Here is a 101,146-nt window from a genome sequence, read left to right as displayed (position 1 = left end):
AACATTATAAAAGCTACTGTTTTTTCATTGTGTAAGAGCATTCACATCCAATCCATCAAATTATACATACATTCCACTAAAAAACAACTCCTATATCAATATATTTTCACTAAAAACAAATACTTTTTCTCTCTCCTTTCAATTAAATAATATTATCATTACATTTTTCTCTCACTTCCACTCACAACCACTTTTAAAATATATTAAAAAATTATAACGGGTGAACAGCGTCCCCCCAAATATACAGATGAACAGTAACATTTTCTCTCTCCTCTACTCACAACCACTTTTTATACCCTTTATAATATAAAAACCCCTCCTCACATAATTTGATGGTTAGGATGTGAATGCTCTAACATTTTGCCAAGACTTTGTACAATGCTATGCATTTGGAACCAATATATTTTTTCTCGAATACAAGATGATGATTCAACCTTATTAAATGTGATTTTGACCTAGATTTTGCAATATTTTTTTATTTTATTGAATATATTACTCATAAGGGGATGTTTGACTTTGTCCTGGTCAATTGGTCATACATATCAAGTCAAGGATTATTTGAAATAGTCATAGTAGACCAAGTCCTTGGTCTTGCTAAGAGAGTAAGAGGGCATGCATCTCTACCACATATATGATTTTTATCCCCTTTTTAAGTATTCTTTTTTCTCTAAGCAAGTGGCTTAAAACAATCATTTTCTTTGTGGAAATTAGGAAACACTATATTATTGACATATGAGTACCAACTAGAATGGGAAGTCTTTGTAGACCTATTTATCTTGGACCGACATTCCATATAGATATTAACTCGATATCCAAAGACTAAACTTCCTATGTTATAGTATTTCAATTTTCAACTACCCAAATCTTAACATATATAATTATGTAGACTACAATTTTCATTTTAAAATATCCTATAAATTTTAAGGGAATTTCCTTGTTTTTCTAATATGCTTATAACACTAGGGGGTTGTTTGTTTACCACTAATAAGGCTCTTAATGGTTCAGACCTCTTAGTGGTTCAACACTTAATGGTTCAGACTGTTTGTTTCACAAGCAGATGTTTGAATGGTTCAGACATTTGCCTCTGAATGGTTAAGATTTATACAGAGTCTGAGTGGTTAAGACCTCTAATCTGAATTGGTCAGACATTTGTCTCTAAACGGTTAAGCATTATATAGGCTCTTAATGGTTCAGTCCTCTCACTGGTTCAGCACTTAATGGTTCAGCAATTAACCATTCAAATGTTGCCAAACAGCCCCTAGGTTTTTTTAAAGCCAAGCTCTATTTGAAGCTTATAAAGTACGGTTTTAGTTAATTTCTAAAGCTTATGAAGCCCGGTTTTGTGCTAGCAACTGCCCAACATATCAGTTCGTTTAATTTGATTGATTAAAGTAATCATAATTCACTTCTTTTTTTTAAAGTATACTAGAACGAACGCCAATCTCAAATCGAGGCGGCCACAACCATGACAATTACATATTTACAAATTTGCATCAATCATCACACGAGATGGTTTTGTTTTAGATCTACATTTGAACCATAAATATCCAACCGACTTAACCTCACTAATAATCTCCTCGATCTTTATATTCTTGTTGTTAAACTTGACTCCGTTTCTCGCCCTTCAAATGCTCCAACAACCCATCCTTATTAAGCCTTTTAAAGTTTCTTTTTGAATACCTTTTTAAACCGAGATGTTCGTGAATCTCCAAGAGGTCCTAAACGAAAAAATGAAAAGGTTTGGGATTTTGCACCAAGCACTAATAAGAGACCAAAGAATAGAGGCGATCACACACGAGCAAAATATATGTTCCACGCATTCGTCACCATTGTTGCATAACACACATGTCGAGTCTTGAATCCCAATATTCCTCCTTGATAAAGCGTCAACTATCACAATCTTGTTCATCTCGGCCCGCCATATGAACACATTACATTTTATAGGCAACCATTTACACCATTCCGGTACACACATGTCTAAAACAATCCTGTTTTTATCAAATAACCATTTTACCGCTTCAACCGAAAATTCATTATCCACGGCTCATAATTCACTTAGTTTGTTCTTTACCCAAAAAAATTCACTTAGTTTGTTCAAATCGTTCATAAATAATTCATTTACTATGTTTGATTAATTACATCATAAATAATTCATTTACTATATGTTTGATTACTAATGATTAGTTCTTAAACAATATAACACATTCCTCTTTAGTTTTAGGATTTATATATAAAAAATGTTAAAAGTAAGAACACTCATTTACCGTCGGTAGGACTTGAAAACACGACACAAACCGAACACGAAACTCACAGGTTTGGGTTTAGTCTAAACGAGTTTGGGTTACTAAAAACGAGTTTGACCAGTTTCAGGTTGAACCCACGAACCCGTTTAGCTAAACGGGTCAGGTTCGGGTCAACCCAGACGGGTTGGCGGGTTAACCCGTTTAACACATTTATATTAAATTATATTTTTTACAATATGTTTTATAACGTAAGTTAAATTGAGTGCGTAATTTATGCCATAATCATAACTTACAAAGAGAAGTTGACATAAGATTTTATAATTTAAATGTAATTGTATTACATGCATTTGTGTTCCTTTTGTGATAAATTTTAATTTTAATATATTAATTTGCGATAAAAAGTTAAAAAAATAAAAAAATTCGCGTTAAACGGGTCGTGTTCGGGTTAACATGTGAATTTTCAAGTCGTGTTTGGGTTCATATATGTATGACACGACTTTCGGGTTCGGGTCTCAAAAATTTCGGGTTCGGGTTGGGTTGAACCTGTCAACCTGCGAACACAACCCAACGGTTTAGCACCCCAAAGAGTAACCCGATAAGTGTAAATAGTAATTGGACTTTTGGTAAGTTTTCTTATAAGATCAGATATATACACATACATTATGTTTTCATTTTACAAACATATTTTTAATGGGTTCCTATGTTTTGTCAAGCAGATTCCATGGTTGAAATTAAATGATGCTTGGATCTCATTTTGGCTTCAAACATAAACTTGTGTTTCTTTGTGGGTTCAAATCATTTGATTGATTCTTAAAAGCAAGCTAAAGATTATTGTTGCTTTATACCTAAACCACCATTGTTGGAGAAACATGACAATCAAGTGAAGAAACACAAGAGATTAACATTCATTAAACATGACCAAACAAATACGTAAATATTATATAACTAGATTATTAGACCCGTGTACTACACGGGTTTAAGGATATAAATTTGTAAATTTTTTAAATTTTATATTCTCTTCATAAATTTACTTAAGTGAATTTTTTAACATAGATGATGCAACAGTTGGTTATGTGTAAAAACCAATTCTTTAAGAAACAAACTAACTTTACATAGAAATTTTCATATACTTTTATTTATCGTCATGTCAAAACATAGGGCGAGAGGAAACTGTCTCTTTTCAATATAAACGGAATCCTTCTATTTGGCTGTATTAAACAAAATCTAGGGGTAAACATTCAAGTGCTAGTATTACTTCCGGATAATATGAGTGCCTCAATAACCTGATCACCCAGTGATAGGACCTGTCGCCGAGTTCCATTACTTAAACCATTCTTTCAATCAATATTTTTTGATAACGTCACTGGAACACTGAACTTTGTTAATTATCAATGGTTTTGCAAGCCTAAAAATATAACTTCATTTAGGACATCCGGTGAGTATAGACTTGCATCAGAATTATTATGAAGATATTTTATCCTTAAACTCGTTTATTACACGGGTCTAGTAACATTAAAAGTGTTTTCAAAGCATGGAAGTAAACCAGTTTTCAAATATCTGATTAACCTATTCTTTACCTTTTTTATTATTATAATATAAAATAATAATTTATTTAATAGATTTTTAAACATATAGTAGAAAAATCCTTTTAAAGAATAAGAATGTTTTGTCACATTGTCATTATTTGAAATTGTTTATTATAAATAGAATTATTACTCATAACTAAATATATAGTTTAGATAAGTCAAAAGTAAATAATCAATATCTAAGTAAACAATAAAATATTTATTAGTATTAAGTTGTTAAGGAACTTTTTATTGTTTTGTATTAACTAATTAATTAACAATAATAGTGAATTGAAAGAGATAATGCCATGTGGTATTAAGTAAGCTCTTGTTTTAGTATAAGAATGCCATGTGACATTCTGTATACTTTTTTATTAGTATTAGATTAGATATTTTTTAAAGAATAAACTATCATTATCTTCATATAAAGAAAATAAAAGGAAAATTGAAACCTTATCTTAATGGCCCCAACCTATTCGTGCATTTATTGGCAAAGTTAATGTGTAGGGTTGGTTGTGTATATATGAATGAGTTTGACTACTCATGAAATTATCCAACGACTATCAAGCTAGGATTTTAAATAGCATCTTGTCATATTTTAATTTGATTTTAACTTATTACAAAATACTTACGATATATGAATGGATAATAAGCATATCAAACAAACTACACTATATATAAAGAGGGTATGTTGTTTTCCTGTTAGGTAGACACCTTGAGTTTTTTTTAGCTAGTGAGTTTTTTTAACAGAATAGATTAATTCGTATTTTCTTATAAATAAATGCATAATTCAACACAAACATTAAATACATTTGAAATTACATTAAGATATAAGGTAAACGGGCAACAAGTTGCGTCCGTAAAAATGGAATACATCCTTAGACAACCCGTAGTGGTTAGGTAAGTGTATAAAAAAAGTGTTGTCATCCCGATACCACGTAATCAGGGGACACTCACACTCACTTACTTGAAGCGGCGTTTCTAATTGCTATTTTGAAAATGAACAAAAATTGGATCTTATACGTTAAATTCCATTGATATTTATACGATCATATTTCAAACACCTAGAGCAAGCCACGTAAGGTCGATGGAAAAAAATTATAACATAACGTTAATTTGGTTTTTAAATTTAAAAACTGTAAAATACATTTTCTTAGAATATAATATATTATAAAAAACAATTGAGTATCTTGGAAAAAAAGATTTCCATATTAAGACGAAAGCAAACGGAAGACGCTTGAGTTGACGCTTCTGAATCTAGAAGGTTTGATGACGTCATTATAGCCAAAGCAAGATGTCATGCATCATGCCACACCATACCAAAGCAAACGGAAGAATAGCGTTTTTTTTTAACAAGAGAATTATATTATATTAATTAATATCAAAATATTTTCAAAAAAATTAATTAATATCAAAAACGAAAAGCTAAAGTAAGTGCCCCAAAGCCGAAATTGAGAGTACAAAATTAGGTAGAGTTCGTAATTTACTCGAGATCGCTTGATAAAGTTTGAATTGGACGGGGTTCACATAAGCTCAGGCCTGAGCCTAAATTGAAACTCATTTGATAAATAAGTTTAAGACCGAGCTTCACATATTAAGTATGACAAGGCTCGAGAGGCTAAACGAGCATCTTATTTATATAATAATAATAATTTTATATTGTGAAACATATATAATTACTTAAGTATAAAACTTTGATAAAAACAATAAAGGATCCTAAATGTCATATTCAAAAATATGAACGGAACACAAGAGATTTCTTGGTATCTTTACCCAACCAAACATGTCTATTATAATGACGCCATGAAAAATGGCAAAACACACAAAAGATAAATAGAGAACCAATTCTACCAAGACATGTTGGGGGGTTATCTAAAGCTATACAAGTTGACTTATCACTTATTTGAACTATAACACCCATCACTAGCAAGTAACAAAGAAATGCTCGTTAAATGTCATTTTTCGTGAAGAAGCCGTAAGTAACAAGGGTCTGGTGTGTTGCATTATTGCTTCTAGATTCTGGAAAGAAGCGTGTGTAAACTCCTGGTGTAAAATCCTAAATCTTGGGTCTATAAACTTTGTTTACATGTGCCAAAAAGAAGTCATGTATAAGGAAAAAAAAGATATGGAGGCCCTTGTGTTTTGGTGGAAGCCCAACGGGCCTACCATGTTAACAAGTATAATTTCTTTATGTTTTTAAAATAGTATTCATTCTATAACAAGTATAATTTTGAGTAAATTGCCAAAATCGTCCTTGAGGTTTGGGCATGTTTGCAATTTTCATTCAAACAAACTTTTTTGTACTATATAATCCTTCACTTTTAAGATTTTTTGTCATTTTCAAAAGCTGCAATTTATCGTTTTTGATTACACGTGTTGGTTTTTTCCTTTATACCCCTGGTTGATGTTTTCTATGTATGAGTCGGGTCACACATAATACGTTATGATTGTACAATATAAACTCGATTTACTTTACGTTTTGATATAATCGCAATGCTTATATAGGTCACATTGTTTTCATATGGTTAACGCATCACATAACATTTGAACTAATCAATTCAAAATTTGCGATGTACCCACGCCATTTGCTAGTTATTGTCAAAAGATATGAGAGTAGTATTAATTAAATATAAGCGAGAATGAAATTACGCTGCACAACAAAGGTTGTGTTTTATGTTGGATATTAGCATGTTACAACAACAACAACCATACCCAGTAAATCCCACAAATAGCTGAACTATTGGTAGGGTATGGGGGAGGTGGGATGTAGGCAAACCTTGCCTCTATCCTCAGAATAGAGAGGTTGCTTCCTGAGAGACCCCCGGCTCCAAAACAACCAACAGCTAAATAGACAAAAGAGAGATAAGTATATAGCGTAGCAGTAGTCAGATATATTATCAGCAAATAACATGTAGGCATAGATACAAGAAAGTCATCATACATGAGGTCTACGTAAAGTGAGAAAGAAATCTATCCCCCCCCCAAGACAAAGCTAGGGCACGTCCATACCCTCCCCTACAAGTCCTTAACCTTAATCCTACGTCTCCACGAGCTCCTATCCTGAACCATGTCCTCGGAGAGGTGCAACTCTATCAAATCTTGCCTAAGTCGTTCATCCCAAGTCAACTTGGGCCTGCCTCTACTCCTCCTTCCTTCCACTGTCATGGTTTCCACTACTCTAACTAGTTCTGTCAACTGTCTCCTCTTCACATGCTCAAACCATCTCAATCTCCCCTCTTTTAATTTGTCTGATATACTAGCCACTCCCAGTGGCGGAACCAAAACGATTTAGTTAGGAGGTCATCATAAGCTTATATTCTATACTGGTTCAAATTAGGGGGTCCATCTCTAAGTTTGTTCTTCAAAAACTCAAAATTTATAAATAAAAATTCAAAAAGTTCCAGTGATTGGAAGGTCAACGGACCCCCTTGACCGCCCTCTGGTTCCGCCCCTGGCCACTCCTAACCATTCCCTAAAAACCTCATTCTTATTCGGTCTAACCTCGTGTGGCAACACATCCACCTCAACATCCCCATCTCCGCTACCTCCATCTTACATGCTTGTGTTTTCTTGATGGCCCATCTCCGCTACCTTAGCATGTTACGTGGCATATTATTATTGCTTATGTTCTGGAGTGATCTTTACACCTAGAAGTCAACGGGATTGACCTTGACTTTTATCTACCACACATAAGTACATAACTAAAATAAGTTTATCAAGTTAAAAGAGGGCAACAACTCCAAAAGTCCTGGCCTATCTCTGGGTTAAGTATCGATCTAATGAGGGCAACAACCCCTATATATAAATATTTTAAAAGGCTACGGAATGAATCTAAAATTACAAATTAGTGACCCACATCACCACACATTTGATGACATGTGGCATTTTTAAATAATTTGATATTAATTTTTATTTAAATATTAGTTTTATATATCCGGTTAACATGTTAACACATATGATTACAATTTCCTTTACACATAAACATTCAAAATGTACGGACAAGTTAGTCTACTGGTTAGTTGTAACAACTGTCACTAAAATCCCTAATTAGGATAGTAATTAGCTATTAAGGAAACCCTAATTGAGACACCCAAGTGATTCTACGCAAACCCTAAAATTTTCAGAATTTTCAGAATCAGGATCAGGGCCCCTAAAACTCAGGGGGGGATAAACCCTAGCCAACGATTATCTTCATAACTAATTATAAAATTCGAAAAATTAAAAACTGACAACACAGCAAGCCTACACGCACGAAGGGCTACTCTATGAAATTAGGTTGGTCACTCGCGTAGCGCGACGCCTAAGGGGGTACCCCCTCGCGCTACGCGACGGTGTCAAAATCTCAGTATAAATAGCAGGGGTTGGGACTTGAATTTTGGCACTTGAACGACGAAAATCGGAGTTACGTAGGTCGAGTTATAAGCAAAACAGTCCAATACACCCACACAATTATCGAATCGCTGCCGCAAAACAGGGTAATTACTCGATCGCTATTACGATTTAGTTTCCGGAATCAATATATCCAAGGAATGTCTAAGTGCCGCCCACATTGGGCTATGCTTTATCGTTTGTCGGTAATCCGATAAATGAGCCGAAGCATTGTACTTTGTCGTTGTCGACGATTCGATATACGAGTTGAAGTACTATACTTTGTCGTTTGTCATTTTGATAAATGAGTTGAAGTATTGCACTTAGTCATTCATTGCGAGTATTTGATCTCGGGAAATTATCATAACTGCTGTATTGATCACTAATCCTGTTTTGTGTGCATTATTGTTAAATTAGAAATAATCAAGGCTAATCAGTAGGCTTATACACTGCTCGTTAAATCTGCAATGTGAGTCATTCTTCTTTTTATCAACTGTTTTACAATACTCCAAATTATTTTCAAAGTGTTATAATTACAGGGACTAAGTCGTGGATATCTTGATTTATTGGTTAGTGGGGTATTGTGCACATTACTATTTCTCTCAGTTAGGTTCATTGACCTACTAGGGAGAAACGTCACTATTAGAGTTCATTGACCTAATAGTGGTATGACCATCGTCACCATTGTGACAGAAAGCCAGATAAAAATAAGATATGAACCATTGTAATTGCTCTTATGCTGTAAATTATAACTATGGGTCATTTCCTAAAAACTGAATGAACTCACTCAGTATTTCCCCGCTGATAAAACCTTTTTCAAACATGTTTCAGGTAATCTGTTGTGAGCAAAGAAAAGTGACAGGAAGCACTACCAGCTTAGAAAAGTGGCTCAGTGTAAATAAATAAAGGAACATGTTTTAAAAATAAAGATTTCCATGGAAATCACATTATTATAAATTACTGGGTTTTATCCCTAAATTATGTAATGAGCAGTTTTAATACTAAAGATCCTGTTTTAAAAAGACTTCCGCTGTCGCCTAAATTAAAATACCGCGGGATTTCTGTTCCGCGGCTCCTGAAACGGGCCAAACCGGGTCGGGGGCCGTGACAGAAATAAGGTGGTATCAGAGCCACTTCTCAAGCCACTGATTTAAGCCAATTAAGTATTTAGAAAATACTTAATTTCCATTAATTGCTATTTTGTGATTATTTGTTTATTTATCTGACTAATTGTGTACAGTATGAGCAGATCTTTATATGCTAGTCAATGTAGTAAGTCATACAAATTCTTAAATAATTTGACTCAAGTATTAGTACCTTTATTATCTACGAGAAAGTATAATGTACATCAGGGCTTAACCTACATTAACATACATGACAAAAAATATAACGTGCGTTATTATCATAGAACGTGCGTGATTATAGTCCCATGCGTGATTATGTGGTCCCATGCGTGATTATGTGGTCCCATGTGTGATTATGTGGTCCCATGCGTGATTATACCCCTGATCCAACGGTTACCATTGTCTCCTACGTGATGTATGATAAGGCTTTTTGTATGTTAACCTTACTCTATTATCTACAATCTAGAAGTCTTATCAAGAAAATCATAAAATTTTCAAAATAAAACCTCGTATGATGTAAATTTCAATAGTACCCAGTAGGAACTAATATTTAAAAAGTTTTCTATAAATTTTATGAATTCTGACTATGTCTATTTGTGCTAAACAGCATGAGTAACTTGTCTGAGGTCCTTCAGAATTTAAATCTCTATCCAGTAAGAGTAGAAGTTTCCAGAGATTTCGATAGGTATATACCAGATATAGAAGAACCTATAGAATTCGATGCTTTACCTCTCGAAAAACCCAAACCCAAGGAAATAGAAATTGGGAAAAGTTCTAGGCAAATTGAAAAGTTACCATCTCAGGAAGAGTTAGATTTTATAATGGCAAGTCATAATACTATTAATGAAAATATTTTTAATCGCTCTCTCGAAACACAACTACCAATGAACTTAGAACCATCTATTCCAAACCCTTCAATCCACTCGCAAATAGACGAATGGTTAATTAATGAAATACAGTTACAAAACTATCCCTATAAGCTTTTTCCTCAAGTTCCATCTAGAACCTTTACCAAATCCACCAATGAGTAACAAGAATAAGGCTGAACTTCGCTTTGGTAAAGAACTAATGGATACTGGGAATAGGATCCAAGAGATTGGGGGACAAATCTCCTGGAACTACGATAAGAGGGAACACAGTTACTAAAATATCGTTGACAAAAAGAATAGGGGATTTATGAAACTGTTATTATGAAATAATAATAGTAAAATCAGTATGTGTAAGAAAAATAATAAAACGGTTGTATATAGAAGCATGAAATTTTAGAAAATTTACAAATTTTGTTCGTATACGTGATTATGTGCAATTAAGTATGGTATTGGATTATTTCTTGTATACTAATTATTTATCTATAACTTAGTTGTCAAATGGAAAACGCTAATAATGAACCAGTTAATGAGGCTAATGATTCTGAGCAACAACCGGGGGATCAATATATGACTAGGCAGGATATAGAAAATATCGTTGCTCAAGGGATAGCCAACACTATTCCAACAATGATAGCTCAAGGGATAGCCAACGCTATTCCAGCCATCGTTGCTGCTGTTAAAAATCCAATAGAACCACAACAACCCGTTCCTAGCAAACGTATTTCTGAAGATAACTTCAGTAATAGCGTAAACGGAGGCAATGATCATGTTAATCATAACAATGAACCACAACCAGCGCCGCTCCCTAAGAAAATGAAAGTTGCAACGCCTGGTTGCACTTACAAGGAATTTCTTGCTTGTAAACCATCTGAGTTTGCAGGCAACGAAGGAGCGACTGCGGCACTACGTTGGTTAGAGAAAACTGAGGCAGTAATTGCCATAAGTAAATGTGCTCAGGATGATCAGGTCATGTACGTATCAAACCTTTTCAAAGAAGGAGCGCTAGAATGGTGGAATACGGTGTTACAATCAAAAGGAAGAAGGATGGCGTATGCTATGAACTGGGAAGAATTTAAGAGCTTGGTAGAAAGAAAATTCTGTCCCGAATATGAAAAAGAACAAATGACAAACAAGTTTTTAACCCACCGAATGGTTGATGTAGATTGTCGAAAGTATACTACGACATTCTTCGAATATGCTCGAGTAGTACCAACCCTGGCTTCGCCAGAGCCAGTACTTATTTCTCGATATATTTGGGGATTGATTTCTGAAATCCGTAACATCGTCAAGGCTGCGAAACCTCGCACGATTGATGATGCGGTGGATTTAGCCAATACTCTGACTGACGAACTAGTACGGACAAGAGAAGAAAATAGAAGGAAGGAAGTAGCCCAAAAGATTACCCAGGTAATCCGTTCGGATAACCATAACGATTTTAAGAAAGGAGGGAATGGGCAATCTTCTACTAGTTCATTTTGCAATTTTTGCAAAAGGAAGCATTTTGGAAGATGCAAAGGATACTGCAATTTTTGCAAAATTCCGGGGCATCAGGAAGAAGACTGCAGGAGGAAGAAATTTTCAGTTTGTTACAACTGTGGAGAAACTGGACATCTTAGGCCAAATTGTCCAAAACTGAACAAACCATCTGACACTAAAGCCAAACCTGCAGAAGAAGCAAAAAGGAATGCAAGAGCCTTTCAATTGACTGCTCAAGAAACAGAGCTCATTCCAGATGTAATAGCCGGTACGTCCTAGGTTACAACGTTTACACAAAAAGTATTAACTGACTCTGATGCACACCAAAGTTTTATAAATACTTCATTCTGTCAAACTCTTAACTTAGACAAATCTTTACAGTCAAAACATGCAAAAAGGAAAATATAACTCTCAGGTCATATAATCCTTCGCTAACCTAATTCCTATGAAATTAGCCAAGTTTAATGTTGTGTTAGAAATAGATTGGTTAGTAGCCAACCCTACTCGAATTCTCTGTGATAAGAACTTTATAGAAAATCCAGGTAACCACCGGAGAAGTATTTATGATTATAGGAAATAAACCACGTAAGATCACATGATAAATCATGAAGATATTCACTTAGATCCTGCTAAGATAGCAGTGGAAGAGTTCGCAATCTTTAAATGGAAAGTAGGTATTTTGTAAATTTAGCCAGATACTATAGGCAGTTTATTAAGAATTCTTTTAGATAGATATATCCTTAACTAAGTTAACACAGTTAATTCTAAATAAGAACCCAAACAAAAAGAAGCCTCTAAACTAGCCTTGCCAGAAGGAACAGAAGATTTTAAAGTATACGATAATGCTTCAAAGTTAAAATTTGGATGTATGGTAATGCGACACAAAAAGGTAATTGTGTATGCATCAAGGCAATTACAAAAGCACGAAGAAAGCCTTACCACTTGTAAGCCTAAAAATTAGAAACCACAAGTTATCCTTAAGATTATGAAACATTATCTAAGCAAGCTTACTATCCATATGGGTCATAAGAATTTAAGATACATATTTGAGCAACAAGAATTAAACATGAGAAAAAAAGGGAAATCCTCGATGATTACGACTGTAATATTCAGTATCACGAAGGAAAGGCTGAAGACGGTTAGAAGAACTATACAAATAATAAACAAAAGCCGTCAAAGTCCGAGTTGGAGACAAAATGCTATTGAAAGTATTTCCTTGGAAAGGAATTTATAAATTCGGTAAGAGAAGAAGCTAAGTCTCTTATACGTAGGACCATTACCAGTAATCCAACGCATAGGACCAGTAGCTTATCATTTACAACTACCAGAAGAGTTAGCAGGAGAACATGATGTGTTTCATATATCCAATCTCAAGAAACATCTATCAGGCGAATCCTTGGTAGTACCTCTTCAAGATATAGAGATAAATGATAGAGAAACCCCTACAAATAGAAGATCGGAAAATTAAGTTTCTCAAACACAAACGACTAGTGTTAGTGAAAGTCAAATGGGAATCCAGAAGAGGACCAGAATACACTTGGGAACTGGAATCAGAGATGAAGTGAAAATACTCTCATCTATTTCAGTGAATCTCGAGGACGAGATTTTTCTTAAGGTGGGGAGGATGTAACAACTGTCACTAAAATCCCTAATTAGGATAGTAATTAGCTATTAAGGAAACCCTAATTGAGACACCCAAGTGATTCTACGCAAACCCTAAAATTTTCAGAATTTTCAGAATCAGGATCAGGGCCCCTAAAACTCAGGGGGGGATAAACCCTAGCCAACGATTATCTTCATAACTAATTATAAAATTCGAAAAATTAAAAACTGACAACACAGCAAGCCTACACGCACGAAGGGCTACTCTATGAAATTAGGTTGGTCACTCGCGTAGCGCGACGCCTAAGGGGGTACCCCCTCGCGCTACGCGACGGTGTCAAAATCTCAGTATAAATAGCAGGGGTTGGGACTTGAATTTTGGCACTTGAACGACGAAAATCGGAGTTACGTAGGTCGAGTTATAAGCAAAACAGTCCAATACACCCACACAATTATCGAATCGCTGCCGCAAAACAGGGTAATTACTCGATCGCTATTACGATTTAGTTTCCGGAATCAATATATCCAAGGAATGTCTAAGTGCCGCCCACATTGGGCTATGCTTTATCGTTTGTCGGTAATCCGATAAATGAGCCGAAGCATTGTACTTTGTCGTTGTCGACGATTCGATATACGAGTTGAAGTACTATACTTTGTCGTTTGTCATTTTGATAAATGAGTTGAAGTATTGCACTTAGTCATTCATTGCGAGTATTTGATCTCGGGAAATTATCATAACTGCTGTATTGATCACTAATCCTGTTTTGTGTGCATTATTGTTAAATTAGAAATAATCAAGGCTAATCAGTAGGCTTATACACTGCTCGTTAAATCTGCAATGTGAGTCATTCTTCTTTTTATCAACTGTTTTACAATACTCCAAATTATTTTCAAAGTGTTATAATTACAGGGACTAAGTCGTGGATATCTTGATTTATTGGTTAGTGGGGTATTGTGCACATTACTATTTCTCTCAGTTAGGTTCATTGACCTACTAGGGAGAAACGTCACTATTAGAGTTCATTGACCTAATAGTGGTATGACCATCGTCACCATTGTGACAGAAAGCCAGATAAAAATAAGATATGAACCATTGTAATTGCTCTTATGCTGTAAATTATAACTATGGGTCATTTCCTAAAAACTGAATGAACTCACTCAGTATTTCCCCGCTGATAAAACCTTTTTCAAACATGTTTCAGGTAATCTGTTGTGAGCAAAGAAAAGTGCCAGGAAGCACTACCAGCTTAGAAAAGTGGCTCAGTGTAAATAAATAAAGGAACATGTTTTAAAAATAAAGATTTCCATGGAAATCACATTATTATAAATTACTGGGTTTTATCCCTAAATTATGTAATGAGCAGTTTTAATACTAAAGATCCTGTTTTAAAAAGACTTCCGCTGTCGCCTAAATTAAAATACCGCGGGATTTCTGTTCCGCGGCTCCTGAAACGGGCCAAACCGGGTCGGGGGCCGTGACATTAGTCACTTGTTTTCCCTTCTTAAGGTTTTAAGTTCAACATCACTTCAAAGGACGTTGTTGGTGACAATGAAGTTTAAAACTAGACCTCTCCGAAGGTTGCTAGTTCGAAACCGAACCAAACCAGGTTTTATCGCAATAGTGAGCCTTCGAATAGACCGATGGTTATCCAGTCATTTAGTTCGCGGTTAAAAAAATAAAAACATTCAAAATTTTAAGTAATTTAAATTTGTATTAATTACGTGGCTTTAAATGATATCACAACAAGCTTCCTCTCCCTCCCCCCGCTGTCTCTCTCTCGCTCTCTCACACACACATCATTTTTAGAGAGAGAGAGTCACATAAAATTCACCAGGTCCATCTCAGAAGCTTTCATTACAAGAGAACTCCCTTTTTCCTTTTTCCTCTTCATAACCCACCAAATACTTCTTTTCTTTTTTTCTATTCTAGAGAGAGAAAGTAGAGATTTCCACAAGAAGCTTTCATCATGGAGTTCATGTAATCAGCAACACATACTTATCCAGGTTCTTCATTTATTACACCCTTCAACATCTCTCTCAATTCATATATTTTCTTTCTTTCTTTCTTAGGCTTTTTACAACCATAGTTCATTTCTGCTTCTTTGACCAATCTGAATTTATCTTATAAAAAAATAACCCACTTCTTGATTTAATTCTACGTTAATTTCTTCCCCAAACCCTTCTTTTTATAGTTATTGATTTAACGGTTTTTTGATCTTTTGACAAAATGGGTAAGAATATCTACTGATCAGATTTTCCAGAAATGTGTTGTTGTTTTAATGATTGAATTCATAGTTTCAAGATTTTTACCCTTTTTGGTTGTGTGTGTGTGTGTTGGGGTTGGTTTGTTAATTCTATTTTTATTTTATTTTTATTTAATTTTGTTGCTTTCTTTTTCATGTTTTCAGGATTTTAGTTGGCTTTGATCAATTCTATAAACAGACAGTTTTTTTAGTGGGTTGCTAGAAAATTCAGTTGTTTGACTTTTTATACTTCTTTTATTATTTGACTTGCTCCAACCAATTTATAATTCATATTTCTTTTTTATCAAGATCTGATAATCTCCATTATTGTTACTATTTAACCTAGAAAAGGTCAAACTTTCTTGTCATCCATTTAAATTTTACTTTACATATCTTCCAAATTTTTATTACTTATACAGAATATTGTTCATCAATCACTCCACAAAAAAAAAAAAAAAAAAAAAGAGACACCTTTTTTTTAGTATTTGTTGTTAATCTGAATTTACTTAATTTGATTCAGATATTTCATATTTGTTGTTCAAATAATTTCAGGGTTTTGAAAAGTGACTGACTGAACACTTCCTAATTATGGCTGGAAAGATGAATTCAAAAGTCCGGTTAGTGAGGTGCCCAAAATGCCTGAATGTTCTGCCAGAGCCGCCAGATGTTCCGGTGTACACATGTGGAGGCTGCGGTGCAAGACTTCAAGGTTATATATATAGATATAATTACTGAAGTTTTTTTTTTTTTTTTGCTTCCAACATTTTGTGTTTTTTGTTTGAATCTTTTAATGTATTAATGCAGCAAAGAAGCGGAATAAAAGTACCGTCAACACCACATCACAAAGGCCGGATGAGGGTTCTTCGGGAAAACAGAAAGTGGACAGCGTTTTTATTGATCAAGACGCTAGCAGCAGCTCGAATCAACAATCTCTGATTAGTTCTATCGATGAGTCGGTTCAAAATAGTGATCATAATGGCTCAATGAAAGATCAAGATGCAGCTAATACAGCTGAAAATGGTACATCAATACAGCTGAAAATGGTAAGTTCGAGCGATGAGCCGGATCAAAATATTCATAATGATCCTCGTAGCTCGACTGAGTTTTCGGGTCATGAAGATCCACAGTCGTCGCCTGAAGCCACATCTCATAAGGGAATAGATCAAGAACAAGAACAAGAACAAAGTCAAAGTGATTATCGAGATTCAGGTGTTGGACTCGAGCATTCGTCAGCCAAACAGAAAACCGAGCAACTTTCTGCCGATAATAATGATTGTAATGTAAACCGTAGCTCGTCTGAGCTTTCTTGTCATGAGAAACCAGAGTCATCACCTGAAGCCGCAGCTCATAGCAGAATAGATCAACAACAAGAACAAGAACAAAATCAAAGTCGTTATCAAGATTCAGGTAAGCAGCAAGAAAACGTGACAGTTGCTGGACTCGAGCATTCCTCTGGCAAACAGAAAACCGAGCAGCTTTCTGATGAGAATGAACTCCGTAACAGATTTGCACACCTATTGTTGGTTAATCCAAGGAATGAGCTATACCGAAGCAATGATCGTAATGAAGGTCGTAGCTCATCTGAGCTTTCATATCATGACGACCCGGTGTCATCGCCAGAAGCCACAGCTCATAACAGGGTTAAACAACAAGAGACTGAATTCGTAAGCTGTAGAAAGGAGACTGGCGTTGAAAAGAACGGTAGTGAATTTGAAGAAACTATCGCTGATATGAGGATCATTAGTGGTTCTGATAGTGGCTCGAAGTCGAGCTTTAGGAGCGTGATTGCCGAGAAAAGACAGAAAAAAGCTGTGTGTCTGGATGAAGATGACTTATTATCGGAAGATGGAAGTACCGATTTGCGTCATCGGCGAAGATTCGGTCGTATCAGCTCGGCAGAGTCTATGGAAACCGCACGATTGGGTGGCACAAGTTACTACGGGTACGAGGGTAGTGTATCTTCGTTTGACGGAAACGATGATCAAATCCCTAGAAAAAACCGTATTGGTTCAATTAGGGATGAAATCGATTCAGGAAACAGGTCTCGTGTCAATTGGCGTAATGATCGTCCTTTGAACGGTCGTGTCGGTAAATATGAGCACCGGTCGACGGATGTTCGATCATTTTATGGTTTGAACGAGTTCCATGAGAACCCAAGGCATCGTCCATCTATGATCCCCGAAAATCCTCAAATGGAGAGAACGGAGCTGTTGAAACTGGTTCGAGAACTACAGGACCAGCTCGAAAGAACAAACATTTCGAATCCTCAACAAGTTCCTTCATACTATAATCACATTTTGAACAATCCGGGAAGATACGGCCAACGAATGGCGTTTTCCGGCGAAGCAACGGCGGTGAACAGACGACGAGACGGCAGCTCTTGCCACCACTGTTGTCCACAAGACCGCCATTTCTCAGCTCAGCTTCCCAGCCATCATGTTTGCTGTCACGGGCCTAATTACGGGCCCAGTAGTTACCGCAGTCCACGTTTTTCAGGCCCGTCGAGCCCTAAACACATCCATTCGGAGTCCGACTTCTCTGCACCCGATGATCACTGGCAACAGAATGATGTCAGGAAACCCTTTCGTTCTCCGAAAAAGAAGCAATATGTCCGGCCAATTGCAGGTGGGTCGCCATGGATCACTTGTTACCGGTGCTTCAAGATTCTACAGCTGCCTCAAAGCTTTCTTCTTTTCGACAAACGGTACAATAGTTTAAAATGTGGTGCTTGTATGAAGGTACTCAACTTTACACTTTCGGATGGAACTCATGTTAGTCGGTACAACCCGGACGAAACGATTGCTGCTCCTCCTAGCAGCGAGGCAGGAGACTATGATAAACTGGCCGGGTCATGGGCCGGGCCAGTCTCATGTTCAGATCGTTCGTTTGAGAAGAGTTACTCTACCGAAACAGATAGAAATGGTTCTCGGAGTCGCGAGTTCAGTGAGGATAGAAGAAAGGCAAGCATGTCAAGGGATCCATCAGGTTCAACCCGGCCACCTTCTTCAAGGTTTTCGGGCCAGAGATTGACTACATCGAAAATAGAGGAAGTTGGGCCCGGTCCTGGGCCCAGCGATTCTCCAGGTTCAAGCCGGCCACCTTCTTCAAGGAACTCGGGCCGGAGAACGACTACTTCAGAAATCGAGGAGGTGGGGCCCGGGCACAACGGTTCTCCGCTGCATTGGCTCATGGGATATGCTTCGCCGAGTAAGGTGATCCGGGGTTTATAGGATCTGGACATGGAGGGAAATTTTGAAGCAGTTATTTAAATTTTATAGTGTACAGTAGCATATATTTATTTGCTTCATATGATTTTGTATTCTTGTTGGGTATTTTTCATTTTTTTTTTCTTCATATGATATAGTGTGGGGTTTTTTAGATTCAAAAAAGTCGTTTGGAAAACTCCTTAAAATAACACCTGTTTGTTTATCAATAGATATATCTTGCTAGATATATGTTTTTTTCTTGCTAGATATATGTTTTATACTATTCTAATTCGAGCCGAGCCGAGCGGACCTTTGCCAGTGCTTGGCTTGCTCGTTTATAAACTGAACCGATCCGATCAGTCGTTTACAACCGAGCGGGAAATTGAACGAGCATTTTCCGAGCGAGCGATGAGCGATTTGAACAACCCTAGCTTCAGGCTAGCCATATAGACTTCCACTCAAATGACCCGACTTACTACCGACAAACATCGTAGGAATTTATAAGCCGGTACACAGGTAAGGTTTAACGTATCACCTTTAGGATTATGATTCCACATGATGGTACATTTGCATTACATGAATTGATGCTTTACATAATCGCTTTCTGCAAGTATTTACTTGAGTACTATTGCTATACACGGATGACGATTCTCAATGGCAGACTAGTAAATGTTTCGGTTGGTAGTTTTTCTATTTGAGGCAATCGTAATCCTTTGATCCTGAAGCATGTTCATGTTGGGAGCTAGTAATCGAGTGTAGCGATCAAAATACAAGAGCTGTTTCATTAACAGTGCAAATTCCCGAGGGAATCTTAACCCGTATGACTCACTGACCCGTACCTATTGACAATTTTAAGCCACACACAGAGTTATACGCAGCTAAAATATATAAAAAGTTGGACTATAATTAGACGCTAAGGCTTACCACATCAAGAAACAGTGCATTCATCTGCCTTTCATCAACAACTAAATTGGCCGATATAGCAGTTGCATTTGTATCTCTTCGAGTGGCTGTAGCAACAACAACTTCTGTATCCAAATCCTGAAAACCAGAAAAACTTTTATCTATGTCTTTACATATATTGTAGGCTATAATAGTTCGATGAAATAAACGGGGACACAAACATATGAATGCATGCCTGTATAGATGAAAAGATCTTTTCCAAATCTTTAGCAAATGCTCTAGAGTCTATATTGGTGTTTGTAGCACCCATTTCGATCAAGGCAGAGGCCATTGACTCGTATTCTTCGGTTGCGATTGAACCCAAAAACACTTCCATAGCACTCCATGTTTTTGGTGATATCCGTCCGACAATACCTGCAACCCACAAATTCTGGTGATAAATTTTTTACTCCAAAATAATCCGATAATGAGAATCAAAATATGTTTATCCAGACAGAGAAAGAAAAAACCAGATTAATGCAACCTAATAATAAATTTTAAAACGCAAATCATAATACGAACCGATAAGAAGCTTAAGGGTAGCAGAAGTAAACTATGCAGCATCATATAAGTTACCTACCAAAATCAAGAAAACCGATACGTCCATCGCGTAATAGCCATAAGTTACCAGCATGTACATCTGCATGGAAAGTTTCACATGCCAGTAAACTACCAAACCTGCATAATTCGTCACAAACTAGCTTGTTAAATTTAAGGAAATTGTGAAAAAAGAAACAAACCTTATAGACTTTTCCAGAATTGACATATAAGTCCCTGGACTATATTTTTCACATTATTGAATCTCTTCCGAGTTTTGTAAAATATCAAAAACGTCATCTGAATAAAATTCAAAGACTTATTCATGCAAAAGAAGATAGTTTTGTTATGTTTTGAAAAGCACAGAGATTTCATCACACAGAAAAGGGCTTTAATGTAAATAATGAAGTGCAGAACTGTATTGTTAAATAACAGAAAGAGTAAAATGTCATTTTCGTCCCTGAGGTTTGGCCATTTTTGCGACTTTCATCCAAAGGTTTGTTTTTCCGCATCTGGATCCAAAAGGTTTGAAATCTTGCCATTTTCATCTGGCTCGTTAACTCCATCAATTTTTCTCCGTTAAGTCAGGGGTATTTCCGTTTTTTTGCTAACTTAGAAGGCTTTTTAGTCTTTTTCACTTTATGTAGAAAGACCAAATACCCCTGAAAAGAACGAATTGCCCTTTAAGTTAACAAAAAAACGGAAATACCCCTGAGTTAACGGAGAAAAATGGATGGAGTTAATGAGCCGGATGAAAATGGCAAGATTTCAAACCTATTGGATCCAGATGCGGAAAAACAAACCTTTGGACGAAAGTCGCAAAACTGGCCGAACCTCAGGGACGAAAATGGCATTTTACTCTAACAGAAATTAAGGGATTTAATCATGGGAAAATGTCTTAGCCATACCAAACGTTAAGGGCGGTTATGAGACTGGTTTCCGGACTTGCAACAAGAGAACTTATCGAGTCCAAATCGGTAAGCGGGACTCCATATAATCTCTCCATTGTTAGAACTCTTTTCGTACTAAACTCTGGATACACTTTAGGAGCAGTGGCCTGCCTTGTAAGCCCCATTGACTCAAGGTATCCTCTAAACGACTCTATGTTTGCTGCCTCTTTCTTAAAGTCCACTTCTTCAAGCATCGATGCTCTTATATCATTCACAATCGCAACCTGATAAAGGGACACATGTATTAAAATGAATCCTTTAAAACCACCCCAAAAGTAACTATAACTAGATTCGTGTTAAACTTTTTAAGTCATACCAGTGATGCACGACTCAGTTCAGGATTCAAGAACTCTACAACGCGGGCAACAACGTAAATGAAGTTCAGATCTGCAACTAATACGTCTTCGATTCCAGGTTTCAAGACCTTTATTACTACATCTGCTTGCGATCCTTTAAGCCTTGCCGCATGTACCTAAAGATCGGATTTCCCATATTGTGACAAACTTTTAGAAAAGATTATTGCAGTTGTACAGAAAATGATGTCAACCTGTGCTATTGAAGCTGAGGCAAGCGGTGTAGGATCGACATACTCATAGATACTATCAATTGGGGCTGCTAGATCTTCATGCAGAATACTTTTAATCTCATCGAAAGGAACAACTGGAGCTCTATCGAAACAATACTGAAATTCTTGCACGTATTCTTCTGGAAACAACGTGGGAGCCGATGCTATGAACTACAAATGAATAATATATCAGGATTTAAAGACAAAAGTTCATAAACATGAGTCACTGATTGGATCAGTTACTGATCAATAACAAATTCAGAAGTAATCTATCTAGCTCACCTGACCTAACTTGATATAGGTAGCACCCAAACGTTCGAATAATTTCCTGAGGTAAAGAGGTGATAGCAATCCAAGCTGAAGCTGTGATGGTATTCCGCTAGGTGAATTCCGTGACTGCAATATGTTAAACCAGATCAATCATATATAAACTTAGAGTTAAGTTCACGTGAAAATAAAATAAACGTACGAAGTGAAAGAAAAGTCAAAAAAGTGGCGGTGTCATTTTGGTAATTATCACCAACTTCAAAATTACTCTAGTAGAGTAATTTTGAGCTTCTGTAGAGTAATTTTGTAAATGTTCAGGTAGAGCAATTTTGGTCGTGTAGGGTAATTATCAAAATTGTAGGGTAATTATCAAAATTACACTACCCCCCCCCCCCCCAAAAAAAAATAAAAAAAAATAAAAAAAAAAAAAAACCTAAATTATTGTAAATGTTCAGGTAGAGTAATTTTGGTCGTGTAGGGTAATTATCAAAATTGTAGGGTAATTATCAAAATTACAGTACCCCCCCCCCCCCACAACTAAAAGCTAAAAACTAAACCATAAAGCTAAACCCCATAACTAAATGCTAACAAAATTACTTTACAAGACATTTTCCAAAATTACTCTACAGAAGTCAAAATTACTCTACTAGAGTAATTTGATAAGTACCCTACATTTCCCAAAATTACTCTACAGATGCTCAAAATTACTCTACAGATGCTCAAAATTACTCTACAAGACACTTTTTGCTTTTTCCCCAGTTATTTTGAAGTTGCTCATAATTACCAAAATGACACCGCCACTTTTTGCTTTTTCCCTCAATGCGTACGTTTCGTACGTTAATATTATTTTTATTTGATCCTTTACCTATAAACTTAATTTACTAGAATATAGTTGATGTAACGTTGTACGAATAAAGTATATAATGTATAAACATTCATTCAGTAGCAGCTAATGATGAGCTATACTATACATTCTAGCATATACCTGTGATAATTCAGTTAGCCACTCGCCACCAACACCAATGACTGCTTGAATACCTTGGGCCAGTCGTAAAGCTCCACGAGGGCCTGTATTGATAGATGTCTGGACAATATCCTCCACAAGTTTCGGCAAATTCTCTATACTATCTGCAAGCAAAAAACATATTTTATAACATAACAGCAAGATAGAAGAAACCATACTATATTGATTGACTTTGGTGTTGACTGTTGACGAAAGAGAAAAGAAAATGATCGCTGATTAACTACCTTGAAGACGAGAAGTAAAAAGATCTTGTGTCTGTGCTGATTGTGATTCTGAGTATCTTGCATAAAGTCTTAACCCGTTAGATCGATACGCAAGCTTCTTTGATCCAATCAATATGCTTGTAACAGGCAACTGAGAGTGAAAAGCAAATATTAATATCATCAATCTGCAAACTAGAGTTACAATTTACAAACACACCTTATTTCGATCTGCAATAGTCATTTTATTATTTTTGTTGATAAAGCTAACCTCCCAAATGGTCTAATTCCAGGCAAAGAAAATTTACATATTTGAACTAGTAACTGATTCAAGAAAAAAATAAACTTTATTCTCAGCACTACCTGCTACTTAAGTAACAAATCTTTTTTATATATTAATGTCCATACTTAAGTAACTGATTTTATGCATAGTGATTAGATGGTTTGCACAATTACTCTAGAGTAAACTGCAATTTTACCCCCTGGGGTTAGAGCCCATTGGCACTCTGACCCCCTACCAGGAAAATTTTGTTGTCTGACCCTCCAACTAATGAAAAACTCTGCAATATTACCCCCTGCTATCAAATAACTTAACAGTTCTGTTAAATGGTATGTTAAATGACTATATTACCCTTTCATATTACCCCCTATGCTTTGTTGTAAGCAAACGTATTACCTCCCGGTGTTAAATGATACACCGGGGGGTAATATGTTTGCTTACAACAAAGCATAGGGGGTAATATGAAAGGGTAATACAGTCATTTAACATACCATTTAACAGAACTGTTAAGTTATTTGACAGTGGGGGGTAATATTGTAGAGTTTTTCATTAGTTGGGGGGTCAGACAGCAAAATTTTCCTGGTAGGGGTCAGAGTGCCAATGGGCTCTAACCCCAGGTGGTAAAATTGCAGTTTACTCATTACTCTATATATTGTTGTTTATATATATCAAATTATGTGCCTTGTTAGTCTCTCGTAATCCTTACAGTAATACGGTTAATAGAGATTAAGCTTGTATAAAGAGCGTAATTTTAAATTTCTTTAACATCAAGCTATACTTACAATAATCTTACAAGTAATGTTAGCAAAATAGTCTGTAAGTCAGATTGGAATGAGTTGTTGACCATCAAAACACTTTTTGTCCTATGTTTTATATAACTTTTACAGATAATATTATAACAAATAATAATAATCTAAATTATGAATAAAGTGATTTAGGCACTTGATGCATTAATGTTTGAACTTGTCATTCTCAGCTAAATTTGAATGCATCACCAAACACAAGTGACTGTCGAAACGCCACAAATAGTTGTGAAATTCCGGTAAAAGCAATTGTTGTTTAACTCAGTTACAGAAATTAGAAACTCAATTAACTGAGCATGAAAGTTTGGCTATCTCAAACTACTCATTTATGATTTAACATACCAGAAAACCTAACTAATTAACCGCAGCAATACGTATGACATACCAACAACAGCATATATGTACATGAAATTGAACACACAATCGGTCTGAAAACTGGAGAAATTATCACAGCTATAAACTCTGTTAAACTGAAATTAGGTTTAAACGACCCGAAATACGCAATTAAATAGCAATACACCATATAACACATCTATCTAAGCAATAATATATAGAATTGAGACCTGAGATTGGTGCGTGAAAAGAGGGGCGCAACGGCCATGAACGAAGCCTCTGAACACTGAAACTGACGTCATGGATGATCCAATCGGCCGTTGATTTGGTCACTGTGTGAAATTGAATAGCTCCTCCAAATGGGAATGGAATTGGGAGATTAATAATACCGACTAACCAGTACTATCGTCGTTTACCTTAATAATTTGCGAGAACCGTTTGCCCACGTGTCATTTTCTTACTGGACTCTGTAAGGGGTATTTTTGAACCGTAATTTCCATTTTAGTTCTAATAAAGCCCCTTGTGGGGCGTGGCACGTGTCGTGACACGTCACACAGAGACTTTATGGGGCGTTATATCACTAGAGTCCGTAGTAATAAAGCCCCTACCCATCAATACCTAATTGTTAATTTTCGTTTTTATTAATTAACTATAAAAACACTAACTAATTTTTGATTGGTCCAAACTTTGAAAACATCCCTCATACCCGGCGCTATATGCATGGCGCCACCCCCTTTATTTAGTCTCATAAAGCCCTTCGTAGTGGGGTTTGAGGCTTTATGGGGGCATATAGCGCCCCACTACACACACTCTTAGAGTTTGATATAGTGGTTAAGTTGTTTGATTGCAAACGAATACGAATAACACCTTGACCGTGTTCGTTTGTTAGAAAATATATATGTTCATAATAGGGGTGTTCAAAAAACTCGTGGCTCGCAGCTCGCTCGAAAAAAAAGCTTGAAAAAACTTGGCTTGAAATTGGCTCGGTTGTAAACGAGCCAGCTCGGCTCGGCTCGATTTGTAAACGAGCCGAGCTCGAGCTTGGTGTGGCTCGGCTCGTGAGTTGGCTCGATAAAGTTTACATCCTTCATTTTTTTGTCTCACATCGCTTAGAAAACAAAAACTAAGGGAGTATCTCCCCTATAAAAGAAAGTAAAGACAATGTACAAAGTGAATTAACTATTTGTACTTGCATATCTAGCCATACGGTTAAATTAAATGGCAAATATGGCCCTTGTTCTATGAAGAAATTCATTTTTAAAGGTTTTTTAAGTAGTAAATTTTGTGGTTCTTTGTTAGGTCGAGCTAGATCGAGCCAAGCCGAGCCAGCTCGAATTCTAATTGAGTCGAGCTCGAGCCTCAAATCTCAGCTCGAGCTCGATTTGAAATTCGAGCTCGAACCGAGTTCGAGCCGAGCTCGAGCTGGGTCTAGCTCGGCTCGACTCGGCTCGTTTATAGCCCTAGTTCATAAAACGTTCACAAACACTTATTGTACGAAATTTTATGTTCGTTTGTTAAGAAATATATGTGTTCACGAACTGTTCACGAACACTTATCGAATTCGTTTGAGTTTGTTAATTTTAGGCAACGAACAAAAACGAATGTTGACGAACACAAATGAGCACAAACTAATGTTCTTGAACACAAATGGAAACAAACGAACACAAACAATCGTTCATGAACAGAATATATAATACACTGACGCTTATTAGATATTTAATTTGTCGGAATTTTGAAATACTTAAATAAATATAAAAACTAAAAACAATAATGAACTATCGAACACGCTACCGAACGTTCACGAATATAAACGAACGAACACGACCTATGTTCATGTTTGTTCATTTAACTAAACGGAATTTCTTACCGCCGAACGATTCACGAACTGTTCACCGAAAGTTTGATTCGTTTGCAGCCCTAAACATGAGTTTTCACTTATTTTTTGTCAACTTGTTTGCAACATTTTCACAAGTTTTCACTACCTACTACTTATTAAAATCATATATAAATAAAATAAATTAAAAAAAACAATAAAAAGGAATGGGATGATTTTTTTAAGGGTATTAGGAGTGGGAGTCGGCAAACCCACTTTACCGAAGTGGCAAAGAGTGGCAAACCATTGCCAATGAAGTTTACCGATCAAAATTCATCAATTCGGTGAGTGCATGCCGACGTGGGGAAGAGAGGAAGGAGAGAGAGAGTAGTGTGGGGTTGGGTGGGGTCCATTCCAATCTCAACCAATCACACCTTTTTTTTTTTAAGTTTACCATTTCACCAAATGTCTAAACCATTGCCAACACTTTTCACCAAAGTTTAAACATTTTTCACTGATTGACGTGCCACACTCTCATTGGTTGATTTTTTAGTTTGTCGCTCTCAAGTGTTTAACCACTTCTAACACCCTAAGGATCAACTGAAAATTGTATACATAACTATAGCAATAAGCTTACACCAAATTTACAAAAAGCCGTAAGACACAATAGTGGAATGGGAGGATTTAATTGGTTGATTACACTGGTACCCATCAAACCTCCCAATTCACCATTATTAGCTTTTATTTTAGCTGGTTTGATGTACTTTTTTTAGCCAAACTATGATTTAAGGTTTGTCAGGATATCCTGATAGGATGTCAGGATATCCTGATAGGATATCCATCCTGATTAATATTAATGTAAAAAATAAAGCCTAACATCAAGAACTAAATCAAACTAACAAAACCGTTTAACTATTTCATTACCTTTTTCCATGTCACTTGAAAAAAAAGGTATAAATAAAATTTCTGGAGGTAAGATGAAAGCAAGTTTCCTTGAACATAATCTATTATAATAGTTTGATATTTAAAAATAAAACATAATAACAATAAGCTAATGATTGTTTTTTGGGCAAAAGCTCTTCTAAGCACCTATGTCTGCGTCGCGCAGACGTACGCAGACTTTTGGGTCCTGCAGTTTGTTTGTTTTCTTGAAGAGCTTCTCACTAAAAACATATTCCCCACCACTTCCCCACGCAGACATCAACCCAAGTCTTCAGACCTCTTCAAATCTCTTCTCCCCCTTCTCCTCTTCTCCCTCCAGCCGACACCACCTCCTCTGCCACCACCTCCACCTCCACCTCCGACACCACCTCCTCCTCCGCCGCCCACCTCCACTCCGCCACCACCTCCACCATCTCCTCTGACACCAATCAAGCATCTGGACGTTTTGTGAGTCAATTCCACGCTCAAGATCGGAATGGAATGCTACAATTTCGGAGTTCATCTCCCAATCAACTACTTGTATATCAATCAAAGATTTTGGAATTAAACCTTGTTTCTGTCAAAATTCGTATATATAATTAACATCATATCGAACCACCAACGTTTTACCATCCTCGAACCCTCTCAAAAACCACTAGTTACGCGTCTGAAATACTCCACCGGATATACACGGACCTCGTCGGAAAACTCAAAACCTTGCCGGAGAGCCGGAGAAGACGACCGGAAACCCGTGACCTTTCTTTTATTTCATTTCGGTAAACCTGCATCTCTTGATTCATTTTATTTATTTTTTTTCTCTTCTCTTGTTACTCTTATATATATATGATGCATTGTTGATTTCTTAAAAAAAAGAAAGCAAACAAGAACAATCAAGATCATAGTAGGTCTGTTCGTTTTTGGCCATTTTTAAATAAAGAAGATGAACCTGCAGGTGTTGACGGTGGTTGTTGGTTGTGGTAGTGGTGGTGGCAGGTGGAGGAGGTGGTGGCGGATGGTTGTGGTGGTGGTGGTAGATGAAGGCAGAGAGAGAAAGAGATGTTGTGTTGTGTGTGTTGTGAGAAGAGAACAAGAGTTTTTGTAGAAGTAAAAAAAGCAAACAGTCTTCTTCTTACAGACTGCAGACCTTTGATCCACCTCTTCTCCTGCAGATGTTTGCAGATATGGTCCGCAGACTGCAGACCTTTTACCTCTTCAAAAACAAACAACACCTAAGTGAGTAATGACTTATTTACTATTTACAAATTCTAGTTTCTTATACCCTTTAGCAATAAACGGTAACATGCACATTTGATATTATTAGAGAAGAAACTATAGTCGAGTTGTGTTACCCACCCAGAAACTTAAATATGTGCTACAAGAAGAATAAAACGCTATAGTTTCTTCAACATCATTATATTTCTACTTTAACATAAAAGTTTAAACATGCAAAAACCTTCTTCTGTAAGTATTAGCCTGATGCTTTACATAACAGTTTGACTTGATGCTTTAACAATCATCATACAAAAACCTTTTCCGCATGCTAGTTAGTATATTTGCATTCTATGACTTGATGCTTTACATAACAGCATGCTAGTTAGTGTATTTGCATTCTATGACTTGATGCTTTACATAACAGTCTTCTGCAAGTATTAACCTTAATCTACTATAGCTATATATGAATGAATATTCTCATTGGCAGACTACTAATTGTTTCGGTTGGTAGTTCTTCTCATTGATGCAATCGTGATCCTTTGATCCTGAAGCATGTTCATGTTGGGAGCTAGTAACCGAGTGTAGCGATAAAAATACAAGAGTTGTTTCATTAACAGTGCAAATTTCCGAGGGAATCTTAACCCGTATGATTTACTGACCTGTACTTGTTGACATAAATTAAGCCACAAACAGAGTTATAGGCTGCTAAAATATAATAATAAAAAAGTGGACCATTGTCAGATGCTAAAGCTTACCATATTAAGAAACAATGCATTCATCTGCCTTTCATTTACAACTAAATTGGTTGATATAGAAGTTGTATTTGTATCTGCTCGAGTGGTTGTAGCAACAACTTCTTCTGTATCCAAATCTTGGAAATCAGCAAAACTTTTATATACGTATTATATTTATAAAGTGGCAAAAGGGGGTAAGGTTTGATAATTTAAACAGGACCACAAACATATATCTGAATGCATGCCTGTATAGATGAAAAGATCTTCTCCAAATCTTTCGCAAATGTTGTAGAGTCTACATATGTGGATGTAGCATCCATTTCAATCAAGGCATAGGCCATTGACTCATATTCTTCCGTTGCAAGTGAACCCAAAAACACTTCCATAGCACTCCATGTTTTTGGTGATATCCGTTCGACAATACCTGCAACTCACAGATTGTGGTTTAGGTGACATAGCCCATTGTGTAATTGCAGGACAGTATGCAAGACTAGCATTACTGGTTAATGGGTGTCTGCATGGGACTGTTGAAAGTGATTATGTGATTTGGATTTTGGAATAATTAAAATCAGATGATCACCTGTCATAAAACATGTAGAGGGTAGCGTTTGGGAGTACATGTGTTGTCTGATAAATCATAAATCAATTGTTAAAAGGGTCATTTACATATATATGATATATCCTCTTGCTAAAATCATTTATTACATATTCACCAAACTCTTAAAATCAATTACATATTTCCTTTTCCTAAACGCTATATATTACATAGTTACCCTTTTTCATTAAAATTACTCTTATTGAATTACTATTTTACCCTTAATAAGCTTATTGAATGACTCGTTACATGTTTTCCCAATTCCTATGGTATTCCCCAAAACCTTCATCAAATTAAGGTGGTTGTTTCTCTCTGCCTTGATATTGCAACATCCAAATTCACAATAAAAAGTACTATGTGTTCATTCTGAGACCCTACCATCACTTATGCACTAACTAATAGAATCTTAATACTACATAGTAACTAAAAAATACACCCAGATTCAGATCAAACAATTAGAAGGAAGGCATAAAAGGGAAACCGAATATGCTTACAACAATACACCCACTTCAGATCATGAAACGTGCGAAAAAAAAAACCCTAAGTCGACCTTCTGAAACAATGTAACTAAAAAATGACATTAGGGTAGACGGGGCGTCCCGTGGTGCAGATTTGGCAACGCGTTGAATGGCGTGATACACCACCGCCACTACCATTCACCACTCGTGGATGTGGCAACGCCTGGTGGTCTTCACGCATGGAAACTTGATTGATGAATGATGTTTTGTGTGGTAGATGTTTGGTGAGTGATGGGTATTTCCACTAAAATCCATCACTAGTGATGGAATAAAGCTCGATGACGTGGCGAAACTTGATTGGATGTTGTGAGTGATGGAACTCCATCACTAGTGGAGCGCCCCTACCCCCTTATGGTAGGCCAGCTCCATTACTTTTACAAACTATCGCCTTACGCGATATTTGCGAAGGGGAAAGAGAAACCCTTGTTTGATGATTGCAATGTCGTGAATTAAAAGGATAATTGGGTAATTTCTTATGAGATGGAGAAATATGTAATTAACTTAAAGGGTTGGGTAAATATTGAATAAGGCCTCTTAGCTAGGGGATAACCTTGTGAAACAAGGTGCTTCTTGTGATAAGAGAGATCTCTCGAAAGGGGAAATTAGATGATTTGATTTTATCTACTGACAAACTGGTTATAGATAGTTCATTAGATTGACTCTTATATAGTTATATAATCTGATTAATGCAACTTAATAACAAGTTTCAAAACAAAAATCATAATATGCAGTGATAGTCATGCAGATGCTTAAGGGTAGCAAGAAAGCAAAATATGAAAAAGTTACTTACCAAAATCAAGAAAACCGATACGTCCATCACGTAATAGCCATAAGTTACATGCATGTAAATCTGCATGGAAAGTTTCACATGCCAGTAAACTACCAAACCTGCATAATTTGCCACAAACAAGCTTGTTAAATTTAAGAGCAATTGCACAAGGAAAAAAACTGAAAGACATTTCCAGAATTCACATACAAGTCCCAGGACTTTATTTTTCGCATGCTTAAATCCCACGAAATTTGAAAAACAACAAAAATATCCTCTAGATATAGTTCAAATACTTAATCATGCAAAAAAGGATATTTCTGGTGTGTTTTGTATACTACGAGAATTTAATCATGCAGAAAAGGAATTCAATGCAAATAACAAAGTGCAGGGACTGTATTTGTTAATTTTTGAGAAATTAAGGGTTTTGTCCTAGCCATACCATAGGTTAAGGGCGGTTATGAGACTGGTTTTTGGACTTGAAACAAGAGAACGCGTTGAGTCCAAATCGGTAAGAGGAACACAATTAATTTCCATTTATTCTAACCCTCCCTTCCTTTTTTCTTTACAACGGGTGAGATCTAAAATCAGCCTTTCAAAAATTAGATCTAGTGGTTGGGTTCCCAGTTCCCAATTTTTTTGGTGTTCCTGATAAAAACTATATATATATATAGGGGGGCGATAGGGTATAAGATGGATTTCACGTACGAAGTGTGCGTGAAAATCCTGATCTTAAATTCTTAAAGATCAAGGGCTACAATTTCATCAGTGGCAATTTTGTAAATAAAGGGAGATTATAATTGAAAAACAAATAACAAAAAGGTATTTCTGTCATTCAACTAAATACACCATTGATTTTCAAACGACTATAACTTTTTCATATGATAATATTTAAAAAAAATTACACTGTATTAACGAACATTTCATTCTCTTTAATTTGAGTAGGGTATTGCTATAGTTTCGTTAATTTTTAAAAGATTTTGTTTTACAAAGCTATGTAGTTACGTGAATACGTGATATTATAAGCCTACGTGATTATATACCCATTTGTAGTTACGTGATTAAGTTCAATACGTAATTAAGTAACACTGCATGGCTATGTATGATTACGTAATTACGTAACACTACGTGCAAGGGCGTAGCTTTCAAGGGGCCGGGAGGGGCGCCCGACCGGCCGAACTTTTCGCCCAGTACTGTTATGTATATACGTTTCATGTAGAATTTTTTTGGTATATACGTTTTCGACCCCCCAGTTTTATAAAAAAATTTACTTATGTAGAATTTTTAGCTTCAGTGACTTCCGACCCCTCGGTGGAAATTTTCAAGCTTCACCACTGATTGCGTGGCCACAGGATGCGTCTTTGGAGCGAGGCATCATGCACGGGATGCGTCAGGTAAGTTTCCGGCGATGTTTTCCGGCGAGTTGCAGGTTTCCGGCGAGTTTTCCTGAATATTATTTTCCGGGAAGTTTTCACTGATACACGTCTATTATCACTCCTGAATATTATTTTAACTAAGACACGTCCATTATCACTCCTGATAAACGTGTATCAGTTTTCCACACAATAATATTCCGGCAAGTCCCTCAAGTATTGTAGTATCCTCAAGACCATTATCTCCCATGATTACTATTATAAAAGCATCATGGTCTTGATAAGGTCAGAAGTCGGTATCCCCAACGCTTTCTTCACAAGATCCGAAACAGCTACATCTCCCATGATTACTATTTTAGAATATTAGCATTAGAAAAAGATCGATGATGATCCAATAAGTTAAAGCTTGAAAACCAAAGCAAGAAAGTGAAGAAAAAGTGAAGGCAATTCAACAAGTGTAGTCTATATAATTGTCTATCCTTGAATTGTGGGTATACATGCCTTTATAAAAAGCTGCAGCAGACGCAAGAAAAGGCTGCAAGCCTCAAGTATTGAAATACCACTTGTCTATTTTCTATTGGGTTTATGTGATACTCTGCAAAAGAAGCATCAAGTACTTGAGCGTCTGTATGTGGATGCTTCAGGTGGTTATTTTCTTAATTGGTGTGGGTGAATTGCTATTTTGTAATTTTCCCATTTTAAATAAAAAGGACATGCCTCAGGCCACGTACCTTCGCATGCCTTTTTTTCTCTTGTACACAGAAGAGAAGAGAATACGCTCTGATTGTTTCCTTAAACCAATCAATTCCACCAAATCAACCGCAGCCCTCTTCACCTCTCCGATCACAACGATGCCCGGCGGTGATTCCATCACCACCACGGATACTTATTCTGCCGCCGCTGAAGACGAGTCCAAAAAAGCTAACGTTTTCCGCAACACACAAGCTGTAAGTTAAACATAACCAAAACTTGTGATTCTTCTGTTTTTTTATTTTTATTTTTAACGTTTATTTAGCTAGGGTTTTGAAATTCAGGGATTTGAAGCTTTGAACCTCTCTCCTGAGTTAATGAAGGCATTGTATGAGGAGATGAAGTTTGTGAGGCCCAGTAAGTTCCAATCAAAGATTTTACCGATGATACTAACTCCACCTTACAAGAATCTGATCGCTCTGGCACCTACTTGCTCCGGGAAGACAACTTGTTTTCTGCTCGGTATGTTGAGTCGCGTTGATCCTACATTACCTGCTCCTCAGGCTCTTTGTATATGTCCATCCATAGAACTGGCCGTTCAGGTATTTGTTAGGTGTTTTTAACACCTTTATTCTATTATTAATTTTTTATTATTATTATAGATGTTGTGATGTACTTGAGCTAATGAGCTCCTGCGCAGGTTAGGCTTGTAAACGAACCGAACGAACATGCCTATGGCATGTTCGTGTTCGTTTATTTAACTTTAACCGAACACGAACATATAATCAAACACATTATTTTGTTCGTGTTCGTTCATTAAGAAATCGGGCATGTTCGTGTTCGTTCGTTTAAAACCTAAACGAACAGTTCACGATCATTAACGAACATAAACAAAAAAAATTTAACTGAACATATTTGAATAAACAGAAACAAACATAAATTAACATGATTGAACAGACAAGTCTAATAATTCATCCGAAAACACATCTAATTAGAGTTCATAAATATACTAATTACTCATATTATTATAAGTAGTTAGAAAACCTAATATTTATATAAATCTAACTATTTATGTATTTACTAAAATTTAAACGAACGTTCATGAACATAAATAAACGAACATAAACGAACGTTCATGAACATAAATGAACGAACACAATGTGTGTTCATGTTCGTTCATTTAATTAAACGAACAAATTTTTTTGTTCGTGTTAGTTCGTTCTATTAAATAAACGAACATAAACGAGTTTCCCGCCGAACAAGTTCAAGAACGTTTGGTTCGTTTACAGGCCTACCTGCGCTGCAAACAAACGGAACCAACACTTTGTTAAGAAATACATGTGTGAACGAATTGTTCATTAACACTTGCCGAACGAGATTTTATGTCCGTGTTTATTTTATTTGTTAAGGAAATGAACTTGTTCGTGTTTGTTTGTTAATTTTAGGCAACGGTCGAAAACAAACATAGATGAACACAAAGGAGCACAAACTAATGTTTATGTATACAAACAAACACATTACCGAACGGTCACGAACATAAATGAACAAACACAACCTCTGTTCATGTTCGTTCATTTAACTAAACAAACGGAATTTGTTGTCCGTGTTCGTTTGTTTAATAAATGAACAAACTTTCCGCCGAAAGGTTCACGAACTGTTCGCCGAATGTTTGGTTCGTTTGCAGCTCTAAGCTCCCTAAAACATGAAATTCTCTGATCAAAATAATAACAACAATAATAAAAGATACAAGTTTTAGCTATGTTGTTATTTAGAGTTGCTTCCTTTTTGTGATTTCATAATAATATCTTTGATGGTGCACAATATGGAAGTGCTACTGAAGATGGGAAAGTTTACTGGCGTAACATCAGATTTGTTTATTCCTGCCGATAAAGCTAATTATATTCCGGTGACAGCACAGGTCATTATCGGCACACCTGGTACTATTAATAGATTGATAGCAGCCAAGAAGTTGGGTACTTGGGTACATCTCATTTAAAGATTCTTGTGTTTGAGGAGGCAGATTATCTGCTGGTAGAGGTGATCTTATGGAAATTTGTTTCTTTTTTTTTCTGTTTAGATTTTATTTGCTTGTTTGGTAGTCTATTCCTTAAGTGTGGCCTCAACAAATATCACACATCCTAAAAAGTTGATTACCATTTTCTTGAGTGAATTTCAAGGATTGTCCTTTATCTTTATACCCATTTTCAGGCGTTGTCTTTTATGTTCAAAATTGACGAGTTTTGTCCTTTATGTTTTCATATCGTACACGTTTTATCCTTTAGGCCTAACCCAATTAGTTTTTTTAGTTAAATTTGGTCATCTGTTTTGCACATGAGGGCATTTTTGTAATTCAAAGGTAAGTTCAATGGCTGATTTACAGCTCAAAGCTTCTGCAACCTTTGAATTTTTTGTAATTTTTTCTTTTATCTAATGACAAACTGGTTATAGATAGTTCACTAGATTGACTCTTAGAGCATTCTCATCCAATCCATCAAAACTTGTGAGGGTGAGTTTTATATTGTAAAGGGTATAAAAAGTGGTTGTGAGTGGAGGAGAGAGAAAATGTTACTGTTCGTCTGTATATTTGGGGGGACATTGTTCACCCAGTATAATTTTTTTAATATATATTAAAAGTGGTTGTGAGTGAAGGAAAGAGAAAAATGTGATGATAATATTATTTAATTGAAAAGGAGAGAGAAAAAGTATTTGTTTTTAGTGGAAATATATTGATATAGGAGTTGTTTTTTAGTGGAATGTATGTATAATTTGATGGATTGGATGAGAATGCTCTTATATAGCTATATAATCGGATTAATGCAACTTAATAACAAGTTTCAAAACACAAAGGAAGCAAAATATGAAAAAAGTTACCTACCAAAATCAAGAAAACCGATACGTCCATCACGTAATAGATTCTTAAAGATCAAGGAGATTATAATTGAAAAACAATAACAAAAGGGTATTTCTGTCATTCAACCAAAAACTTCATTGATTTTCAAACGGCTATAACTTTTTCATATAATAATATAAAAAAATTACACCGTATTAACGAGCATTCCATTCTTTAATTTGAGTAGGGTATTGCTATAGTTTGTTAACTTTTAAAAGATTTTGTTTTACAAAGCTATGTAGTTACGTGAATACATGATTTCATAAGTCTACGTAATTACCTAACATTCATCATATTTAGAAACAAGTATATTGCTACGTGATTATGTACCCATTCGTAATTACATAATATGCAATTTATTCGTGAAACAAGGGTAACGTATTTGATATTTTGTATACTGTTACATGATGTTGTATAACGTTACGTGATTATATTCAGTACGTAATTATGTAACACTGCATGACTATGTATGATTACGTAATTACGTAACATTACATGATTATGTATTTTCTGCAATAGTAAAAATACAAAAATACCCTTTCCTTTCTTAAATAAAAAGGGCATGCCTCAGCCCACGTACCCTTCGCAAATGCCTATATATACACAGAAGAGAAGAGATTACACTCTGATTGTTTCCTTAAACCAATTCCACCAAATCGACCGCGGCCCTCTTCATCTCTCCGATCACAACGATGCCCGGCGGCGATTCCATCACCACCACGGATACTTACTCCGCCGCCGCTGAAGACGAGTCCAAAGAAGCTAACGTTTTCCGCAACACACAAGCTGTAAGTTAAACTTGTGATTCTTCTGTTTTTAAATTTTTTAACGTTTATTGAGCTAGGGTTTTGAAATTGTACGTTTGTTTTTAGGGATTTGAAGGTTTGAAGCTCTCTTCTGAGTTAATGAAGGCGTTGTATGAGGAGATGAAGTTTGTGAGGCCCAGTAAGTTCCAATCAATGATTTTACCGATGATACTAACTCCGCCTTACAAGAATCTGATCGCTCTGGCACCTACTTGCTCCGGGAAGACAACTTGTTTTCTGCTCGGCATGTTTAGTCGCGTTGATCCTACATTACCTGCTCCTCAGGCTCTTTGTATATGTCCATCCATAGAACTGGCCGTTCAGGTATTTGTTCGGTGTTTTTATAACACCTTTATTCTATTATTAATTTATTATTATTACAGATGTTGTGATGTACTTGAGCTAATGAGCTCCTGCGCTGCAAACAAACGGAACCAACACTTTGTTAAGAAATACACGTGTTCACGAGTTGTTCATTAACACTTGCCGAATGAGATTTTATGTCTGTGTTTATTTGCAGTAGCGAAGCTTGAGATTTCCTACTGGGGGTCTAAAACGTACACACCCAAAAATTTCTATAAAACGGGGGGTCTAAAACGTATATACCAAAAAATTTCTATACGAAAACCACATACTCTCCACTTCTGAGCGAAAAGTTCGGGGGGTCGGCCGCCCCCTCCCGCCCCCACTATCCTACGCCCTTGTTTATTTGTTAAGGAAATGAACTTGTTCGTGTTTGTTTGTTAATTTTAGGCAACGATCGAAAACAAACATAGATGAACACAAATGAGCACAAACTAATGTTTATGTATACAAACGAACACGTTACCGAACGTTCACGAACATAAATGAACAAACACAGCCTCTGTTCATGTTCGTTCATTTAACTAAACGAACGGAATTTGTTGTCCGTGTTCGTTTGTTTAATAAATGAACAAAGTTCCCGCCAAAAGGTTCACGAACTGTTTGCCGAATGTTTGGTTTGTTTGCAGCTCTAAGCTCCCTAAAACATGATATTGTCTGATCAAAATAATAATAACAATAATAAAAGATACAAGTTTGAGCTATGTTGTTATTTAGAGTTGCTTCCTTTTTGTGATTTCATAATAATATCTTTGATGGTGCAGAATATGGAAGTGCTACTGAAGATGGGAAAGTTTACTGGCATAACATCAGATTTGTTTATTCCTGCCGATAAAGCTAATTATATTCCGGTGACAGCACAGGTCATTATTGGCACACCGGGTACAATTAATAGATTGATAACAGCCAAGAAGTTGGGTACATCTCATTTAAAGATTCTTGTGTTTGAGGAGGCAGATTATCTGTTGGTAGAGGTGATCTTATGGAAATTTGTTTCTTTTTTTTTTTCTGTTTAGATTTTATTTGCTTGTTTGGTAGTCTATTCCCTTAAGTATGGCCTCAACAATATCACACATCCTAAAAAGTTGATTACAATTTTCTTGAGTGAAATTTCAAGGATTGTCCTTTGTCTTTATACCCATTTTCAGGCGTTGTCCTTTATGTTCAAAATTGACGAGTTTTGTCCTTTATGTTTTCATATCGTACACGTTTTGTCCTTTAGGCCTAACCCAATTAGTTTCTTCAGTTAAATTTGGTCATCTGTTTTGCACATGAGGGCATTTTTGTTAATTCAAAGGTAAGTTCAATGGCTGATTTACAGCTCAAAGCTTCTGCAACCTTTGAATTTTTTGTAATTTTTTCTTTTATCTAATGACAAACTGGTTATAGATAGTTCACTAGATTGACTCTTATATAGCTATATAATCTGATTAATGCAACTTAATAACAAGTTTCAAAACACAAAGGAAGCAAAATATGAAAAAAGTTACCTACCAAAATCAAGAAAACCGATACGTCCATCACGTAATAGATTCTTAAAGATCAAGGAGATTATAATTGAAAAACAAATAACAAAAGGGTATTTCTGTCATTCAACCAAAAACTCCATTGATTTTCAAACGGCTATAACTTTTTCATATAATAATATAAAAAAATTACACCGTATTAACGAGCATTCGATTCTTTAATTTGAGTAGGGTATTGCTATAGTTTGTTAACTTTTAAAAGATTTTGTTTTACAAAGCTATGTAGTTACGTGAATACATGATTTCATAAGTCTACGTAATTACCTAACATTCATCATATTTAGAAACAAGTATATTGTTACGTGATTATGTACCCATTCGTAATTACATAATATGCAATTTATTTGTGAAACAAGGGTAACGTATTTGATATTTTGTATACTGTTACATGATGTTGTATAACGTTACGTGATTATATTCAATACGTAATTACGTAACACTGCATGAATATGTATGATTATGTATTTTCTGCAATAGTAAAAATACAAAAATACCCTTTCCTTTCTTAAATAAAAAGGGCATGCCTCAGCCCACGTACCCTTCGCAAATGCCTATATATACACAGAAGAGAAGAGATTACACTCTGATTGTTTCCTTAAACCAATTCCACCAAATCGACCGCGGCCCTCTTCATCTCTCCGATCACAACGATGCCCGGCGGCGATTCCATCACCACCACGGATACTTACTCCGCCGCCGCTGAAGACGAGTCCAAAGAAGCTAACGTTTTCCGCAACACACAAGATGTAAGTTAAACTTGTGATTCTTCTGTTTTTAAATTTTTTAACGTTTATTAAGCTAGGGTTTTGAAATTGTACGTTTGTTTTTAGGGATTTGAAGGTTTGAAGCTCTCTTCTGAGTTAATGAAGGCATTGTATGAGGAGATGAAGTTTGTGAGGCCCAGTAAGTTCCAATCAATGATTTTACCGATGATACTAACTCCACCTTACAAGAATCTGATCGCTCTGGCACCTACTTGCTCCGGGAAGACAACTTGTTTTCTGCTCGGTATATTGAGTCGCGTTGATCCTACGTTACCTGCTCCTCAGGCTCTTTGTATATGTCCATCCATAGAACTGGCCGTTCAGGTATTTGTTAGGTGTTTTTATAACACCTTTATTCTATATTATTAATTTATTATTATTATTATAGATGTTGTGATGTACTTGAGCTAATGAGCTCCTGCGCTTAGGCCTGTAAACGAACCGAACGAACATGAACATAGGCATGTTCGTGTTCGTTTATTAAACTTTAACCGAACACGAACTTATAATCAAACACATTATTTTGTTCGTATTCATTCATTAAGAAATCGGGCATGTTCGTGTTCGTTCATGTTACGTTCGTTTAAAACCTAAACGAACAGTTCACGATCATTAACGAACATAAACAAAAAAAATTTAACTGAACATATTTGAATAAACAGAAACAAACATAAATTAACATGATTGAACAGACAAGTCTAGTATATTACAATTCATCCGAAAACACATCTAATTAGAGTTCATAAATATACTAATTAGTCATATTAGTATAAGTAGTTAGAAAACCTAATATTTATATAAATCTAACTATTTATGTATTTACTAAAATTTAAACGAACGTTCATGAACATAAATGAACGTTTATGAACATAAATGAACGAACATAAACGAACGTTCATGAACATAAATGAACGAACACAATGTGTGTTCATGTTCGTTCATTTAATTAAACGAACAATTTTTGTTCGTGTTCGTTCGTTTATTAAATAAACGAACGAGTGAATTTCAAGTTTTGTCCTTTATCTTTAGGCCACTTTGCAAGTTTTGTCCTTTATGTTTAAATTTGACGAGTTTTGTCCTTTATGTTTAAAAATCAAGCACGTTTTACCCTTTAGGTTTAAAAATCAAACACGTTTTGTCCTTTATGTTTTAAAAATCAAGCACGTTTTGTCCTTGAAAATCAAGCATAAAGGACAAAACGTGCTTGATTTTTAAACATAAAGGACAAAACTCGTCAAATTTAAGCATAAAGGACAAAACTTGCAAAGTGGCCTAAAGATAAAGGACAAAACTTGAAATTCACTCTAAACGAACATAAACGAGTTTCCCGCCGAACAAGTTCAAGAACGTTTGGTTCGTTTACAGGCCTACCTGCGCTGCAAACAAATGGAACCCACACTTTGTTAAGAAATACATGTGTGAACGAATTGTTCATTAACACTTGCCGAACGAGATTTTATGTCCGTGTTTATTTTATTTGTTAAGGAAATGAACTTGTTCGTGTTTGTTTGTTAATTTTAGGCAACGATCGAAAACAAACATAGATGAACACAAATGAGCACAAACTAATGTTTATGTATACAAACGAACACATTACCGAACGTTCACGAACATAAATGAACAAACACAGCCTCTGTTCATGTTCGTTAATTTAACTAAACGAACGGAATTTGTTGTCCGTGTTCATTTGTTTAATAAATGAACAAACTTTCCGCCGAAAGGTTCACGAACTGTTCGCCGAATGTTTGGTTCGTTAGCAGCTCTAAGCTCCCTACAACCTGAAATTCTCTGATAAAAATAATAATAATAACAATAACAAAAGATACAAGTTTTAGCTATGTTGTTATTTAGAATTGCTTCCTTTTTGTGATTTCATAATAATATCTTTGATGGTGCAGAATATGGAAGTGCTACTGAAGATGGGAAAGTTTACTGGCATAACATCAGATTTGTTTATTCCTGCGGATAAAGCTAATTATATTCCGGTGACAGCACAGGTCATTATCGGCACACCGGGTACTATTAATAGATTGATAGCAGCCAAGAAGTTGGGTACATCTCATTTAAAGATTCTTGTGTTTGAGGAGGCAGATTATCTGCTGCTAGAGGTGATCTTATGGAAATTTGTTTCTTTCTTTTTTTTTTTTCTGTTTAAATTTTTATTAAAAAAAAATGTTTAAATTTTGGTAGTCTATTCCTTAACTGTGGCCTCAACAATATCACACATCCTAAAAAGTTGATTACCATTTTCTTGAGTGAATTTCAAGGATTGTCCTTTATCTTTATACCCATTTTCAGGCGTTGTCCTTTATGTTCAAAATTGACGAGTTTTGTCCTTTATGTTTTCATATCGTACACGTTTTGTCCTTTAGGCCTAACCCAGTTAGTTTTTTCAGTTAAATTTGGTCATGTGCTTTGCACATGAGGGCATTTTTGTCAATTCAAAGGTTGCAGAAGCTTTGAGCTGTAAATCAGCCATTGAACTTACCTTTGAATTAACAAAAATGCCCTCATGTGCAAAGCAGATGACCAAATTTAATTGAAAAAACTAACTGGGTTAGGCCTAAAGGACAAAACGTGTATGATATGAAAACATAAAGGATAAAACTCGTCAATTTTGAACATAAAGGACAACGCCTGAAAATGGGTATAAAGATAAAGAACAATTCTTGAAATTCACTCCATTTTCTTTAACACATCTAGTTTATATTGTTTAGGGCTGCTTCAAAGAAGAGGCTGTATTAATGAAGGAAGTTGTCAGGTGGAGTCCCAAATGCCAGGTGTGTTGTCATTATAATAACTAGTTATGCCAATCGAGTTGTATATACGTAGGGGCGGATCCAACATATAACAAGGGGTAATCCCCGTTAGGGCTTGGCGCTCCGGCGGTAGTGTAAAATTAGTGTAAATTTTAGAAAAATATAACGTTTTTTCGATTTCGTTACCGCTTTTTTATAAAACGTTACTGCTTGGCGGATTTTCTAGATCCGCCACTGTATATACGTCTCTCGGTTTTTTTATTTCTGACTACATTGATTTAACCAAAAACAATGTACAGGTTCTACTGTTTTCGGCTACACTCAGTGACACCATCAAGGCTTTTGTATCGACAATTGTGAAAGATCTTTCTGTACAAGGATTCCGCCAATTGTTGGTTAACAAAGAAGAGCTGTCTTTGGATTCTGTCAAGCAATATAAAGTGAATTTACCCGACGAGCTCTCAAAGATTATGGTTATAAAGGATAAAATAATGAAGTTGGGATGGCAAACAGTTATATTTGGCGGAACAAGTAAAAGTGCCCGAAGGTTACATGAGGCACTTGTTAAGCATGGTTATGCGGTAACAACAGTTGAAGGTCCTCTTACACAAGACGACAAAGATAAGATAATCAAAGAATTCAAAGACGGGTTGACTCAGGTTCTAATATCAACACATCTTCTTGCTCCGGGGTTTGATCAATGTCAGGTTAATCTGGTGGTTAACTATGATCTCCCAGCTATATTTGATGATCCTACAGAGCTTGACAATGAAGCGTACTTGCACCGCGTAGGTAGAGCAGGACAGTTTGGTCGCAAGGGTAATGTTTTTTTTTATTTGTTTCATACTTTATATTTATAATGATTGTGTGCCAAAAACGCAACTTTGGACTCGACTATATCTGATAGAAATGGTTAATGTCTATAATGCCCCCAACAAGGATAATTGAATGGGCTATAAAATCTAAGTTATAGATGTTAGGTATTGGGGCAAAAGGGTAAATTTTAAATAATAAAATGAGTTAAATGCCATTTTAGTCCCTGTGGTTTGGGCTATTTTGCCAGTTTAGTCCAAAGGTTTCATTTTTAACCTGTGGGTCCAAAAAGGTTCCACAGTTGCCATTTTAGTCAACTGGGTTAACTTCATCTATTTTTTCTGTTAACGAGAAGGCCAATTTGGTCATTTTGTATGTAATTCTGTAAACTAAAAGGGCAATTCAGCCATATAAAATGACCGAATTGGCCTTCTCGTTAACAGAAAAAATGAATAAAGTTAACCCAGTGGACTAAAATGGCAACTGTGAAACCTTTTTGGACTCACAGGTTAAAAATGTAACCTTTGGACTAAACTGGCAAAATGGCCCAAACCACAGGGACTAAAATGGCATTTAACTCTAATAAAATCAAGGATTTTGTTGGGGGTGAACCAAACAACCAGAATGTTGCTTCAGGTGATGGGATGCCGTCCTAACAAACTGTTGTTTACAATGTTACAGGAGCTGTATTCAACTTACTATGTGGTGATGATGACAACATACTTATGGAAAAAATCGAGAGACACTTTCATGGTGTTACCGAGGTAAATGCTTCTTTTTTACTCTATAATTTTACTCGAGTAAAACGGAAAAAGGGATTTTGCAACTTATTAATACGTCGTTGTGTCATGGTAATAGTGACTAGGGCTGTAGATGAATCGTACGAACATGGACCACGGGACTTGTTTGTGTGCGTTTGGTTAAGTTTAACCAAACAAAAGAACAAACGCGCGTGTGTCCGTGTGTGATCTGCACATAAATAAACATACAGTTTGCGAATGTTCATGAACGTAAATGGTCATTTAAAAATATTGATTATGGTCGTTTAGAAACTCAACAAACTTCCCGCGGAAGGGTCCACTAAACGCATGGCTTGTTTTCAGCCCTAGGTAAATAACTTGTTATATCAAAGAACCATTGTATGGAACGGATCTATGGGTGAATCGGCGCATATTTGTTTCTAATGTTCAAATCTTGTAGGTGCCAAGTGATGGCGACTTCAAAGACGCGTTGAAGAAAGCTGGTTTGATGTAAAGTTTTTGTGTTGGTCTTTAATTTAATGGAGAACTTGCGTCTTGGTCCTTAATCGAATGTTTGACTTCTAAGTCCTTAATCTAATGTTTAACTTCAAAGTCCTTAATCTAATGTTCAACTTCAAAGCTGAACGAGTTAACAGTTTTTTTTTATTGGATGTGTGATGGATTTTGTATTAGTTGGTTTGGGTAACTTTTACTTCAACTGTATTTTCCCTTTTAATTGTTATTTTATTTCTACGGTGATGTATAGAATAGAGATAATGTAACACACTAACACCCTGCATTTATCGTGCCAAAAATGTTAATTTTAGAAGTTACGTGAAAAACCCCCTTTAACATTATTCTTATCTAATCTCAGTCTCTTGTTCAAAGTGTCGTTTTTTCAAGAAACGGGTCGAAATGCATAGTTTACTAAATGGACATGTAATGATACCTAAAATTTCAATCAACCACACGAATCTAACAATAACAAGCTTCCTAGATCACCGTACCATCTCTCACGCTTGTTAGCTGCTTCACGGGGAAAGAGGCTAACGCCCATTCACAAGGTTTGGGGCAGTGTAGTGGGCGTGAAAATGATGATGTGTATAAGGGTGTGAGCCTGTTACACTAAGACTAAGTATACTTGTCGGAGATAAAACGAAAAACATGAAATGCGAAAGTATGTAACATTTTTATTTGAAAAAAAAATAAATTAATATTTGCTTTTATCTTGGTAGGTTTCATGTCTTTACCTGAGCCAAACGATGTTTTAAGGTTTAAATTAAATATTAAATAATAAGTAATAAATCAAACTAAGGTTATTTGTTGCGAGTCAACTAAAAAGTGTATGTTAAGGTGTTACGTTACGTAGGGAGTGAGGCTTTAAATGACCCACTCTTTAACAAGTGTGTTGCGTAAGATAAATGTTTCATACTTTAAAAAAAGTAAAAAAAAGGCATGATAAAAATAATTGAGTGGTAACGTGTTTATAAATTATAGTAACTCATATTATTTAATTTATTTAAATACTACAAATTATTAACTTATTTGTGCATACGGTGTTGTGCATCATGTTTGGGGAGTTTTTCAAAAAAGAAGTTGATTTTCTACTTTTAGTCCAAAAGTATTTGATGAATGATTTTTAACCAAAAACTATATGAGTTATTACTTTTAACCCAAAACTTTTTATCTTTTCTGTTTAACCTCAAAACTTTTTTACTTTCAACTTTGGTCCCATATACTTTGCATATTTCGCAAATTTTTCGTTTTACTCTTCATTCTAAATTTTGCGAGTTAATGCGGCGCAACGTGCGTGTGTGGTTTAACGTTTTTACGTTCCGTTTTACACTCCGTTCTAAGTTTTGTGAGTTGATACGATGCAATATACGTGTGTAGTTCAACGTTTTTACGTCGTCTATTTTTTTTTCATGTTTGACAAGTTCGTCATAACGTGCAGGTCCTAGATCGACTTAGTTATTATTTTCTATATTTTACGTTTCGGTCTAAATTTTCACCACAAATTCAGTGTTGGTGGTCGCTCGCAGTGATATAACATTCGTGCCATTTGACACGGTTTTACGTCCCGCCGCAACGCAGGGTGGTTAATACTAGTTAGTACTAAATTGTAACAGGCCCATTTGAAACTATTAAAGAAACTAGAGTCGAGTTGTGTTACCCGCCAATAACCTTAACTGGGTGCTGCAAAAAGAATAAAACACTTGTATTTCTACTTAACATAACAGTCAAAACATGCAAAAACAATAAGAATCATGATACTTTGTAGAACTACAAGCTTAAGAGTCTTCTACATCAGAATCTTCCGAGTCTGTAGCTGACTGCAACTCGACGGGTATTCTTCTGTTTGTGTTAGCCTCTAGTGGGGGCAACCCATCATCATCACTAGAATCCAACTCCTCGTTTTCTTGTGTTGTTATCCGAGAGTTTCCACTAGAGCTGTCCACCACGACTGATTTAAAGATTTCCGGCCTGCACAAATGGGCAGAATTAGCCACATAGGGGTCAACCAACTGAGGAGACAAGCAATTCAAGTATCCAGTCATTTAAAAATTTCTTCACTGAATGTTCAAAGTGGAAAGTTATTAAAATGACAACACATTAACACGACTTTAAGATCGAGGACGGGTTAATATCACAAAACCAAACATACTTATACTTATTTTGTACGAAATAGTAACTTAATCCAACTATGGTATATCGAAGTCCTTACTTGTTTTAAACGCACGTACTTGCAAAATATTAAAAAAAAAAAAAAAAAAAAAAAAAAAAAAAACTTTTTACCCGTGAAACTGCAAGATCTGCTGAAGCGACATTGTAAGTGGTTAGATATGCTGACGTAGAAGATACGCATTTGTACTTAAAGCAGTTAAATTATTAGGGGTGCAAACGAGCCGAGCCGAGCCCGAGCTCGACCAGGCTCGAGCTCGATTAACTTATGAGAGCTCGGGCTCGATTCGAGCTTTGTTTTCAAAGCTCGAGCTCGGCTCGTTTGTATTTTCTCAAGCTCGAGCTCGGCTCGGGCCCGGCTCGTTTATTATCTATTTATTAGTATATTAAATAAAAATAATATAAATAATAGACTTTTTAGGCTCGCGAGCTCGATAAGTGAAGCTCGGGCTTGTTTACTAAATAAGTTTATTTTTAGGTTCGAGGTCGGCTTGTAAAGCTTCACATGCGAGGCTCGAGCTCGGGCTCGATAAACAAACGAGCTTTGTTTTGAGGCTCAAGCTCGGCTCGGGCTCGATAAGGCTCGGCTAGTTTCGAGCTTTTTCCCGAGCCGATCTCGAGTAGCTCGCGAGCCGCTCGGCTCGTTTGCACCCCTAAGTTAAAAGAATAAAAAGTTGTGTCCCACGTCATCAAAAGAGTAGGAGTTTTAATATATTAAAATTGGTTTTGGGGGTTTCTGGTGCAAAATGAAAAGTATGTCAGATTGTCGGCTAATTATCGTGTTAACCCGTAATTGTTCTTAGGGTATACGGCCATACGGGCCACTCACGTTCTAGGTAATGATTTATGATGAATTAATGATCTCAAAACCTTGAGCCCCGCTTGCGGTATGCGCATATAACGTATATATGTGTGGGCGCTCGGGTGGCAAAAGTGAAAGTGCACTAATTCTAACGTTATTTTACTAATTTCGTGAAAATAACGTTAAAAGAGGCGGATGGTTAATCATGCATCATGTGGTGGCGTTGATAGCCGAAAGACAAGGGGTACATGCACTAATCGGCATTTGTCTCAATTGCTGAGTGTTATGTGCCTTATGTGAGTATGTCTAAGGCTTGATGCAAAACTACAATCGAGCCGAGGGTCTCACTGGAAGCAGCCTCTCTATTCCTACGGGGTAGAGGTAAGGCTGTCTACATCTTACCCTCCTCAGACCCTACCTTAGCTTTGCTATTGGTGGGATTTACTGAGTATGATGATGATGATGATGATGATGATGAATGATCTCAAAACCTGTGTTTTCTCTTTGTGATCCAAACAAATGAAACCAAAATGATTTTGTAGGTTAATATAGAAGCTAACCATTCTGGAGACTTTTGTAGCACTCTGACTTGTTCATGGAAAAGAACTTGAAGAACAACACAAGCCACTTTTCTTCCAGACTCGACAGCCTCCTCTCTACCACTATCGTCAACCACAACAAAACTACCTGCAACATTATACGGTAACTTATTGCCATTTGTTTATTACCAGATTAACAGCGAATGTTTCATTTGTACCCACGAACAGATAAATAAAGGATTTTGCTAGCATGTGGGTTTTTCTCCACGAAGAAATTACAACTAGCTATGGCAGTACTAATGGTTTCTTTAAACTTGCTAATCATACAAGCGCGCACACACACACACACGTAGGTGCAGTTTGTTTTTTAAGAGGTAAAATGTCTGCAGTATGCGGACCACATCTGCAGACATCTGTAGAAAAAGAGGTGGACCAAACCTCTGCAATCTGCAAGAAGAAGACTGTTTTTTTTTTTTAACATAAGTAGACTTCTAAAATAAACTGGCGGTGGTGTACGGACGGTGGTGGTGGACGGTGGTGGTAGACCATAGCTGTTAATTGCGACCATAGCGGTCGCTATAGCGCGCTTTATGGCGAGGCGACTAAGTGTCGCTACGTTGCTCATGGTGATGACTAGCGACTTTAGCGATTTTTTTTAGTTTCTTGCCTCTCGTCTGGGCTTGGCTTTAATACAAAAAAATAGAAAAATAAAGGTGGCCCACGCGTGGCTGGGGTTTTCGGAGCAGCATTCGTGTCCGCAGGGTGTGCGGGCATGCACGAGTTCAATTAAATTTCAATTCAGAAACTCAGTTTTTGCACCCCCCCCCCTGCGCGCGGGTAGGACTTGTGGTAAAAATGTCATAAAGCTACAATGGAGTAGTAAAGACTTTACCTTATAAACAACCACTAACTTTGTTAACGCACTAATGTGGGACAAAGTATTTACCACCTTTTGAGACTTTCATTCACACACCCAACATATAAGTCCTTTGCTACTAACTATTAGTTTTTGTTAAATATACATGTAAAATAACATATATACAAGGGTATTTTGATGTAATATACATATAAAAATTTTCAAAAATCTTTTTTCTAGTGTAATCGCTATTTATAAAATAGCCGTCGCTATTTGTCGCTATTCGCTACGTAGCCTAGCCATGCCTTGTCGCTATTCGCTATCGACAACTATGTGGTAGACGGTGGTGGGTGGTGGTGGTGTTTAACCCTCTGCAGACCTTAGAAGATCTTAAAAGTGGTTGGACCAAGTCTGCACCAAGAAGAGCTCGCGCAGACATTTTTTAAGGAAATGTCTTCAGAAAAACAAACAGTCTACATATGGCAATGTCTGTGCGTGGTCTGCGTGGCGCAGACAGAAGAGCCTGCGCAGATCTTTTTTAGAAAAACAAACACCACCGTAGTAACATCATGCAAAGTAAAAGACACACCTCGTTTTATCCACATGCTTTTCTGAAATTTAGCTGGGAAAATGGCCAACGCTTTCTCTCCTTTAGCATCGATTACCTGTATTACCAAATGGAACTCAATTAATCAAGCCAAAATGATGATGATGATGATGATGATATGAGATCAATAAGCATTGCTATACCTCAATAAGGTTAGAGCCTCGCAGAGAAACAACTTGCATAATGCTTTGGCCCGGTTGAAGAGTTAATGTCTCGTCATTAACCGCCCTCTTCAAATTCTTCCTCCCACCTTTCATAGCCATTCACTTCGATCCTACTTGTACAATATGAAGCTCGGTAATATGACTTCCACTGCTTCTTGAACCGACTCGGCTGCAAATTTATTGATGATGCATCACAAACTTAGTTAAAATACTGGGTGATAATAAGGTAATGCAAAGTTAATATTACAAGGAAGAAGTTGATAACAGAGAGGCAAATAGCTAAAAAGACGATGCAAATGGATATACAGGTCACCACAATCATCAATCCACGGGCTATAAATTCAGCTTCTTTTATATAAAAAAGACTATGTAATGCTCTAATTGGGGATTTTTATCGAACAGTTGGTGCTCATACAAAAAACAAAGGTAACTGTGAATCAAGCCCTAACTCCTCATTTGGCATCCACATATCATCGATGTTTTCGAACCCACTACCAAGGAAAAATGATACCACCCCTACAAAGTAAACATCTAAATCGACAAATAGAAGACAAAGAAGTCGATGTTGTACCAGCAGAGATAACGAAGATGTTGGTGGTGAGGCCACGAACGCTTTGTGCAGGGGTTTTATGAAACTTCCAAGAGAAATCAAGGGTCACAGATGTTTCATCCGTATGCTTAGACCTAGGTTCAGGGTTTGTAGTTAGCAAGGGTGTTAATTTACTTAATTGGCCCTGTTTACTATTTACATCTAGGCGTGTTCATGAGCCGAGCCGAATCGAGCGAGCGTCTTTTCATACTCCGCTCAAACTGAAACCGAGCGGCTCGGCTCTGTTCGAATTTAAGGAAACGAGCAGAAAATGTTGTTCGAACTTCGAACTCGCTTGGTATACAACCGAGCAGCTCGTTTTCGCTCAGTTTCAATTTTAAATTAAATGTTAATACGAGTTCAAATTCAAATGTCATCACTGTTTCACTCAAAAATGTTGCTCGTTTTTGCTCAATTGTCATTCACTCAAGATACATACAAGTTAAATTGACTGAAGAGTGAGTCGTGAGCGTCGTTGACTAGTCAGGCGGTGTCGTTGCGAATTGTGACGGTAGTGAGCGAGCAGTGCGGGCTGCGCCTGAAGAGTGAAGCGTGAAGCTGCGACCAATGTTTTAAAAACCGGTTTTTAAATCATACCGGATTGAGCTAAAAAATGGTTCAACCAGTTGAACCGGGTTGTACCGGGTGGTTCAACCGGGTTAACTAGTTAACTCTATACTATACATATACATCCAGATTTATATACTATCATATTTATATACACACATACATCCATATTTATATAGCTCAACAACTAACTCGTATCATATACACATACATCCATATCTATGAAACATCCTCTATACATGTTGACACACTAAGATACTACTGTCTACCAGTGACGGATCCAGGAACCTTTTTCTACTGGGTTCACTTATTTTGATGCTAACATTAAAAATTTCAGGTCGGTTCGATGGTTCGGACCAGGTAAGGTTCATCATATACGAACTGCCTTTGGAAAAAAATTTGAAATATTCTTCTGCATACTACCTAAATACCAAATTCAAGTTTCAATATATTATTACATTAAAATTCTAAGTTTCAACAAAAAAAAAGTTAAAAATTAACATCAAAATAATCTAGTTTTAACAGAGCACACTAGTAATTCGCAATTTAACATGATTATAACAATAATTATTCAATTAACACACCTGAGATGTGAGAGAATGAGGCTGGCCAGAGAAGCGCGTGGACGGCCGGAGGTGGAGCGCCGGAGCGGGGACGGTCACCGGAGAGGATGGAGGTGAGTGGGGCAGGGGTTGTGCCAGGTGGTCGCTGGAGAGGGTGAAGGTGGAGGCTATAAACGTTGTTCACGCTGTTTTGCTTCAAGTATAAACCCTAACTGGTTTGGTTTTTTTTTAAAGAACAAAAAAAGTTTATATAAAAATTAGAAACCGAGTGGGTTTGTGGGAACCTGGTGTTTGCGTGTAGATCCCCCTGTTGTCTACAACAACAAAAATTCAAAGAAAACAAAACTTAAAATGACCTACCAATTGCGGACTTGAGTGTTGAACTTCGAATGAACGATGGGGATGGAAGTTTGGAACGAAATTGGTTGATGAAGATGGAAGTACGGTACGAACGATGGAGTGATGAAAGTCAGAAACAAGATGGAGTGGTGAGGTGGGTTTTGAATTTTGATCGATAGAGATGGAATATTGGAAGTCGCTATGTTAAAATTGTGGAGTAAACACGAAGATGGGCCAATAAAAAGTAAAAATTCAAACCCACAAACTAACCTGGCCGGTAATGGTATGGCGGTTTAAACCGGTATACCGGATTTTACCGGCGATACAAATTCGATGTCGTTTCCCCTATTTACCGGATTTACATACGGCACCGGTAATACCGGTATAACCGGCCGATATTTACCGGTTTTTAAAACATTGGTTGCGACTGAACCTTGAAGCGTGAAGGCGCGAGGTCATTTGAACGGGGTAGCTCAATTGTTTTTTATCAACATGCGACTTTTTTTTCTTAACATGTGATTCTCTATACTTTCCCACATGCGATTTTTTATGTTTTAATCAAATGCTCTAGATAGCGATCTAAGATAGAGCAAACAAAGAGGCTCGAAGGAGCGGAAGAGACAAAGTTTATAGAAAGAATGGAGAGATATATAATATCAGAGAGAAAAAAAGACTTGAATTTAAAATTAAGGAACTCTTATTATGTAGTAAAAAATCAAAATAAACTAAATTAAAATTGTAGCGACGAGAAGACAATCTCCACTTTGTTAAATGTAGATTTAAAACTTATAATGTGTACACAAAATTATTTAACTAGACAATTTTATCTTTGTTTTTTAAGTCAGTAATAAATATATCGAGTGATATAGAGGGGGCTTTTATAGAAACATCATCTTAAGGGGTGCTTGATGTGTTTTCAAAATAGATTATGCGTTTTCAAAATAGATTTTGCATTTTCAAAACTGCATTTTGGAGGCAAATTAATCACTTTTTCATCCAAACACTTTTTTAGATTATTTATGTTTTACAAACGCAATAATCAAATAATCACTTCAAAACGTAATCCCAAACATCCTCTTAATTGTGTATACCAACATGCTAGTCATACGGTTCATACATGGCAAAAAAATGCCATATGAGCTATGACTTTATTAGATCACATTAATCATTCATTTGTTAGTTAAAAAAATTATACAAACAATATAATTTACACCGTCATATGACTTACATGCCTGTTTTGTTCATGTTATACGACACATACGACACGATAGTAGTGTGGTAAAACTATTTACAACACTCAAAAGATGTTGATCTAACTTATAATAAAAGACTCAAAATAATGACACACGACAATCTCTCCTTCAACCTCATAAATTTTATTTATATTTGTTTAATAATTTTTTTAATATTAATATTAATATTAATTAATAACCAATATATAAATATCACTTATTTTTATCCTTATATTTATCTAAAATTAATAAATAACTTCAATTTTGCAATTTAGACTCTTTGTTTTTTTACTTTTAACCCAAAGTTTTTCATCTTTTGCAATTTAATCCCAACTCTTTTTTTTTATTTTTATTTTTGGTCCACCATACTTTTCATTTTTCCTAAGTTTTTTGTTTCGTTCTAAATTTTGTGAGTTAACGCACTGCAGCGTGTGTGTGAGGTTCAACATTTTTTCGTATATTTTTTCCCGTTTGAATGGCCTGTCGTGTCACATCTATTTTTCTGCGCTTGACAAGTTCGTCCAACAAGCGGGTTCTGAATGGACTTGGTTATTTTTTTCTATGTTTTACGTTTCGGTTTAATTTCTCAGCAACGAGCGTGCGTGATTCAAAGATTTTACGTCTGCTTTTCGCTCGGCGTTATTTTTTTCCCGTTTTTATTTATTTTTTATGAGCTTTTTCCAGTGTTGTTGGTCGCTGACAATGGTATAGTATTGCTACTACCTAACATAATTTTTGACAACGCGTAATACTAGTGAGTTTAAATGTTTAATAGAAAGATTTTTTTTAAACTAAATGCATAGTCGAATTTAATTTTTGAAAACTAAATGACGTCTCCGGTCATAATGTTGTTGTGAACGGCGTCACCACTCACACCAGTCACAAACAAGGCCCTGATTTTTTTTTTCATATTCGGGTAACCCGACTACACTCCTCACCCGTGGCTCTCCGGTGGTTGCACCGCCCACGCAAACCTATTAAATCGGCGAACCATCATTATAACAACCAACCCTAATTTACCCCTCTATTTCCTCTCAAACTCTTCACTTTCGGTGCAACAGCAAGTATGTCTCATTCTCTGCATTCATATTATGTTTCATGTTATAATTATCTTCCTTACAAGTTTACTTTTCAGATAAATTCATCATCAAAATTGCTTGATTTTTACATCACAACGTTGAAACATATATCTTCTTTGCTGTTGCTGTTGTGTGTGTGTGTGTGGTTTTTTTTTTTTTTTTTTTTTTTTTTTTTTTTTTTTTTTTTTTAACACGGTTAGTACCAAATTCATACTATGAATTATGCGTTTAAAAGTGTGGTATTTTCTTATTTCACAATAAAGATGATTAAAAGTTTAGATTTTTATTTTTGGATAAGGCAATTATAGGAGCTAGGTAGCCTAGGTTTTCTAAAATATTAATAAGAAGTTATGATGAACTCAGTAGAGAAATTGGGCTGTTTGGCAACATCTGAATGGTTAAGTGCTGAACGGTCTGAACCATTAAGTCTGAACCAATAAGAGGTCTGAACCATTAAGAGCCTGTATAATGCTTAACTATTCAGAGGCAAATGTCTGACCAATTAAGATTAGAGGTCTTAACCATTCAGATTTTATATAAATCTTAACCATTCAGAGGCAGATGTCTGAATGGTTCAGACATCTGCTTGTGAAACAAACAGTCTGAACCATTAAGTGCTGAACCAGTAAGAGGTCTGAACCATTAAGAGCCTCATTAAGAAGTACACAAACAGCCCCTTACTCACACTATTAAGCTCACATAACTGCAAATGTGTGATTGTGTGGACCGTATCTATATAAAAATTTGATTTTTAATGTTTGCATTTACTAGCTTGCTTAATTTTCTTTTCCCTAATTAGACTTGTTACTTATTGTTGTAGTTTGTTTAACTCAGATTTCAAGTTGATATCTGGACTTTTAGAGAAATTTTTTATAACAAATTCAAGTAAAATACACTTGGAGTTTGGATTTTGCGAGTAATGTGTTATCAGTAATGGGTAGAAGAAAGCAGATTCGGCCTCGTAGGGCAGGGGGTGGTGACAACGGCGGTGTTTCCAAAGAGGAATCACGCGACCCAGACGCATCCGGAGCGTTAGAAAATGAGAGTTCTGGTGATGAAAAGCCGTTTTACGTTGAAGTTGACAGGAGTAATTGGGGTTCAGAAGAGCATTACGACATTGCAGAAGTGATTTTGATAAATTTAAATGTGTGTGACGAGTTTCAGGCTCAGAAAAGCGAGGAGCAATGTTGTTTGGATGATGATAAGTATAACTTAAGGTTTCGGTTGAGGAATGTGAATGATAAAGTCACCCGCGGCCGACCGATACAGAGTCTAGGTCATTGGCGTTGGTCGAACGTATCTGCTACTGATATCTATCTGGAATTCATTGAGAAGCGAGAATCGTTAGACATAGATGCACACGTGATAGCAACCGGTAACTTTGACGGGCCTAATGAAGGTGTTTCAGGGCTTGTTCACTTGGTTGATATGAAGTATTTGACTTTAAGGCCGGTTACAGGGTTGACTTTTTCTAGTAGTTCGCCGTCTATTAAATTAAGAGTAGAAATACAGAAGTACACTTTCGAGGCTTGTGAATCACTTATCGAGGACGCGAGAAGATCACCATGGCAAAAAAGTATGATGAATGTCATGGCTTGGTTACGCCCTGAAGTAATGACCTCCGAGGCCCGATATGGATATAAGATGCCTGCTGACATGGCAGTTGGATTAGAACCGAATGAAGAATCTGTTGCTAGTAGGAAACGCGCTAGGTTCGATGTTTCTGGTTTTTACGAGGCAATAAAACCGTCAAAGTGAGTGATAGTGTAGATACTAGATACCTATGGTTTATATTAAGGTTACGTTATAATATTTGATTATTTTCTTTGGTTTGTTTTATAACTGCAGGGATAAACCGATGCTAACTGATGACCTGCCTGATTTGCTTCCTGAGCTTAGACCATATCAAAGGCGTGCAGCTTTCTGGATGGTTCAACGAGAGAAACGAGCATTGGAATACCTTGCTGGAAGTCAACCTAGTCAACAATCTGTTTCACCCCTATGCACACCAGTGGATTTAGTCGATTCCTTCTCTAAAATATATTACAATTCATTTAGGTACAAAATCGAATGTTAATATTCTTTATCTTTAACGTAGATCAGTAAAAGTTAATCCGCAAAAAATCTTTTCGTCATTTCTTTTTTCGTTTCACAGGGGCAGTGTTTCAATGAATCCTGAGAATGATTCATCTTACTTTGCTGGTGGGATTCTTGCAGGTTAGTCCTGCTTTATGTTATCAGCTTTTAAGTGTTTTTTTAATAGTAACGTTGACCAACTGGGGTAGCCCAGTTGGCCACCGACACCCACCTCTTCCCAGAGGTACCGGGTTCGAGTCTTGGGAGTGGCATATGTCGCCCAGGGTAAGAACTCGGCATGGGGAAGTCACCGCGGAGCTAGCTTGGTCGGGTAGCGGCTCCCGGAGTGAGATCACTCCGGCGGTTGGGAGGACCGTGCACTACCCCCCCCCCCCATCTTTAACGTTATGTTGATGATTTGTATTTATGACAACAGATGAGATGGGCTTGGGAAAAACGGTTGAACTTCTTGCTTGTATATTTGCTCATAGAAAACCGGACTCCAAAGCTGATGATATAAAGGAGAACGGTGAGCAGAAACCTAAGAACAAAAGAATGAAAAGAGATCGTGTTGAGTGTGTGTGTGGGGCCGTAAGTGAAAGCTCCAAATATAGAGGTTTGTGGGTGCAGTGTGATGTCTGTGACGCGTGGCAACATGCTGAGTGTGTAGGTTATAAACATAACACAACAAATTCGGATATAAGTAAAGATTCAGACCTGAATGTTAATACGCGAAAAAGAAAAAGTTACAAAGGCTCGAAAGTAGTTATCTGTGACGAAAGTCATGTTTGTGCGCTTTGCTTAGAACTGATTCAAGCGGATTCCCCTGTTGCTACCGGTGCAACCCTTGTAGTATGCCCCGCACCTATATTGCCTCAGTGGCGTGCTGAAATTACTCGGTACACTCTCTTTTGCATTTGAGTAAAATGTCATTTTCGTCCCTGAGGTCTGACTATTTTAGCGACTTTTGTCCAAAGGTTTGTTTTTCCGCATCTGGATCCAAAAGGTTTGAAATCTTGCCATTTTCATCCGACTCGTTAACGCCATCCGCTTTTCTCCGTTAAATGAGGGGCATTTCCGTCTTTTTGACGTTTTTTATTCAAATAAAAAACACTAAGAAATAAAGATCCACCTCTGTTGGCTTTCTTCCCACCCAAACACTTTAATCATCACAAAAAAAGTCTAAGAAGACGAAAATACCCCTGACCTAATGTTAAAAATGAATGGAGTTAACGAGTTGGATGAAAATGGCAAGATTTCAAACCTTTTGGATCCAGATGCCGAAAAACAAACCTTCGGACGAAAGTTGCAAAAGTAGCCAAATCTCAGGGACGAAAATGGCATTTTTCTCTTTTGTATTTTTTTTTTGTAACATTGATAACTTAGTTTTATTATGTTCCTCTGTCTTCATTATTATTTATTTACTTTGCAGTCATACAAGACCGGGTTCACTAAAAGTCTATGTTTATGAAGGCGTTAAAACCACTACGTTTTCTAGTAAACCTGTTCCGAAAATCGGTGAACTAATTACTGCTGACATTGTCTTAACAACGTATGATGTGCTTAGAGAAGACTTATCTCATGATACGGATAGGCATGTAGGGGATAGGCGACCTTTGAGATATCAAAAAAGGTTCTATAATAACTCTCCTTTTACTTTCTCACTTGTCCATCTGATATAAGGGTGCCAAACGGGTCGTGTCCGCTGGTTGCCGGGTTCAACCCGACCCGAACACGGCCCGTTCAACCCGGATTTTTTTATTTTTAATTTTTTTGCAAATCAATATATTAAATTTAAAATTTTACTACAAAAAACACAAATGTATACAATACAGTTAGTCAGTTACATTCTAATTGTAAAATCTTATGTTAATTTCTCTTTTAAGTTATAATTATGGCTCAAAAATACCCACCCAATATAATTTATGACATAAAATATATTGTAAAAAAATAAAATATAATACCAATGGGTTAAACGGGTTAACCCGCCAACCCGCCCGGGTTGACACGGACCGACCTGTTTAGCTAAACCCTAACCCGCAAATTTCATGTTAGGATCGTGTCGTGTTTTCAGGTCGTGTCGGAAGTTCACACCCCTAATTTGATACCTTACTAAACACGCAAAAAAAATTGTTTTGATCAGGTACCCGGTGATCCCGACTCTTTTGACTAGAATATTTTGGTGGAGGCTTTGTTTGGATGAGGCGCAAATGGTAGAGGGTAATACAACTGCTGCAACCGAAATGGCTATGCGGTTACATGCTATGTATCGTTGGTGTGTTACAGGGACCCCGATACAAAGAGAGCTAGATGACCTGTATGGACTCTTGAGATTTCTCAAAGCAAATCCATATGATATCCGTAAGTTGTGGGTTGATGTTATTATGGATCCTTATGAGGTAATAATAACTATTTTACATTATATTTGATATATTGTGTGAGGTTCATTGGGGAACACTAAAAAAGTGGGAACAACGGGGAACCGACTCAAACGAACTCCGATTGGACTCATTCCAGCGGCGTTGGAACCGGCTCGTCGAACCCTAACTAGGATCTTTTAACCCTGAACCCTAAATCATAACCCCTAAACCCTAAATATATTAGGGTTTGGCTTTTAGGGTTTTTCTTTAGGGTTTAGATTTAGGGTTTAGCCTTTAGGGTTTAGCTTTTAGGGTTTATAGTTTAGATTTTACGGTTTAGCTTAGATTTTAGCCTTGTTTTTTAGCTTTAGGGTTAGAGTTTAGGAGTTAGGATTTAGGGTTAAGAGATCTTAGTTAGGGTTCGGCGAGCCGGTTTCAACGCCGATGGAATGAGTCCAATCGAAGTTCGTTTGAGTCGGTTCCCCGCTGTTCCCCACTTTTTTAGTGTTCCCGAATGAACCTTCCCCTTGATATATTTAATTTGTTTAGTTATAGTTATTTACGTAAGTCCTCATTAGCAGGGGGGAGATGCAGGGGCTATAGAATTTACTCATAATTTATTAAAGCAAATAATGTGGCGATCGTCAAAAGCACACGTTGCTGATGAGTTGCTACTGCCTCCACAAGAAGAATGTCTCTCTTGGCTATCGCTTACACCGATCGAAGAACACTTTTACCAGAGGCAACATGAGACGTGTTTGACTTACGCTAGGGAAGTTATTCAGAGTTCCAAACGCAATGTTTCTGAAGATCAAACTGCAGGCGTTGATTCATCTGACTCTGTACTTACCCATGTGGAGGCTGCAAAGCTGCTGAACTCGCTCTTGAAGTTACGGCAAGCTTGCTGTCATCCGCAAGTAGGAAGTTCAGGCTTAAGATCTCTGCAGCAGACTCCTATGACGATGGAGGAGATACTAATGGTTCGTATTATAGGTGCAAAACGGGCGGGTCAGCTGGTTGCGTAACAAGTCAAAACTTGCTCGGGTTAAAATGGGTACCTTTTGTATGGATTGAAATTGGCTGGGCCGGGTTGGGTTAACCTGAAACGTTTTATTGTCCATTTATAAAAAAAGAGTAAATTGCCATTTAAGTCCCTGAGGTTTGGTCCAAATTGCCATTTTAGTCCAAATAGTTTTTTTTTCTCCTCTGGGTCCCTGACTTTTCCATTTTCTTGCCATTTTGATCACATTGCCTAACTCAGTCTAAAAATCTGGTGATAATCAAGGGTATTTTTGGCATAACTGTTGTGTAGTGATAACCAGGGGTAGTTTACAACATAATTTATAAACCTCATAATAATTTAATGCCAAAAATACCCCTGATTATAACCTGGTTTTTAGACTAAGTTAGGCAATGTGATCAAAATGGCAAGAAAAAGGAAAAGTCAGGACCCAGAGGACTAAAATGGCAATTTGGACTAAAATAGCAATTTGGACAAAAACTCAGGGACTAAAATGGCAATTTACTCTAAAAAAATTATAATTAACTGTTAGTGTCCAACATGATTGCAAAATTTTCATTATCTCAATAATAATCTGATTTCTTTAAATAAAATGATGAGAAAAATGCCATTTTCGTCCCCGAAGTTTGACCACTTTTGCGACCTTCGTCCAAAGGTTTGTTTTTCCGTATCTGGATCCAAAAGGTTTGAAATCTTGCCATTTTCATCTGACTCGTTAACTCCATCCATTTTTCTCCATTAAATGAGGGGCGTTTACAGAGAGGGTTTGGGTGGGGGTGAAAGTCTGCAGAGGTGGATCTTTATTTCTCATAGTGTTTTTTACTTTAATAAAAATGTCTAAAGAGACGGAAACGCCCCTCATTTAATGGAGAAAAATGGATGGAGTTAACGGGTTGGATGGAAATGGCAAGATTTCAAACATTTTGGATCTTGATGTGGAAAAACAAACATTTGGACGAAAGTCGCAGAAGTGGCCAAACCTCAGGGACGGAAATGGAATTTTACTCAAAAAATTACAATTAATTGTTAGTGTCCAACATGATTCCAAAATCTTCATTATCTCAATAATAATCTAGTTTCTTTAAATAAAATGATTTAGATTTTTTTTTTCTTTTTTTGAATAAAAAGTTACAATTTGTTCGATGTCTAGTTGGTTTCTTTACAATATTTTTCCCTTTACATGCACATTATTTTGTTGTTTATCTTTGTGTTTCTCCTCTCCGTAGGTTCTTGTCGGTAAGACTAAGGTAGAAGGGGAGGAAGCCCTACGGAAGCTAGTTGTTGCATTGAACGGACTTGCCGGAATAGCTATAATAAAGCAAGATTTTCCTCAAGCTATATCGTTATATAAAGAAGCTCTGGAATTAGCAGAAGAGCATTCAGAAGATTTCAGAGTCGACCCTTTGTTAAACATTCACATACATTATAATCTTTCTGAGATACTCCCTTTGACCAGTGACGGTCAACCGTATTCTAAATGTTCTGGTCCTGAAAGCTGCGATGGTAACAGTAACAGTAACACATGCAAGACGTGTGATGACGAAATACATGATCGAAATAATATTTTAAACGGGTCAAACGATAAGAAAAATACCCCTATCAGTTTTCAGTCATTGCAGATGACATGCAACAAGTTAAAACAGAAATTCTTGTCAGCGTTCAATACAAGATTGTATGTCGCTCAGCAGGAATTCCGGAAATCATATGAGTTGGTAATATCTGTAAATTATTTCTACATATTATGCATCTGTCATTTGTCGCTTATTAAATCTTTTTTTTTTTTAATTTCTTATAGGTTTGCGATGCACTTAATGATAGAAGAAACCAGCATACTGCCTGGTGGGCTGAATGCCTGCAAGTTGTTGAGCAAGACAAGGAGTCTTCAACGGATTTTATGAGAAAGATAGGAGATGCTGTCTCGGGAACTCTTAACACGTCTAGAACGTCGAGACTTGCAGACTGGTTTGTAGCAGTTTGTGCTATTTGTTGTTATACTTTCGTGCACTTATATTGTGTTTCTTTTAACCAATGACGTTTAAGTAGTCAAGTTAGACATAAAGTCAGTACATAAGGATCATATATATATATATACACATATATATATATGTATAGGAGAAGGATCCGTTAAGAACCACCCTTTATTGCGAGAACCGCGAGAACCAATATGAACACAACCAAAAATACCTAAAAATAGTTAAAAAACACACAATTTTTTTTAATATTTTTATAAAAAAATCGCTACTTTTAGTAGCCAAAAAAAAAAATTTTTTTTTGGCTACTAAATTTTTTTTGGCTACTAAAAGTAGCGATTTTAATGTAAAAAAAATGTGTGTTTTTTTTTTATTTTTTAAGATTTTTAAGGTATTTTTGGGGTTTAGTTTTTAGCACTTTAGCTTGGGGGGGGGGGGGGTTAGGTTTTTTTTAGGTTTTTTTTTTTTTTTTTTTTTTTGGGGGGGGGGGGGGGGTTTAGTTTTTAGCATTTAGCTTTGGGGGGGGGGGTAGGTTTTTTTAGGTTGTGTTCACATTGGTTCTCGCAATAAAGGTGGTTCTCGCATGAACCTTACCCTATATGTGTGTGTATATATATATAGGTCGGTAAACGTACAAGACCACCTTATTGTGAGATGCATACACGAGCATCTCAACCGCACATCTGATCTAATCTAGGCCTTGAATTGAACGCGGTGGCACAATAGTAATTAACTTTGCATTTACGCACGTTATCGCATAATTATGCACGTTATTTGCATAATTACGCATGGGTTGGGTTAATCCCTAATCACACACGTTATTTGCATAGTTACGCATGGGTTGGGTTAACCCTGATTACGCACGTTATTTGCATAATTACGAACGTTATATTGGTGGTCGCGTACCTTCGCACGTTGAGAGCCTTTTGTATTTAAACCTTTCACATTTTATATCTAGATACCGTATATGATCTAAATGTTTACTTCCTTTGTAATGGACCTTATTTTTTTTCTTAAACGTATTTTTTTTTTAAATCAGCTTTAGGAGCATAACTGCTCTCAAGTACTATATCCAAACTGGTTTGGATTCATTGGAAGATTCTAGAAGAACACTGCTGAATAGACTTCTGGAACTTGACCGGTCAATGGAAAATCCAAGACAAGAGGATGTAGAACGAGTGAGATACTGTCCAAACTGCCAAGTTAACGGTGACGGCCTCATCTGTGTACACTGTGAACTAGACGAGTTATTTCAGGTTTCTAATTAATTAAAATCACCATTTTTTGCATATTTTGTTTGTCATATAGTTTTAAGAGTAAATTACAAAAATCGTCCTTTATGTATGTCACTTATTGCAAACTGTGTCCTTTGTCTTCAATAATTACAGAAAACGTACTCGATGTTTGCAAACCCTTACAAGTTATGTCCTTTAGCCCTAACTCAGTTAATTTTGTGGTTAAATCTGACCAAATGAATCCCACATGAGGATATTTTTGTGGTTAAATCTGACCAAATGGACCCCACATGAGAGTAAAATGACCAAAATACCCTCATGTGTGGTCCATTTGATCAGATTTAACCACAAAAATTAACCGCGTTAGGGCTAAAGGACATAACTTGCAAGGGTTTGCAAACATCGAGTACATTTTCTGTAATTATTGAAGACAAAGGACACAGTTTGCAATAAGTGACATACATAAAGGACGATATTTGTAATTTACTCTAGTTTTAATCATTTATTGCTTATTTAACAGGTTTATGAGGCCCGACTTTTTCGACTTAACAAAGGACATGATGGAGGGGTGATTACATCTGCTGAGGAGGCTGTAGATCTACAGAAGAAAAAGTCCGCTTTAAATCGTTTTTATTGGACTTTGTCACAGCCTGATAAAGGCCCACAATCATCGAGTGTGAATAATGAAGACGATGGGAGAAAACGGGGTATCGGGGAGAAAGTTATGGTGAGTATTGTACATAATGCTGTCAAAATGGGTCGGTTGGATAATAGGGTCAAATGGTTGACTTTTAGTGTGCGGTCAACAGGTTTCTAAATCTCCGTCAGATCTGGAAGTTGTTCTCGGGATTATAAAGAGCTATTCAAAGGCTCACTTAGATAAAGAAGCTATGTCAGCAGCCAAAAAACATCTCTCTCTTCTTGAGGTACGTGATTCGTTTTAAATTTGTAGAAGTATGTAAATTGGGATTTTCAAATAAACTAGGTTTATGACGTTGCCGCGTTGCGGCGAACTTCTTTTGTTATTTAGTATGTAGCGCGTTGCGCATGGAACCGCTGACAAGAATAAAAAGAAAAATGTAGAAAAAACACGAAAAAAATCAACCAAAAAGTTGTATGGTAATGATGTTGTTCGTATGAAACCCGTGGTCAGAGATGAGCAAATGGTATTGGGTACCGGTACCGAATTTCCTGAACCGAAAGATCTTAAGTACCAATTCGGTACCGACTTTTGGCGTTACTGGTACCGGTTTTTACCTTCATATACTGGTACCGTAACCGATATCTTCGGTACCAGTACCGATTCGGTATCGGTTGGCACCGAGCTCATCCTACCCCTGAAACTAAAAAAATCATTAAAAGTTGAAGAAAATTAACAAAAGAAATTGTATGATACCGTCGTTCGTACAGTATCCGTGATCAAGGATGAGCAAATAGTGCCAGGTAGTAGTACCGAATTTCTCGAACTAAAAGATTTTCAATGTTAATTCGGTTCCGACTTTTGGCGTTTTTTGTACCAGGTTGGTGTCGGTTTTTACCTTCATCTACCGATACCGAACAGGATCGTATGGGTATTTTTGATAGTGGTTGACACCAAGCTTATCCGAACCCGTGATAAAAAAAAAATTATTAAAGTTAAGAAAAATATGAAAATGTATTCAATTCAACCAGTATCGATTCAATACCGGTTGAAACCAAGCCTATCCCAGCCTGTGATACTAAAAAAGGTTAAGAAAAAAATATGAAAATTTACTAAATTAAAAAAGTAAAGGAAATAATTATTATTATAATATTAGAATAATAAAAGTATAAAAAAAACTATATATAATATTATAATATTAAAGTTACTATTCATTGCATTCTATTTTTAATATATAAAGGACAAAGGGTAAAACGTGCTTGATTTTCAAACATAAAGGACAAAACTCGTCAAATTTAAACATAAAGGACAAAACTTGCAAAATGGCCTAAAGATAAAGGACAAAACTTGCAATTCACTCTATATATAATTATGTATTTAAATTGTTATATATTTTAAGGGAATGCGTAAGGAGTATGCTCAAGCAAGATCCTTAGCAATTGCTCAAGCTCAGGTTCTTAACGCTCATGATGAACTAAATATGGCAACCTCACGATTACGGTTACGAGAAAATGAAGATGATAAGTCGATTGATGCTTTAAGTCTTGAAGAGTTAGAAATAGCAAGTGTTGAAAATTCTAGTGAAAAGTTTGTCGCTTTATCCTCATTATCACGTATAAAAGGGCAACTTCGGTATTTAAAGGTATTAATATCATACCATCATACATTGGAATTTGGATACTGTTTTTTGTCATTTGTACACAACCACACATACGAATATACGATAAACTTCGAAAGTTTGAATATTCCTGCTCTGTTTTCTAGGGTTTGGTACAGTCGAAACAAAATTCCCATTCAGCAGGTGAATGTAAACCGTCACATGCTCAAGTTACGACAAACCCTGATGCTAATGATAAGGGAGAAAATGAAAAAACCGTCCGATTAGAGGATGACACGTGTCCAGTTTGTCAAGAAAGGCTTAGCAATCCGAAGATGGTATTTCGATGTGGTCATAGCACCTGCTGTAAATGTAAGCTTCTTGATACTTTATCATCAGTCGAACGTTTTTAGCCCCTGTGGTTATATCACTTTTACTATATTAGCCTAAAATAAGAATTTTTAACATATCTGCCCCATGGTCTCTATAACTAACCATTATGGCCCCTAAGTCTAGAGATCATGGGGGCCAAAATGGTTAGTTATAGAGACCATGGGGGCAGATATGTTAGAAATTCTTATTTTGGGCTAATATAGTAAAAGTGATATAACCACAGGGGCCAAAAAAGTAATTTACTCTCATCATTATTTGATGATTATATTTGATTCTTTTTTGCATCACATGTGATTGAAACTTGAAAGGTTTTCTTGGGATGACTGAGAGGTGGATTTATCGCAACGGGACGTCTCATGATAAATGGGTGATGTGTCCGACATGTAGACAACACACGGAATACGGGAACGTTGCTTATGTTGTTGATACACTAAATAAATCGTCTGATGTTTCCGTTTATAGTTTTGAAAGCTCAGAAGCTTCCATGACAGTCAAAGGTTCATATAGCACGAAGGTACGCATCTAATTAGATTCTTGAATAAAAAAGTTACATACTTTGAGATAAAGAATCTTAAAAGAACCATCTTTATTTTAAACTAGTATTTTGACCCGCCGCTTGTTGCGGCGGCGTTGAAACGTAAAGTAACTCGAACTTTTACCTTCAAATATTTGACCCAACTCGTTTTCGAACAAAATTTACGTCGAAACGTAGACCAACTGAAAACACACATGAAATTAAACACGAAAACGTATTATATGCTTGGTTTTAAAAAGCGAGAGGCGCTCAAAAGCGACGAGGTCTAAAATTGAGGCGCAAAGCGCAAAAGCGGTGGGCTTTTCGTACCCGAGGCGCAAGATGTTTATATAATTTTTTTTATATATCCCATACATATCCCATAGGTTTTTAGCTTCCTTTAACCAAAATATAGCTATAAGTAAGGCTTTTATAACATTTTAATTACATGTACAAGCCAAAAAACCCAAGGTACAACATTTTTATGCAGTAAAACGCCTAAGTTACATGAGGGGCGCGCCTCAGGCCAAAAAGCCCACAAAAAAACATCAAAAAATGCGCCTTTTGGTCGCTTCCTGTAATACACAAGGCGAGAAGCAAAAAAGCCCCAGGCCCTGCGCCTTGGCGCACCTAGGGCGCGCTTTTTAAAACCAAGATTATATGACCTGACTCGTTACCGAGAAAATTTACGTTGAAACGTAAACCAACTTGGATTTATAACCAAACGTACTTATAAATAAGCACGTAAGAAAACAGTGTTTTTTTACGTTAAAGAATGGTACCATTCGTTGCGGCGGAGTCGAAACGTAAGGTAACTTAAATTTGTACCGCCTAGTGAAAACGTATTGTATTTGACCCAACTCGGTTTCCGAACAAAATGTAGACCAACCAGGAACAAAACTAGACCAACCAAAAATGTACATAAAAATAAGCACGAAAACATTTTATATTTGACCCACGTACATAAAAATAAGCACTTAAACTCGAGGGGGTCAAAATGACATTCTACAAAATATTTAGAAAGCTGAGGGGGTGTAAGCGGCAATGCTAAAAGTTGAAGGGTTGAATACACGAAAAGAAAAAAAACCATGGATGACATTGTTGTAAATATGGCCAAAAAAAAAAAAACAATAAAAAATAGCGGTGTCTTAGTTACTATTCCTAAGAAACGCTCTTTTGTTATATTAATAATAATAATAATAATAATAATAATAATAATAATAATAATAATAATAATAATAATAATAATAATTTGAGGTATAGGTCAACTCAACTGTTAAGATAGCTAGCCAGACCTATATAAGAATTTATTTGTTAGATGAAAATTTGGTATTTTGTAGATTGTAGCAGTCACAAGGAGAATACTGTGTATCGGGTCGACAAATCCAAAAGCGAAAATTCTCGTTTTCTCTAGCTGGAACGATGTTCTTGATGTGCTGGAACATGCTTTCACAGCTAATGATATTAGTTTTATCAGGATGAAAGGAGGGAGGTACGTTTACTTCGAACTATTATAAAGTAAAGAGTAAATTACGTTTTTGGCCCCTGTGGTTATATCACTTTTACTATATTAGCCCAAAATAAGAATTTTTAACATATATGCCCCCAAGGTCTTTATAACTAACCATTTTAGCCCCTAAGTCTAGAGATCATGGGGGCCAAAATGGTTAGTTATAGAGACCATGGGGCCAAAAATGGTTAGACTTAGGGGCCAAAATGGTTAGTTATAGAGACCATGGGGGCAGATATGTTAAAAATTCTTATTTTGGGCTAATATAGTAAAAGTGATATAACCACAAGGGCCAAAAACGTAATTTACTCTAAAGTAAAAATATGCGGCATTGGTGAACTGACATTATGTGGAAATTATATTTTCAGGAAATCACATGTTGCTATCAGTCGATTTAAAGGAGAGCAAGTTGGTGTGAACGAGCACGTGGACAAGAAAAATAGGCAGAGTAAAACAAATTCGGTTCAGGTGTTACTGCTTTTGATTCAACATGGGGCAAATGGGCTTAATCTTTTGGAAGCACAACATGTTATTCTTGTAGAACCGTTACTTAACCCTGCAGCTGAAGCACAAGCCATTGGCAGGGTTCATCGCATTGGTCAGACCAACAAAACACTAGTTCACCGTTTCATAGTATGCTTCCTTTTGATCAACAAATGCCTTTTATTCTCTCTCTCTATGGTGTGTGTGTGTAGGGGGGGGGGGGGGGGGTAATACAATACCAATTCTAAGTAAAAAAGTGCGAGAACCACATAGACACTTATACATATTGCTTTAAGAGGGTGTTTGGGGTTGAGTTTTGAAGGAGATTTTTAGATTATTGAGTTTTGAAATCGTAAATAATCAGTTTTGAGTGTTTGGGTAAAAAAAATTAAAAAATTGATTCTTTGCGTTTAGAAAGTTACAAAACGCAGTTTTCCAAAAGCAGCTCCCCATTGCAACAAAACGCAGTTTTCCAAAAATTGATTATTTGCGTTTAGAAAGGATTGCCACTTGTTTATTTTTTTAAATATATATTTGCCAAACGCACAAATAGTTGATTATCTGATTATTGTGATATCAAGCATCATAATCAAATCCAAACACTATCTTTCAACATCACGTTTTGTTACAGTTAATTAATTATCTGATTCTGATTATTCAAAACGCATAATCTATTTTCAAAACTCAATGCCAAACACCCTCTAAATGTGATTATATGTGTGTCTTATGTAACATAAAAAAAAACCATTAAACTAGTTTCTTCATACATTTTTGAGATTTTAACCGTTTACCTACACATTTGTAGGTAATATAACCTACACATGTAGGTTATATACATAAACAAAATTTCATATAAATATATATTATATTAGTTTCAGAAAGGACGAATAAACATTGCATTTCTATCATTTTCGCTATTTAAAAAGGGGTAGCGGCGCAGCTTGTTGCCCGTTTGCCATCTATCTCGATGTAAATTCATAACACGATTAATTAAAGTTATTTTAAGATTGAAAAAATGAATGATTCATTTGTTACGTGTGTTTACACAACATTTAGTGTTCCGCAAATGCAATGATGTGTTTTGAAAACTGCGAGAACCGCTTTAACCCTTGTACTAAATATTATATAATTGTATGTAGATTTCAATGTGTTAGATTTATTATTTAAAAATATGGTATTGATTTTTTTTTATTTAATCTAAATGCACCAACTATATACACATGTGCACATGTTTTGTACTTAAAAAATCATGAACATAGATAAAATCAAAGAAATGGTGGGGAGAGAGAAATAGACCATTTATTTAAGTTTTACCCTTTTCATTGAACCGTTATGTGCACCTGCTTATGCGGTTCTCTACTTAAAATTGGTTTTGTATTGAATACATAAATAACCGCATAACCACCTCTCATTCTCTCTCCCACTATAACTTTTACAACCAAGGGCGTAGCTTTGTGGGGGCGGGAGGGGGCGGCCGACCCCCCGAACTTTTCGCTCAGTGGTGGAGAGTAGATAGTTTTCGTATAGAAACTTTTGGGTATATACGTTTTTGACCCCCCGGTTTTATAGAAATTTTTGGTATATACGTTTTCGACCCCCCGGTCGGAAATCTCAAGCTTCGCCACTGTTTACAACAAGACATATAAGTGCTTATGGGGGGGGGGGGGTTCCCTACTCAGTGGCGGATGCAGGACTTTATTCTAATGAGTTCCTTTTGGTAAATTCTCTTTAATTCTCACTATTTTTTTTTCTAAATTCTACAAAGTTCTCACTAATTTTTTTCCGTTTTTCCAAACACACTGGGTTCTAGGGAACCCACAAATGTGGGTCGGATCCGCCCCTGTCCCTACTTAAAGTTGATTTTGTATCGGATGCGCTCCCTTTGTATGTACGTATTATTTTTTGCAAATATGGAGCATTTTATAATTCATATTGTTTTGTGCGACAGGTGAAAGACACGGTTGAAGAGAGCTTATATAAACTTAACAAAAGCCGGAATAGTGGTTCGTATATAAGTGGAAACAAAAAGAATCAAGATCAACCTGTGTTTACACTCAAAGATGTGGAGTCTCTCTTCAAAGTTACTCCATCCACAGTAGAACAACAGCACAAGAAAGAAGAATCAACTGCAGATTTAACGCATTTGCCGCCAGCTGTAGCCGCCGGTATTGCCGCTGAGAGGAGGCTGACAGAGCAAACAAGGTGACACCAAGGGGTTAAAGTGTAATTAAATAGGGTGCTAACAAATTGTTTCACATGATCTGTATCACCATTGACTTGTTCTGGGGAGAAAAGAGAGTAGATTATTGTGAACAATTTTAGGTTACAATAGTTATAGGGCATTTTTAAACTGCATTTCCCTGGAACTATGAAGCACGGGGATGGCATATTGCATCGAGTACCCGCCCCGGGGACGGATCGGGGACGTTTCCCAAACGTACCCGGATATTGGGGACTTCTACAAAATCGTACCCGATATTGGGTACTTCCAAAACAGAGTATCGGGGACGTTTCCTAAAATATTTAGGGTTTTAACTTAACCCTTTTAAATTCCGAGTACGTAAGTCGGCCTTTTATAATTATATATGCTACGTCGGCCTTTTATAAATATATATGTTATTCTAAACATTCACGTACAACAAGTCTGATCATCATCTCTATTCAAGTATTCATCATTCGTCGAAGATTTATAAACACTCCGCAACACATTCAGTGAATACGTGTCAATAAACTAGGAAAAGAAACACGAACCATATGCTACATTATAAGTGGTCTCCGAAGTTTAGATCGAAACAAGCGAGTCAAAGAGAGACTTTGAGTGCAACAAATAGAGGTTGTGGGTGGCAATACGATTCCAAATTCGTGTTTACATGTGGACTTCGTTGGTTGAGGTTATAATTCAAGATAATAATGATGCGGGGGATTGTACCGTGAGAGAAACAAGAAGGTCAACGTCTTTCAATTATACAACATGGATTCTCATGGATTCTCGTAAATACAATGTAGTCGAACTCTCATGTTGACCCAGACAATCATCATTTCCACGGAGCCTTCATAGAGATATGTGGCGTTTCGACGAGGGGTAGGAGGGTAATATGGAATTTGATACTTTCTTTTAATTTTAAAAAATAGAAAGAAAGGTGTTTTGATAATTAAAAAAAAAAACTATTCTAACATATTTGCTAACACATGTTTCCAATATAGCCTAGTAGCCCTTAACATATTTAGTTTTACAATACAAGTCAATTTACTCCATATTTTACGATGATAGCGGTGGTATGAGGATGATGTTGTGCCGGTTTACAGTGAAGATGACGGCGGTGGTTGTTGGTTTTACGATGATAGCGGTGGTGTTGGTTGATGACGTGGGTAGTGGAATTGTGGAAAAGTGGCCTGTGGTGGTGGAAATGGTGGGTGGTGATGGTGGTGGGGTGGGTGGTTGGATGGTGACAGTGCAGGCAAGTGGTGGCGATAATAGAATGTTGTGATTGGGTGGATGGTGGGAGGTGGTGGTGGTGGTCTTGTTGATCATGCACTCTCATATATGGCCTTGTTGTAGCTGACCAAGTTGTTGAAGCTGTTGAGTTGTTCAAGAAACTGGTTAAAGAGAAAATTTGTGAGCCGAATCAGGTTATGTATGGGACCGTTGTTAATGGGCTTTGTAAAGCGGGTCACACTAGTAAGGCTTTAGAGTTGCTCAGGTTCATGGAAGCAAGCTCATGTAAACCAAATGTATATCAGTACAATACGATCATCGATAGCCTATGCAAAGACAAAATGGTTGATCATGCGTTAGAGATATTTGCGAAGATGGTTGAAAAAGGCGTTGTTGCAGATGTCATTACTTATAACTCGTTAATTCGAGGTCTATGTAACTTTGGTCAAGAGTAAGAGGCTGCAATGAACTAATGAAAGATGTTGGTTTGTATACTATCTTGATTAATAGTTGTAGTAAATGTGGGAAGCGTAACTTGGCAATGGATCTGTTTGATGAGCTATGTTTGAAAGGACTGAAACCGAATGTTAGGACATATACGGTGATGATAAGTGTGTATTGCCAAGAAGGGTTGTTTGGTATAGCAAAAGAATTTGTTAGAAAGAGGGAAGAAAATGGCTATTTGCCAAATAGTGTCACATACAATGTTATTGTTCAAGAATTTTTGAAGCAAAACGAATTTCAAGAAGCGAACATTTTTCTTGAGGAAATGATTGACCGAGGTTTCTTTCCTGATGCCACTACGTTTTCATTGTTGTTACATCTAACCCCGAGCATAAGACAAGATTCTCCAATGCAAACTATCGTTCAGAAGCTAGTAAACTTATAATATTTGTTGCGTAAAACTTGATTTCGCGATTCATTTGTTGACTAATATATGTTCTTTAACATGTTATGAATGTGTCATATCCGTGTGTGAATTACAGCTTTCAACATGAAATCTTTATATTTATTTCAACAAATCTACTCGGAAGAATTGTCATCGAACACCAACTTGATCCAGGTTATTGTAATTTTGTTTTCTTTCTTTCTTTAATTTTTTTTTTTTGAAGTCACAATTATATTATAATTAATTATATATATGAACTGGCCGAGTTACATCAATATCGCAGGTAAGCGAGCAACAAGCTGCGCCGCTACCCCTTTCTTTATTTTATTTCTAGTATTTTGTAATCAACTTTCTGAGAGCATATGTAATAAAATTGTCACACTAGCCTTTATTCATATTCAATATAATTTTGTTAGTTGTCATTCTTCATCCTTTCCCCATTATGGATTTTCCAAACAACAAAATGTCAATGGCTTTGTGCTAGTGGACAATGAAATCTTCTTGGTTTTGTTTTTAGAATGGTGTTTTTAGGATAAAAGAGCATCGGCTCGGCTTTTGATTGTTCAAATGTTGTCAAGTCCGTAGTTGACTTAGATTGGCCAACTGTTTTTGAGGCTGCTTCATATAGGAATGGGTTCATGGTGGCAGGCAACTTAATATAAGAGAGCCCGGGTCATGTCTATTTGGAGCTCTATATTTGATAAGTAATTTACAAAATCGAGTTGTCTCGTTTATTTTGCAATCATATATCATATTATCAATGGAAAAGATTTCTATAAAACCGGGGGGTCAAAAACATATATACCCAACAAATTTTATACGAAAACTATATACTCTCCACTACTGAGCGAAAAGTTCGGGGGGTCGGCCGCCCCCTCCCGCCCCCACTATGTTGTGCCACGACATATTATATACGAGTCTAATCAAGCTTGCATTTGTTATCGCTAATTAATCGAGTCCTAGCTTAATCTCAACTGAAGTCGAACTAACAACTAACTAATATTGAGAGGTGAGTAGTCTTGCGTCAAAACTAAGTATCACCTCTACTTAACGAACTTACACCAAAGCCTACCGTTATCTAAGTGTTTAGTTTTTAATGTGTTCCTCCACAAGTGGTTGAGAGTTCTAGTCTAACAGTGGACCATTTATAGTGGTTTAACTAAAAAGTGTAAAAGTGACTATCACGTAGCCAACGGGATCGAGACTTTCGCTAACTTTTCCCTCAAAAGCGTGTAATAGACTAACAGTCTAATTAATAGAATAACTAAAACAAATTACATATGTACAAAAGAAAATTAAAAAATAATAATAACTAATAATTAAAAAAAAAAAAAAAAACTTAACCAGCTTCAAAATCTAGCTGAAATCTTTGTCGTCTTACAATTGATTACTTAGATGGTTTCTTACTTTCATGGATGTATTGAAAAAGATCCGATGAAGCCTTAGAAACTGAACTCATTGATATTCAAAAAGATGTACGCAGCTAATAAAGGTAACACCTTTTCCTCTGTATACCTCTGCCATTGGTTCTTCTCGATCATTACACATTTACACTACTGTTTCAAGCAACCCCTTGAATTCAGACACGTTTTTTTATTGCAGGTGTTGCCAAAATCACCAAGCTGAATGATGCACTCCAACTGTTCGACCAAATGCTTCAGAGAAAACCTCAACCATCTATCCTCGAATTAACCCGGCAGATTAGTGTTATAGTAAAAATGGGACATTATTCAACTGCACTTTCACTTTTCAAGAGAATAAATTTAATGGGTATTTCGAGTGATGTTTACGCAATGAATATCTCTATTAACTGCCATTGCCGGTTGAATCAAGTGAGTTATGGTTTTGGTTTATTAGCCACTATCTTTAAGCAAGGTCATGCACCCAATGTGGCCACTTACGGAACTCTAATACATGGGCTTGTGTTGGGAGATCAGGTTTTCGAAGCTGTCGAATTGTTTAAGAAACTGGTTAAAGAGAAAATTTGTGAGCCGAATCAGGTTATGTATGGAACCGTTATTAATGGGCTTTGTAAAGCGGGTCACACTAGTAAGGCTTTAGAGTTGCTCAGGTTCATGGAAGCAGGCTCGTGTAAACCGTGTGTAGATCAGTATAATAACATCATTGATTTCCTCTGTAAAGATAGGATGGTTGATGATGCATTAGAACTTTTTACCAAAATGGTTGAAAAAGGCGTTCCCGCTGATGTTATCACCTACAGCTCGTTGATTCAGGGTCTATGCAACTTTGGTCGAGAGACGGAAGCTGTAAGGATGTTAAAAGACATGGAGGAGAAAGGAGTCTCTCCTAGTGTACATACTTATACGATCTTGGTGGATTCGTTTTGCAAGCAAGGATACGTAAAAAAGGCAGAGTGTACTGTGCGAAAAATGGTGCAAAGAGGTCTGGATCCGGATGTAGTCACATACAGTGCGCTAATTGACGGATACTGTTTACGTGGTGAACTAGATGAAGCAAAGAAAGTTGCCGATCGCATGGTGGAGAGAGATCTTGTACCCAATATAATCACGTTTAACAGCTTGATAAACGGATACTGCAAAAAGAGGCACATTGACGAGGCCAGACATCTTTTTCGTGAAATGCAAGACACGGGTTTGATTCCTAATGTTGTTACTTACAATACCCTGTTACAAGGTTTGTTTCGTACAGGTCATCCTGCAGCCGCTAGAGAACTCTTTAACGAGATGCAAGCAAAGGGTCTCCCTCCCGATATTTGCACTTATCGTATTTTATTTCATGGAATGTGTAATAACGGTCAGTGTTCCGATGCATTGGCTCTTTTTCGTTCGATGGGAAGCAATGAACTAATGAAAGATATTGGTTTGTATAATATCTTGATGAATGGTTGTAGAAAATGTGGGAAGCATAAGTTGGCGATGGATCTGTTTGATGAACTATGTTTGAGAGGATTGAAACCGAATGTTAGGACGTATACGGTGATGATAAGTGTGCATTGCCAGCAAGGGTTGTTTGGTAAAGCAAAAGATTTGGTTAAAAAGATGGAAGAAAATGGTTGTTTGGCAAGTAGTGTGACATATAATGTTATTGTTCAAGAGTTTTTGAAGCAAAAAGAATTTCGAGAAGCGAAGATCTTTCTTGAGGAGATGATTAACCGAGGTTTCTCGCCTGATGCCACTACTTTTTCGTTGTTGCTGCATATAACACCGAAAATACGACAAGATTCTTCAATGCAAACTATCCTTGAGAATCTGATAAGCGATGCCGATAAGTGCAGGGTAGGGTTTGCTATTTAGAAGGGGGTAGCGGCGCAACTTGTTGCTCGTCTACCTGTCATTAGTCTGTAATCGTCTCTGTTTTTATAATATTAAAAAGCCTTTTGGTGGTTAAAAAAAAAAAAAAAAAAAAAAAAAAAAAAAACTAGTAAGGTAATGTTAAAAACTTCTGTCTCTTTATGAGAGATGTATCCTAAAACATGATTTTGTGATTCATTGGTTAACTATATAATGAATAAAATTCTGAACTTGTAATCTTACAATTCATTTCAGTTTTCAGCAAACTTACATGGAAGAATTGTCCTCCAATAGCAACTTCATTCAGGTTATTGTAATTTTGTAACATTTTCTTTTTTTATTTCCAAGATCTTGCAATGAGTTTTCTTAAGAGCATATAGAATACCAATGAAATGTAACTTTTAAATGTTTTATAGACAAAGCCATTCCAATGTATTGATACATTGTTAGTTCATTTCACTTTTTTTATATTAAATTAATAACTTATTTGAACTATAATATGTTTTATATAAATTTATATTTTGAAGCCAATAATTTAGTATTATAAAATGTATCTAACTTTATAATGCTTATTAACATTTTGTGTTTTCTAAATGTTAACATAAATGACTACACATTTATTTATTCGATCTATTTTAAAAGACAAAGTTGGTGGGTTTTCTATCAACTTTGTCTCCCCCTAAACTTTTACATAGTTGCATTTCAAGCTCCTTAGTTTTGCTACGACCCATCCACTTTTAGAGTAATTAGTTTTAGTCCCTTATCTAGCTTTACTATTCTTCTACTTTAACTATTGACATTTTTAGCCTCTAACTTTTTACTAATTTAAATTTTCTTCTACAACTTTTGTTCGTTACTTTTTTGTTTTTTTCCATATCATTTTTTTAATTAAAAAAACTATTTTTCTGTGCATATTTTTATGTACTTATCCGTATAAATTTAAGGGTGTCTACGTTTCGATATAAACCTTTTCTGGAAACGAGTTAGGTCAAATATAACACGTTTTGGTTTAAAAAACCATTTTTACATGCGTATTTTTATGTATGCGTCTGTATCAATTCGAGTTGGTCTACATTTGGATATACTTTTTTTTTTTTAATATAATACGTTTTCGTACTTATTTTATGTACGTTTTCGTAAATTTTGTTCCGCACAGAGTGGAGTCAAATTGTGGTTTCTTTTTTTTTCTTCTTTTTTTCAAAGCTTTAATTAATCCTATAGAATAAATTACGATTGTACGAGATAGATTCAATTTATTTTACGTTATGATCCAATCGCAATACTTCTATAGGTTACATTGAGTTCAATCAGATATGTCGAAACATGCGGTTTCGTATGGTTAACGCATCACCGACAAATCCATTCGATGTTTGCGATGTACTCGCGCCGAAACATGCGCGGGTCCAACCAAATTTCAACCAAGCTTTATAAACTTCCACCAATTACTTAAAAAATGGGTCAATGAACGGTTAAAACATGTCTACTTTAAAAAACTACGTATAAAAATCATAATCAGATTAATTTCTATTAATTTCGATTAATCGATAGTTGGTACCCCACCGATCAATTCGCGACTTTGCTGGATGAGGATGAGTATCTGTATGTCGGCCGTTTTTTTTTTTTATCAATTTGATTTTCCAACATCCCACCAAACTATATGACATATTGACATTCACCTCCCTATGCATAAAACGTGTCCAAACGCCTTCATTCTACATCTCTCTAGACAACCACTCTTTGACACGTGGCACTTCATCCCTTATATTCTGTCCATAATATATTATCTATAAATAATAAACCTTACCTACCTCCATTGACACACCTCCCATTACCCTTTTCTTCTTTCTCAATCCAAACAACAATGGGGACTACTCTTAACATGTTCACCATACCCAAACCCCACACTACACGAACCTCAACCTTCCCTTATCAACCGGAAACCCACCATGCTTTGAGCTGCCGGAGCTTGAAACTCCGGCGACGGTTGCAGTGGCAGAAGTTGGTGGTGGTTCAATGTGGTGGTGGAGATAGACCGGAGATGAAGTTACAAAAAGATGAGAAGAAAAGAGAAGATAGTGATGAAATGGAATTGGATAATATTGAAGATGTGAATGAAAAGGTGGAGTTAATGGAGATGGAAGCAATCATGGGGAAAGATGATGGAAGAGAAGCTATGGATTATAAAAGGAGAGCAGGAATATTTTATAAGAGTTCAGAAGTGTTTCAAGCAAACAAGGATCGACAACATCATCATTGTACCTAAATATGGAGGACTAAACTTGGTATTTGCTGATATTTGTGTTCCAAAAGCCCAAGGCAAAAAGTTGTATAGCATACAATAAAGATTGTACATGAGTGTGTTATGTGTAATGTGTTGGTGTGCATTCTACAGCTTGTTTGTCACTAGACCAACGTTTGGGTTTATATCATTTATATGTGATTTTTTAATGTCAAAAATAAAAATCAATTATATATTTGAAATTTTGAATTATGATGTTATTGTTGGCTATCTGTAAAATTTGATACATGTCTGGACAAGCAATCTTTTTTTAAAAAGGAAAGATGTACTGGTTTCGAGTTTTATCGGGTAGATTCTGTTATTTATCATAATCTAATCAAAAGAGGGCCGGTTTGGGCTTGGCAGTTGGCACAGGCTGCCATCATCGACCGAGGAAATATTGGAGTTTGGAGTTCGAGGAGCTGGCTAATCTCCTTAGCGGAGTGGTTTTAACAGGCTCTAACTACAAATGGGCCTGGATCGGGAGTCCTCTGGCGAGTTTTATTTGATTGGAATGGTGTAAATAGGTCCCGCTATCGGGAGTCCTCTGGCGAGTGTCATTCGTGATTGGAATGGTGTAAACAGGTCCTGCTAAAGTGCAACATTCTTACTTGGAGGGCCGTGATTGGAATGGTGTAAATAGGTCCCGCTAAAGTGTAACGTTCTTGCTTGGAGGGCCGATATGGACCGTATTCCTACCTTAGCAGCAGCTCTTAGGAGAAGAAATATACAGGTCGAGAACGTAAACTGTGTTATGTGCAGCGATGGGGAGGATTTGGTGACCATATTTTCACTTCATGCCGGGTCGCCACAATTCTTTGGCATTACAATAGCACTTGGTGTAAGGTGCATAATATTTTCACCTTCTCTGTCCGTGACCTTGAAGTCCACAACGGGGCGGGTATAGCCGACAGTAAAAATGAATCGCCAAACTCCGGAGTAAGCAAATTCCTAGATAAATCCAACATTGTAAGATTTGTCAGGCGAGAGAGTGATCTTGGAATTGATCTAGAAAGCATGTTATTGCTTATCAAAAGATCTACCACGACCACACAGTTCCCAGGTATGGTCCCAGACAACCTAGTGCAAGACATATCAAAAACTCCACGATGTTTAACCTGAGAAAAAGACAAAGATGACTTGGAAAGAATCGACCCATTAAGATTGTGATTTCTAAGGTATTCAAGGTATTTTAATGGTGGGGCTTTGGTAAAAATGAAGCTATTCATTCAAGGTATCTTAGTGGTGGGGTTTTAGAGTTTATGGAGGGCTAGAAACAACGTGAAATTTGCAAATAAACAACTTCGGATCGAAGATATAATAATTAGTGAAGTTAAATCAAGCTATCTTTGGTTCAGGAGTAGATCCAAATACAAAGATTTATCGTAGAAAAACTGGTGTTAATTTATAATTATGTAGTTGCGTTGTGTTTTGTTCGCCGACCCGGTTTGGGTTGGTAGTTTGTTTGTCGGCCCGGTTTGGGTTGGTAGTTTTCTAATGAAGTTCACCATTAAAAAAAACAAAAGATAACACAACTAAATTATATTAAATATAAATGATCGTGTTAATCATTTTGATAACACTATTGAATTATCAATTATGTTAACTGTTCCGATGACGCTTATCAAAAACTTAAAAAACATATGATCATGCTAATTATCACAAGTCACTTTTGCAGAAAACGTAGCAACACAAGAAATCTTAAAGGGTTATTTCGTCGACTAAAAAAAACTAATTAAAGAGAAAAAATACATAAATTTTATAACTATGTGTAGTCATGAAGCTCCTTGTGGGGCGTTATGCGACAAGTGCCGGATTGTGTAAGAGAGAGACTTTATATAACTTGAGTATGTAGTGGGGTTATATATGTATTGGGCTTTATATATATTTATGTATGTATATGTGTGTGAGTGGAGAAAGAATGATCACGCCATGATATGCATCGCGGGAGGGAAATAATATTACCCCATAGCGCCGGCCGTAATGGTGCGGCGGCGCTATGGGGCACTATGCCCTCTTTTGCCGTGTGGTGGCGCCCCACTACGGAGGGTCTAATAATTTGCATTGAAAAAGCTAAAAGCATACATTTTACACTTTAATTTTATATTTATATACACAAGTAGATTTAGCCAGCATGCATATAAACATAAGAAACATGATAGTGTGTTGATTAAGACAGCAGATTACCAGAAAGCACAAAGTAACACCAGGAATCCAATACAACACAGATATGGTACGAAAATATAACTAAATGTTTCAAATAAGGCAAGTTATCACAACTGCAGACAAACACCTACCTCTCACTATAACAGAAAATCTGAATAATAAAACTATAACAGTTCCAAAGTTTACATCACCTGAGAAAGGGCGGCTCAGAAGAGATCTAATCAGATCCATTCAACTCAAATCTACTAATGACAAGAGTTCCTCAACAGAACTTCCAATGATTGTCACAGTTCACACACGTTACAAACGTCGTCATAGGTTCATCAGCACTCCTAGTCTGCAGCTGATAATAAGTGCACTTCCTTTTCCCACATCGACCGCACCTAAACTGATCGGTCGTAGCTTTTGGCGGCCCACCTCGTTCACAGTCGAACAACGCTTTCTCCTTGATTTTCACATTCTCCATTTGTCGTTCGGTGCTCGCCATCTCTTCAGGGGTCAACTCCAGAATCCGATCCGGCTTCACATGCCCTAACAACACTTTTCTTCTAAAATCCGGATTTTTCGGATCCTTAATGTTGAACATTATTGATCGGTATTTAAACTTCTGCGCACCGTTGGATCTCCCCCACTTTTCGAACATCGCAGACTCCACTGAAACGGCGACTCTGTATGGATCAGATGCTTCCGCTTCATCGCGTAATTCGTCCTCAACCTCCTCCGAAACTTTGCATAACGCCTCTGAAAGAAGTTCGCGAATCTTGTCTCGTACAGGATCCTTACAATAAACAAGAGAAGTCAGTTTTGGTGGGGCCACACTGTTAACCGCAGGTTTGTTTGTTCGATTATTTTCTTCTTTGGTAACGCGCTCGACTTTAATGTCTTCTCGCTTTTCGACTTTGCCAACATTAACCTTTTTGTCTGACGATGATGATGTGGCACTACGACTGTTTTTCTCAACCTTGATTGAGTTCACTCTTTGCACTTGCTTGGGTTTTACGGATTCTTTGGTATCCGAGCTACCATTTTTCTTATTCTTTAATGTCTCTTCGAGTATTATATTTTTCCAGATTTCGACTAGCTCAGAAGCTAGAGACTGGATCTTCTTTCGAGGGTGTTTCGTTAGTTGACGAAGCCGCTTCCCCACCTGAAATGATGTCATTTTCGTAAACTTTCATTATAAAAAAGGTATACGTCTAATTTTGATGTCGGGGCAACAACCAATATAAGAATCTTTAGTCATTTAAGAGTGATTATATCGATCGAACACAAGAACATAACTGTAACAAGATATTTACTTCCATAAGTTTACACGATCTAATAATACCGATTAGCAAAATATCTTGAAGCGTAACCAACAAAGACAAGCATCGACTAGGATAGCAAAAGAAAGAGATGAACTGAATTATGCAACACAATGCCTAAACTTAAAAAATAAACATAAAACAGCATCATTTGAATAATAAATCACATCAATTAAGTTAATTTTTATTGTTAGTTGTTACATATTAACAACATGTACCTTACTTGGAGGCAAAGCCACAACTAGGCATGCATCTAAAGTGGAATCCTAAGCCTAATTGTTCTATCTCTTTTGTACAAGCAAAGTACCAAATGCTATATGAAAAAGAACTAAATATTAATAATATAATTTTCTTATCCACCATTTGTCGCCGCGGTGTAAAAGTCCAGCTTCTTTTTGATGTGTACCTCCAGTGAGACCAAATAGTGTGAAAATAGCATAGATTCAAGGGAACTACTTGAATCATGATACGATCAATCTCCTTTAAAACTTAAGATACAAAAATATGTGATAATGGTAGCAAAACACATACTTCATTAGCCATTACCATTGCCTATGCAGTTATAGCGGTCCAAAATCGAATAGCGGTCAAGGTCCGCTATATGATATATAGGTTATAGCGGTGGTATAGCGGTAATTTTTATACCATGCATAATTTATGTATTTTTATATATATATAAATATATCTTTGAAAAATATTAATAGTAATATCAAAATTCATAGTAATATCATTCCATTATCAAAAACCTGTTGCAAATCTAACATAATTTAAGAATTAACACAATCAAACACCTACCTGCGTTACTGTGTTGCCTCATTCTACTGCGTTACTGCTATAACCGCTATATAGGTTTCCAAATAGCGGTATTTAGCGCCACTAATAGCGGAACCGCTATAGGCCACCGCTATTTGGACCGCTACACACCCTGAGGTCTGGTAACCGCTATAGCACCGCTATTGACTGCTTAGGTTGCAATTTCACTGAATTACAAATCCAAAGCTTTTCCATGTCAAAATATTTGATAATTTTAACAATTAGATAATGTTATTAGTTAGATATCAAAAACCCTAGGTTTCTTAACATGTAACCACATTTCACCCCAAAATATTACAAAACAAACACACACGTGCGGATCCATAACATAAGTTTGTGATTAACAGTACAAAATCCATATAAAAGTATTATACGATTCAAAATATTTTAATACCTGAGTGGAAACAAGAACTTGATAGTTAACAGGAAACTTTTTTAGCGCTTTTAAGGCATCAATACAGCGATCTTCATCCGCCGAATAATCTCCGGCACCGCTGTTAGTGAAGGCGGCGTCCGCCGCTTTCTTTGCCGCCTCGAATAGATCTTTGAGCTCCGTCTCCATGGTCGATTGCTTCAACAACAAAATTAAAAAAAAAAAAAATAGAGACGACAGCAGAACAAACGTGATGTGTGAGTTTTGAAGAACCACAAGGATAGGGTAAACTAATCGTGGCCGTTGATCTACTTGTGTCAGAAACTGATCTTGCGGGCGGTAGATCAGGAAGAGTTGAAGTTAAAGTAACATTGTCGGGTTTTGACGTTTGACCTTTCATGTGGAAATTTTTAACTGACCAATTAAGGATTTTTTTTTTCTTTTTATTTCAAAATAGTTGATTCATATTTGAAGTTTCTCATTGGGCTATAGCCCAGTGGCCAGCAACAATGACGGATAGTCCCGCCCTCTTGCGAGAGGTCACCGGTTCGATCCTGAGGAGCGCCCGAGTTTTCTATTACAGTGCATTTACTCCGGATAGTGTCTGCTATTGCGGAGGGTGCAACTCCTGTCAAGTGGCAGGGGGCTGGAAATTTTCTCGGGGAACGCCTAGCCAAACTCTAATGCACCGAGCGCGGGCCCGGTTAAGACAACGTAAGCCTTGGTTGCGGGAGTGGGGCGGTGGTAGCTACCAATATGGTAGTGAGCGGCCTTGCCGTCTGTTGTGAAAGTCGCCGTTCAAAAAAAAATATTTGAAGTTTCTAAAAATACTTTTAAATATTTAGATTACTTTTTTTAATATAAGACCAGCTGTTATGGGGTGTGGAGAGGTATGGGTGGTGCCATGTAGCCGAGGCCAAGGATGCAAACACCATCACACTTCGGCGTAGAAAGTGGTGCCGAGTGAGAATGTCGGGCGAATTGGGGGCGTGAGCAAGGAGAAAAAGAAAGTTGCATTTAATTGCATAGCATGGGGAAGCATGAAGGACGCTATGGGCGTCGTTGCCACAACAAAGGGGTGTAACTGGAATAGTGAACAAAAAGTTTGCATATGTGGCGCTACGTTAGCATCACCGTTTTGACAATAAAGCCCCAACGAGCTTTTAATTGATAGATCTCACTAGGTTATCACCCGTGAATACTCACGGGTTGGATATTTATATTTTATTATTAAACCATTGTATATATACTTTTAAAAATGAATAATGTGTGAAACTTCCATTTTTTTATCACCCGTGATTGAACAAAAACTTCCATTACTTGTTTAATCTAATTATAAAATACGTTGTTTTAATTTTTATTTTTTATTACTCTACAACAGGTTTTAAATGTAAAAATTAGTTTAATTGATTAAACAAACATTTTTTTTTTGTGTATAAAGAAACTGATAGTTTTTGTAAATAAAAAAAAATTTATAATGTATTTACAGGGTGTTGTTTATTAGGATATCTTGATACAAATATTATAAACAAATTGATAGTTTTTGTAAATAAAAAAATAAAGAATTCGGTTAATTTATTATGATATCTCTGACTAAACAGTGATTCTTATCACTTTCTCATCCACATCATTTTATAAAAAAAACCTAACTTCATTTGCATACAAACACCCTCACCAAATCGCCATTCGAAGTCGGATCATACAAACAGAAATCATTAACAGGTAGTATTCCAACTGAAATTCTCACATCATCTAGATTTTTAATACTTAATGTGTTATAAAGTTGTATACTTGCATCGCATCAGAGATTTGGTCGGTCCTAAGGTCGCAATCAATCTTCAATTTCGTTTGGTATAATTGCTTCGCTTACTTTGTTTAACTGATTTTGTACTGAATTGTGATTTTGTATTGCTTTTATAACTTGAATTTAACTTTCAGATGTGTGAATTTTGTTTATAATGTGATATGATTAAAAGTGGATGAAGAAGACTTAAGATAAACTTGTATGGTTTTATAAGATAGAAGCTCTGATGTGCGTTGTTAAACTTGTATTAGCCTGATTAGGTTGATTGATATTTCATTCGGTGTGTTTTAGCCCTAATTTATTTAAAATGTTATGTTATTTTGGAGGTTAGTACCTGATTTTGTTGGTTAGTTATTACACACCGTTCATAGGGAAGTTATCAATATACAAACCGGTTCATCATGTATTTAAAGGGTTAGTTATCTATATGTCACAGATTATTATGTATACACCTAAGTTTTGCTGGTTAGTTATGACAAACCGTTCATAGGGATGTTATCCATATACAAACCGGTTCATCATGTATTTACAGGGGTGTTGTTTATGAATAATATAAGATTTGTGTTAGTGTACAGGTTTTAGAACTCCAGAATCAATTTCAGATTTGTGAATATTGCATCAGCGTTACATATTAGCGATCTAAAATTGGGGTTTTTTCCTAATTCGAAATGTTCTGTGATAATACACATCTAGTATTTATCAAAATAATCATATGTAGTCAATGGCGAGTGCTTCAAATGAGAGAAACAAACAAAAGAAAGAAAAGGAAGTGATCATGCTAACAGATTCGGACTCAGAAGAACCTTTCACTTCGGAATCAATTGACTGGGACGCACCAGAACCAAATATCATTTGGATGCCGTCCTCTTGTTCACGTTTTGTAAGTATTTACTTAGAGTATTAGTATACTAAGTTAACTGTTGGTGTTATATGGTGTCATTATTGTCTTTATCATTAGAGTCTGAATACTTTTTGGGCATTTTTTAGCGGATATCGACAAAGGTGGCAAAAGCCATGGGAATCGATCGCTGCCGTACGGTGACCATTCAAAACATGCGTGGTGTCGAAACCACTTTGAACGTCTCGGCTGAACCAAAAAGAGGAAAAAAGAAGAACAGGTTTAGTGTATTGGGATGGCCAGCATGGGTTCGTGAAAACAACATCAAGAATGGTTATCTTTGCGTTTTAGAGTGGTATGATGATATGCCTACACTGTTTGTTAGGGATGTAATCAAAGAATAATGTGGTTAGTAGCATAGATGAAAACCGTTCAACCATTTTTATATGGTAATTTTGGCTAACAAACGGTTTTCGCATTAAGTACATAAGTAAGTAGCAATGGTTTTTGTGGAAGCTGTTTAAATATTTTGGTTTATGTTAGATGTTGGAATAGTACTTGACAACCTTTTTTGGTTTATGTTAACTGTTTAAATATTTTGGTATATTTTACTTGTTTGAATACTTATTAAATTTTAATACTGATGTACAAATTAGGACGTCATTTTACGATTATCAGTATTGTAACCTGTTGCAATACTACACAAAAAACATGATCATAAATAATCCATTCGTACCATAAAACTTGAAATGGACGTATTACCATATTGGAAGGAATCAATTTGGTTTGTGCATCATCTTAAACAGGCAAAATGGGAAGAGTATATTTTGCTGAGTTTTATAATCAATCGCCTAAAAGAAGATACACAATTAATCAGATACATATCACTGCTTGTGATAATATCAGATGGAAGATACTACTTAGTAAATGAATTTACTAAAAGACTAAGAAAAACTTACTTAAATCGACAAAATTCTCAAACCAAATTTATGTTCAATGTAAGCTTGTTACATATAAAAATTGCAATAGTCAATAGTTGATATATATATTATGATCTTATACACAAACAACTGATAACAAAGGAGACATCCTTTATAACATAATAGCAAGTAGAAAATAACTGAAAAACAAACGACATTACAATTGTATATAGGAAGCATGTATACATTATAAATAGTACAAAAAAAACATATGTAAGTAAACATCAACAATATGAAACGTGATTATAATATGGTAAATAACCAACACAAATCATTGGATTTCAAACCAAACACATGTGAAAATAAAAAAAAAATAAAACATTGTTTATTCATACTCAATCAACCGTTATAGTGTTCAAAAAGTAATTTAACATCCATCAAAAAGTAGTACGTAGAAGAAATTAAGTTAAAAGACACAGTAATATGGAAATAAATAAAAAGGATGATACTTAATCTTAGACTATCTAGTGTTTTTAAAATATGTGAGGTATGACCTCCGAAATCACCAAAACTCCATTGTTCCTTTCGTAACGAAGCACATACGCACGACCACTAACCAGACCAACTTGACGCATAAATCTCTCCCAGCCTCTGAAAGCATACCTTGTAGCTCCACGTGAACGCTCGGAACGAATTTCCAAAACAACAGTAACACCATTCATAGTCTGAACGTTCATCGCTTTAACATTATCTAACGGCACATTCTCAACAAAACGCTGTGGGAAACGCTACATCAAGTTTTAAAAAAATACGTATCAGTCACAATAAATAAAGTTAAGCAGTAAAATCAACTTATGTTAGGGTACCACTGACTTACAAATCGATAAGTAAGGACCCACTCAATCTCATATACATCGTTGACGGGTAGAGGCGGGTTTCCGTGAACAGGCAGCTCTTCATCATCATATACTTGATTGTCAACATTAACATCATTGTCATAATTAATATCTTCAATCGGAATTTGATCCTCAATCTGGCTATGTTGATCACCGACTTCAATATCATTTTCTGCTTGATACTCTGGTTCAGGTATCGGTTTTAGTTCAGGCAGTGGAATTCCAATTTCAGCAACTAAAGAACCATCACCGAGTAGACGGAAAACTATGAGATTAAATGTGTAAGTTTCAACTCTATGAAACACAAGGAAATCCCACTTAACCAACGACAAATCAGTTGAAATATGTGAGAAGTCAAGGATGTAGTAATGAATATCCCATAACTTTTTAATCCTTACAGTCCTTTCTTGATTAGGAGCATAACGAATCGTGACATTATTTTCGAGAATATCATCATTGAAATTATGTTCCATGAATTTTTTTGGCAACCACTGCAAACAATTATAAAATATGTCAAATATTTTTGTAACATAAACCTGATAAAATATATAATAAACATAACACAATGGTGTAAGATTTTGAAAAACATACCAGATTTTTCGCTTCAGGAAACATCATTACATGGTAAAAACTATCCTTCACATTCAAATCACGGTCAATCTTGAAATGGTATATATGAAATGCGTTTGCAGAAAGGACCTCAAAAAAAATAAAATCTGTCTTTTCAATTCCAAGATCCGAAAAAACGTTTGACCATCCATCAGTGATAAAGCATCCGTTAGTCGTCGCTTTGATGTAAACATGCCAGATTTGAGAACCTGTACTCAACCTGACATGCCCAACAGGAAAGCCAAAGTTTCGAACGGCATCATTGTAAAAAGCAGGCAACGGCTGTAATATTTAAGAAAAATAAGTTGTCGAAAAAAAAAACAGTAATACAAATAAATTTAAATAAAAATTTTACCAGAGATGACGGTGAAGCATCATAAATAATCTTCACAAACGCTGGAGCCATGACTGTATAAACAATACAATAACAAAGCGAGCAAGTAAAAGCAACTTACATTATAAAAAGCAATTTCAAACATGTTTACATTCATAATTTCAAGCTATTAAAATTTCAATCTTTTCATGTAAACTTGAGTTATAGTAAGTGAATATGTATCAAACAGTAATAATTTAAAGCTGTTACAATTTCAAGCTATCATTTAAACTTGAGTCCTAGTAAGTGCATATGTAGCAAACATTAACAATTTCAAGCAATTACAGGTTGAATCCATCATGTAAAGTTGAGTTGTAGTAAGTGCATATGGAACAAACAATAATAAAGAACAATTTTAAAGTTGTAGACTACTGAATCAGTATGAAACAGAATCATTAAACATAATCTAACATCTGCAGCTCTAATTTACATATAATAGTTACATAAAAACAGAATCATCATTAAACATATTAAAAACGGCATATGGAACAAACATGCATATGTTTAATAACTATATTCATTGCAAATCGATACAAAAACGGCTATTCAATCAAAAACATAGTCACAAAAACCCCTAAATTTTGCTACAGATTAAAGACCAGATAAACATGCATACATATTCAACAATCGTACCTTAAAATAAACCTTCACAATTCGATTGACTGCCAATTCGTCGTGAACAAAAAGATATTGATTGATAAATCGATTAACGACCGAATCGATGTGAGAAAACTTGAAGAACAGGTATGGATTTATACATCTAGGGTTTAAACATCTAGGGCTCATATTTTGGGTGCTGATTGTCAAGAGATATGAAAAATCGGATATATGGTAGACAGATTTGATAAGCTTTGAGAGAAAGATGGAAACTTCAAGTTTCCTTATGACAATGAAAAAGAAAACAGGGACGAAAACAAACGCCGCTGAATGCATCTCGAAGCCTCTCATTGCCGCTCAAAATTTTTTTTAGGGTTTCAATCACATTGGCGGTTGATGTCGTGGATCTGAATGAATTAAACTTTGGTTTATCCTAGATAATTGAATAAGACACACAAAGTGTTAAAATAATATAAAAAAATTTATAGAACAATAACCTACATTATAATATACGAAACATATTTTACAAATGCTTTAAACAAAAAATAATGTACGTTAAATAAAATATGTTGATTTATAATTACAACTTTATAAAAAGGAATGAATATATATAATAATATAAAGTATTTACATTATAAATAAATATCAAAATTTACAACTTGAAAGTATACATTCAAAATTCAACTATAACTTTCCAAATATTTCTTTGTAAACAACATTTTTAGTTTTATTCGTTGGACTTCCATCTTTGTCAGATATTAAAAGCTTCACGCCATCTCTTGTCTTTACTCTCGACAACGCAACATAAAGCTGACCATGTGAGAAAACGGGGTCTCTTAGGTACAGACCCACTCTGGAAAGAGACTGCCCTTGACTTTTGTTAATAGTCATGGCAAAACAGACGGTTATGGGAAACTGCCTTCGTTGAAATTTGAAAGGTATTTTCTTGTCAGAAGGTATCATGCTAATTCTGGGAATGTACGTTCTTGAACCAACATTACCTCCAGATAGTATCTCAGCCTCGATAACACGTTTTCCAAGACGCGTGATCTGTAGACGTGTACCATTGCATAACCCATTCTGCTGATCAATGTTCCTCAAAAGCATGACTGGGACACCCAACTTTAACACCAATCTATGATTGGGTAAGCCAGAAAGTATCAAACTATTTAACACATCAGGATTATACAGATCTTGGTGTAATGGATCATTAATTTCCTCAGTTGGGCATAGAGTATCTGAGCTAAGATACTCTACTTCTTCACCGGGAAATAATGCAAGCAAACGATCATTGATACCATGTACAACCTCATTTTTAGGAGCAAGTATGGCTCTTTCAGAAAAGTAGTCACCATCTTTAAAACGGTTAACAACTGATGGATACACAAAGTCAATCAAGCTTTGAATTGGATCAGTTGAATCGGTGATTAAAAGATCCTTTGGTATTTCTATAGTTGAATCGCCATCGTTACCATCACCAACATTGCCTTCACCAATTTCAAGAAGCCATCTGGCAAAATCGTTTATCTCATCAATGTTTGAACTACTGCTTCCAACTGATAAACGCATGTTACGGGTCAATTTTAAAACCTTGCAAGTGGACCAAATGTAAGATGAACATAAAGAGGCGTGTACAATGTCTTGCCTTGTGCCGTTTGGTACAACCGGTAAGATTTGCCTAAAGTCACCACCGAAAACAATAGTCTTTCCACCAAAGGGAAGTTCAAAATTACGTGCATCGGAGACACTCAAAACATCTTTCAATGTACGATCAAGAGCTTCAAAAGCATGTTTGTGTACCATCGGTGCTTCGTCCCAAATAATCAACTTCGCTTCGTCTATAAGATTAGCGATTTCAGAATTAGGTTTGATATGACAAACGGAATCTTCAGTAAGATTAATCGGAATATGAAATCTTGAATGGGCGGTACGGCCTCGTGACAACAATAGCGATGCAATCCCGCTTGAAGCAACATTAAGAACAATATGCCCATTGCATCTTATGGAAGCAGCTAAAGTTTTCCAAAGAAATGTCTTACCCGTACCACCGTAACCGTACACAAAAAAAACACCACCTTTCCCACGTCCAACAGCACTCATAATCTCGTTATACACTGCTCTTTGGTCATCATTTAAAGAATTATGAAGCTTATTGAATTCAGCGCTAACTTCGTCCTTATCCCAAGAAAGCTCCTCATTTATTAGACGATTAGCCTCATATAATGTAGAATCTTCATCAGGAACAGGCATCGGTGAGAATCTATGCAAGCTGGATCCATTACGGATAAGATAGTTTTGAATTTTAGACAACGTAATATTCTTTAAACGCTCGTCAGAGACAGCAAAACCTACAACAAAAACTTAAATTAATATATTTAATAACATACTTTATACAACTAAGGAAAACTAAATAAAAAAAATAATTTATGTGTTAAAAAAATAGTAGAAATTTATAAAAAAAAATTGTACCACTTAACCTAGAATCCTTCCGCATATTGTGTAAAATGTCCTCCGACAAAAACTCCCACGTCTTTTCCCAAACAATTTCTGGTGTTGATAGAGTATTAGACAAAAGGAGTGTACCGAACAATGAACGAAGATAATGACCATTTCCTGTAAAACTGGCCTCTTTAATACACTCAATATATTCGTTGTCATCGTCTAATAGGCCACGCGCATAACATGCATCCCTAAAAGTAGGATAAACAACACCATCATAGGTTCTAATTTCTTCAAAAGATCGTGGACCCTTGACTTTGGTTAGAAGAATTCTAAGGTAATAAGCTTCACCAAGGGAAGGAGAAACTGAATAAAGTCTTCCAACAACAACATAATTTTTTCGCGGCTGCCAGCAACGATCCTTTAACTTCCAAACATACTTTGATGGAAACTCAACATACGTAAGTTTCGTTGTTTCAGGTTTTTTGTTCATGTTCATCCACTCCAAAAAAATAGATGAATTTACCTGAGGTTTGTTTAGCACATTTTCGATATCATCTTCACCACTGAAAACTACATTCTGCTGGCTTGGAAGATGAAATGGTAACCTCATAACAGATGGATACCGATAGTGAACTTCACATGCAAATATTCTCCAACTTGCTTCACATGCAGAAACATATCTTGCCTCGTAATATTCTTTTATTTCATCTTTCGGTATCTCCTCATCAATCCCTCTTTCTGAATCTATAACAACAACAGTGGCCCTATCTGGTCCTTTATTAATGTATTTAAATAAATACTTAATTGAACCTGCCTGATTGCACCACTCCACATTGATGTGCGCCTGATATCTTCTAAGAAGCCTTTTGTTGTATGGAACGACGCTCCTGTTGTCCAATGTCACACCCTTCTTAACAACCGTGTGACCATCGTCCCTTCGCCTATAAAGCGGAAATCCATCTGAATCAACAGATGTAGCCTCAAGAAACTTCTTTGGAAAATTCTTAGAACAACGGTTTCCTACCATGCATGGACATCTCAAGTTAGCATGTCCAGATGGACCGTGAATCATGAACTCACAGACCAGAGAATATAATTCAGGGTCTTCATTTTTATCAGGAATCTCAGCTGAGATAAAAGGATCAATATGCTCAACAGTTGGAACCTTATGATCAGCTTTCATAAAAACACATAGATGAGCATGTGGCAGACCACGCTTTTGAAATTCAACGGTGTAAACAACTGTAAAAAATAAATAAAATGTTAGCAAATACAAATAACATAGATGAAAAAAAATAATAAATTCCACGTACCAGCATTAATATCGCCAAGAAATTTTTTTTCCTTAAGGTCTTTTATCAATGAATCAAGCTTCATCTTAAACAATCTACAAAGAATGTCGGGTCTGTCTTCAGGCTTAACTGATGTGTCACCAATAAACCTTACCATCTCTGGCCATTTCGGATTACAGGTGATAGTTATGAAAAAATCAGGATACCCATATTTCCTACATAAAGCCATAGCATCAAGGTAATTTTGCATCATATATCGAGCTCCACCAGTAAATGAAGACGGTAATATCACAGGTTTTCCAGTATGAGACAGATCAGTCTGGCCACCTTGCTGAACACTTCTTAGGCTGTTAAAGGATTCGCATCGTAATTTGGTTTGCTGAAATCTTATGTAGTTTAGCCGCTCGCTTTCAATCATTGTGTATGCATCGACTATAAGCTGCTGATACAACCTCCTCGCATTAAGGATTAGAGAGAATTTGTTGTCCCTATCCTGCAGCCTATAAGCAAAGAACTCTCTCATTGTGCAATTTGGACGTGTCTTCTTTGTGTTTGGACCAAAATCTCTATGAGGAATGTTAATCCTATATCCATCATCACCATAAGGAAAAAGAATTGGATATTGTAAAGCAAGGTATGAAGGATGTAACTCGCTAATACGTTTAAGAACTCCTGACTGCTCTTCGACAATAATATCACGTTGTTCCACACTTTGATTTTCATCGCCAACAATTAAAGCAGCAATTTCGGATGATGTAGGTAAATTGTAAGTCCTGCCATCTTTATCTCTTTGATAAATCAACCGAAGCCTAAGAGAAACATTGGGTTTCTCATGAAGATGGTTTCTAACCATACGATATGTTTTTACCAACATATTTTTTGAATCTAACATGTCAGTTAGATACTTTATGAATTTATCGTCAAGCTCTTTTGATCTGGAAGATGACTGAGTTGTTGAGTCCCTGGTATTAAAATTAAACATAATTAATAATATGTATAAAATACAATAAAAATAATTAATTATAGAAAAAAATCCTTAAATAACAACAAAGTTGGTGATCAAAAGTAACATACCCAAATAAGGTCTTCCTATTGGACAGTTCATTTTCAGTATCGTAAATATAAAGTTGAGAAAACTTTGGTTGGTCACCGGGTTTAGGAAGAAGGCTACCCATACTATGCGCATTCTGACCGCTAATTCTATAAACAAAAGGAGCATTACCTTTGTTTATCTTAGTATCCACTTTTCCTCCGATAGAAGTAAAGGAAAACATTGAATTGTAACGTCGAATATTCTTTAAGAAAAACTTGCTATCTGAATCTAAAGATCGAAAAAGCATCTGGTAATATGGGTCAGATTCTTTATAATCAGGTAAGTCAACTTTACCATAAGCACAACATAAGGCATATGTTCGCTTTTGAAGTGTCATACGACCCTTTCCAGCTTCAGTTTGCCAGAACTTTGCATAGCATAACCCACAACAAACAGATTGGTCGCCATGGTCAAGGTAATCTGCACAGTTAAATTCCAAATTTAAGGCTTAAGAATGTAAAAATACAATATTAAGATTTAATATTGCTTACCTTTAGAGGTGCCTTTCCGAAGGTCTTTAATCTCTTGTTGAACAACATTTTCACCATCAGAATCAAGATCAGCCATTCGTATGGGTTCTATTTCGATTGGTGTATGCGTCAACTTACGCCTTCCAGAAGACATCCTTTTAACAGAAGACAAATCCGCCTTCATAGCTGTAGCAGTTCGTTTACTCACAATCCGCGGAGTAATAGAATAACATTCTGTCAGTGGTAAAGTAGATGACGTTGCAACAGTGTCTATTGTAACAAATAAAACATTATTAAAAAAATGGTATATTTTATGTAGACATTAAAATGTTTTCTGAAAAATGTATAATTTATAAACATACCGGGAGAAATACGGTTTAAAGAAGACATAGCATTAGTAAACTGTGACGGATTACGATTTTCTGAATGTATATTTGTAATACACGAAGATGGTGTTACGTTTTCTTTGTTTGCGGTGTTCGAACTTCGAATAAACTCAGAAGAATTTTGCAATACTACATTGGTCTTTCCATTCAAAGTTAAAACTGACCCAGATGTAGAAGTAACCATTCTTGAACAAATGCTACCGGTTCCTAAAAAAAAAATATAACAAATGTCATATTAAAAATAAACATTAAAAAATAATATTATCATATATCAGAGTTATAAAGATAATAGAAAAACATATATAATTAAAACCCTTCTTTTTTTGTTTACAAACCTGGTAGTATGTTAGATATATTTGACAACGGTGTACGGTTGGGTGTTGTATAAGGGTGTAACACATGTTTTCCGTTCTTCTTAATAGTAGTAGGTGTTATACTGGAAGTTTGGCCGTTTAGGGAAGTATTTAAACGATTTCCTAAAAAAAATAAACACATTAGTGTAAGATGTAAAACAATATTGATGTACTAATAACATGGTCTTAAGTAAAAGAATAGTTACTTAAAGGAATAACTGGTGAACAATCTGTAGGCAATCTTCTGTTTGAAGAATTAGGTGTTATGTTTTCTTTGTTGTTTAAATTAATCCGTGTTGCTGATGAAGATGTTGAATCCACTTTCGATGGAATAAAATTTGGATTAAACTTTGATCTCTTACTATCAAGATATAGTTTTCTTAACCTACGCCTTCTTTTTGCCTCGGCAACTGCAGTGAGCATAATGGTTAAAGCAATAAAATATGAAATAACATAATCAAATTAGTAATGCCTATAATAATAGTTATAAAACAATTAAGAAATTTAGCAAAAAATAAACAGTAATAATAAAAAATAAGTAACCTTTGAGAAAATAAGGATGAACTTGTGTAGTACATCTTGATCTCTTATTATCAAAATATTGTTTTCTTAACTTTCTTCTATGCCTGGCCTCGTAAGCTACAATTAAAACATAATTAAAGAGGGAAAGAAAGAAGTAATAAAAAAAATAGAGATTAACTTTAACAATGTAATAGTAAATTTCGAATTAAATAAAATAGTAAATTACCTTTCATAACGTAAGATAACCAACGCGTATAATCTGAAAGAAATTGGAAACAACATAAATTAATTAATATATTGAATTATTCGGAAATGTACTATGTTTTAGTAAAAAAATAAAAACAACACTTACAATCGTTAATAACGGCATTCATGGAAGGTTCGGAAGAAGATGAATATTGATGTTTAAACGTATTATCCATTTTCTAAACAGCAAAAGAAATGTAAAATGAAACATTATAACTTACTGCTGCAATTTAAGATATAAAAGTTTTATATTTAAAAAAATTTAGTAATAACAAAAATATATAATATGTAGCAAACATCAAAATAGGTGAAAATGATATATCAACAAATTAGGATACATATGCATAATAGTTGAACATTCACAAACTTACTGGACGTATAAAAGAGTGATGAAAAAAGAAATAGAAGTTGAGATTAATCTGAATGACTGTTGAAAGAACGTTGAAGCTGAAATGAAGAAATGAGTATTTTTTTTGGTTTTATAGAGATAATCTATTTTTGGAATTCTATAATAGTAATCAATGTAAATTACATAAAATGGAAATGATTACCTTAAATATAGATATAATCAAAAATATAGAATTTTCTTTAATTACCTTAAATGATTTCCTTAAATAATTAACAAATTTCCGAAATATTTGAATTAAACAATCAAAATAGTATATATACCTGTAATTTACCAGTAATTATGAATATAACATATTTTTATATTTAAATGGTAAGTAATGATTACAAATAGAATAAGAAACAAAAGTAAGTGGTCATATAAAGGTATATATATACTACCGGTTAAAGTAAACACATCTTTGAAATAATGATTTTAATCTACATCATATGAGTAGATTACTAAAATAAGTAATCTAATTAAATAAAAAACATGAACAAACATTACTTAAAACCAAACTAAAAAACAGTCAAATAAGTATGTCATATTGCTTAAGCAAACCATATAAACTTTATAAACAACAACCATCATAACAATTCAAAACGGGTTGCTAACATTCTTACAAAAGAGACTTGTTTTAAGTACTAACTGTCCAAAGGATAACATATCTAACATCTGACTTCCAAAACATTATGAACTACTATTAAGTAATAACCAACATGTTGCCAAAACATCTAAAGTCCAAACTAACGACCACAATTGCAAACAGTCAGGCACGACCTCTTTTCTTTGTAGTCTTGTGAACAACTTTGGTCAACATCAAAAGCTGAGAAGACTTCACATATTTAAAGAAAAGAGTAGCGCCAATGGGTATTTGATTTGATTTCAAGAATCTCGACCACTTGGAAAAACCATACCTGTAAACATCACCATTCCTTTCCGCTAACGTCTTGATGTTTGTTACCTCACATCTAAGGTTTTTTACCGAAACTTCAGGCAGGTTGTCAACAGAAAGACACAAATCATCCGAAATAGGACACGGTAAACGCTGAATACATAATAAAAAATAAAAATTTCAAATTAATATGTAACATATTATTGTTAGCAATATATGAAATAACACAATATTTAATAACATTCAAACACATACCAATCGATTTTCTGCTACCTTCGTGAATTCAATGAATGAATCTGTTTTCATCGTTTTCAAATTAGAACGTTTACGGCAAACAGGTACGGGTTCAGCGGCCGCGACCTTATCAACAACAGCTTCTTTTTTGTTTCCAAACTTTGAACGGGTACGATGAGCAATTACAGAATCATGTGACTGAATGATTACTGACTTACATTTCTTAGGGGCCTAATAAGTCCAAAATAAATAAAATTAGTTTGTCTATTAAGATAACATTTTCAAAGTAAAAAATGCATATATGATACTATACCTTCATCTTTCGCGGCAAAACAGATTGACGAACATCAACTGTATTGTTCGTAATGGCCTATACAGGTAAATAAATACATAAGTGACTAACTATTTGGAATAAATAAGACTTTCAGCAGAACTCACATCAGAAACAACTGTGGAGCACAGACTCGGTTCATTCATCATAACATTTTTTGGTATCAAAAAGCTGTCGAGATCCATGTCACTCATGCTTTTGTCCTGAAAAAAGCAAAACATAAATTTCAAAATAATGTAAACAAATTCAGTCAAATTAACAAATAATAGTTTAAGTAAGACAAATACAACCTTTAAAGTTATATCTTCATTAACATTATCAATAGTTTTCGCCTTCGGGTCATCCTACAAAAGATATAACATTAACATTCGTAAACGAATAAATAAAGGGAAAATAATTATAAAAATTTAAAAAAAAATTCAATTTGTTAAATTAATACAAACCTTCATAGTTGAATCTACATCACAAACAACACTTGATTTGCCTTTGCCTTCAGTTTTTGAATCCCAATTCTCTTTGAACTACATATCAAAATAAATTTTTGTTTAACATAATAGTAACAATTATTATTTAATAAATAAATGAAACATGTAACCAAAAGTACCTTCTTCTTAAGGTCTTCCATTTCAAGTAGAGATGAGAAAAAGGTATCAAACTTGGCATCGTCTTGATCCTATATAATTAAGAATGAAGAAAATAAGTGTGAAAATACATCATAAAAATATTTATAAAATCAGTTAATTAATTTTCTTATAATATACAGAATTACATTGAACATATCTTCAAAACTGCCAAATGAGCTTTTACATCTTTACTTTCCACAACAACACCTTCTTCAATGACAGTTCCAGCATCAATACACTCCTCTTTACGTGCGGTCTAAATATAAAATTAACAAATAAATTTATGACACTAAGGTAGTCATCTTTTCTAACAGAAGTATCCCTAACCAGTTTGGTGAATCCATCAGCAAGAACAGGGCCAACATCAGTTTTTTTTACTCTTACAAACCATATATTATCACCATCAACAATCTTAACTGAATCTTTGTAAGGTGGGTGGTCTCCCCAAACCATTGATGCAAAGTCATTAGGTAATTCCTATGAGTTTAAAAAAGCGAATAAATTATCAGTTTACATAATATATATAATTATAAAACATTAGAATAAATTTAATAAACGTACCAAAAATATCGGAAAATCTTCATCAATTAGCTTTAAAAATGAAGGAGTGTTGTGCAAAGGGTCGATACCTGAAATTAATATACGAATTTATTTAAACTAAAAAGGTCAATTTATTAATAACAAAACAATGAATTTTACAAACAATAATAAGTATACGTTATATAAAATTTCTAAATAATTTATTTTTAGAACAGGAAAAAAGGGCAAAAATAATCTACAACAGGAAAAATTTGATTCTTATAGTGAAAAGTAATGTACAACAGGAAAAAAGGGCAAAAACATATAAAGACAATAAATCAACATAATCTGTATTTTTAACAAAATGCATTATCATCAACATTATAATGTAAGATCTGCCGATAGGGTTTTGCCCAAAAAGAAACATAACATCTAAAATACAATAAACAGAACATTTACCTACGATTGTTGAAAGATTCGTCATCTAAAATAATGACCGGCTATAGAGTTTTCTGCAAATATGTATAAACATATAAAGAATACATTAGCTTCGATTATTGAAATATTGGTCAGTTTTAATGATTATAATCTTCAGTATTTTGATAATGGGATTTAGGGTTTCTAAGCATCAATAACGAACAAAAAAGTTACAAAATAAAGAAAAAAATCAAAAAAATCAGAATAAACATAAAACAATAACTAACGATCAAAGTTTCATTACATACCTGAAGATTTTGTGGAACAATCTACATAAAACACAAAAAAAAATTATCGATTAACAACCGCCGGTTGACTTTTAAAGAGGAAAAAACTGGATATGTGATTTAATAACATAAATAAAGAGTATTTAGGATTAATCAAGAACATTTACCGAAGAAATATGAACAGATTCGCCACCACCTGTGTCTATCGGATATAGATTTGATGATGAGAGAAAAAGAGTTCTAAAAGAAAGTGTAAGAAGAAAGATTAGGTTAAATGATTGATGAAAAGTTTATATATGATCCATATTGTATGTCGGTTAGTTTGGGCAAACATATACCCGACCCAAAGTAATTCGGATCCCGCGTACAAAAGTTTGATGGGTTTGTGTTTAATGATTTGTTTATGAAGAAATATATATTTTCCCTCTCAAAATGAAGGTTCACTAAACAAATGGATGCCACGTCATCAAATTGGCTTCACCATCCAAGGACAAATAGCCCAAAGCATCTCCTTTATTAATATATATAGATATATAGATATGATTAATCGTATATGAATATTTCTTTATAAAACATTTCTTTTTTTAGGGTCATGAAAAAATTTGGACGGAAAAAAAGTTATTCAAACTAAATACAAAGACATCAGAGTGCCCAATTCACCCCCCGACCTGGACGAGTCATTAGAGTGATGAGTCTGAAGCAGATCGAGAAGGTTGATCACGTCTTTTTTACTTTCAATTATTTAAGCACATGACAGTTAGAGAGCACGCAGAAAGGAAAGAGAGAGGGGTTCCTAAAAAGTTATTTAAACTAAACACAAATACATGATAAACTTCTTTGTTTTGTAAAGTTATAATTTAGGTTTAAGCTCGACTCAATAATTTAAGTGTGAAAATGAAGTTACTTGTTAAAATGGATAATACATTATGAATTGATTTCTATTTTACTAATAACGAAAATATAAAAAAAGTATCTATATTCACCTTACATTTCTAATTTTCTCTCTTGTTTTCCCATTAAAACAGATATTGAACTTTTCTTTCTAAAAATAATCAAAACATCATAAAAAGAAGAAGTGATATTGAGTGTAGCCATTTTCTAATGGCAAAATTAAACGCACGTCAAGTTCGAAAAATAAAGCGATTAAGGGGAAAAATAATACAAGATAAATAAAAATATTGAGAACACTTGGAACAGTTTTAATTCTGTTGAAAATGAAAAAAAGCCCATGTGGAAGCTATACTAAAAATTAGAGGCTCAAGTAAACCCAATTAGGAGCATCACATTAATAAATAACTACTTATCTCAAGTTCTCAACTGTCAAGGAGTGTCAAGTGCCAATTTGGAGGGGAGTTCTTGGGTTAACTACCTATCTCAACTAAATTCTTATACTTTTAGGAAAAGTGTATAAAATCATTTAATCAAAATGTTGAACATGTTTCAAAAACGTAAAGTGATACATAATCTAAGGACCATTTAATTATATTTCCATACGCATGTTCTATTATTGGATTATATTGAATTAATTATTATTATTATTATTATTATTATTATTATTATTATTATTATTATTATTATTATTATTATTATTATTATTATTATTTTTAGAGTAAATTTCCGTTTTCGTGAGATTTGTCCATTTTAACTATTTCAGTCCAAAAATCTAATTTATAACAAATCCAGCCTTGAGGTTTGCATTTCTTAACGCTTTTCATCCAAATAGCTAACTTGGTTAGTTTTTTTCTATTAAGTATTGATTAATTGACCAAAATACCCTCAGGGACTGAAATGGAAGTTTATTCTTATATAGTATATTTAAAATTGTTTAATGTTTATAATATATATATATATATAAATATTACATATATTTAAAATTCTTATGTGTAAAAATATTATATATATTTAAAATTCTATATATATATATATATATCTAAAAATATTACATATATTTTAAAAATTCTTATATATAAAAATATTATATATATATATATAGGTAGAGGATCCTGTAAAAAGTGCTCAAAGTGTGAGAAGTGTAAGAAGTGTATTATAACACTATATATAATACTATATAACACCATATAAACACCGTATAACAATATGTAACAACATATAATACCATATAACACTATGTTACACTATATATCATTATATAACAAATATAACACTATACATCTATCATAGACATGCTATCAGACAACCTATAGTGTTATATTTGTTATATAATGATATATAGTGTTACATAGTGTTATATGGTATTATATGGTGTTACATATTGTTATACGGTGTTTATATGGTGTTATATTGTATTATATATAGTGTTATAATACACTTCTTACACTTCTCACACTTTAGGCCCTTTTTACACTATCCTTACCCTATATATAT

At 35.6% G+C, this 101,146-nt stretch overlaps 9 protein-coding genes across 10 annotated transcripts; 5 read left to right on the top strand and 4 right to left on the bottom strand.

Annotated features, from left to right (window-relative positions):
- The first annotated feature begins 14,981 nt into the window (after window positions 1-14,981).
- On the top strand, window positions 14,982-18,943 carry LOC110904955 (protein ENHANCED DISEASE RESISTANCE 4). Its single transcript, XM_022150817.2, has 3 exons — window positions 14,982-15,251; window positions 16,043-16,199; window positions 16,295-18,943. The coding sequence occupies exons 2-3, from the start codon at window positions 16,079-16,081 to the stop codon at window positions 18,718-18,720; spliced, it is 2,547 nt and encodes an 848-aa protein (XP_022006509.1). The 5' UTR covers window positions 14,982-15,251; window positions 16,043-16,078; the 3' UTR covers window positions 18,721-18,943.
- A 244-nt stretch (window positions 18,944-19,187) lies between these two features.
- Window positions 19,188-25,043, bottom strand: LOC110904956 (uncharacterized aarF domain-containing protein kinase At5g05200, chloroplastic). Its single transcript, XM_022150818.2, has 11 exons — window positions 24,828-25,043; window positions 23,206-23,335; window positions 22,943-23,085; window positions 21,973-22,086; window positions 21,673-21,861; window positions 21,442-21,597; window positions 21,084-21,349; window positions 20,219-20,316; window positions 19,835-20,013; window positions 19,621-19,737; window positions 19,188-19,535 (listed from the first exon to the last, which is right to left on the bottom strand). Exons 1-11 carry the CDS (start codon window positions 24,897-24,899, stop codon window positions 19,359-19,361), a joined length of 1,641 nt encoding a protein of 546 aa, XP_022006510.1. The 5' UTR covers window positions 24,900-25,043; the 3' UTR covers window positions 19,188-19,358.
- Window positions 25,044-33,242: 8,199 nt separating this feature from the next.
- On the top strand, window positions 33,243-44,519 carry LOC110907847 (DEAD-box ATP-dependent RNA helicase 38). Its single transcript, XM_022152769.2, has 10 exons — window positions 33,243-33,476; window positions 36,982-37,239; window positions 38,043-38,288; window positions 39,404-39,550; window positions 39,635-39,892; window positions 41,467-41,676; window positions 42,286-42,348; window positions 42,627-43,146; window positions 43,822-43,904; window positions 44,341-44,519. The coding sequence occupies exons 1-10, from the start codon at window positions 33,243-33,245 to the stop codon at window positions 44,392-44,394; spliced, it is 2,073 nt and encodes a 690-aa protein (XP_022008461.2). The 3' UTR covers window positions 44,395-44,519.
- Window positions 44,520-46,070: 1,551 nt separating this feature from the next.
- LOC110904957 (probable RNA-binding protein EIF1AD) lies at window positions 46,071-51,565 on the bottom strand. Its single transcript, XM_022150819.2, has 5 exons — window positions 51,271-51,565; window positions 49,510-49,699; window positions 49,349-49,424; window positions 47,925-48,051; window positions 46,071-46,364 (listed from the first exon to the last, which is right to left on the bottom strand). The coding sequence occupies exons 2-5, from the start codon at window positions 49,627-49,629 to the stop codon at window positions 46,172-46,174; spliced, it is 516 nt and encodes a 171-aa protein (XP_022006511.1). The 5' UTR covers window positions 49,630-49,699; window positions 51,271-51,565; the 3' UTR covers window positions 46,071-46,171.
- Window positions 51,566-53,670: 2,105 nt separating this feature from the next.
- Window positions 53,671-70,251, top strand: LOC110904959 (E3 ubiquitin-protein ligase SHPRH). 2 transcript variants are annotated; one of them, XM_022150821.1, is made up of 19 exons: window positions 53,671-53,884; window positions 54,734-55,653; window positions 55,748-55,957; window positions 56,055-56,116; window positions 56,412-56,874; window positions 57,408-57,608; window positions 58,119-58,374; window positions 58,917-59,315; window positions 60,583-61,068; window positions 61,152-61,318; window positions 62,366-62,582; window positions 63,082-63,288; window positions 63,371-63,487; window positions 64,601-64,843; window positions 64,966-65,170; window positions 65,500-65,705; window positions 67,046-67,197; window positions 67,584-67,848; window positions 69,647-70,251. In XM_022150821.1, exons 2-19 carry the CDS (start codon window positions 54,833-54,835, stop codon window positions 69,902-69,904), a joined length of 4,935 nt encoding a protein of 1,644 aa, XP_022006513.1. In that variant the 5' UTR covers window positions 53,671-53,884; window positions 54,734-54,832; the 3' UTR covers window positions 69,905-70,251. The 2 variants fall into 2 exon arrangements, with proteins under 2 accessions (XP_022006513.1, XP_022006514.1); XM_022150822.2 differs by having other exon boundaries at window positions 54,720-55,653.
- A 758-nt stretch (window positions 70,252-71,009) lies between these two features.
- LOC110907848 (putative pentatricopeptide repeat-containing protein At1g12700, mitochondrial) lies at window positions 71,010-72,023 on the top strand. The gene is made up of 3 exons (XM_022152770.1): window positions 71,010-71,160; window positions 71,258-71,585; window positions 71,645-72,023. Exons 1-3 carry the CDS (start codon window positions 71,010-71,012, stop codon window positions 72,021-72,023), a joined length of 858 nt encoding a protein of 285 aa, XP_022008462.1.
- Window positions 72,024-73,318: 1,295 nt separating this feature from the next.
- Window positions 73,319-75,642, top strand: LOC110904960 (pentatricopeptide repeat-containing protein At1g62930, chloroplastic). Its single transcript, XM_022150823.2, has 2 exons — window positions 73,319-73,515; window positions 73,626-75,642. The coding sequence occupies exons 1-2, from the start codon at window positions 73,497-73,499 to the stop codon at window positions 75,296-75,298; spliced, it is 1,692 nt and encodes a 563-aa protein (XP_022006515.1). The 5' UTR covers window positions 73,319-73,496; the 3' UTR covers window positions 75,299-75,642.
- Window positions 75,643-79,756: 4,114 nt separating this feature from the next.
- On the bottom strand, window positions 79,757-82,472 carry LOC110904961 (transcription elongation factor TFIIS). The gene is made up of 2 exons (XM_022150824.2): window positions 82,251-82,472; window positions 79,757-80,886 (listed from the first exon to the last, which is right to left on the bottom strand). The coding sequence occupies exons 1-2, from the start codon at window positions 82,416-82,418 to the stop codon at window positions 80,002-80,004; spliced, it is 1,053 nt and encodes a 350-aa protein (XP_022006516.1). The 5' UTR covers window positions 82,419-82,472; the 3' UTR covers window positions 79,757-80,001.
- A 6,478-nt stretch (window positions 82,473-88,950) lies between these two features.
- On the bottom strand, window positions 88,951-97,109 carry LOC110907849. Its single transcript, XM_035983167.1, has 16 exons — window positions 97,023-97,109; window positions 96,898-96,954; window positions 96,606-96,815; window positions 96,373-96,503; window positions 95,667-95,739; window positions 95,177-95,249; window positions 95,051-95,083; window positions 94,846-94,941; window positions 94,509-94,712; window positions 94,285-94,425; window positions 93,926-94,156; window positions 93,585-93,833; window positions 93,075-93,513; window positions 92,022-92,962; window positions 90,736-91,950; window positions 88,951-90,614 (listed from the first exon to the last, which is right to left on the bottom strand). Exons 1-16 carry the CDS (start codon window positions 97,107-97,109, stop codon window positions 88,951-88,953), a joined length of 5,844 nt encoding a protein of 1,947 aa, XP_035839060.1.
- Between the last annotated feature and the right edge of the window lie 4,037 nt (window positions 97,110-101,146).

This window comes from Helianthus annuus, chromosome 14 (genome assembly GCF_002127325.2).
Source record: "Helianthus annuus cultivar XRQ/B chromosome 14, HanXRQr2.0-SUNRISE, whole genome shotgun sequence".
Classification (NCBI taxonomy): Eukaryota; Viridiplantae; Streptophyta; class Magnoliopsida; order Asterales; family Asteraceae; genus Helianthus; species Helianthus annuus.
This window is presented reverse-complemented; position numbering and strand designations above follow the sequence as displayed.

Bases quoted from the DNA above. Each gene is read 5' to 3' on its own strand.
- LOC110907849 (XM_035983167.1), bottom strand. From the start codon at position 97,109: ATGAGTGACATGGATCTCGACAGCTTTTTGATACCAAAAAATGTTATG. The intron at 96,955-97,022 runs GTGAGTTCTGCT...TTACCTGTATAG, and splicing joins GCTCCACAGTTGTTTCTGAT to GCCATTACGAACAATACAGT. The intron at 92,963-93,074 runs GTATGTTACTTT...TTTTAATACCAG, and splicing joins AATAGGAAGACCTTATTTGG to GGACTCAACAACTCAGTCAT.
- LOC110904956 (XM_022150818.2), bottom strand. From the start codon at position 24,899: ATGACGTCAGTTTCAGTGTTCAGAGGCTTCGTTCATGGCCGTTGCGCC. The intron at 21,598-21,672 runs GTTGACATCATT...TCCGATCTTTAG, and splicing joins CCTCAGCTTCAATAGCACAG to GTACATGCGGCAAGGCTTAA. The intron at 21,350-21,441 runs GTATGACTTAAA...TCCCTTTATCAG, and splicing joins AACTGAGTCGTGCATCACTG to GTTGCGATTGTGAATGATAT.
- LOC110907847 (XM_022152769.2), top strand. From the start codon at position 33,243: ATGCCTCAGGCCACGTACCTTCGCATGCCTTTTTTTCTCTTGTACACA. The intron at 41,677-42,285 runs GTGATCTTATGG...TATATTGTTTAG, and splicing joins CAGATTATCTGCTGCTAGAG to GGCTGCTTCAAAGAAGAGGC. The intron at 43,147-43,821 runs GTAATGTTTTTT...ACAATGTTACAG, and splicing joins AGGACAGTTTGGTCGCAAGG to GAGCTGTATTCAACTTACTA.
- LOC110907848 (XM_022152770.1), top strand. From the start codon at position 71,010: ATGACGGCGGTGGTTGTTGGTTTTACGATGATAGCGGTGGTGTTGGTT. The intron at 71,161-71,257 runs GTGGTGGCGATA...GCCTTGTTGTAG, and splicing joins GATGGTGACAGTGCAGGCAA to CTGACCAAGTTGTTGAAGCT. The intron at 71,586-71,644 runs GTAAGAGGCTGC...CTTGATTAATAG, and splicing joins CTATGTAACTTTGGTCAAGA to TTGTAGTAAATGTGGGAAGC.
- LOC110904961 (XM_022150824.2), bottom strand. From the start codon at position 82,418: ATGGAGACGGAGCTCAAAGATCTATTCGAGGCGGCAAAGAAAGCGGCG. The intron at 80,887-82,250 runs GTATTAAAATAT...ACATCATTTCAG, and splicing joins AAGTTCTTGTTTCCACTCAG to GTGGGGAAGCGGCTTCGTCA.
- LOC110904955 (XM_022150817.2), top strand. From the start codon at position 16,079: ATGGCTGGAAAGATGAATTCAAAAGTCCGGTTAGTGAGGTGCCCAAAA. The intron at 16,200-16,294 runs GTTATATATATA...GTATTAATGCAG, and splicing joins CTGCGGTGCAAGACTTCAAG to CAAAGAAGCGGAATAAAAGT.
- LOC110904959 (XM_022150821.1), top strand. From the start codon at position 54,833: ATGGGTAGAAGAAAGCAGATTCGGCCTCGTAGGGCAGGGGGTGGTGAC. The intron at 55,654-55,747 runs GTGAGTGATAGT...TTATAACTGCAG, and splicing joins GAGGCAATAAAACCGTCAAA to GGATAAACCGATGCTAACTG. The intron at 63,488-64,600 runs GTACGTGATTCG...ATATATTTTAAG, and splicing joins AACATCTCTCTCTTCTTGAG to GGAATGCGTAAGGAGTATGC.
- LOC110904957 (XM_022150819.2), bottom strand. From the start codon at position 49,629: ATGGCTATGAAAGGTGGGAGGAAGAATTTGAAGAGGGCGGTTAATGAC. The intron at 48,052-49,348 runs GTGTGTCTTTTA...ATAATGTTGCAG, and splicing joins AAGCATGTGGATAAAACGAG to GTAGTTTTGTTGTGGTTGAC. The intron at 46,365-47,924 runs GTTAGCTTCTAT...CCATTTGTGCAG, and splicing joins CTACAAAAGTCTCCAGAATG to GCCGGAAATCTTTAAATCAG.